General features: G+C 39.5%; 4 protein-coding genes across 8 annotated transcripts in view; 1 reads left to right on the top strand and 3 right to left on the bottom strand.

The window, feature by feature from the left end:
• Nucleotides 1-24,174: 24,174 nt before the first annotated feature.
• epb41l5 (erythrocyte membrane protein band 4.1 like 5) lies at nt 24,175-51,743 on the bottom strand. Of its 4 annotated transcripts, none has more exons than XM_074694590.1 (26): nt 51,544-51,743; nt 50,227-50,438; nt 45,294-45,398; nt 44,122-44,164; nt 43,845-43,923; nt 43,527-43,571; nt 43,352-43,404; nt 41,505-41,625; nt 41,246-41,333; nt 40,809-40,897; nt 40,635-40,710; nt 39,586-39,755; nt 38,662-38,768; nt 38,405-38,425; nt 37,661-37,704; nt 36,633-36,751; nt 30,220-30,404; nt 30,007-30,104; nt 29,734-29,868; nt 29,505-29,572; nt 28,789-28,911; nt 28,000-28,081; nt 27,614-27,694; nt 27,206-27,268; nt 26,112-26,251; nt 24,175-25,999 (listed from the first exon to the last, which is right to left on the bottom strand). In XM_074694590.1, the coding sequence occupies exons 2-26, from the start codon at nt 50,404-50,406 to the stop codon at nt 25,930-25,932; spliced, it is 2,385 nt and encodes a 794-aa protein (XP_074550691.1). In that variant the 5' UTR covers nt 50,407-50,438; nt 51,544-51,743; the 3' UTR covers nt 24,175-25,929. The 4 variants fall into 4 exon arrangements, with proteins under 4 accessions (XP_074550691.1, XP_074550693.1, XP_074550692.1 ...); XM_074694592.1 differs by having other exon boundaries at nt 30,253-30,404; nt 51,544-51,742; XM_074694591.1 differs by having other exon boundaries at nt 40,641-40,710; nt 51,544-51,742.
• A 1,058-nt stretch (nt 51,744-52,801) lies between these two features.
• On the bottom strand, nt 52,802-118,200 carry ptpn4a (protein tyrosine phosphatase non-receptor type 4a). 2 transcript variants are annotated; one of them, XM_074694494.1, is made up of 27 exons: nt 117,668-118,200; nt 92,129-92,283; nt 84,543-84,650; nt 83,996-84,038; nt 83,248-83,326; nt 81,740-81,784; nt 81,587-81,639; nt 78,372-78,492; nt 78,111-78,198; nt 77,328-77,416; nt 71,602-71,665; nt 69,831-70,003; nt 68,982-69,050; nt 68,731-68,880; nt 68,081-68,242; nt 64,869-65,028; nt 64,284-64,367; nt 63,961-64,017; nt 63,213-63,369; nt 61,350-61,516; nt 61,099-61,189; nt 60,841-60,902; nt 59,778-59,924; nt 59,069-59,197; nt 57,616-57,764; nt 57,385-57,520; nt 52,802-56,826 (listed from the first exon to the last, which is right to left on the bottom strand). In XM_074694494.1, the coding sequence occupies exons 2-27, from the start codon at nt 92,264-92,266 to the stop codon at nt 56,419-56,421; spliced, it is 3,129 nt and encodes a 1,042-aa protein (XP_074550595.1). In that variant the 5' UTR covers nt 92,267-92,283; nt 117,668-118,200; the 3' UTR covers nt 52,802-56,418. The 2 variants fall into 2 exon arrangements, with proteins under 2 accessions (XP_074550595.1, XP_074550596.1); XM_074694495.1 differs by having other exon boundaries at nt 52,804-56,826; nt 68,731-68,865.
• Nucleotides 118,201-120,259: 2,059 nt separating this feature from the next.
• Nucleotides 120,260-122,489, bottom strand: tmem177 (transmembrane protein 177). Its single transcript, XM_074695121.1, has 3 exons — nt 122,351-122,489; nt 121,434-121,691; nt 120,260-121,216 (listed from the first exon to the last, which is right to left on the bottom strand). The coding sequence occupies exons 2-3, from the start codon at nt 121,632-121,634 to the stop codon at nt 120,485-120,487; spliced, it is 933 nt and encodes a 310-aa protein (XP_074551222.1). The 5' UTR covers nt 121,635-121,691; nt 122,351-122,489; the 3' UTR covers nt 120,260-120,484.
• A 4,413-nt stretch (nt 122,490-126,902) lies between these two features.
• Nucleotides 126,903-127,315, top strand: part of mrasa (muscle RAS oncogene homolog a) — a 15,760-nt gene continuing 15,347 nt past the window's right edge. Inside the window, exons 1-2 of the mRNA XM_074694716.1 lie at nt 126,903-126,994; nt 127,129-127,258. The gene's annotated coding sequence lies outside the window, so the exon portion shown is untranslated. The remainder of the gene's footprint in view (nt 126,995-127,128; nt 127,259-127,315) is intronic.

The following is a 127,315-nucleotide window of genomic DNA, read 5'->3' as shown; positions in this document are numbered from 1 at the left end:
TATTATCATTGCCATGCAACATCTGACATGGTCCAGGATTAACAAGTGACCGAAAAATAAAAATAAAAAAAGTCAGATTTTTCCTGTTGCTCCCTTTGTCCCATTTACAGCTACTCTGGGGCAAAAACACAGGCTCCTGGCGGTCTTTGAAATTCTGTATCCAGAGAAGTCTCACAATGAAACCACAGAAAAAATAAGTAATGAAGTACGCCAGGCCTGACATCATACGATTTCTAATAATGTGTCAGTTTGTGAGCGCGAGTCTACGTGTGCGTGTGTGTGTGTTTTGTACTCGTCACCTCTCCTTCAGGGGATGAAAGTCTTCTATCATTAGTTTTCTAATAATGCCCTCATGGCTTCACATGTGAACACAGCTCCAGCACATCAATCACAGCTCAGAGTGTGTGTGTGTGTCTGCACGTGTGTTCAGGTGTTACTTGTGTGCTCTCCCCGATGTGTCTAGGAGTGTGTTTCACAGTGTTGTGCGTTTACCAGCAGCTCGGGGCCTGTGTGCTTATTGGATTGGTGACAGAGTGGTGTATTATTCATCACCTGATGGAGAGTGACAGATGACTACCTTTATGAGCCCATGCCTGTGTATCGACGTGTTCATTTTGAACAGTGATGAACAGAAGGTGGTGTGGATGTGCTTGGTGCAGGTGACGCATGTTTCTCTGTAGCTTTGTATAAAGCAGAAGAGAAACAAAGGAAGCATTTGAAGAAAATTGTCAGAGACGGACAAAAAATCCTGGAGGTTGAAGCAATTTTACAGAATATAAAGATGAAAATTCAGAACATATTTAATCTAATTATTTTAAATGTTTTGTCTTTGTAAATAATGATCACACAGTGTACAGTGTAGACACTGATAGTATTAGTTCAGGCTAACTCTGAGACTTGCTGCTGCTCTCCCTTCCTTGGGTTATCGCATGTGAAAGAAAGGGGAGGTGTGCTCTCCCCGCCTTCAAATTTCCTTGAAGGTATATGAATCTCCGCCACACCACCACATGCAACTTTGAGCATGAAAATAATTAATTATTTTGATGAAAGTGGTCCTGACTGAACTGCTGTTTTACTTCATGTGAGCGTAGCTCAAATTAAGTCTAATGAGAATTCTTTTTACTGAAAATATGGCCACTTAGAATTTATCTTTTTTGCAATTTTTTGACAGTATCTTGCTGGCTGCTTTGGCTAATTAACTTTCATCCATGCTCCCCTCGTTGATATCATTAGCTCCACTGCAAGTAGCCGTTGGTGATTAGACATCACTGCTTGGCATCTGGAGATCAGCCACAACAACAGTATCTTGCTGTATCAATTTTTGGGATTTAAAAAATGAGCAGGGAAATGTATCTATTCAAAGCCTGGATCAAGCTGACAAAATGAAACGCTCAAAACTACTGTCACAGTTTTATCATCGATCCTTTTGCAGCTGAAGACTCAGCACAAGATGGGTTTAAACAGCCATCAATCTGTTAGAGTGCATGAGGGGGAGGAGGCAAATCCATCCTGCTGAGTTAAGAGAAGGTTACTGGACACTGAACACCTCCTGCACAGCATGGTGTGATTGTGTATGTGTGTGTGTAAGATGCGTACAGAACTTTTTGTGTGCCCTACAGTGTGCTTTAACATGTGTGTATTTGTGTGTCCTTCCTCTGCTGTGCTCTCAGCATGCAACAGTGAGTGGCAGCTGGTGATTTTGAGCAGCAGCTCCTCTGGCCCGAGGACCCCCAGGGTGCAGCTGTAAATAAAAGCGCATTCTGATGTTAACAGTGGCCCTTGACTAATTTGGCCCCCATACCTTACGCCATGCCTACCTTTTAACAGGCATGTGTTTTCAGCCAGAGTTCTTTGATAAATCAACTGTGTGCTGCCTTCAAACAGTAAGAATAACTTTTTAAAAAAGACTGGCAATAATCATCTTTTACACGTTTTTCTGCCAAAGTGGTTTAACTTGTTTTCCTTCCTTCATTTTTGTTCTTGCAGACGTTTAAGAAGTCAGATTTTTTTTCACTGTTTTAAGGGGTAAATGCAAGTTATACGCCAAGTCTCCTCTCACTAAAATCTCTTGGCTTGGCAAACTGCAAAACTGCAAAAAAGGCTCAAAATTTCCCCACCCCTCTTTTCTGTGATGGAAACAGCCTTCATTACTCTCCTCCATACTGCTGTCATTTCTACAGTGAGGACAGAACTGTTGAGCTGGCCCATTTGTTTACATTCTTGCCTGTCCAAATGTTCCCTGATAACTGTGTAAGTCTGCGCCTGTGTGTAATGCCATTATCCCTATTAGAAAACCACAGGTGGCTCTATTTATCAGTCTAAACACTGCAGCAGATAGTGAGACACTGACTGCCTGCACTATGTGTGCATGTGTATCTGAGTGTGAAGCAGGAACACACAGAGAAGAGCAGTTTGTCAAGGTGTTTCTCTCATCCTTCTACTCTATGAAGCTCTATAATTGAGTGCAGCATCTTCCTGCAAAGATCGAATAAAAGGCTTGTTTTAAGTTTGGTCATTACATGTTTGAAACATTAAACTGACAAGCAAATGTTTGTTTTATTTTCATACCATCTTAGTGTTTTCTCCAAAAATCTCCCTCCGGCAATCCTGACCTCAAATGACAAGAAAAAAAAATATCTCTGCTTCCATTTCTGGTGCGATTAACGGCTACATTTCTGGACATATGTATATTTCCTGCCAAGCATCTTGCTAGCCTGCAGGCATTGGATGGTGGAACAAACAGCCCCTGGTTTCCAACAGTACATGGGTAGCCGTGTTGAGCTTTGTTTCACCTGGTTTTCACTGAATCCTGTAACACTTCCACCACAGTGTCCAGCCTTGATGTCGAGAGCGAGGAATTCTTATTCTGTAGACCAATGTGAGAAAAAGAAAAGGAGAGGATGCTGAATATCCACAGACCTGATGCTGATGGCTTCATTTATCCTGTACAACATTAATCTGTTTACTGCTGCCAAACTAGAGGGCTAAGAATGAGCATGGTGATCAGCCAGGGATGTCTCTTTAACCCTAGGATCTGTTTGTCCTTTTGGTCCCCAGAAAAGAGAAAGAAATGTCCATCCTTAAGAAGTTGGAAAGAAGCTTGAACTTGTGCTTTACAAAGCCTTGAGGCTACCAATTCTTACAGATGTTACAGGTTGTCTTGATTACTTTCAACCTTTCCTGTGTGTATAAAAGTAGTGCTTTAACACACTGCGGAATTATAACCTCACTGGTGAGCATTACTGAACAGTATTGCACTGCAGAGGAGTATATCTTATTTATTTATTTTTTTTAATATTTAACCTTTATTTAACCAGATAAAAAAACATTGAGATCTAATCTCTTTCACAGGGGGGACATGGCCAAGAGGTCAGCAGCACATGTCATAATAAATGAATGAATGAATAAATAGATAGATAAATAAATAAAAATAATAAACAAACAAAATAAAATAAATAACTAAAATGTGGTCATTACAAGAACAATTAAAACCATACTTTAAAATAAATAAAGAAAATTAAATTACAAAGAAGGTGGGAATTGTGTCAAAACCTAAGTTCAAACACACAGGCAGGCACTATGTTCTACTAAATGTAGAGGAAAGGGCAATTAAAGAGACAGACCATCATAACATTACAAGAAATAGGTCCTTCCTTCAGAGAAGTTACTAAAAAAGTCAAGTGGTCAGTGAGTCCAGTTTCCTTCACCATGAAATTCTGTCGGGAAGAGGTCTGACAGACCCAAAGCTGCAACCAAATCAGAAGGCAAGTTTTTGAAAGTCACCAGATTCAAGCACAGCTTCAAAAAGGCTAAGATACAGGTTTGATGTAGAAAAAAACTACTCTGCAAAAATTGGAGATGGACAGAGTCTGAAAATCTTATCAAGTGTTTTGGTCTTATTTTAAGAAAAAAATGACTTATTATACTCGATACGAGCCACATTCAACTGGTCAGTCCAGGAAATGTCTTGTTTCAAATTGTTTAAAGACAAAAATGAGGTCTGAATTGCTTGCAACAAGTAAAAAAAATCTGCCAATGAAACAAGAAAAACTTGCTTGAAAATTTGCTTGAAACTAGAATAATGTTTAAATACAAGAAACATTTCTCTTGTTCCATTGGTAATTTTTTTTTTTTTACTTGTTACAAGCATTTCAGACCTCATTTATGTCTTTAAATAACTTGAAACAAGGCGTTTTCTGGACTGACCTGTTGATTGTGGCTCAAATTAAGTCTAAAAATATGTTTTCTACTGAAAACAAGACAAAACACTTGATAAGATTCCAGCTTTTCCAGTGTAATCGCTGAGACAGAGGCTTGCCTGGACTGTTAAACACCTTCATTGGGCTACAATAATATGGTGCTGTGGACTAATGAATCAAAATTTCAAATCTTTGCGTCATCATTCAGGATTTTTTTAATAACCTCTTGTGCCCAGAGGTTGCCACTGGTCCACCTTACTTTTAAATTAAAAACACAAATATTCATTCTTAAAATCTTAGCAGTGGCCATTTTCTGATCCATGTGGTCTTTTTGTGGCCTGTGTCATCTTATGGGGAGAGGGAATATATTTTTATTTTTCTCATTTTTCAAGACTTTTAAATAATTCATGATCACACTCACCATCGCTCCTTGCTCTTCCAGTCATCTCTTACTTTCCCTCATTTCTGCGTTTCCTTTTCTTCTGCTCTTATACTTCAGTCCTCTCTCCTCACTCTCTCTCCCTACAGGCTACGCAGACCCTTTTCTTATGAGAACCCTAGATCTCAGTCTCAGCTTTACAACAGCTCAATATTGTATCATCTATCACTCTGCATAGAGCTGCGGGCCGCATCAGCCTCAACGGACAGGAAACAAGATTTATTACAGAGAGCGACGCCCTGCATGTGCAGTGAGGAGAGCAGGGGACGGAGATGTAGTTGGACAGAAATGAAGACTAAAACGTAGTAAAAAGAGAGGGAATGAGCAGCATGGACAAAAAGAGGGTGTGAAGACAGAGAGTGAGCTTCAGAACGTGTAAGAAAAAGGTGTTTCTTGTTTTTTGAGAGGAGAGGAGACAATGCAATGGAGAGATGAAAGGAACGATTACAAGAGGGAGAATTATACGCAGAGAGAAAAGATGGATGAAGTGAAAGAGAGGGCTAATGAGCTTGAGTGATTGAGAGTGTAATGCATGTGTGTGAATGTGTGAGTGTGTGTGCATGTAAATGATAGACGCAGTGCTTAAAGGCCACTGCAGGTCTGTGTGTCCATTAGGTGTTTGGTAATGACTGATGTTGTGTGTGTGAGTGTGTGTGTGTGTGTGCCTTCAGTAATCATCCGCGTCAGTGTGATTGATGACTGACCATGGTCGCTGTTTAAACATTTAAAATCTTTCAGGACAGAGGAGGCGAAGGGGAGAGTGATGGAGGGAAGAAAGAAAGAGAAAAGCTAAGGTCCTAATGATCAAGCTGAGTCTTACACAAGCATAAATCCACAGCAGCACCATCACATTTAAATCTTTCTTTTAGGCTTTGGTCTAACTCTATCTGGAAAACACACAAATCCCACAAGAAGGAAAAAAAACCTCCTGACTTGCATTTTAAAGGGCTATATTTTGCTTTTCATCTCCGTGGGGTGATAGAGGGCGGGCTCTGAGTGCGCTGAAGCTAAAGGCGATGTTGCATCCTGCATCCTCTTTCAGAAACAGTTTGTTACTGAACGGTTTTGTCGGTAGCAGCTGTCTGTTCAGAGGAAACAGTGAAGTAACTTTATACTGAAACCTTCTCCTGTAACAGATGGATTCACTGTAAACATCTATCTGCTGCTAACTTTCAGACATTTTTCCTGTTTTGGGCAGTGACGGTGCTTCTTCAAAGAAAACAGTGGGACATTTTAGGAAATCAGCATATATTATTTCACTCCCCAGGGAAAGAGGAAAATATTTTATTTCCATGTTTGTGCTGCAAGAAAAGTCAAACGTCTTCAGCTTTACAGTGATCCTTACCAGCCTAGCACTTCAGCCCTGACCCACTCATTAATCCACAGTGGGATAGTTTTACATCGTTGCATGTTAACCTGTAATGTGTAAACCATTCCAGGCAGTCACGTCACATGAACCTGACCAAGTGGATTTATTATTGGAGCTTGTAAAAGCAGTATAATCCCTCAGCGGTTTTAGAAAACTGGCTCCTTGTGGAGAGAAAGCCATTTATGAATCCCCAAATCACAAAAACATCTCCCAATCTGTCAAAGCTGCTTTGAAAAAAAAAAAAAAAAAAGACGGAAAAGCTTGAAAAAAAACCCCCGATTAATTAAAAAAAAAGTCATTCCCCCAAAAATAAATAAATAAATAAATAAATAAATTTAAAAAATAATAAAATATTAAAATAAAAATAAAAACTCAAAACAAATATAAATTCAAAGTCTGAAAGAAAGACTCAGTGGTAGACTTGGTTGTCTTCCAACTAAAAGATTGGCAGTAAGATCCCCAGCTCTCAACACTCCCAATACTTGTGTTGCAGTGTCCTTGGACAAATACTAAACCCCAGTTGTCCTTGTTGTCACTACTAAGATCAGTTATCATTAGCGGTCACTTCTCAAAGTCTGTCTTCAGTGCATGGATGTAGTTGTGAATCAGTGGACCTGGTGTTTGGTGCAAAATGCTCTAAAGGAAACTGAAAAAGGAGCTGGTTGGTAAACAGATGGTTGATTTCTTATAGTGCAAAAGAAGGAACTATAACTTCCTCCGAGTGCTTGGAAAACCAAACTTCTACCTGTGCTGTCAACATTTAAAGTACACATCGTTCATTTGAAAAGCTGAAGTTTTGGATAGCTTCACAGACAAAGACAAAAAGCTTTTTATGTACTCCAGAGGAGCTGGAACAGTTTCTGTGAGAGAAATTTGATCATTCAGTGTTTAAAGGAATCTGGCGGTGAATATTGGACGTCACACAGAAAGCTAACAGGTGTGGGAAGTGGAGGTGGAAACAGTGGGAGGACTGGAGGGAAAGAAGAGAAGTCACAACTGAAGTAAGGATAAAGGAAGTAAAAGTTGCCATGGATGACAGATGGGTTTAAAAAAAATAAGTGTTTAAAAGAAAAGGCATGAAGGACAGAGGCGTGGAGATGTGGAAATGGCAGGAGGAAAAGAAGACAGACACGCAGAATGTGTGTACGTGTGATTTTAAGTGTGTTTGTGTGTGTGTTCCAGCTCCAGACAGTCACTCCACTCCAACAGTCTGGATGCTCGACTGTTCTCAGGGCCTCCAATATAATTCAGCCGTTCCACCATGTCAACTTCCCTGTCGCAGCCCTGTACAGCCCGGCACGCCTCCCTTTCTCCTCGCTTCCATATATGGGCATCCTGTCCCCCCACGGTGCTCAAAGGGATTATTATGTTTACGTCTGCACTGCTCCAGTGACCCTGTGACAGCCCAGAGAGAGATTGTTCATGCTATTTCCACTCTGATTTCTGTGACGGGAAACCTTCTCCAGGACTTTATAGTCAAAGAGGTGTGTGTGTTTGTGTGTGTGTATTTGTGTGTGCTAGCAGAGGAAAGATTAAAACTGAAGACACAAATATCGGGGTTTAATGACATATATTTTAACATAAGGCATGCTAATTGACCAATCAGGTGAGGCCAAGTTCAATTACCAGAGCTCAGGATTCCTGCAAATTCCAGAGTTGTATGCTACTGACTCAAGTGTAATTGTTGCTTTCAGATAATGTCAGCAGCTTATTCAAGCTCTCTTGTTTTCTATCATAGCCTACCAAGAAGCAATGTGAGAATTAAACTGAAATATATTTTGAAGACAGCTGAATAAATCTGCACCTCGATGATTCACTTTTACAGTGTGTGAGTTCCAGTGTTGGGGTAACAAGTTACAAGTTACAAAGTAATGGATTACAGTATCGGTACAACCATTATGGGTAACAGTGTAAAGTGACACATTACGATAAAAATATTGGTAACTACACTACTTTACTAGACTTCAGGAACGTGCTTTCCTGCATTACGCAAGCCATTTTTACCACTTAGTGGTAAAGTAGTGCTCCCGACTTCCCAGTTCTGATTACAAATGGAACGCACCTATATAAGTTAATTCTAAAAACATATATACAAAGGGTTAACTGCACCACAATCACTCTGTCTAGGCCTGCTTGTGAACATTTTAGTGAGTCATGATACAGTTCCTTGGTGCAAAAAGATTCTCTTTTCTATGCAAACAACACCTCATTTTATAGTAACATCTAGTTCACCTAGTTTCTGTGCTGACAGGAACAAGTGTGAGGTAAATTGGGGTAAAGAAGTTTGTAAACCTGACAATTTTGAGAAATTTTAGGAGTTAACAGAACGTGTTGATACAGCAAATGTCTTTAAATGATTAATAAAACAGATTCATTGATGCAGTCACTTTTGAAACAGTCGTTCAGGTTCTGGGGATTGATGTAGAGTGCCTTTGTGTGACGTGAAGTGATGTCAGTGCAGAGAACTGATCTGCAAAAGAAAAGAGCACGAAATTGAGACAGAGTGTGATGAAAAAGGAAGCTTGACAAAAAAAAAAAGAGAGAAGAGAGAGGAAGAGTAGACTGGGAAAAATGTTGGCTCTTTAGATGAGTGTGTAGAAAAGCGTCCTGGCATTGAAACAGACACGCCCCATCACACAACAGCCGAGACATTAACTTCTGCGCTCCCTCTGTTCCCCCCTGCCATCACTCTTTCTCTCCCTCCCTCTTTCCTTCCCTCCATCTGCTCTGCCACTGCACCTGGCCTCTTCACTTTCTCTCACTCCATTTCCTCTCTTTCACTCCCTTTTACCCCTTCTCTCATCATTCCTCTTTCTTCTCTGTTCGCACCATATTTCCCTCCTCTTCCTCTCTCGCCTTTCTGCAACTGAATAGTTCTTTCTCTTCTGTGAATCTTCCTCAATCTGCATCTTCTCTCCATCTGACAGAGCCTCCATCTTTACTATTGCCGCTTTTAACATCCGTGTCTCCGCCCTCTCTTTTTGTCTAACTTTTCTGTGTATGGCTTCAAAAATAACCCCAAAATCTTTCTTTTCAACCCAAATTCACAGTTTCTCTTTTTCTAAGGGCTCACATTTCTTTTTTTCCTCCACGGAGCAGTTTTTCTATCCCCACCCTCCTTCTCCGAGGTGCTCACCGTGTCTCCGTCTTGGCCCAGCATGAGTAGACCATGTCTGGACACACAGAGTCAGGACTACAGGGTGACTGTTCAAAGAAAAAAATCCTCGTGGCTGCATGGAGTGGCCATATGGTGGTTTATTGAGCGAACAGTTCCACACTCAGTGAGGGAGACACAACACAGCCTCTGACAGACGCCCAGTGTGAAGGAATGGATTGTGTCCCCTGTGACCGCTGGGCATGTCCACCACTCATTAGTTTCCCATGGAGAATTGATATTATTCACAAAGCAGCCCGGCTCGCCTCGGATCACAGCGCTGACCGCATGAATAGGTGGATGACATGTGTGGTGTCTTAGAAGAGTTCAGGAGAGGACTCAGTGAACCATTTTTAATTAGATTACACTCACATAAAGACACATTTGTTCACATTTAGACTCTGACCCATTTGATTCAACTCCTAGCAAAGTGATAAAGAATACATCTCGGTGAGATTTGCCAATTCCAAAAGGTAAACTAGAGTGAAAACCCTTAATCCAGCAGGTCGACTTTGCCATGAGTTGCTGCAGTGTGATTGGATATTTGTGTTAAGGAGCAGTGGAACAGGTGACCAGTGAGTGTTCTTCTTTTACCTAAAATGAATTAAACATCTTTCTCAATAAATCCTGAGCAGCTAAAACAATATTTTGCTAAGAGAAGCTCATTGAACTAGATTATAGCGTTTTGGTCCTCCTGCCTGAAGGAATGGGACAGGGCTATTCCATTGAAATTTTGGTCTGGCTGGATTTTCATACTGAGGACATGAGCTGAGTAGCACATTTTTAGCAGCAAAGTTAAACTGCTGTGGCCCTCTCCTGGGCTATGCAAGTCTACTTTATTATACAGCTCCGGTTGTAAGATGACGTCAAACTCTGAATTTTAGCCGCCCCCTCATGAGATCCCTTGGGAAAGTTTGTCCGAAACGCATAATGTTTTTCAGTGCGGTGTCTTCAGACATAATAATCTCTTAGCACTGCAACACACTCCTAAAGCAAACACAGTGGTTTGGATTATGGACTTGGTGGTAAAATGGATAAATACTGTTCAGTCCACACAGGATGAAACTGACGGTTTTCATTGTGGATTTTTTTGTCATAGGGCAGAAAAACACTGCTAGTTTCACCTGTGTAGGAATGCTAATGTTATCTTTTCAAACCCATCTGCTCGATGACACAATGCGTTGTGGGTCAGTTGCGAGGTTACGAAAGGTGTTGCAGTCAATACATGTAATAATGTAATTTTTTACAGAATTGGTCCACGTAAGTATAAGATGTTTTTCTTACTTGATCACTCAACAACCACTTTCGGGCCACTCGAGGGTTGCTTTTGGGCTGTAAATTGAATAGAGCTGGAATACGATAACCATGTCCCATTATATACTAACTCAGCTAGTAAGTCTGGCTCGACATCATGTCACTCTTCTTAGAAAGACTGCAGGACGTTTGTACTTGAAACAAGGAAGGAAGGAAAACACACTGATATTTTATGATAAACTGTTCAAATTACAGTGTTCACAGTTGGACCAGATGAATTTTTATGAATAATGAACAGATTCCTCATCATACTTAGCAAAACTGTCCCTCAATACAAAACAGCTGTTACAAAACAAAAGCTTCTAGGAGACTTACTCCTTGGACATATTTGGAATTTATTTCAATAGAGGAGAGAAGAAAAAAAGCTTTTATTGCACAAGCACGGTGTGTGCATGAAATAATAAGACATTTCAATATCAGTGAAACAAAATATGTGTTATAGCAGTGCAGGCTGCTGGAAATGTAGTGATTGCTATGCAGTTTTCTAATAAGACAATCATTTTTATTCATGCCACTGACTCTGCCCTTTTTACTGTGTTCCTCACCATTACACACACACTGACTAAATTAAAAAGATTATTCACTTCTGACAATTTGGCTGTTTCTTTTTATGGCTGGCCTATCACAGGCAGATTTTATGTTAAAAGATAAAGAAAAATCTTGTTCATCTTGAAGTTTTTGTCTTTGAAAAAACTATCAGCAGACGCATCCCTTTTGATAAAAGATAAGTCATCGCATTAAAAATGAGCCAGTAAGGCTTTTACAGAAAGGGTGCGTGAACCACCATGAACTCATCCCTGAATGTCCTAATAAGCTTTCAGTGGATCACATATACCTGCCTCTCTTCACTGGTTACCCCAATGTTCTTCACCTAGTCCTTCCCTTCTGTGCCAGTTTATCTTGAACCCTTCATGTTAACCCACATATGCTTTCTGACCTGGGTGGTTCTTGACTGCCCGCCCTTGGATGGTTATTGAACAGACTTTGCACTTTTTGTCTGTTTCATTGGCCCTATTGTTAGTACAGCATCAAATGCATAACATTCAATTATTTTTCTGACAAATCATTCAAATCAGATCACAATCACAATCAGGTCAGACTTGCTCCTGACTGGTCAAAAAAGGGAATCGCTGACATCGGCAAATCCCCAAAATACAAACAGCTCGTTTTAGGTCAGAATTTTACATTCACAAGCACTACTAAGTATAGGTTTTGTCATTAGATATCATATTTTGTGGGCTGGGAGGAAAGCCAAAGACTCACAAATTTCACTAAAAGACTTTATAAAGTGATTTTTGCATTGTATGGGACCTTTAAAGACACTTACACCAGCCCATCTGGCGCCAACAACCATGTCGCCTTTTAAGTCACTTCAATCACCTGTCTTCCTCATTCTGATGCTCATCTTGACCATGTCTGCAATTTTAATTAAGAATCCAATAAGTGGATTTAAAAGTTTGACCTAAAACAAATACTTTTCCTGTAACTAAGCCAAAACAAAAGATAGTTTTTTCTCTTTTAACTTTTGATTTGTTTTTGTGCTTGTGTGTATTAGTTCATGCAGAGAAACTGGGAACAAAGGAAAGATGGAATGTGGGTCCACAGCTGGACCTGAGCTGAGTCTGTTATGAGTCACAGTTTGTACTTTAATCCACTATGGGTAACCTGGGCACCATGGACAAGTGAAAATTACTTTTTATTTTTCCTCATGTATGTGGGATTTGCAGGGGTTTGAAAGTGTTGACAGTGTAATTATAATGAATTTACACCACGCAAAGAAAAGGAAATATGTAAATAAAAATACAAAATCCACAAGCAGTCTGTCAAAGTAGCCAAGCACAAGTATGGTCAAATGGGGCCAAAAGACATCTACTTTTTCAGATTGTTACATTAAAAAAAAAAAAATTCTGACAATTTTAATGTGAGGTCTGTAACTTTTATGAGCTACAAATACCTGGAATGCAAATTTATTGTCCACTAATGTGCAGGAGGCGATACCACTCCATTTTCATGAGCCAATAGAAAATAAACTATCTCTTCCATTTTCTGACAAAGATTTCTACTGAGATGTGTTTTTCTGTGATGCCGCTTGGAGGGTCTGTGAGTGACAGGGTTTAAATGCATTCAGCTCTGCATGCTGTCAGCACAGTCTGCAGTCCACAGGGTGACTTCTCTCTGTGCTATCTAAGGCTCTATTTGTTTGAAACTCGGCTCTAAATTCACACCCCATCTCTCCCAGCTCCTCCACGTGCATTGCCCTTGGTGATTGAAGTTCCTCCAAAAATCCCTGACTAATGCTGTGTTTGCACCATCATTTGCATATGTAAAATTTATGTGTTTCAGCGTCGTTCGGAGACTCATATTAGTTTGAGAAACAAAGCGTTGAGTTTTAACTGGGGCATCAAAACGCAAAAACAAACACATGACAAGGACAACAACAAACAAGCAAACTCCACACATCCAATTCCTCTTTGTGCTGAAGCATCAAAGCACTAAACTTCTGTTTCCACAGTATGAACTCACACACACACACAAACACACAGACACACACACACACACACGGACCAAAACAAGAATAAAACTAAGTTCAGGCTGACTCATCGTGCGTCAGTCTCTCTTTATGTTTGTAATGATTAGTATCCTCTGCTCTATTTTCCTCCTTCAATCAGTTTCTCTGAAGATTGCCTTTGAAAAGAAACACTGATGCTCAGGAACAATACAGACCTGAGTGTTTATAGATATGCATGTGTGTGTTTGTGTGTGTGTGCTTGCAGAGCAATTACCCTTTTGACCAACCTTCAACTTCCTGTTTCAGCTTCGTCAGCCCATGCTGATGTGTGAGCCACTCACCTCTATTCAACTATATTCACTTCTAACCATAGTCTGTATAAAAATGGACATAGTCTCTGTGACGTCACCCATCTGTTCCCGATACTGTGAAATGAAGCCAATCTACGGACGCAGCCACATTGGTTTTGACGCCGGGTGTGAGTTTCCTTTCAAACAGCTACAGGGCGCCTGCCAATAACTTCTAAACCGTTAGAAAAAAATTCACTCACTGTAAAGTGTGTGCCGATAGTGAAATCAGCGTTTTAGACTCAAGTTGTTTTTTTAACCAGGCTGTAAATATGCTTTTTAATGCCATACAAGTCTGTTTTTATGGCTGGGTGTGTACGCAACTTCTGGTCTTTTTGCAACCAGCTTCATGTGGATTGTTGACGACCAGCAACTTTTTAGCACTTCTACATAGGCTTTATTTTTACTAGCCTGGTATTGCCCCTTGGTTTTAACCCCTGAATACAAGTGAGTAGGACTGTAGGAGTGTAACTCCTATGGTCCCATCTACTTTATAATTTGTAAGCCCCCCTCTTGTTGGCCATAATCTGAGGAGATATGGACTCAACTGGACCCTCAAAAGTATGCTGTGGTAACTGTCACTGAGATGTTATCAGCAGATCCTTTAAATTATGGATGTTGTAAGGTGGACTTTGCCTGATGTGTTTGGGATGTAGGAAATTTGGACACCAAGTCAAAACCATTCTTGAACTTGTTTTATGATGATCCAAGCCACCATCGCTCCATGGTTAAGGTCCAGTTTTTGCATTACTTTTAAGAATCAAAGACCCAGAGTCTGGAAGAAGAATTTAGAGGCACAGAGTCCAGTGATGGTTTGGGGTGCCATGCCATCTGTTGGAGCTTTTTACCAAGGAATTTTACAACACTTCATCCCTTCTTTTATCAATGCTGATTTCATTTTCCAGCAGGACTTGGCACCTGCCTGTACTGCCAAAAGAACCAAAAGCTGGTTAAATAACCATGATATGATATGAGATACAGGGGTCTGCATGGGACTACACAGCCCTGTACACAACAAACTGCAATGTTCTCTACACACACTATATGGATCTTATATCCCAGCTCTGCTCTGCCACTAATACTATTGTATTGTAGCCCTGAAAAAACTCACACCACATGAAGTCCGCACACCTGCAGAAGAATCACTCTGCTATCCCTGTGTCATTTTCACACCTTATAATCACACCTCAGACTGAACCACTGATGCTTTCTGTGAACAAACACTGTAATGTCTAATGAGCTGTTGCTGCACAACGAACCCTTCAGTCCTGTTTCAGTATCAGTGTTATTTCCAAAGCTAAAGCCCACAAAGATAATATCATTTGCTGTTGTATTAGTGTTACGACCTAGTTGGGGTACAGGGGAAGCAACATAACAACCAGATGTGAAATACTAATTTAAGTTATTTATAACAGTTAACAGAATAAAATAAAATGAGGCAAAAGACACTGACGAGATGGGTGCTGAGCAAACCATATAGTGCCTTAGAGCCAGCTTTCGATAAGTACAGTAGCACATTTCTTACTGTTCTCAGAGCACTGAGCTGGCCAAGATCTTCACCCGACAGGTGCAGTCGAATAAGCCACAAACTGAGCTATTCTGCTCATCCCAAAAATGCAGAATTTGTGGGATGAGCATTTACAAATGAGTTACCATTTAAAAGGAAAATAAACAGACTTTATCACCAAGAAGAACAAAAATGTCCTAACTTATGTGCTCAGTTAAGAACAAAGTACTTTCTGAGACTAACATTGAAAGAAGTTTGTAGCTGGTGGTTTGAGAAATAAACCACACAGGAGAGGAGGCGTGGCAGTGGCCGTGATAATTAGCAGATGGCGTCTGATTGGCATTTTGACAGAGGGAGACCCTTCTGTATTTAGGCCTGCAGACTGGCAGATTTTCTCTTCACCAATTAACTTTAGGCAGTTTAACACTCATGACTAGAACGTGTCACACTGTCATCAGCTTCAGTGTGTGTGTGTATGTGTGTGTGCGTGTGTGTGTGTGTGTGTGTGTGTGTGTGTGTGTGTGTGTGTGTGTGTAAAGGGAAGATGATGGAGCAATGGAGAAAGAAAGAGTGCTCTCAATGACATGGTAATGAGAAACTAATCATTATTTTCTGCTTGAATTGGTGGAATAATAAAATCCTCAGTTAAGCAAATGTGACCCGTGCTGTCATTGAGCTATGGACAGTGTGTGTGTGTGTGTGTGTGTGTGTGTGTGTGTGTGTGTGTGTGTGTGTGTGTGTGTGTGTGTGTGTGTGTGTGTGTGTGTGTGTGTGTGTGTGTGTGTGTCCATAGTCTCGTGCATCCTTTCTCTTTGAGTTAATTGACACTCTCAACAGACTGCAGCTGCCAGTCTCAATAATGGTTGTTATGGAAACAATGTTTGGTGTGACAGATGTGTTTGTGGCAGATCAGGATACAGCAAACCACAAGGGACACACACAGATTTGGATGAAGCGACTCAGATAGAAAGCTGGACAAAATAGTCAGAATAGAAACACAATGCAAAAACCTCATAATGAACACAGTGAATGAACACATTTATTAAATATAAAAGCTTCTAAATGCCAACAAATCAGTGTAAATATTTCAGTCTGCATCATTATTCCACCCGATTAACAACAGAGACGTAAATAAGAGCGAATTCAATGAATCACATCATCCGAGAGTGCAATGAAAAGACAATCAAGCATAAAAATGCTTTCTGTGGTTTTATGCTAATGACTTTGTGAAGTTCAGCTAAGAGCTACATTAATTAAAGGGAAAGTTTGCTTCTTTGAATGGGGTACTTTTTAAACATGGGATACTCAGATTAGTCCCTTTGTCTTGAAAATGTCAAGAGAACTAGAAAGGAAGCTTGGCCATTAACTTCTGTTAGGAAGCAAAGCTCCAACTCGAAACACTAATAAGAAAAAATGTTCAGAGTTAAACTTTGCTATTAAAAAGCTTATTTGCTATTTTAATCTTCTCAGGTTAAACAAATGTGTATTCATGCTGATTTGGGAAAATTTACTTCATTTTTGTTAAAGAATTAACCCTCATGACTTATAAATCACTTATTCTATAAGGCCAACAAGTATCCACACACTCTTCATTTCCTACACTGCGTATTGACCACCAAGAAACTTAAGTGTGGATAGTAACAGGTTTTTTTTTTTTTGGCAGGGTTAGTTTGAGAAAACTGGCTACAACCTTCTATCCTCTTATTTCTCAGCGCATATTTTAGTGAGCCAACAGGTTTTGGACAAGATTTAATTCTCCTGTTTGCTTTGGGCTTGATGTGGACAGCTTTGGTTAAATCTGCACTTGTTTTCTTTGTTTGACAGTGTGAATGTGACCTTTTGAACACTGCTGACACATTGGCAGCCTCTCCGGGAGCTTATTAGTCTGTTCTGGGTTACACAAAGTGCAAATGTTTTGTCGTATTAATCACTTCAGAGGCTCAGGCTTGGACCAGGTCTAAACAGAATTATGGCCAGTATGAAGCCAGGTTTATTTGGCCCAGGGGAGACTGCTGCTACTTGTGTGATTTCCTTCATTAAAAATGATTCTAATTCAGAAATGTCATCAGGTTCATTACAAGTTAATTACACTCATGTAGACATGTGACTTTGGCTGACAGTGTAATAGGTTTAGCTTTGTGAAAAGGCAAATACAGATATTAAAAAAAAGCTGCAGTGCATGCACTTAAAGATTCTGTCTTCACCTGCAGGTATAATTCCTGTGAAGTAAGCAGCAGCAGGTCTGGCAAACTGGGCATGCTGAATAGTTTTGAAATCAAAGAAATTTAATGGGAAAAAAAGTGAAGAAAATGTTGGCCTGGTCACTTAAAATTTGTAAATAGTTTTAATGCTAGAGACTAGAATTAAAAAGTAACCAATGTCTCTGATATGCAGGGCTAAAGTAAACTGCCACTGAGTCACTTGTTTCTTCAGTGTTCTCTGTCTAGCTCAGTGGTGTTGTCTGATTAGATGTGCCTTGAGATTACAATTACTAGACTTGACAGTGGACAAAGTTTCTCTCCTCAAACAAACACTTTGTTTTGATGGAAGAGGAGCAATGTACAAGGTAAAGCTAACACATGACAGATCATCAGCCTGTTAGTATGTTTATTGCATGTAGGTGTAATGTCCCTGGCTAAATCAGACCTGATGGAGTTGTTGGTGTAATGTGTGAGTTACATAGCATGAAGGGCCATATTGTACCCTCCATTATGTCAGTGGTGATGAGTCATATACACAGAAAATATTTTTCAACATTTAAATAAAAGACAAACAAAAGACAACTATAACAACAACAACAACAACAACAACAACAACAACAAAAAACACAATTGTAAGGTTAATGAAGCATGAAGCAAATTTTGTCAACTAAATTTTGCTACTTCTTCTCTGCTACCCAGATATATATGTTTTTCTCTGCTAAAACGATTTCTGTGACTAATTTTGTAGTGATGGTGGACACTGGAGCCTAACTGTCAGACAGACATAGGACAGAAGAGCAGCAGAAAGCTCCACGGGAGAGTGATACAGCCCAAGCTAAAGGCTAGCTAGCCTCTAGCTTGGGCTGTGTCACTCTAAAACCAGGGGTTAAACTGTTTGTGATAATGTCCATTCCAACCCACATGCAGCAGTTATTCTGGAGTGGTCTGTTCTAACTTGAGAGTCTATCAATAAAATGAAGAGTGAGGTTACGTTAGCTCTGCTTGGTAGATGACTGGCAGGACAAAGCTAACCAGGATTCACTAATGTTACACATTAAGGACATGTCTTAGAGCACTGGACTGCTAGCTGCACTAAATATAACTACAAACTGACAGTGGTTACTTGTTGTCACATTAGCCTACAGATACGTTGGAGCACCAGGCTACAACGTCTGCTTGATGTCACGTTTCAAACCATAGCACTACATAACTGTACTGATAAGTCCCTTACCTCAGTGCGTTGTATCCAGTAAAAAGTTGACTTGAATAAAGGAAATGTGATTTGATCTGATCTCCATTTAATTCCAAAACAAACACACATCTCGCTTAAAGTAATTTACCACAGTGTGCAGAGACTCCAGGCCACAAGGTGGCGAGGGAGTGCAATTAGAACAGATCCTCCTCAGCATCTTTAAAGGCCAAATACAAGAACATGACTGATCAATGGGTAAATGGAGTTATAAAAAAAACACAAATAGTTAACCTGTAGGTTTAATAACTGAAAGTTCCTCAATGACTGATACACACTTATGCCAGTTATCCTGAATTTCAGAGTTTGTTCAATTTCTGTCGCTCTGTTAGAGGATTTTTAATCAGCTCAGAAAGTTTCCATGTTGTGCACAAAGCTTTGAGGAAGAAGTCTAACAAGGCGATAATGGGATGAACTCAGCTCCATAATGTGACAGAAGTCTGACATTAGTCCAATACTTTCCCCAGGACTAATGATCCAACATAGAGGTGACTGCTGTGTGAGACCCTACTTCTCTGAGCGGTAAGTATACGAGGCTCTCTAACCTCTGTGTTTCCTTCTGAGTGATGCCTGTCTTTCTTAATGCTTACAGTAATACCTTTTACTGTTCTGTATGTGTGTGTTTCAGTGGGTCACACAGACACTCCATTAGACCTGGTACCAAGTGTTTGTAAATGTGCATCTGTGCTTGATGTGCTGTCCCTTCTGTGTGCGCAGTGATTGGCAGCCTCAGTTTGGGCGTCAGTGATAACACACAGGGGGCCACTGCCACAGATGAGCTCTGTCAAGCTGTCTGCCAGTCATACATACACACACCTTTTCTTTTTTCTCTCTTCCACACACATTTAGTGCTGAAACACACACTAACCTACAAGTCCACCTGTTTTCCAGTGAATATTGCTCCATCTCTTCTTGTGTTTGATACACTTAGACTCTCTCTCTCTCTCTCTACACACACACACACACACACACACACACACACACACACACACACACACACACACACACACACACACACACACACCTGTCAGCCATGCCTGTGGCCAGCCATTGAACCGGGTATTGTGATAAGAGCAATAGCGTGCCTCTCCTCTGCAGGGAGAGACGTCTCATTCATATGTATCTTGTGATGTGTTGGGGACTCTCTGTCACTCGTTTGTCACTGTGGATGGTTTGAAAAGACAAGGCTGACATTTGGCTGGGCATCATTCAATACAGCCACAAAGGAAACCAGAGGAAGGAGTGCTGATATAGTCTGTGGTAAGCAGCTAAGCTTAAAGGGAAAATATAAGAATTTTTCACTTTTTAAACATGGATATAGTATACAGGATGTTCACAGTGAGCATGTGCAAAAGTCCAAACTGTTAAGTATTTATATGTTTTGAAAATCCCTGAATCCATTTGTCAACTTCTCAATAGGATTCTTTAAAAATAGCCCAAAGTCTTAATGAGATCTTCATGAGACCTGGAGAGGTCATCAACTAAGGACCTCCTAAGTGGCTCATGGCAGCCATGGCAAAGAGCAGATCTTTGGATATCAATTGCCTCTCAGTACTTATTTGTATTTTACAGACAGCAGCAGACACATGTGCACAGCTGTCGACTTATTTTGATCTGCACACACCACCTGAGGAAGTTTGTGTAGCAACTGTCTTCTGTGGTAGCTTACCAAAAAGCATCTCAGTCCCTTTCAGTCTGTCTGTCTGTCTGTAAGAGACTAGGAGACTTTCGGCAACCAGTGTTTACCTGTTGAATTTCAAGGCCTCTCAAAACACTAGAGAAAAACTCTTTTCTGAAACCATCAAACCATGACGGGTGCACACTCATGTACTCACACTCGCGTGCACACACACACACACACACACACACACACACACACACACACACAGACAAAGCACTATCTCCAACTCTCACTGTCTCTTCCTGTCCAGATGCTCCACCATTTGTTCGTCCTTTTGCTGAATTAAACTTCTCATCAAGCTCCGTTTATTCTGCACTAACTGGAAACTTCACACTGATTTGACAGATAGAACAGAAAGAATGAATGTGGACAGATGGGAGGGCAAAAGTAAATGGTCTTATTTTGTCTCAGCATCTGGATTTTAGCAGAGATTTAAATTCAGGCTGTAATTAGGAAAACAAAATCTGTCTAATGCAGATATCTTGATCCCCACGAAAACAAAATTAAAATATATTTATTCAAATATTTGAATAGATTATGTAATATTTGTCCTTCCGAGAATCTTCATCCTCCATACTTTAGCTGTGACTATTTCACAGTGGCCATCACCTCTGATGCGAGGTCAGCTGTAAGTTGGCAGCAGTAATTCAATCAGTCCATTAGTTATTTGTTTAGTGGCATATCACAACACCCGCAGATGTTACATTGTTAACAGAGACCCAACAAGACAACATAAAGAGTCTTATCTCATCTTATCCCATCATGGGTAGAAACCTTTACAGCATTCAGCACTCACGTTAGACAACCATCCACTTTGACTCTGTTGGGGTTGGAGAGAAAATGTCCAGGTCCAGGTTATGCTAGCACACCATAATCACTCCATTGAAGCTCAACTTTGCTGGTTGAGATGGTATTGCCTCGGTCAGCAGTAAGCTGGGCTAGCTCTGCCACTGCTGTAACCTGTGTCTGTGAAACATCTCAGGCATTCATCATGGAGTGCAGTTGACAAGGTATTATGTTCACAAAATGTACAAAAAAATGTACCTCTTCCTGCTTTTGGGCTTTTGATAAGAACCTAAACTTGCCTTTACATTATCTAAAAAGTTCAAGCCCTCTAAACTACAGGCTGTTGTCTTCAAACTTTTAAACTAGTTACCAGCTCCAGCTTAAAGTCCAAATATGAACACTTCTGAGTTTAAAAATAGGTTGAAAATACCAAAATCATTGAGTCAAACCACCCATGAAAGCTGCAGTACTGAAACCATGTGTGAAGCCATGGTGGCTGTGTTAATCACTTTTGACACAGCTGAAACAAAGTATTATTTGTGTTTGCAGGAGTTACACGGGTGACATCAGGGTGTGGGGCATGGGCCAAATCTCCATGAATCCACCTAGGGCTTTGAGCATGCTTAAGCAATCATGACCTGGCATAAGGTCCATGTATGTAATCATTTATTCATTTGGAAGGCGGGGGAAGTCGGTCCATCTGCTGAGGGGAGCAGTCCTGGCTGAGTTATTGAGCTGTGTGCTGTCTGCTCTTTAATAATAGTCCAGCTATGTATTACTCTGTAGCCAGGCCCAGCGTACTCGATCAATTTCAAATCACTGCATACTGAAATGTAAACCAATATTGCATTTGACAAATAACAGCTGTCTTTGCTTTCGTTCTGGTTCTGATGAAAGATTTTTCTAGCATGATGCAACCCAACAAGCCTCATTATTTTGTTTTATGAAATAGCCTTAAACCAAGACACTCCATGTCCCTTTGTCACTCTAAGACACATACAAATAACTGCCATGACCTGCTGCAGACATCGCTCGTATCCAATCTGATTAACACACTAAACAAATAAAACACTAATCTTGAACCTGGAGATATTAGACTGTGATTTATAGACACATCGAAGTGTATCCTGGGGGAAATAATCACTGAAATCCTTCTTAAGTCTGTGCTCAGGTCTGTGCAGAGTTGTTTTTTTTCTTTGGAAAATCAGATATGAATACAATAATTATATAAGTTGATTAAAAAAGATCCACTCCTACAGAGCTACACTACACTCTAGAGGTTACAGAATTAATGCGTTCACTACAGCCTGCTGCCAGTGCTGTATATGACCTCAAGATCATCTTTTATCTTAATATTCTACTGGCTGGAAATATTTTCACTGTTAATTTTTTTTATTTTTATTTTTTTTAACATATAATTATTTCAAAATAAATCAAAGTTTTAACAGCAGCAGCTAGACAAGGTATTTGATGAGCTTTCAAAAAAATTAATTCCATTCCTTGAGGAGTTTTAGTTTCAAATCTTGCTTCATACATGCCTTACGCTTAACATCAGGTTATCACTCTTGATGGAACTCTTTTTTTTTTTTTTCAAGCCATGAGATCATATTTCAGTAAGCATGGAGGTCTCTTTTAACCATGTAATAAAAATGATACTGTGCTGCCACCTAGTGGTTTAAGCGCCATCATACACATGGTTATAAATGCAGTCGTTGCAACAGAACTTTGCTCACAGCTCAGGGAACAAAGCTACAGTGTTATGGTGTCAGGGCGGTTGATCTACAGATCTTTCAGAGGGCGTCCTCCAGATGAACTCTTCAACTCCATTATCTCTCTCCTCTGGGTTCAATTCTTTTCTTTTTGAATATTCAGATAACAAGGAGCTACAATGAAGATCTCTTTTACATCAACACATTCTACACTTAAACATTTCTGTTGTACTTACATATAAAACCATGCACATTTTATCTTCCATTAATTGCATTTTCAACTGACAATCACACCTATAAAATCACCTTGATAGTTAAGTTTCTTAGTTAAATTCTTTCTTTGTGCTCTTCAGATGTTGCCTTCTACTGTACTAGCAGTACACACTGATTAAAAGGTCCCATATTACGCTCCTTTTCTGCGGTTTAATATGAATCATTGAATTCTTCATAAAATTGTAGTAACATGTTTTGGTCCAAAAAGCCAATAAATCAAGCACAGCAGCATTGTTTCCATGCTCTCATAGCCCCTCTGTTCAGAACGGTCTGATTTAGTGGGCGTGTCCTTCATATGTAAATGAGCCACCGCTGATACAGCCCCGCTCTTCCGCGTCACTGAGAGCAGCACCACAAGCTCCACGTGCACAATGTTTAGAAAACAGCGAAGCTAGTTTACTGTAACATTACACAATAAAACAACAGGCTAACCGCAGCTACAGTTAGCATCCTGAAGCTAACACAGAGACAGGGGGGACAATGAGGAAAAGCTCTTACATCTGCTCCACAGCACACAGCATTTAAAATACTCACATTTCCGTGTCAGAGGTTTGTTGGCGGATAGTTGGAAATGCGCCTGGATTCAGGACCAGTCTATTGGCTAGCCCTCTGTTGTACTGTCCAGAGTTGGAAAAGCAGTCAGCTGTGTAGTGACTAGCACACACATGCACAGTTTTACTGAGTGTAGCTGGCACATTTCCTTGCTAAGTTAACTCTAGCCATTTAGTCTTGTCTTCTCCTGAGATGGGAAGCTTGCGCATGGAACTATGTGGGTGTTTACTTCTTCAACTTTGGCATTCTCCTCCCTGCTGCTGAAGAGGGGTGTTGGGGTTCGGGGGTATCCGCTCCAGTGTACCAATCAGGTCAGACTTGCTCCTGATTGGTCAAAAAGGGAATGGTTGACGTGGGCAAGTCCCCAAAATCCAAACAGCTCGTTTTAGGCTGTAGGTCAGGATTTACATTCACAAGCACTACTAAGTACAGATTTTGTCATTAAATTTCATATTTTGTGGGCTGGGAGGAAAGCCAAAGACCCACAAATTTCACTAAAAGACTTAATAAAGTGATTTTTGCATAATATGGGACCTTTGACCACAATGCAGTATGTAATGTGCTAAAAAATACCTGGATGTCCTACTGAATTGGAAAAAAATGTTTAATATTGACTTGGCCAGTCTACCCAGAAACTTTATCCTACAAAGCAGTGTTGATGTTGCATTACTTCCATCTAATGTGAAACATTACCTGTACAACAGGTAAAAGAAGAGTTAATAAAATCTGATCCTTAACATTACCCACTGAACTGCACAAGGTCCAATTTTCAAGATCATCTTTTACAGAATCAATCTCAGATGTCTAATTTTTTTAGTCTGGCAGTAACCATCAGATCCTTTTTCAGAGCAAATACTATCAGCAGTAGCCAAAAAAAAGAATAAATGGAAACAAAGTGATTCCTACTGTAGCAAAGCTTTACTGAATCATGATCAGATATTCCAGAAAAATAAGTTTTTATAAAATTGCATTTGAGACATAATCAGTGTTTTCCAGTCAGTTTGATCAGTAATACATGCTGTAATTAGAAAATATCTTTGTGTGGAAATCTTCTCAGTGTGTAGTAAGAATACTGCCAACATAATCTTCAAAAATATATATAAATCTACTTCATATCTACAGCCAGCTGATGCCATTATACTGACAATACATTAGAACTGTACGCTACAACAATTCAATGATTGAACAATTACACTGAGTAGTAGCATAAATAACTGTCACTGCTACAACATCATGAAAAGTCAGCTTCCCTTGTTGAATACAGATACAGGAATCAACGTCACAGTGAAAAAACTACAAGACTAAATGAGGATCCAGTCATAACGGTTATACTGTATCAGATACTGAAAAATAAAACATATACAAGTCTATCTTTAAGAGTCAGTGTGAAATTTGTCATTAATAACACAACAATGAAGAATTAGGCCTCATTTCACATATACAAAACCGTCTTTCATGACACTTCACAGGTCTTCCTCTGGTCATAAAATATATCAGCAACAAAGCATGGAAGTAAAACTCCTAAAGGGAAAGTTTCCAAGAATGGGATCTCCAGCATCCTCAGATCAGACTATATGATTACATTCGTTTTCATAAGGCAGGGCAGTGGCTACAACATGTTAGTACCAGGGTCGAATCAATGCAGTAGAATCCAGCAAACAGTGTGCACAGGAGAGGATCACAGTTGACGGTATAACAGCAATTGAGACACTTCATGAATAAAAAACACACCACAGGTGGAATCAAAGAAACGTTAAAAGCTGGTGTCAGATCCTGCTCAAATGTAAAAAGAGGAATATATTACTGTGTCATTATTTTTTACTTCAATTTCTGACATCAATTCCTTGTCTGGTTGGTCATCGATTCCTTGTCTCTTTGTGACTTTAAAAGTACAGATCAGTGATTTATAACATTGTCAAAAACAAAAAATTTAAGAGCTTGGTAATTAAGCTTCAAACTAAGTGACCATCTTGGATCTGTTGATTCCATTAATACTCCAGTGTTGCAAAGACAATCCAGTGATGTCTTCATATCCTCTCGTTCAGTTTCATACGATTTAAAGTGTGCTACACAGAGTTCAGTGTGACACCATGTTAAGAGTCCAGGTGTTTCTATCTCTGAATTTACACGTTCAGTCACTTTCGTCCACACATTTTGCTCTGTAGTTCATCATCCAGTGTATTCATCAGCTCTCTGTGCAGTGTGTTCAGAGAAGCTGCGAGCAGCAGGAATCCAGTGGTGTCAATTAAGAGTGATAAAACAGCACGACTTAAAAAAGGAGGAGGGGAGCAGCACAGAGCACAATGCTTTCATAGAGCGTACCTTGTTGTGTTGTAAGAGTGAGGTTTGCTGCATGGATGGATTGAATAATTGGCAGGTAACCGATAGTGAACTCGAGCAGAGGATTCACATCATGTTAAAACTGGAGCTACATGTTTGTTTAAACTGCTACACAAAACTAAGCCATGTGTCATAACACCATCAATTTCTTGTCTGCTAAGATCAATTTGTCCTGTATTCTTGTAACTGTAGGTGCAGTTCGACTCCTCTCAGGTTCCTCCAAACCCTCAGAGTTCGGCACAGTTTGTTTGTGTGTAAGTGATGGTATAAATGCTGTGATGGCTGCTACATGTTCCTTCATCAGAGCTCAGTGGTCAGGAGACCTCTCGGTTTGGCTCCATCCTCTGAAGCTGGCTGCTGAACCACAGTACTAAAGTGAAAAAAAAAAAACACATTACTGACTCATAGTGGGATTTCAGCAGGGGGCAGCATTCTACCAAGCTAGCTCTTAAAATCAAGTGCCATTTGTTCTGGACATTTACCTGGCAGAGATGGTGGTGCGTGTGTGAGCGAGGAGGGGGAGGGCTGGGGTGAGAGCTGCTCCTCCATCTGCAGGCAGTGGAGGGTTGATCTTAGCAGGGGGGTCGAGGTCAAGTAGGCCGTTAGTAAAAACACCAGAGGGCTGCGTTAGAAGGGGATGAGGGAAAAGGTGTGAAGTCACTCTACATAGCCTCTAATCCAGCTAGAGTGAACAGCACTATGCAAGTGTGCTTTGTGTAGTCACAGTTTAAAAAAAAAATCACAAAACACAATTTTTTTTTTCACTTCTTTCTTTTTTTCTTTTTAAACAAGAACCTGTGGTAGGAAGAAAAAAAAACAACTACAGAAAAAAGTCATGTAGGTGCATCTCAAAAAATATTGTAAAATAGTTTAATTTCTTAAAAATATTTATTCAAAAAGGTTTACTTCCATGTAAAATATTTTAGTGGGCTATCAAATAAAATATTTTGATTCCATTTTCAAGTTTTAAGAACATTTCCTAAGATCAATCACCTCCTCTAGATTTAATTCACTTCAGGTAAGAGGAGCAAGCTGGCCAATCAAGCCCAGTAATATCACAATGAACAATCATTAAGTGGTAGTTTTGACGCTGTGGACAGGTGTCTGAAGGAGAAGTCTGAATTGACTTTGGAGATCTCAGAGAATCTGTCTGGGTTAAGCATTTTTTGCCCCTGCTCAACACACAGCACATGCTCAGGTAACATGCTTCTGGCTTTGGAGTGGCTTTATAATAGGTCAGTAACAATTTTTACCCTTTTTGCAGCAGATGTCTGTGGAGGCTCTCGATAAAACAACACCAGTCTCACATCAGCTTGTGTAAAACTGAATCATCTTTTTTTGACAGTGCTCCAAAGGCTGTGGTCATCCCTGTTCCTTATGCATCCTTCACTATCACACTTCCCATTTTTCATATTTAGATCATTTTAGAATTATTGTTCTTAACCTTTGAATCGTAGGCCATTGTTATCAAAATAATGGGTTGCATGGAATGAGTCATGAAATCTTTTTACAGTACTCTAACTTTTTGACATGCACCTGTATGTTTGAGGGCTAAACACCAAGAATGATCACTCACAGCGTTTGTAGGAATGATCCAGCGAGGTGTGATGAGAGGTTTGGGTTGCTGCACTGGTGGTGGCTGAAGGACAAGCAGAAAAATATCATTACACTCTGCAGAGCGTTTTCATTGACAGAAAAACAAAAATTTGCTTAATATTTTACAAGACTTGGAGTCATTAGAGTCAGTGCCTTTAGAGCAGATACGGCACATGGACAGAACCAGGTATTAAAGGTCATGAATGTAGTAAATGCCTGTAATCACTCTCACTTCATTAAATGCTAATCTACACATAAAGTGGTTGACATTCATGGGTGCTGCTTTGGCTGCTGGTTCAAACCCTGAAGTGACCGATATTTCATCCTGGTGTTAATGCATGGGTCTGTTTGTTAAAGTGTTTGCACAGATATATTTCGATGAACCTACCACTGGAGTCGGATCAGTGAAATCAATGAGGTTGTCAGATATGGGGGCAGTGATAGGCAGGTCAACTTCCTCTGCTTTAGCCTGAAAATGCCAAAACACACACACTCGTACAAAATCTTTTCAAGTTTCAAGCTTAAGGAGATTTGTAAGAATCAATTGCAAATTAGATAAATTAAACAGATTTTTTTGTCATTAATGTAAGTCTGGCAAGACTGTTACTCATTTTAGTTGATTGTTGGGAGTATATGCCACAGAAAACTAAAAAAAAGAAAGGACATTTATTTATACTCCTTTAAAAACGCCAAGTAGCTTTTTGTCTCTACAACAACAACAACAACAACAACATCAATAAAAAAATAAAAAAACGGTCACAGGTAATTACTTACCTTTGGAGCCAAGCCTTCGACAGCAGACTCAGAGGACATCTTAGGAACACTGGAGGTCAAATCCTCAGCCAGACCCTCAGCACTGATCAAGAGAAAAAAATTTAGACATCACACAAAAATTCAGATTTCTGTTCGACAAAGTACAAAAACTGTATTATTTAAACAGGAACAGTGATGAATTTATTAGGATCTCATAGGCATATTTATGAATGAATACACTGCTCTGATAGAAAATGACTTTATATTCCTCAGACTACGGTATGAGCATTCACTCCATCAATGAGCCTGAGGCCATGCAGCGTTTGTAAACTGTCCAAACAAGCATCTCAAAGTGTCCTTATTTTGGTGTCATCCTACTGTAAACACTTAATGAGCAGGGACAGCAGCAGTATCCAGGCAAAACTCCAGTCATGTGACTCATCACGCCCAGATGCACACACACACACACAAACACAAAATGACACAATGCTCAAACAAGCCAACAGATGTCAGCAAAGACTATGAAACCAGGCGGCACCTTTGTCTCCACTGGTAGTATGTGAAAACGTAGTGTGTGTTTAAAAATCAGCAATAAACAATGATTATTCTGTAAGGATGTGTAGCATTAAGGTTAATGTCATTGCATTCACCTTTACTTTAAAACTGTTATAACTTCTTAAGATTGAACTGATGGTGATTTTGGATTATATTCATTGAGTTTTACATACTTTCTCCTGCACCAATTTATTCCCTCTATCTTATTTAAAAACTGCACATGCATATATTTGGCATTAAGGCACATGGACTGACCTGGCCCCTGCTGATGAGACCAGAGGTGCTGGCTTGAGAAGGTCCCAGGACTCCTGAATGTCGGGTCGAGTGTTAACGGACAGGGATGAGTTGCTGCCCATTCGTCCAGTGCGCACTTTCAGCCTGGATAAGAAAAAAATAATAATTTCCTCATGAAGCAGGGTTCTTTTTGTGCACATTCAAGTACAGATGCTGCCAGAAAGGGACCCAAAGACAGAGCTTTTCATAAAAATCAAGCAAAATCCACATGATTTAAATCCAAATGTGTTCAATGGAAGAAAGACAAGGGCTGGGTGTAGCATTTAAAATGCATTTTCTTTACAAAACACACATTTTATTCATCATTCCTCATGAATACATTCTGTACTGGGACACAGCTTTACCAAATCTAATTTGGTTCACTCTTCCATTATTATCTCGAGCCACTGTCTCCCTCTACAGTGAGACAATGAAGAGCTTTGCTTGCAAGGACGAGCAGAAGATGATGTAATGTTGTGAACTACTATAATAATCCTCATGAATATTCAAGAAGTTAATCGGCTCTAGCTGGAGGGAGCGCTCTGATTGGATGACACAATGTGTTGACAGTTGGAATGACTCATGAGGACGGTGGAGGAGGGAGAACTTCAAGACAAAGACGTTGTCACCTAAACAGCAGTGACAGGTCTGTACGGATAGAGTTCAATTTTAAAACGTGGTAAAAAGCGAGAGCCTACCTGGCAGAGGCTTCCTGCACGTTACAGTTTTTATCTCCAACTGTTATGACATGTTCCTCCACAGATCCCTACAGAAACAAATATTCACAGAGGTTAGCAGACGGAGTGAAGTGGGGGATTTGTAGAGCTACAATGACATCACAATCATGATATGTCCACTGTATATGTTCTAAGGGGTGTTAAGTCACGTAGGTGTTGTATGTCCAGTTTTGTGGCCTCAGTTCATCACCTTGAGAGCGGCAGCCTCCGCCTGTGCTTTCAGGATGTTGCTCTTCAGATCCTCTGGGGTGCGCAGCGGGGTGACAACTGGACTACTGCCTGCACTGCTCAGACCACACTTCTCTGTCAGCTTCACTACGCTTTCCTGTTTGAGAATCCCAAATGAAAGAAAAGATAGATCAAAATCTAACTTTCACATCCAAACAGGTTGGAATACTTGCTCTGCAGCCACTGCTGCAGAATCTACAGAGAAGTACCAGCAGCACTTAACACTAATACCCACCTGATTATTCATGACCATATTCACATTGATGTTGTTTCTTGGAGTAGCAGGAAGTGGAGTGCTCTCCAGGGCCAGTTGCTTCAGACGAGCTGATGCTTCTGGAAAGGGGAAACATGAACTTTTTTTTATCGTATTGCAGTTATTTATCTAATGGCTGACATGTTGAAACCCTATTTCTGACACAGCCCCCCATTAAAATGTTTCATGTCTCACTCAGTGTGTTTTCCAGGCTCTCTGCAGGCTCACCAGTGAGACTGAGGGGATCTTCCCCTGTGACAACAGGGGGAACGTAGGTGCTACTCGGTCCAGCCTCCTCTGCAGCTGTCACTGGTGAAACGGCAGGAGCCCTGAGGACATCATCGATGCACGTTTCCATCAAGTCAGCAACCACAGGTATACTGGAGACAAAAAAGGAGATAAAAAAGGAGCAGATCAGAACAAGCAAACAAACAATTCTACTTGTGCAAAATTAAATGGAACATGTTTTTTTCAGATCATTTTAGTTTTTTTTTTTTTAAACAAACCAAAAAAATGCTATACAGCTCTACAAATCTACAAACAGAAGTAATGGCAATACTCAATATTTAAAAAAATTTGATATCCTTGGAGGCCAAATCAGCTCATCAAGACATCCTGACTTTATTCAACTTACCTGCAGCAGCCAAACGATCTGACTGGACCCTGCAAAGGTTGAAAAGCTGTCCCATGATGTTAAATTTATTAAAAATAAATGTAAACCAACTTCACATCAACAAATAAAAAAATTAAAACGGGTAAAATTTCCTCTAAGAAAAAAGTTTAAAGAGTGTACATGATAAAGTGGCCAGTCAGACTGAAGGGAAGATAAAATCCAAACACGTCTGTTTCATCTTTATCTGGAAAACAAAAAGTACTAAGGCAAAGAAAGTTATTGTACTTTCATGGAAACAAACTGAGGCTCCTAAAATAACTGAAGGTCTCAAGAGGTTAAGATTATTCAGCCACTGTAAATTTGTCCAAAGCAAGCAATAACTTCACTTCTTTAGACCCTTAGTATTTGAAGCAAACAGACGCAAACATCTGATACATGGATAATGGTGAAAGCTCTTCCAGAAGCAAAGTAATTACTTCATATATCTGTAGCCTGAAGACAGAATGAAACATAAGAAGTGTATATTACTATTCACTGCCCGAGGGAGAACAGTAGCTAAGAACAACACAGAAAATGGAAGAAAACTACAATGCTGTGCACAGGGACTCATAAATCAATTGTGTATAAACACCCCCACATGTTGAGTAATTCTTGAAGGAACAGTAAGTTTATATCCAATTCATGTGGGCAATAAACATAAACACAGGACATGGAGAGACATAAAACAAATAGGCATAACAAGGACAAATCGGTTACTTTCCAGGCACAGGTTGAGGATCTGTTATCTGGAAACATGAACTGTAAGACAGTAATTTCAAATATCATCTATTATGTGTGAAATAGCTAATACAAAGCTCTAATGGCTGCACAAAATGATGAAATCAGTGAATCTGATCATCCTCTCCAACAGTGTAAACTGTTATGTGAAAAAAGCAGCAAAAAAAGTTTAACATTATACTCAGATGTCAGTTGTTATCCTGTTTTATTATTATAAATAAATTTCAACATACAATTCAGAAAGACAGACAACCTTTGGTCAGTGATGTTGTAAACATTTCGCTAAGTATTACTGAAAAATCATCTTCATAAGTGGAGCTGTGCAAGAGACATTTGTTCAGTGGTGTAGTTCAGGTTACCGTAAAGAATCAGTGAAGTTAAACTTCTTAACAGGAGTCTTAAAAATAACATCAGTCATATCCAGCATCAACTTCAAACCAACAAACCTCAAAGCATCCATACTACCAGCAGCTGTGATCACTAAACAAACGGTTACAGTGTTCTAAAAATGTGTATCAATAAATAAAACATTCATTTTGATCTTCATAAAAGTATTACGCTTGCTTGACTTCATGTGATTAGGATGAGATAGGTATGTGTAGTTGAGCCTAGCACAAGAAGCAGGAATGAACATAAAACAGGAAACAAAAGAAACACAATCACTTTATAAAATATAAATAGTTTTTGGATGGTAACTTTGATGTAATGATTATCAGTCTTATTCATAGCAAAAACTGAAATCTTAATGAGTTTTCTGTCTTATTTCTTAGTAAAAATGGTCTCATTGAACTTAATATAAACCACATAAACCAAACAAGTCCAAAAAATGTGCTAATTCAAGATCTACAAAGACAAAGAGATGCTTGATTTGTTCGTAAAGAGTAAAAAAAATCTCCAATTGGCTATGGAAAAAAGTCAAGTTTCTTGAAATACGAATGATGTTTAAATACAAGAAACTACACAACACACTTTCCCCTCTTTATGAACAATTTAGGCACCATTTTATCTTTTAAACTCTCTAAATTAGACATTTTTCTGGACTTGTCAGGTTTATGCAGCTTATATTTAGTGTGGTAAGAGAATTTATACTAATGAAAAAAAAGACAAACACTTGCTTGGATTTCAGGTTTTGCAGAGCTCTATCTATATCTTTGTGATAACCTAGGCTAACAGCTTCTTTGATCTTCATGCAAGACTTCATTTCTACACAGTGCTGCAGTTGCATGAATTATGCAGAACAGATTTTACACAAAAAGTATAAAAATAATCAGACTTTCAGAAGAAGGAATCATTTGATGATATTCAGGAACAATTAAAACTACAGTGTTTCAAATATAAAAAAATCAATAATAATAAAAACCAAAGCTTCACTGGAGATGATTTACCAACAAGGACACGTGTACACCCTCAGGGAACTATGCGACTTATTGTTTCCTCTCAGAAAGTAGAGCTGAATTCCTCAGCCTCACATCGAAACCATCTCACCTAGCCGGTGAGTATCACTATGAGGTTAAGAGCGAAGGACAGGGATAGGGGGAGGGAGAGTGGGGACAATATGAGGGAGTGATAGGTAGGAAGAAAGTTCCAGAAAAGTTTAATACCAGAAGGTGGTAGGAATGTTTAAGTTTCTAAGTTTTGCATTCCCAGTAAATGTATCAATGCATGTGGTAAAGAAACACCACATTTTTTTCATGGTGAAATCACTGCTGAACCTTTTCCAAATACCAATGTGTCGTCCAATTTCTATCAGTACAAATACAGAAGGTGAGACCGTTGTCGTTTGCTTGGATCCACCAAAATCCTTAGTGGAGAGCTTTGATGAGACATGAGCAGGGAGGATGGAGGGGAGAGGAGACCTGGGGAGAACAAGGTGATAGAAAAACAAATAGGGGGGAGGGGATGTGAACAGATGGAGAGTGAGTGAGCGTGAAGGTATGTAAATCGTATGTCGATTAGGTGGAATGAGAAAAGGAGGCATTGAGGGGAAAATCAGGGAAAGGAGATTGTATGCAAATAAGAACAAGAGACACAGCTTTAAAATGAAACTGGAAAGAAAGAGCAGAGGAAGGCTGACAGCTGGAGAACCTCAGGGTTTAAATCTTTATAGTAAAATATAATGCATGCTTTGACATACATGCTTTTTGCAGCCTGTCCGTCATGGTAGTGCAGGATGGGCTTTGAGGAACAAACATGTCTCCTTTTTAAAAGAAGTAATATAGCAAACATTTTTTTTTTACATTTTTTTGCTGCATCCTCAAACAGAATTAATGCTGAGGCATTTTATTTGAGCTGCTATGCAACAACATGGACGGATGGATGGATGGATGAATGGATGGATGGATTGACACTGAGCCTAAAGTACCTTTTTTCTCCAGCCCTGTATACCAGAGTGTATTAGTGTGTTGTGACAAATGTTTTGACATGAACACTTGAGTGAAACTGAAGTGGACCTTATGTCTCTTGAGCGTTACTGAACTGGCTTTGCACTCCTTGTGCCTGAGGTCTGGAGACTTTCCTCCAACCTGTGTTTATAAATTTGGAACATGATCCGTAATCTCTTTTTTTATGATTACATCTCCTTTGGGGGCATCATAGGAAGGGCATCAAAAGAGACATGGGAATGCTACACGGTAAAGGGCCACAGGATGGAATAGAAGTGGGCAGTCTGTTTCGAGGACTACTGACATGGAGCATGCAATTGAACTGTTTGGCCAAACTAGCACACTGCTTTTTGATGTAACTGACAGTGAATGAATTTGGATATAAATTGATATTCGATTCTGGTATCAGCCTAAAAAAGCCTTAAAAAGTTAAATCAGATTGGTGACAAAAGAGATAAAAGGACAGATCTATTCATTCACATCTTGCTTTTCACAACTATGTGTGTATTACGTCATAACCATAGGTAGGCAGTGAAAAAGCAATCAAGTTATCCTGGTATGCTAAAGACATGTTTAACTTTTGTAATGAATTAAAAGAAGTTACTAACTGAAGTCTTCTATACTCATATGTTTTAAAAGCAAAAAGAGCGAGGCATGGGTTAGGAGGGAAAAAGGGACCCATGAATTGGTATGACTACGGCATAAAAGAGATATATCTACGTCCCCTTTACAGTGCCCTCTTGATACCTCCTCAGTCAGCCAAAAAATGTTGCCATGGGATAAAAGCAAAGGAAAAACAAAACTGTGAGCTTGCATCAGTGAAACATCTTGTACTGACTAAAAACAAAAGCACTTGCAGTGCTTGTATCTGTGTTGGGGAAAGTGTTTTTTCCACATCATTTGATAAGTTGGCAAAAGAGTGGATAAGGCTCAACAACACTGGACTGGTCAGTCAGGGAGTAAGCTCAAAGTTTCCTTAGAGCACTAAAACATGAAGCAATTAAGGTATAAGAAAAGTACAGTAGAAGACAAGAATGTTTTTAAAGACACTTCGAACAAGCTGCAGCCAGAAGAGTTTTCTATTCACCTCTATACACCAGTAAACCGAGTATACCTCTAAAACTACAAAGCCAGAGAGAGGAGAGTACAGCATGATCAGTGGAGGTCATCACTCTGGATATATAAGAGTCCTATCCAAAGTAACATCTGTGCATCCTGTTTTTGGTGAGTAAAAAGAATGAAAAAAGCTGCTGCTCTACAGATTGACCAGCAATCCTCTTACAACTGACCAGAAATGTTCTGTACGAGAAACAGGATCAGCCTAAGCTGTAAATCTGACTGTGCTTTTTTCACTAAAGTCAGAGTGGAAGAAATCTGATCAAATCTGTACCTTAAAAAAGTAAAAAAATAAAAATTTGTCATGCATACAAATCTGAAGTCTTTCTAAGTCTGTATGACTCACGAACGTCTGTGAGCTAAGCAGCAAACTTCCACCCAACTTTAAACAATCTATTATTTTATGAAGAATTATACAGCTTAGAGGATAAGTACTGGTTTACAGAGGAAAAGGTGATGCACAGGATGCACAGCATGTCATTAGATGACTGAAACAAAAGACACCTATTCTCTAGAAGGGAGCAAGTCTGTAGAGCCAAAGCTGAAATCAACGCTGTCAAACACAAGACCCCTGCACAGCAGCCCGATAATCTGACCATTTCCAGCACCGATTAGGTTAACTTTTCATGCTGATCACAAGCAGACAGACACAAAGTCATAACACCCACTGCAAGAAAACTTGTTTCAAAAGCCAAAATCAAAAGATGCCACTGCAGAAAAGCTGATTTGTTAAGCTGTAGAGATGGCGAGGTTTAATGTTTGCTTTTACCTACCTGACCTGCCTCCAGACAGGAGCAATTTGACCTCAGTACATGTTTATACTGGAACACACAGGGGGGACATTGGTTTGTGAGAGGTCCGGTTCTTCACATATTTCTGCATAAGTTTTAAACTGTTCATTCAAACTCACTGTTACACACACAGGAGCATCACAAACAACCAAAGTCACAGGACGTATCTCAATTCATAAACACGTCTCAGAGACGGCAACGTTCAGGTATTAAACCACAGCATATTCAAAAAAATGGTTGATAGCCAGAAACAACTGGCAGCTTAGCTAATCACTATTTACAAGCAGCTTAGTCTACTTTTATTAAACTGAAGAGTCTATTCAAATTTGTTTTTTCATCCATCAGCAGGCACATTGTACTCCTGCAATGTAACCCTTTGTTATGTACAGCTTTCCACTAAGACACATGCATGCATGCACACAAGTATCACAGTCTGCTAGGTGTTTTTGAGAGCCTCTCATGCACTTTCTACAGTACGTGCATGACATGTGTTTCATGCATACTTAATAAATATCCCAGAGAAAAAAATAAGCTAAGTATGGAAGGATATCTCAGGCACAAATAGATAAATGAAGACAAACATACTAACTCTGCCTTCCTGCATAATTCTTTGCCCCTTTAACAGCAAGACGTGGTGAGTGGATAAGCCGTGTAAGCCACTCTCATGGCATTAGGCTGTGAAAAACACACCTAGCTATCCACCCATTTCTATCTGCAGGGATCAGCCAGCCTGCCCTCACACGGACACTGACATGCTCTGCTCACTGTAAGTAAACACTAAGATGTTGCAGGCATGGTTAGCATACACAGCACTACAAAGAAGGCATCTGCTGTGTAAGTTGAAGATTGTCATCTTCGGTGCTGCAAGGTGCAAGACATTCAAAAACAGACTCTAAACCAGGAGCAAACTATTAGCTTTTATGTACCAACCTCCTCTTTTCTCCTCCTGGACTCCTAGGTAGAGCCTCAATTTCTATTGGTGCACAAGCAGAAGCAGCTACAGGGCTGACCACTGGCACGGCTGACCAAGCACCTTTACTGGAGGAAACCTGACGGGGAGAAAAAGAGAGAAGATGCATTAAAGAGAGTGAAAATGTGGTTATGAGTTTGGAAACACTACTCAAAACTAGAAAACAATTAACTTAGTAAAAATTTCTAAAACTATCTAATATTCACAATATCAGTCATATAAATGAGGGAAACCGTGTGCCATTGAATTATATCTTTGCTTGTGCTTACATTATTCCTTGTGTTTTTTGGTTTAACTACTGCAGGCATGTCCAAGGCAAGCCCAGGGGCTAATCATAGCCCAAGGTCAGTTTCCATTAGGCCCCCAACTTTCCTCTTACAGTATGAATAAATTATGCCATGGTCATTAATCTTTTTCTAAATTGTGTGAATATTTACATTTCCTGTCATGTATACAAATGAAACCATGGTGCAGGAAGGCAGACATTGGTGCATAAATGTAAAGCAAGATGAAAATAACTTGGGGCTGAAAATACTGTTTGTGGGTCAAAATAGTCTTTAAAACACCTTGAAAAACAATCATGATATAATCCTGATTCACCAATAAAAGTAATGACAGATTTTTCTTGTATTGCCCCCAAACAGAGAACACTGTCCTTAAAAAGAGACAGTTTGCTAACATTTACGCAGCATGTAATACTTCAGAAAACAAACCACTTATCATTTGGTATGAAGAGACAACTGAGGGGGAGGTGAGGGGTTTGATTTCTACAAGTCTGTAATGATGGCACAAGAAAGTTTGACTCCCCTAAATCAATGAGAGCCACTGGCCTTTGGTCATTCTCACTTAATAGAATGAGGCCTCTTTGGAAAAAAGTTTGGACATTGCTGCACCACTGGGGTTAAAACATGTCGTTTGTTGTAGCACTTATTTTTGACCTCCTGTAAAAAAGAAAGAATTCAAACAAGCACTCATCTTTGTTCCTCACCTTGTTGTCTTTGCCAGAACTGACTCCATTGCCGGAGGAAACAGGTCTGAGTGAAGACAGAAATGGAGATTTTTTTTTAATTTGAAGCAACAAAAATCAAGTTCAACTGAGGAATTTTGAATACTAAATGTGTGTTTTAACTGTAAAAAAGAGTATTGTTTTCGTTTAAATAACCAGCTTGTTCAAAACCCAATTTGTAAATCTCAATCACTATATAACAAGAAATGACAACTCCTCCTCATCAAGTAGTTGTACTACTTTACATTATGCAATAGCGCCCACTTTTTTTGACACAGCTTTGAATGATGCTAATACGTCGATGCTACGAAAGGAACTGCTTCGTCACAGTGCAGGTCTGTTCAGTCAAGTGTAATGAAAAGTCTTTGAGTCAACAGGTCCCGTGATGGCTTAAAACTACCACTGACATCAGTCTTGAGCCCACACACACATATCCCTTTAACAAAAGGCTACCTCTGTAACAAGATTACAGTCAGGGCTTATGGTGTAACTGAATGAATCAAGAGACAGAGAGAGTGAGTCACAACACTTTCAGCAGCAGCATTTCATAGCTGTAGACAAACTGATGTTACTGGTGCTAAACCTGCAGACAATCCGAAAGACACAATAACAGTGGGTGATTAAAATGTAATCACTCTAAACTACAGGCGAGACAAATATTGAGGATAGAGAAAGTAATCTGATAAGACAGTGGCATGATCATTTAAGTAAGATATCAGAATACTTACTCATGAGGATGAAACGGTCCTGTACAAACAAAAAAAGCAGAATATTAAATGTTTTGTTCAGAATGACTTCCTAATATCCACAATAAAGCTTTGCTGTCAAATTATGTAAGACTGTGTTCATATCGACATTATGCAGAAGAAGTGGGATGTGTGCTTACAGTTGAATATTAATCATAGTGAAATAATCATGATCAATGTCTTACTTGTGATTGTTTTCTGCACATGGTGTGCAGGTGTGTTAAGTGTTGTTCTCACCTCTGCTGTGCATGGTCCTTCTGGAGTAACGGCGACTGGGCCTCCTCTCAAAAGAAGCAGATCTTCTGGCTTTATTTGCCTTGGTTGTCTGATACTCTGTCTTTCCACTGGTTGAACAAACACAGACAGAAACATTTCACAACAAAGATTTGTTTGTTCCTAGTCCTAAACAATTCAAGCCAAAAAATACTTCTTGATGAATCTTCTATGTCCATGCCTTTTTGTTATTTTTGGTATGGGGATGACCCTTCCTGAACTCAGGGCTCATCCAAGCGATAACCTCCCATTAACAACAAACCCTGCAACCTCTGTGTTAGACCAACAATACGGTCAATGCTTATCTAGCTGGGTAATGTTTAAACACACACAGAAGGGAACGAGCTGGCTACTGCGGTATGTGGACGCTGAGTGCGTGTCTTGGAGCTCTGAGAGTATCTATGTGTGCACACGTGGGTTTTTTGTACGTACAGAGAATGATACTGTGTGTAAAGACAGGATTATCTCTGTTGATATGCTGAATGACATGGGAAGGAAACAAACACCAAGCTCTGTGTGTGTGGAGTGTGATGCACCAGCCCCAAATGTAACAGTAGTTACCATTAAAAGTTAGGTTTACTAATACGTTTTACACAGTTTACAGCCTTTTTCTACCTTTCTATAAAGCTAAGAGGATTTACAAGAGATATTTTTATTGATTGGAAATAAAATCCTGATTTAATTAATTTGTTTTTTAAACTGTTGAGAAACAATAAAAAGCCAAGGCAAAAACAGTGTTGGGTAAAACTAAATTCAACAAAAATCTGTGTTTTCATCAGTGCCCAAGGCATAAGGAGTCTATTTTTAGAACCTAAAACTGCTGGAGGACATTAAACTCAGAGGAACCCCCTCTACTCTTTGATTTAACACACTATCTTTCTGTCTTACCTGTATCTGAAGCGTGACCCCATGCGGATGAATCCAGAGCGTGCAGAGTTCTTGTGCACCGGCCCCCTCAGCCTGAAGAAAGCATGATGTTCCACAGCACACTTCCACAGGTGCTTACAGGCCTTTGGGTGATCCATCCTGAAGACGAAGGTATGCTCTTGTTCTTTGCCCTGTGAGGAGGATCGGTGCTTTTTAGATGTGGATGATACACACAATCCTACCATGCTTCACACACTAGTTTCACTTAGGTCACATTTAGCCCATGAGTTATGCCTTAGGCCTGGCGACTTTTCACCAATGTTTAAGTCCCTCTTGCCTGTATGAGTTTTTTTTTTTTTTTTCTGACAGGGATTCATATAAAAGAAAAAGAAAAATTCTAAACAAGAGTCTTTGTTGTTTTCACAGAGTTCATTGGCTTTCTTCTGTATTGTTACTTTGGTACTGGTCACATACAGTTTGTCTCCAATGCTACAAGACAACTCCAAGCTTTTCTCTTGGTCTTTACAACCTACTCAAAATAACTGAAGAACAGTCAACCCACTTTTTAACTGATTCAACATTGTGGCTCTTGTCATGTGTGTATATGACAAATGAGCATCTTCAAAGTACGTACAGGTGGTTCTGAGGAGCTGATTATTCAGTACTGTTTTTTCAACACAGCACACAAGAGCTGGATGAGTGTGTGCTGTGAGTAAGAGAATAGTGCATACCAGAAATACCGGAGGGGGTAGGTTTCTTTATTAACTTCACTCACAGACCTCCAGGATGGACATAAACAGACTCTCCTTCTCTTTCATAAAAATCTAGCCTCTGGGAAGAACAATACTAAGTCTTGTTTCATTTTGATTTAAAACCAACCTTTTACTCTGGCTCAAGCACTACAAACAAAGTTTTTTTAGAGGAATACAGCGTGACTTGATAGTTCATTTTCTTTAAATCTTGTCTACTTGAGTTTGACTTGATCTCTCTTCAGAACAAACCTGAATGTCTCAATAAAAGTATTAGTTGAATAAAAAGTTTATTAAAATTAAAAATAAGTGTGTGCTCACGTTCACCTGCTCATCATCTTCCACAACTATAAGAGTCAGTTTGCTCTTCTTGAAATCCAGACAAGTGATCTTCGGCCTAAAGAAGAAACAGAAGAATTGTAAATATACCCAACGAAGCTCATATGATCATTGTTCATGTAGATATATCTCTTTGTATGAATTTCCCAAACATACCAGAAGAAGAGTCCAATCTTGGTTTGCCCTTCAAACACCAGAACCCCAGTTGGTGTCAAACCCAGGCTGTATTCATTACCATCTCTAGCCTGGTGGGCAAAGGAAGACAGGAAAACTGATACAGTCGTGACACTTTGACACATTAAAGGCTCTGTGAGGACTATTTGTTTGGCGTTGATCTACAGTGACACCTGTGGCTAAAATCGATAATGTTTTGACACCATTTCTCATTCCATGAGCGCTACCCCCCAATGGTTTTAAGGATGTGATCTTTGCAAAAGTGTGCATTTGTTTTGGAAGCAAGTGAATGAAGAGCAGATCTTATAATGATGCCTTTGAAGTTTGATATAATTCAGTAATTGTTCAGTCTTTTATGATGTATTATCTTAACTCAGAAAAAAAGTTTATGCTGGGTAAACAGAGTGTGTCTGGGTTACCTTGACCATATGCATATCCACACCATACATTTCAAGCCACTTTGCTTTATTCAGGTAGTTGATTTCAGCTTGGGCTGGTGTCTGACCTCTGAAAAACAAAAAGGAAAGAGAATGTTAGCATGATCAAACCAGAAGTGCAGCTCTGATCTGATAGGATAAAAAAGGTGTTGTTAATAAGGAAAGGCACTGCTCCTCACTAATATTTAGTTTAGCTAATCAGCTCTACATTAATATTTTAGGGATACAGCGACATGATTACCTGCACTCTTTCCATGCATTGTATATAGCCAGCTCCACATCCTCTGTCTGGTTGGGAATGAAGCGAAATTCTGACACCAGGTCCAGGTTATGATCCAGTGGGTCACAATCACCCAGCTCAGCTTAAAACACAAAGACAAACATGGTGTGAGACAAAGTTCACAGGAAAGTTTTTGTGAGGTTATTAAGTGTTTCATTAGACCTTGACAGTGTAACCCTGAAAGACAATACAAGGATAAGTGCCTCATAGTGTGACTGTGGGTAATCCCTGTGAAGAAAATAAGCAAATTAACTCAGCTTTCATGTTTAAACATGAGCATTAAGACATGGAATGATGAATTTGCTTTATTTATTTTTTTTTAGAAAAGAAGTAGTGTGAGTGATAGTGACTGGAAAAACGGGACCTAGGATCTGATGTTGTGCTGCAATGTTTGGGTGGAAAGAGGAAAGTAGGACCTCACTGTTTAGAGAGTCCAGCTGTGAGAAAAGCCTCAGGATATAAAGGGGAGAAAAGATAAGCTTATTCCATCCTAAACCCTGAAAATGTCAGAAGAGCAACATAACTCAAAAAGGAAACACAGGACAGAAAGCTCAACTACAGGAAAGCCAGAAGACAGAAAGGGTGCTGGATTAGGGGGCCTCTGAAGAGGATGGAGCACTAATGAGCTGGCATTTACCCCACAGTGACTATGTTTGTGTGAGTCTGTGTGCGTGTTTTTCCTCCTGTTTGTGCATGCAATCCCATTCCATAAACACCTCTAATGACTCAATTTATGCTTGTCTGCTGCAGCAGCTTTCATATTGCTTTTTCAGGTATTTTCTGCACTAGAAACTATGAGAAACATTAGACAGGGTGCAGAGTGGGCTCATTCAAAGTTAGAAACAGAAAGCCCAAACTATTTCTGCTCCATTAACTGTACAGTATGTAGCTATGGGAACACCTCAGCTGGCTTCTCTAAATGCAGAAAAGCAAAAAGTTCCACTTTTACAGCTTGCATACCGACCACTAGTAATCCACAAAATTCATCTTTTCAGTCTTTATGATCATGGAAGGGTTTATGGTGCCCACAACAGTACATTTACTAAGAGCTTCTCCAGGATGGTGAATCACAGAGACAACCATAACTAGTTTCAGAGGGTAATGGAAACGAAGACATCTTCCTGTAGCTTTATGAAAACACGCACCAGTCTGGTCAGAATCGGACTATTTCATTTGCTGAATTTCAAAGATGGGGGAAAAGAAGTTGTTATTTCAAGGAAAATGTTTTGTTTCATGTTTTGTCAGGGGGTTGATGTTTGTTCTCCATGTGTGACAATTTTGATCCGCTCTTCACTGAAAAACGATTTTTAAAACGTATTCTGTATTTTTTTTTTGATCCCATGTGTTTGTAACAATTTTATTTCTACTCTCACAACTTTGTAAGATTTGCTACTTACAAATGTACTTGATACATTGCCATTGGTTTTTTTTTTTTTTTTTTTTACCTGTCTTCTATTGCATATGTTTTAAGGACACTGAGTGATTTTACATGCTGTTCTTTCTTATTATTTATTTATTTATTTTGTAGTGTGCATTTACTGAAAAAGCAGAGTAAATTAACAAATTTATAAGTGAAAGAAAAGTACAAGGAGATAAAATGTTGAAGTTTAAATGAGTTTTAAATAACAGCACACAGCCAGGTCTTATAATATTGATTATTGACTCTTAAACAATAAAAAACAAGGTTAGAAAATGTTTGCTTAAAATAAGACAGGCTCACCTGGTTAGATTTTTTTTTGCAGTGTATAAGAGCTATTTTAGCTTTAATAGATTTGTCAGAGTTTAAAAAAATGAGCTGAACTACTTACCTTGTAGAGAAAAGGCCGCCAACTCCACTGCTGTCTCAAATGAACATTCTAACCTGGATATACAGATGGTGATCAACAAAAAGCTTTAATGCTGTCATTCTTAAAAAAAATTCCCTATGACTTTCAAACAGACCATCTTTTCCAGGAGCAAATAAAAATATAGGAAATAACTTACTTTCCACTGAGAATGTCCTGTTTCAACTGTAACACAAACAGGTATCTGAAAGAAAAACAAAATCATATAAATAAGACGGAAACGTGGCTGAATTTAATATTTAATGCAACATAGTAAAGAGCAAAAAAATGCAGGACAAACAAGAAGTAAAGAATATTTTTCTCTATCATAAACTGGTGAGGTTGGGTCAAAAACAGGTAGACATCAATCTTTATGTTTGGAAACCCAGCAAGCAGAAACCATTGCGCAGAATTCATTATGAGATGCACAAAAGTTGGAAAGCAAAGGGCAGAGCAGAAATGCTTGTGGCTTCCTCACCTGGTGAGCTCCTCATGGAGGTTGTTTGGTTCTGAGGAGTAAAACTTAACTCTCATGTGAAGGCAGTAAGGTGGGCCGACTGTAACAGGAAATCAATTGCAGCACAGTAAACTTCAAGCATACAAGCCATGTAGTGGATTAACTAAAACATACAAATGTCTCAAAAGACACTATGCACCAATGTTGTTAATCCATATGTGTATTATTAATCTGGGTGGTCAGCAGAAGCTGTTTTTAAAGGATAAAGTGCAGACTTAAATCAATGCTTTAAACTTACTTTTCACTTGCTTTTTGATGCTTTTTGTCACATCCAGCCAGTGCTGAAACAACAAAAGATCACAGAGATAAGAGTAAGTTTCAGAAAAAACATCAAAACAAATATAGAGATGGCCTTGACACATGGTAATAAAGTTTATACAAACTATTACTAAATTAAATTACCAACCATGACATGTTAGTGTTTTCAATGAAAGAATTGTGACCCTTTAGGTTATGAAAACTTTAATAGTGGGAGGTCCAAAAGCATAGACACACAAACAGAGAAGTGTTCAGCTCTGTGCTGTAATTCTTCTTGGAAGTTCAGGCTCTGTGAGGCATGAAAAATGTCAAGGAGAGGCGGTGGTGGCAGTGCATGTGTAAGTAAGAGAGCGTAAAAGAGAAACAGGGAGAGATAACAGAGGAACTCGCAGCACTCTCCAGTCTCCTCTCCCCCACATTCCTTTACCACAGCCCTCTCTCCCCCTCCCACTCTTTTGATTCTCTACCTCCCCCTCTTCTCTGTGTCCTCCCATCAGCTACATCTTTCCTCCCACCAGGCCTGCCTCCTTCCACGGCCTTCAGAAAGTGTCAGGTTGAAGGGGCAGGGTCAAAGACAGACCACTGACTTCAAACAGTTGGAATTATGAACTGATATTTGTGAGTCAGATCACTTGAAGTATCAGTGCTCACACTTTGCAGCATCTGTGGGTTTCCAGTGAAAACTTGTGACTGGATCTCACTTTCCCAAGCTTAAATAAACTCAAACAGCTGTTTGTTGTTAAGCTCTCTGCATAGTATGCATTAAGTAGAAGCACTGATCATGCATTACATCAGGCTGTGCACCAAAAGACAGGGCAGATTAGGCTGTAAGAGGGAGTGCATGGAAACAGACTGAAACTGTTATCTGCTTATCTCCTCTCAATAACAAAACTGGGAAAGAAAACTCATCACATATGCTTTGTCCTACTTTTCCTTTAGAGGTGATTTTTCTACATTTAAATGAAAAGAATAAGCCTTCTCCCCCGAATTAGTATGGGCATTACACTGTACATCCTTTTTTTACAACCAGTCTGAATGTAGCTCTTGATTTCCAATGTTTCAGCTCTTGCAGATATTTTGTGATAACATTAGCCTACTTATGAGAACACTTTGTACCTTTAATTATTTAATGTTATATCAAGTGTTTCTTACTGGTACTTGTGCAGAGTCCATGAAGCGGAGTCCAAAGTAGTCTTTCTCCACAATGTCCAGATGGTACATGATCTGGTCAAACAGCTCTTCACCTTTGGCTTTTTTCTGACCAGGTAAACACACAGACAAACAAAGGGCTTAGTGACCTACAGGACAAACAGCTCTGACAGCTATCACGAAGCCAACACAATGTTCATATGTATTCGTATACGAGATGATTCACAGAGAACATTTTGACAGTCGTGATGATGGGTGTAAAATGTTGGCATAATGACAATATAAACAACATATAAAAAGGCAAAGCAGGTCTAAGAGATAATACAAAATAGCTGCTCATAGAAAAGTTGTTGCAGGTTACTTTTAACTGATGATTCATAAATTTGAGAATGTATAAAAGTATGCATCAGACTTTTCCGTAGAAATCTCAAAAGTTTAAAAGTTCATCTCAGAAATAAAACACATGCACTCAGTGTTTAATTCGGTGTTGCCCTCTCAAGCACGGTAGTACCAGTTACTGCCTGTGCTCCGCTTGGGACTGGGAGATCTATCCCTCACATGAGCACTTACTCACTCACACAAACACAGGCACCCGACTTCTAAACCCTACCATGAGGCACAGCGACAGGGTTTCTATAGTAACCGGGGCTAAAGAGCCCCAGACGCTGGGAAGTTGAGAGGAATTGGTGTGGATGGACATGTCATGTGATCATCTCAGGGCCACATTAAGTAAAGAAAAAAGCAATCCAAGATTTCATTCTTTCCTCCTGCATGTTGTCTCCCCTTGCTTTTTTAATCAATCATGTCTTTATCCCATCTTGCCTGACCTTGAATGCTCTCTGGAGGTTGCGCTCTTCATGTAACACTTTTTGCATAATTTCTACCTTTACAGAGAAAGATTCATCAGCTCATGTTTTATTTTCTGCTTGAAAAGTACATCTTAAAAACTGGTCACAAACATTTTTCCACACACTCTTCATGAAGAAATGTGAAATCAGAGTAGCTGAATAAGAAACTATCCAGAAGTTTCCTTGTGTCTTACTCACTCCCTCACACAAATCAGAAGAGAGTTCCTGGGCAGCTCAGGGGGGGCTGGCCCCATGCTAACTGGCATAGTTGACAAGGCATACCGCACCCCTACAGTGCCCAGAGAGGGAGAGAGAGAGTACAAAGGACTCATTGTGTGTGTGTGTGTGTGTGTGTGTGTGTGTGTGTGTGTGTGTGTGTGTGTGTGTGTGTGTGTGTGTGTGTGTGTGTGTGTGTGTGTGTGCAGCACCCAGGGCCTTGTTTTACTGCCTACTGTATTGTTTGACTGTTTGCAGTCTTACTGCCTGTCTGTGAGCATACAACTGTCTCTTAAGTCACATCGGAGGTGTTTCATTGATGCTTCACTTGAAAAACAAAAAAAAAGAAAATAATAAACTAGATTGGTAATAGATTATTGTAAAAATAACAACAGCAAAAACAACAACAAAAAAAAACTAAAACAAAACAACAGTGGTTGTCATTTTTTTCCACTATTTAAATGTTATAAAACTGCTTAATGCATTGCTTTTCTAAACTGTCTACCTTTTGTAAGCTCTTGTCAAAAATAAAAAGAAAAGAAAAGGAGGGGAGTAAAGACATTTCAGGTTGGGACTACAAATCCTCTGACTGTGAGTCGTTTTGTGAGGAAATGGATGCACGGGTAATCCAAACATAGGTACCAGTAACCCTAGGAGACAACACTGGACAGCTTTGCACGCTTGGGACACAAACACACTCAGCTAGAAAACCATAAAAGCATGTGAATGAGCCTTATTCAGTCTGAGACTCTGACACTGATATATGCCACCGTCTAAACATCGCAAGAGAAAAGATAAACGTCCCTGTTAGACGCAGGGTCCAGTGCTCTAGATTTATGTCAGCTGGAGCTGAAGTTCTATCTGACACCTGGCTAGATGAAAGGATGGGAATCAAAGAGCAGCAAAAGCTTTTGTAAACCTCAAACATCTACAAACCGGTAGAATTCTGGTGTTTTAGCTAACAACCAAATTGTAGTGAACATAACCTTGAAGAATCTCATTTTTCTACTCCACAACCCCAGAATTCTTCAACAGCTCAGGAAACAGTGCCAGCAAAAATAGTAGCTCACTTAGTGTAACTTTTTCCACAGACTGTTTAAATAAGAGATAAGTCTGGCTGAGGTGCAGATAGTGAGCAGCTGCAATAATTTCATGCAAACATACTCAGCTTCCTCCTTTGCCTTGAGCACAATGTTTCAACAGTTAGGTACAGTTCCTCATGTCCCCCTGTCAGAGGATCATTAAGGAGCTGTTCTTACTGTATAGCACAAGAACAGCTAACAATTAAAACAAAAAGACTGAGTAAAATATGGGAAAGTTAAGCCACAACTTTTATTAACCAAACATATTTAATCTATTCTAAAATACATTTTAAATTAAATAATACAAACTTGACATCGTTTAAAATGGCAATTCAAAAAGTAAAAAAAAAAACTTATTAAGAGTGCATACACTTACTAGTCAATTGATCATTAACATAAATATCTAATCAGCATTTCAGTGTATTTAGGCACATAGACGTGGTGAAGACAACCTGCTGAAGTTAAAAGCAAGCATCAGAATGGAGAGGAAAGGGGATTTAAGTGAAAATGAAGAAAAGTTTTCCATTAATTCCCCAGGCTCAGTTTCTGTTGGGGACATTTAGGTGGTAGGGTGAGAATTTGGTGTAACCAACATGAAAGCACGGATCCATCCTGCTAAGTGTCAACAGTTAAGGCTCCTGCTGGTGATGCAATGGTGTGGAGGATGTTTTCTGGCCTCTTAGTATAAAGCCTACCTGAGTATTGTTGCTGACCATGTCCATCCCTTTATGAGCACAGTGTACCCATCATCTGATGGCTACTTCCAGCACAATAACGCTTAAATCATCTCAAACTAGTTTAGTGAACATGACGATGAGTTCACTGGACTCCAATGGCTTCCACAGTCACCAGATGGGATGTGGTGGAACGGTAGAATCACATCATGGATGTGCAGCCGACAAATCTGCAGCAACTGTATGATGCTGGAGTGGCTAATAAAGTGACTGATTCATGTAGGATTCTGCATTTTGAGCCCTAGCTTCTATTCTTTTCTACATTAAGTCAAATATCACATAAGACCCCTTCCAGACTCCAAAAAGTTGAACAATGACAAAACAGCTCTGGTAAAACAGGGTCTCTGGTTTCAATGAGCACTAGGGAAACTAAAGACCGATAATAAACTTTAGTCTGGAAATTGTTTCAATAATTAAGTGTGACTGAGGACAGAAGATAACTCAACAACATGCAAATGTTACTAAAGTAAAGATGAATCTCACGTGCATTGACCAGGTGAATAACATGGAAATGTTTTTTAATTTTGCATTATTCCCCTCCTCCACAATTAAACTGAAGCAAATCCTTCAAACAACACACCACTTTAAAGCAGCTTTTTTGATTCTGTTGCCCTATCTCTTTGAGATAACTGATAAGACTGAAGAGTTTGAAGGAGCGACATATACCAGGGGGAAGGGAAGTGCCACAAAAAAATCTAACTAAAAGGCTTTAAAGAATCCAACTAGGTTTTCTGAATTCAGCATTTCTGTGCAAAATATAGTGAATAAAGCAGCAGATACACTCAGGGACGATATTTCACAAGTCCAGCCTCTGTGCTGATTGGAAGTATTACATGTTAATGATTGGCCAGGCCTGGGACTCAAAAATGTGTGACACATCATTCAGGAGACATGCCGACTTAAATACATCATGGCAGGTTGCTCAATAAGTTGGAGAGGAATGTTAAAAAAGCTCTGAAAAAGTCTGAGTATTGCGGTTTAGTCACACTTATGCAACCAGCCACAGGTAGATAATGGAGAAAGGAAAGATAAAAAAGAGTATTGTTTTTATCTTTTTGGGAACGATAACAAAAAGGAGAGGGTAGATATAGTTTTAATGAAAAAATACATTTTTCACTTCAACACATCTTCCCTGGGAAACTGTGCAGGACGGCAAAATTTCAAGAAAGCCAGGCTTGGGTCAATAAGGACAGTAAGATACCAGACTGGCCTCATTGGAATGCTGCAGTCTTGACGCATGGAATGCAAGTGAAAAGACGAAGATGAAAAATGTTGAGCCATGCAAGAAAAGCCACATGTGGGAAAAATGTACAGAAATCCATGCCTTCAGCTTGAATGTAATAGTTAAGAATTGCTTTAAGCCTTTTCCAAGAGAGAAGGTCTATGCTGAATGTACATAGGTAACCAAACTGAAGACAAACAGAAAAACAGAGAGGATATGAAGGAAAATACTGAAGAAAGAAGGAGGCGTACAGAGTGACACCCTGCTGAGTGTCTACTTGGTGACCAGCCAAACCTGTCATGTGATGCTGTCACATGATTTAGTGTGTTCTCCAGAGAGGATCATGGAATTACAGGTGATCAGCAAAACTACAACACATACACACACACACACACACAAACCCACACTCATCATAGGCTTAGAGGAAGTGCTCCACTGACACAGCCACGTTTATGGTCACTCATCCTGACAGGGACAGAACTTTCCTTGTCTGTAGTGTGAGAAGTTACTTTTTTTGTGAGTGTGGCCTGCTGATGTTAAGTTTGTACAAAAGTTAAGTCCTGTTCTTCCTCCGCAAACTTCAGCTCATCAAGGTGTCCACCTTTGTCAACAGTTAATGGTGTCGTAATGGCTTACAGTCACTTATTTCTTTAGTTTAGTTACATCTGTGTCTCTCCCTAAGCCTGCAGACCCAAACAGGTGGGAGAACATATGCATGTCCAAAAAAGATAGTCCAAAAACAAAAGGTAGCTCTCTTAATGTAATGGCTCAGTCACCCACTACGACATGCAACACACTACACCTGAAAATTTCCAACTCTAGAGAGATTCTTACCGGCAGGTCAACACTGACATCTGTCCCATCCAGCAAGGAAACTCGGCATGTGATAATAGACTTTGCTTCCCCAGCAGCAGGGATATGTGTTGTAGCACGCTGGGCCTCTCGTAACCGGGCCTTTTCTGCATGTTTCCGGATGGAGCGTCGCCCCAGCGTCCTGCGCAGGAAGCTCAGCATGATGAGGGAGGGGGAAGGTTACAGCACGCAACCTGGAGCAGGAGAAAGTAGATTTGAACACATGACCCTGGTATAAGATTCATTCTTGTCTCATCCTTTTCCACTATGAGCAGTACACGTTCAAGTATTTAGGTTAGCAGGTGTGCTGCACAATACCTGCACCACAAAAACATGGCATGGTGCACCATTAATACCATGCACTGACTTAAAAACATTGCACCTGCACACTCAAAGTGGTTGTTTTAACTTAGAATGATGTTTGAGCAAACAACTTTGAATAATTTGAGGACAGCTAAAATTTGAAACTCACTTAATAACAGGTTATTTTCAGTAATTGCCTGTTGCGCTACGACCGACGTTAACAGCTGATGTTAAATGAGGTGACACTTGAATTGTACTTCCCCAACTTGCTCACTAGTTAAAGTAAGATACTAGACGTAAATGCCTTGATTAATCGACGGGTTTGTAAGGTATCAAAGCTGGGAAAGAAAAAATAACAGTTAAACATTTTTTTCCTGTTGTTACAGTTACCTTAGTTCTGTAATATTTTCTATAGTCAAGTGCACCTGTAAAAGCTAACAAGGTAAAGTATATTTTTAAAGTAAAATGTCTCAATTTCTGAAGAAAAAATCCTAACAAGATAAAAAAAAAGGTAGTACATAGAGGGGAGAAGACCCTCTTGTTGAAGCGTGGTATTTGATAGCAGTTAAATGAATGTTAGTCGACTTTGAGATGCTTGTTTTTTTTCTATTCAACGTGAGCGCAATGTTGTAAATTAACTAAACGCTACACAAAGTCTGTTCGCTACAACAAGAGCGAAGAATTCCAGACACTAGCTCAAACAGAATTACTAAAGGAAGCAAAGAAACGTTTAAACCCTTAGCTTAAAATTTTCCCCTAGCTAAGGCCTGGGATACCTGGCGCAAGCATAAGCAAAAGCAACAGGTGTGCGCTTGTTTTATTGCCCGAGCTAACCGTATGAGCAACAGACGCAGTCGATAGACACGACTCCGACCACTCAAGTTTGTCCCGTACAGCAAAACAAACACCGCCTTCAGCTCTGAAAGCCGAGTCCGACATACACTTGCTCCGCGGTCACTTGTGGATCCGCAAAGGTCTGGAAGAAAGGATACTCACAAAAACCTCCACGGATGAATTCACGGTGAAAGCGCATCCGCTTTCATGTTTGACGACTAAACAGCAGCCTCGTACATTTCCACGGTCGAGGCTAGTTTCTCTTTTCTTCTGTTTATCCACCTCAGTACCTCTGCGGGGTGATTCTTCTCCCAGGTCCCAACAAAAACTAGGAGGCAAAGCTTCACTCAGGATGTGACGTCATGCTAAATCCTAACAAAAACCTGATTAGCATTTTTAAAGCTACAGGCTTTTTATTGACTGTGAACATTACAGAAATCTAACGGTTATTTTACCTTAGTACAAAACAAAACACTATTAAATGCAGTTGCAGTTCATATTTTGTTGTATGACCACGCAAATAAAAACATAAATAAATTAATAAAAATAAAAAAGTTTGGTATAGGTGTGGTTACAGTGAGTTAAATATCACACGTTAGCGGTCATAAATATGATATTATAATGTAGTATAAAAGACTGGAGAGGAGGATTTGATTCCTCATTCTCTTCTGTACAAAAAAGAGGACATAATTAAAGGTTATTTATCACCAATTTGACAGCAGCGCCCCCCTCTGGTAATTTTGAGAATAGTAGTAAATAATGTGACAAAGCAGAAACAATTAATTGTGCATGTAAGCTATAAAGTGCGTAGTCTTTGGGTTTAATGAGATCCCGGCTACTTTAAATAGTACTATCAATGTTAATAAGTGTTTTATGACAATAACTTGAATAATAGCCAGGATATTTGTCTTCATTTTTCTCAGTAGTATAGCATTTTATTCCTATCATTAAAAACCTAGACCAGATTCTGTATAACTGTTTCTTTTTCTTTAGGTATTCCAAAATTTTTTTTTTTTTTTTGTAGCTTGAAAATCCAAATGAAAATCCAAAATGAAACTGAGTTTGAAGCTTTTTAAAAGTACTCGAGTATCTCCACTTGTGGCTCTAGAATGACAGTATCATTAAAATGTTCAAACTGAGATCAAAGTAGCCTTTACTATTTGATAGTCTGACATTGCAGTAAATCTGAATGGTTGACATTTAAGTGGCTGCCTCATGTAAATATTTTCTCCATAGATGATATAAAGTGCTTGTAATATTTTATATCTGCACACTTTTACAGTGTGGAAAAGCAAGGTGATCTGAAGCCACATCTCCATGCTTTGACAGACAAGCTTTAATTGTTCACAATCAAGCTTAAAGACATGTCCAAAGCACTGAAAACCAAGATACCAGAAAGAAACAAGCAACTGAGGACAAAGGTTTTTATGACACAGGTAGAAGTTAACCAAGGGTATAATACGGTAAAACATTTCTCATTATTTTGTGATTCATTATATATACACTCGCTGTTATAGACCAGTTCAAATAAACAAAACGTTTGAGATAGCAGTTTTAAAATACACATGTTTGTGTCACATTTGAATCATCCAAAGGAGAACAAAAAAATCAAAAATAAAATAAAAACAAAATCTTTCTGCTCACAAATGATTTTCCCTTTTATTTTAAAGATTTTTTTCATATACAACATTGTATTTACATGGTCTAGTATTATTTACACAAAATTAACAAGTGGCACTGTGTAGTTAGGAGTTCGTCTTTTTTTCTTGTTCCCTACAGGTCGTACTTTTAAACAAAATAAAAATGACAAAATAAAAAAAGAAAGAATTTTAACAATGCTTAATGTCTCAAAGTCTTTTTTTTTCAGTAGCACTACCTGCCACTAAGCCTTCTACAAAGTGCTGTCCTTTCCATACCCGCCTAGAGCTGTTTTCATCTTTACAAAAATACCACTGACCCCGAGCCCTCGACACAAAACTACCTCTGATCAGTACCCTAAACACACAGACAGTACCAATTATGCATCAACAACAAAACACTTTGAACACAGACATCTCACTGCTGGACATGTTGTGCAAATGGAAACCCTGGCAGCCCTGAAATATCAATTATTAACTTTTCCACTTGAGGGCCAAAGCTTTATTTTTTGTTAAAAATTGTCAAGGTTTTGTGACTTTGTTATTGATGCTACTTTATCAGGAGGCCGTCAGCAGTAATTATTTTTTTACTCAGAGGTAATTCGATTGGTTAAGCCCTGCTGCTGAATACCAAAAGTAACAAAGAAAAAACACTTTGGCTGAATGTTAACTTTTGTTCTTTTGTTGCTCATATTTCCAGGGTTTGCAATGTTTTTGTTATGTGTAAATTAAGAAATGTTTCAACCACTTTTCAGTCATTCTCAGGCTAGTCTCAATGTGTCCTTCGGTGTCAAACAAGCTTGATACTGTGCTACTGTACTCCAAAGTGTCCTGCTTGGATATGTCATTTGCCTTGAGGCCATGCAGAGAGAGTGGGATCCATGTATAATGATCCAAAATAGGAGAGGCAATGAGAAGGGGAGGGGGCAATGAGAAGAATGGACTGTGGATGCTGCGTGGGTTTGCTGAAATGACTGATGTTGCCTGAGAGAAGGATTTAGGTGGATTGTGGAAGAGGGCTGCAATATAAGAGAGCTAAAAAAAAATGGGGAGAAAGGAAGAGGGAAGCTGTTTCAGGGCTCTTTTAGATCCCACCTCTTCGTGTGGCCAAAGTATGAGTCAGCTGTTTGATATGGAGGTATGAACACTGTTTGAAATGTTTTACAGGCAAAGATTTAGCCTGGTACTCAGGACAGACTTGTAAACTCACCAAGCGGGTTCTATCAGAAAGCTTGAGATTAGATAGATTGTGGTTTTATGACACAACCCTTCATTCCAGTTAACAGACAAGCAGGCTTCGACCAGACAGCTAACAAACTACGTGTTAGAAATGGAGGAGGAAAAGGAAATTAAAAACTGAAATCTGAACACACACACTCTCACACACTCACAGCAGTAGGTTTTTCCAGCAGAGTCTATGGAAGAAGCTGATGACAGCAGGTACCGAAGAAAAATCTCAATTCATGAAGAGGCTACACTTCATTCCATACCGATATGTAAGAACAGTGGCAGCTTAACCTGTTTGTACACAGGGGGTGATTAAAAAAAAAAAAAAAAAAACTAGACAAGCAACTCAATGCTGTTTTGTGAATTACAATACAAGTCATCACTTAATCTCTTATCACTCGTTCACATATCTTGCTTTTAAAACGTGCTGTATACTGAAGTACCATTTGGAAAATTCAATAAAAAAGGAAGAATGTTCTGTTTGAGCTGCCTCTTTGAACTGTCTCCTGTTCTCTGGCAGATAATCAGACAGATTTAGAAAGAAAATAAACAGCAAAGGTTGTTTGAAAGCTACCACCCCAGTGACCTCTGAGTCCCATTGAAACTTTGTTTTAGACAGCATTCAATGGAGAATTTTATAGGAACAAAAAAAGTCTTCTGTGATCATCGCAACTACACAGGGGCAAGCTGACATCTTTTTTTGTTCCTAATAAGTTGATCTTGGAGTAAATACAAATAATAAGGTCAGTGGAGGGAGCTTTTTAATCACACATAGATTGAGATCAGTTCACGGTCAAGTCCACAAGCAGATATTTAAACCCTAAGGAAAACAAATCACCTGTAGCATCAAAATACTGGTAGCTGGAGTACAGGTGCTTCATTTTGAAATGCTATGACGAATATTTGTTTGGTCAGGGTCTGACACGCTGACTTCCCTGTTTATTTAAGTCAGGAAACAATTGAAGCAGAGTCAAATCAAATCAACAAATCTGATCCAGTGAGGTTTCTGTGCCTGGCTCATTGACACTTCATCAGGGACCACTAACTGCTGTCATTTGTTGTTGGCTTTTAAAATCAAATTGTCTGCGTGTGAATTTAATGACAAACATAAACTGACCTCAGCTTTGTTTATTTAGCTTAACGGCTTGAAAATAGCTTCAGTGAGGCTGTTGTGTTTACCTGGGTCTCTCAGCATGACACCATTCTTATTTTCTTTACTGACCTAATGCGCTGTTTAACTTGACGCAAAGTTCAGGAAACATTATTTCAACTCTGAAGGTGTAAACTTTTTGTCCTTTATGTCATGACAAAGTTAAAGAGAGACGGCTAGTAAACACAGTCCCCGAGTTTTGTAAACCAGTAACGTTCTTCACCACGCCAAATGACGGCCGCCTCAGAGCGCGTGTCTGCAAGCTCAAAAACACAGCACAACGCAGGAGAAAGAATAACTTGCCACAGCATTGAACAAGAGGTGAGACACAAAGTGCTTTCAGCTGTCCGTCTGTCAGTCTGTACTGTCAGAAACATAGACAAGAAAGCTGAGAAAGATCAAACCAAGTACAATAAATTAAATCACTGTTTTTTTCCACGAAAAGCAAAAGAAATAAAGAAGTAATTAGAAGAAGAGGATTCGCACTACTTTACTAGCTAAGATTTAATCAGGAAAAGCATGAAGCTCTAGATTCATACAAACAAACATACAAGTTTTTGTTCAGTGGACAGGGTTTGACACAAACTAAAACACAATAAATACTCTTTCTGAGGAACAAAAGATAAGGTATATCTCTTTATCAGCTAAAAGGACTAAAAAAAGGCAGGTCCGTCTGGCAGACTCGCTCAGAAGGGGGAAAGGGCGACCCTCTGGGGGAAATAAAAACGGGAAAAATCTTTCCATCAAGGGGGGCAGCCCTTCCCCTTCGTACTTATGGCACTACAGCAATTCCCCATCCACGTTAAGTTCTCTCGTACTTTTATCTTTTCATTCTTTGAATACTTTTTTCTTGAACCTGAACATACGATAACCCCTAATGGTACCTATTCCACACAGCTGGATTTCTTTTTTCAATTCGAGTTTGTCCATGGTTTTCACTTTTGTTTGTTTTTGTCTTTTTTCCATTTTTATCAGCATAAAGTGCAACAGTGCTTTTGTTCTCTCCTCCAGTGAGCGTCCCTGTCACGGGTTAGCAGGGTCAGGGTCCGGTTCAGGGTTCACGCTGGTCTCACTGGTCATGCTGGTGGCGCTTGCAACACTTGGCTCCTCCACTTCCTCCTCCTCCTCCTCCTCCTCTTCTTCCTCATCTTCCTCCCCCTCTTCTGTCACTTCTCCCACATCCAGCACCTCCACCTCCTCATCGTCGTCATCGTCCTCATCTAGACCTCCTTCCAGCAACTCCACCACCGAAGCCTCGCCCTCTTCCGCTGCCGCTGTATCCACTCCCTCCCCTGTTTTCTGTTCTTTCTTCTCCTCCCCTCTCTCTTCGTCCACCTTCTCTCTTGGCTGGTAGATGGAGGTCTTGAGTGGTTTGACCAGACCTTCCTCGTACACTTTCAGGATGGCCTCACATACAAAACGATACTGGCTCTGGTTAAGACAGACAGAGAGGGAAATTCAATATGTTAAGATAAAATTAAAGAGGTTTATATTACCTGAAACATAAAGTAAACTCTACATTTGTGTTGTTAAAAAATAAAATTCAAACTTTGATTTCACATACTCATAATGTCTTAATTGGTGGACAGGTGTGTTACTCTTTCTTTATGCAAAAAGGGCTTCTCTTCAGTTACTAGACATTGTTCTATTTCAATATCCCAAAAGTGCAGTGTGGCCATACTGACAAGGCTGCCTGCAGTGTCTGCAGACATTATTTGTCTATCTTTGTGAGTCCAGAAACTGATACCAGTCATCTGCTTGACCTGTCGGTTTATTTGTTTTTCTGTGAAGAAGAAAAAAACTGCTCTGCCTCGAGACAGTTGTTAAACAAATACAAATGCTGTAGCCTCAGACATCAACCAGTTAGAAAAAAAACTTCAATCAAGCTGCTTTCCTTAGTGCTTTAAAACTCTTTGAGGACACTAATGGACTCAGTTTGTAGAGAACAGTCGCAGCAACTGAAAAGAAAAAACTGATACATATCCATACCGGTGTTTGTATCATCATGGCTCTCTGGTCTCTCATGGTCCTGACGATATCCAGAGGATACACGGGCTGACCACACTCCATTAGACACAGAGCTGTCTCCATGGTGATCAGAACCCCTGTTCGACCAATCCCCGCACTGAAAAAGAGACAGGTGATGGAAAAAAAGTGTCAGGCAAATGAAGTCCAAACAACACCACTCACACCAGGTGTTTCAAAGAGAAAAACCTGTACCTGCAGTGAACCACCATTGGCTGGTCCTGCCCAGCTCGTTTGGTCCGCACTAGCGCCACAAAGTCCAGAAAATCAGTGGAGTCATCAGGAACACCATGGTCCGGCCAAGCTAGGTACTGAATCTGTGTTAGCTCTCTCTGTTGCTCACTCTGAATACACACACAAAGACACAAAAGAAGATCAATATATGAATTACTGTCTAGAATAATTCCATCAATTGCTTTTTAGAGAGTCAAGTTTAATTCTTTAACCTCCTAAAACACACAATCAAGAATCAAGACCAAGTAATTGATAGTCTCTGATATCACCCATTGTCAAGAAAAGGCTATTGTATTTTATGTGGGCGTCCTCGTTGCATGTTTCATTGAGCAGAGGAGAGCTATGTGTGTTATACTGACCTTAAAGCATGTTATGAAACAGGTAGTGTGAGTAACAGAGGGTTTCTTCACCCTGCTGGAACACTTCTTATTGATCTTTTGAATTTTATGAAACAGATACTAAAGACTATATTTGCTCTCACCTTCCAACCAGTTTATGTTCTTGCACAGTGCTGCACTCACACTAAACATCCACATTCAAGACTGTTTTTTCATTCAAACAGCAAGGTTGGGGGGGATAAGATGCAAAATGAGAGTCAGCAAGATTTAAACCCCCCCACCCCCCCACAACTGCAAAGAACCTACATCAGATTAACTACAGACCACTGTTTCAAGTGCAACTCAGAGCCCCTGTGTTCCTCTCTGCATCGCCATGGTAACACATCTATCTCCATAGCAACAATCACAGGCGGAGGAGAATGCTAATTGCCTCCTCCTACAGCTGCACATTTCAAAGGTCACAGTGCACGAGCAACATACGGAGAGGTAATCAGGAAAACACATAAAAGCAGGAAGAAGAAATCCAGCATGAAAGTTAAATTTTATGAGACTTTGTCCTTATTATCAGCATGCTACAAGGAACACATGCTACATGGAGTGTTACATGTGTTGCAGTGAAAAATGAAAACAGAGTCATAAAGAAGTGAGAGTGTAAGAATCATAAACTGAGTCTCCATTTTTGTTTTGCTAACTCTCATCATCCCACTCTCTGCTCTTCTCTCCGTCTATTTGTTTGTTTTTTTATTCACTCTCTATTTCAGCAGTGTGACTGACTGGGGTGGTTGGGTTGTCATGGTAACCACATCCCTATACGTGTCCTGCATGCAGCAGCGGGAGCCAGAAAAAGAACAGCCCACACCGCTCACTATGGCAACACACCTCCTCGGGGTCCTTAGCGGCTCATCCTTCCTGAGACACTGGTCCCTTTCTGTGATTGGTCCTAGCTTCTCTCTTGCGCTCTTTTCCTCTCTATCTAACCGGTTTCTGTTAGCAGCTCTCACACACTCTCACATCCTGTCTTCTTTACCCCCTTCCCACTTTTCCTTTCTTTTAGGTCAGCGTTTGTGTGTCGTTACCTGCGTGTGCACCAGAGTCATCTCCCGGACCAGGAAGGCTGAGTTGCCCTCTTCATTGTGGCACGTTACTGTAAACTCTCCATAGGTGGCGCTACTGTCTGGATTGGGCCAGTACTGGTGACACTTCACCTACGAACACACACAACATTTATTTATTTATCAGCTCTGACTGTTTGTATTCTCTGCTCAGGGGTCAGAGGTCAGGCTAGGGTACAGAGTGGCTTCTCCTCCTCCAGTTGGCCATCTGCTCTTTATGTTTTATGCATAAAGATACAACATATGCAGTGCATGCAGTCCATCTGGAATTATTTGAAACCTCCAGTGATGGCTCTGAAAATACCTTTAAAAAAAAAAAAAAATTCACACCTAGTTTGATGATTCAGGGTTCCTTGTTGTATTTTTTCACAGTAACACAATGTTTTCTGTATTTAACAAATAAAAATCTTGACAGAAGGAGTGAGAAGTAATAAGGAAAGTATCTCTTATGTATTTCTGAAACATGTCTCATGAAACTCAGACTCACTTCGTGTCAGGACTTGGCATTTCTACAAAAGTTAAACCTTGGTTTTATCAGCTTTCACCAGACGAGCTGAGTTCAAAGCCTTCAGCAGTTTTTAATGGATTATTTTGAAAGAAACCTCTATTTTCTGACAGGCTGCACTCCATATACGGTGATCAGTCTTGGTGTGTGCTGGATTCTCCTACATACCCGCCCTCTCTCGACCTGCGTAGTCAGCATGACCACCATGGATGAGCCCTGCTCCCATGTCATTTGCCAGAAGTCAGGGCAGGTGTTGGGCAGCGGGCCTTGGCACGCTATGTAGCGGTTTATAAGACTGGAGGCTGGAATCTCCATCTGAAGAAAAAGAAAAACAGATTGAGATGCTTTGTGGATTTACAACCGATAGCTGAACACATTTGGATGATACAAAAAGGTCCAAATACTTAAACAAATATAAAAGAAGTCATTTTGGCACACTTTTTAGCAATTAAACACGCTGGCAAGGTAACAGGGGTTGGTTTCAGTTTGAGTAAGGCTCTGAGTCACTTACAAGTCAGACACAGCAACATCATTCAAACAGTCAAGGCACCACAGAGTGCTAGTGTAACAGAAATACACCAGAGACACAGGAGTTAACCAAAGGCAAATCTTGTTCCAGGATCTCAAAGGTTAAATAGATGCAATATCTGCTAATGACAAACTCAAATCAGCGAACTTTAAGTTGCTACAAAAAACTACAGGACGCTCTGAATATATAACATTCACTGATGTAAACTTCACTTTGCCAAATATCTAACACACTTGGAGTGCCTTTTTAGTGGTCTCTGGTCCAATCAGAAGAGAAATACACAACAGGATGTTTTGATTTCTCTACATAAACAGTAAAAGCACTGACAGAATTTATCAGCAGCAATAAATGAAGCAAAGGATAAATGACAGCTTCATTTTCACATACAAAACACTTTCTAAGACCAATGTGTAACATAAAACTAAGTTTGGACTAGGAAGGAATCAGAACACGTTTGAGTGAAAGGTCTCCTCCAAGATGCTAACCCTCTAAGTGTTGTTAACTTAACTAGCTAATGTAAAAACATGCAGAGCAGAAGCTCACAGTGTTTCTCAGCTGTAAAGTGGCTGTGGTGAACTCATTCACCAGCATGCCCGTTCTAACATGTGTTTTCATAGTTAATGTGACAGACCACCCACGTATAGCAGACATATACGCACAGGGAGATAAAAGAGAGAAGTAAGGAGGAGAAGAGAAACTCACATTGATGTAATTTGCATTGATGTAGTCATCTGTGCTTTTCAGGATGACCCGCGTGGCATCATCTGTTAAGGGAGAGAGACAACAGATGGGGTTAGAGCTTATATGAAGAGCAGAAGAAAAGAGAGATGAACTGACAATGAAAGAGAGAAAAATAAAACTGTGGAGCAGAGCATGTGATTGAAGGTACGAAAGGTTAATGTCTGTGCACACTGAAAAACAGAAGCAAACAGAAACAGGCTACTATGTGCAGTCACGTACAAGGAGAGATGTCTCTGTAGCGATTTTTGGAAACGTTCTGAGGTAATTTGGCACACAGCATGGTCATCCCTGGCTTCTTTCTGTACAGTTGCTGCAAGAAAAAAAACCACAAATTTACATTGAATACAGAGAGCAAACAGGAAACTGTACAGTAAATATTAAAACAGACAAAAATTATCCAAATGTATGACAAACTCTAGATTCCAACCTTCGTTTCTCAAAGTTTGTAAGCTCTAAGTTTCCTCACTTACATCAAACTGTGCCAGTATGGCCCCACTGCTCAGGCCTTCCTTCAGGGTGACCATGGAGTCCCTCAAAGCATGCTGGTCTAGTAGTGTGGGGTCCTGAGGGGACTTCTCAGGGATGTACTGAAAATCTGGCTCCGAGTCCACCTTCTCCTCCACCACGTCATAAATAGCTGAGTGGGACAGGAAGGAAATATGTCACAGTTTGTATATAAACAGCTGTTTATGTAGGCTGAGGCCTGGAGGGGGTTCATTTATCTTTCAGAAGGTAATGAGAGGCATCAAAAAGAAAGAAACTCTGACAAGAAATGCACAGCACCACAGGAACATACAGTTACTGTGCAGCAAAATCTATATGCATACATTTTATATAAGCTGGAAAACAGACTGAATTGACAGGCGTTGCATACATTGATGAAATCTTATATGTGCTCTGATGTAAGAGAGGATAGAATGCATAAATCCCTCACTGACCCATTTCAAATACCAAGAATTCCATGTTTCATCATCTTTTAAAGCTGCTCCCAAACTCACTGATGCTGATTAAATGGAAATCCACTGAACTCTTTCCACATGATAGAAACATACAGCGAAGATGCATGGAGGCCAAATGAACACTCTGTACAGTAGAACTCCCTTAAAAGCACATGTGTGACCCAAAGGAGTCCAGAAAAAGACGAGAGGAAGAATTCAAAGTGGTGAGCAGATGTGCAGCTGTTAATATTCAGAAGTTGACGACACAGGATGTACTTTGCCTTGTTATCACTTAAGTGCTTACAAATTAAATATATATACATCACCAAATTAAAAACATGTTCAGTGTTTCTCATGTTAAGATCATTTTTTTTATTTTATACCTCAGTTGATTCATATTTTACTGTAATGAAGCAGGAAATCCAGCTACTTTTAGCCTAAAATGCTTTATTCTAACCATAAAGACAATGCACTGGAAACATATTGTGTTGTCTTATCATTTTAATGGTGTTGTGGTTCAACCTCTCACAGTTACACCTCAAAAGAGAATCTAGATCAAAGCCTGATGTGTACTGATTCACAACTCCATCAGAAGGCATTTTTTCACCAACAGATTTTGAATTGAATGCGTCTCTTATAGACTAGTAGACTGGATACCGAAAGACTTATTACAACTATAGAGCAAAAACTAATTTGTCACATAAGGGCTTAAAAAACAATTTGCTTATTCAAAAGTGTATAAATACAAAGTCCCTATCACTAGCTACAACATGCAGTAGCAGGTTATGATACCAGGACTGCCATGTAATTGATTTGTTTGTGTATAAGAAAGTGGCCCCATTAAATCTGAAAAGTATGTCCTTTAAATTCAAAAACCAATCTGTCTTCACATGCAAAACTGACTAAAACTGGAGAGATTTGTGTGTCAGAAGAGTAGGTGGGGGTATAACACTCTAAGGCCATGTCCACACGTAGCCAGGCATTTGGGAAACCGCATTTATTTTTATATGTTTACACCTGTCGTCTACACGAAACTGCAGTTTTACGTCACTGAAAACAATGTTTTCTGAAAACTCCGACCAAAGTAAAGATTTTGGAAAACGGTTTCATGGTTTTGTGTGGATGATGGTAAACAGAGTTTTCTGTTCTCAAACGTCACAGCTGAATGACAGGGGCTCATTCTGATTGGCTGGTACGGGTTTTACGCCCTGGCATGCCCTCTGCATGTGGACGAAAGTATATTTAAAAACAAAGGAGGGGAAGGGTTATTTGTTTTTGAAAATACCTGGCTATGTGGGGAAATGGTCTAAGTCTAACTTTACAGTAAAAAAACACATATTACACACAGAGTTTACAGCTTTCTATTGAAAACAATACAAAGCAGCTGCAGCTCACCGTTCGGCCTGACCAATAGGATGAGCTCTCCAGAATGGCTCTCACAGCTGGCCTTGATGAACATGACCACCTGGTCATGGGTGTGGTCAGAGATGTCCCGTCCATTAATGAGAACCACCTGGTCGCCCTCATTAAGGCGTGGCACACACAGGTCGGCCTGAGGAAAAGATGAAGGTTCAATGTGAGAATGACCTGAAACTATAAATGATATAAATACATATTTTAGTTTGCTGCTTCCTATCAATTTCCTAATTACCTTGCAAAGATGTCTGGTTTTGTGTTCTTTAGGAGGGCAAAAGGTTTTAACTGTGTAGCTCTTTCTAGTTTCATCTGTTATTACCAGCTCTGAGGTATGATTGGCCACTGCCCACAACCAATTCACTGAGATATGTGTAACATTCTGTATTAGCAACCTGTTATTTTTCCATTTTAGAGGGGTTTTTTTTTTCAATCAAACAAGAGCTCCACAAAGTTTGTTTACTAAATTTACTTAGTTTTACACTGCCATCTTCTTAATGTACATAGAAAAGGTAATGAGGGAGTCAAGCCTCCAGAATTATTTGTTCATTGTTTGTTCACTGAAGCAGTCATTTGCTTCTTGACAGCCACCTACTGGGTACAATACTGCGACACAACAGGCTACCTCTTACTGTTGTTTACACTGACGTATTGCTCTGAGTTCAATTTTCTCAAAAAGGACATTTCAAGTGTGTGATGTACAGATTTGTCTCAGTAAGTCTGAACTTACAGATGTTCCTGGAGCAACTCGAGACACAATGATGGGCATCTTCTGGTCAGCTCCTCCCTGTTAGGACACATACATTTTGAAAATCAGCTAACAGAAACAAGCAGAGCTCATCCTTGGAAGGAAGAGTGAACTTTTCAGGCATGGATTATGAAATTGGTCATTATTCAACCACACAGTTTATGCCAAGATTTTTGATGAATCGGCATAAGGAAAGTGAGAAACGGAAGAACAGATGGATGGAGAGGGAGCTGCTGAGAACAACAGTTGGATCGTGAATCCTGTTTTTTTTTTCCTATTGTATCTCAACTGGTTTCAGGCTTTACCTTGACATTGAAGCCAAACCGTCCATGTTCATCAGGTCTCATCTTGATCAGGACAAGGTTATCGTGAGGAACAACTCCATTTAGCTGCAAGGGGGGGAAACATCAAGCGCATCATGGTTACATTTCAGTTTCTTTCACATCATCCTCTATCGCAACAGCAGATCAAGATTTATCCAAAGCTGGTTGATTGAAAAAGTTTTACCTACATTTTTTTATTTTCACTTTTTGGGATTTCCTGTTATTATTCTGCACTTAACCTAAATCCTTACTTCCCATCTGTAATGTTAGATCAAAATTTAAAGCGTTGATGTTTAGGTTTCTGGCCACCAGGGGGCCAAAAAACAATAAAGAAATCAACAAGCAGGATTGAAATGGGCACCACAAAATCAATATTGACTGCTCTTAATATTTTTTACTCCAGATATCAGCAAAAGTGTAATGCAGCCTAATGAATAAATAACTCCTCTGGATTTTCAGCCAACTATGGATCACTTTACTCATCTGTGGTAAATCTTACTTAACAGCTCACGCAGCTACACATGATACTAAATTTCAAAAATGGCCCAGTTGGGTTGGGATACTGACCGTCGTCTTATCAGCATTGACGGGAACATCATACATCTCATTGAGGTGGTTGTCCAGCAGGCTCTGTTGGGAGTGAGCCTGGATGATCTGGCTCAAGGTCTTCCTGCTCAGCTGCTTTGGGGGCAGGGCTGGGGGCTGGCCGTCTAGTCCCTCTGGAGACCTAACAGAGGCAAAGAGAAAAAAGGGGATTGATTTAAAAAAAAAGGTTGATTTTTGAATGTAGGTGTTGATCATTTTTGTGTTTCTCTTCATTTTTTCATATTTTTCCACTGAAAAATACAAAATCATAAATCTGTCTTTTAAAAGTGATCAGTTACACAAAGGCACAGCCAAACAAAAGTAATGGTCACACAGCTTCTTGTCTCTGTTTGACAAAGAGGGGGCCTTTGGTTATAAAGAAAGGAGACAAATGGAGAAAAACAGATAAAGGGGAGTGAGAGAGACAGAGATTGCAAGAGACAGAGAGGCTTAATAGCACTGTGTTAGTCACAATGCATTAACCTCAATAAAAAGGCTGCACAAGGAAGGAAAACACCCCCCTCCTCCATCATCCGGACAATAAAAGGCAGCCAGTGTGTATGATGAAACAACCCGGTCAGTCAGGTAAGTCTTTCAGCAGCATCATGTCCCACTCTCTGGGGGGTAAAAGCCAGTCATTTCGCACTGTGTCTGGATCTGTAAATGCATGTGTGTGTGTGAGGCTCTCCTCTGGGATAAAAGCACCAGTCAAAGAGCATTGACAATGTTTTGGCTGCTGCTGCTGGTGCCACTTTGCGTCTTTAATACACGCACAGAAACACATCATTTATTATGGGTCAAAACCAGGTCATGCTCACAGAACGAGGGCAATGCACAGCAGGCCCGAACCAAGACCACGTATCCTCCTACATGAATGTGCTTCCTCGACACGACGCAGACAAGTGAGATGGATATGTGAGAGTATCTTCACACCGGATCCTGGCGCAAGGAGATTTGATCTCCGGCGGATACTACAAAGCTTGTTCCTTCTCAACAATAATTCCATTGATACCAAATCTAAAGTGCCTTATTTCACTGCCAAGTAATATGCTAAAAGCCTGACAGAGGCTGACAGTTAAATTATGACATGAGAGTCAAAAGTTTTTCAAATCATTTTATTATACAAAGCCTCGAGTCTTAAATCTAACTTTAAAAAAAACTAGTCTCTGTTTTGCATCTATGGTTAAACAAAGCTGACTGCCGCAATGTTTTTTTACTGTAAATTTTATAAATATACCTTTTCTTTCATCAGAGACAACACATTTTCAACTGATCACTGAAATTCAAGCTAGGAAAATAATAAACTATTCAACTAAATACATGTCATACAGAGACTGTCAACATATGAAACTGAGCCCTTCAAACTAAGATGGCATCATAATGTGATTGGTATGTGCACTCATCTGGAGCCTTTGAAAGAGAGCTTCTTCTGTGCAAAAGTAAGAAGAATCACTCCTTCAAAGAGTAAGAAAAAAGGATGTTCAGGCCCCTCTAACAACGAAAAAAGGCTTCAAAAGGCAAAGTTTAATATTTAACAGGAATTTTAAGATCAATAATGCATGAAAAGCAAACCAGAGATACTAAAAAATGCCGAAAATAAAACCGAGCGGAGCCATAACAATAATTATCATGAACAATGTGTGTGTTGTCTCAGCAAAAACAGAGCAGGTGATTATGTCATCTTTTGGCTCCTTATATGTGATGAACCAATTACTTGGCATGTGCTATTGTGTGTGTGTGTGCGTGTAAGTGTGTGTGTGTGTGTACGCACAGCCTTGTAGGCAGCAGAACTTACACTGTAATGTTACTTAACCACTCTGACTTCCAACCGAGCAATGTTCCATCCTTCCACCTCCATTCTCTCTGCCTCTTACACACACACCTCCAGTGTCATGTCACCGAAAAAAACCACACCACATCCACAAAAAAATTCATTCAGCACACAGAAACTAAAGCTCACACAGCAAAAACAGAAATTTAAGCAAGAATTTGTCTTATTTCAAGTTTCAAAAATAGGCAGGTTTTTTTTTTACTTTCCAGGCATAATTTTGTCTTTTTATATCTTGAAATAAGACATTTTTCTGGATTTTTCAGGTGAATGTGGCACATATTAGGTCCGTGAAGACAACTCTTATAGGAATTAGATATAATCAATTGCTCGGATTTCATCTCTTTGCAATAAGGAGGGTCCATGCCATTTGTACAAATGTATCTTACACTTCTGGGCTACTTCCAGCTTGGTATAGCTAATCATCTGATTAAATAGTAAGGCTAGCCAACCAAACAAAATAAGATAATAATTAAGCCTTTTTAAAGAAGTTTGTAGGACTTTTTTTAGATGCATCATTATCATTCCTTAACCTATGATAAATGGTGAAAGATTTGCAGAGAACAAATAACTTGATAAGTATGCATCTGTACTTCTATCTCAAAGCCCAGCAGGTTTGTCATCAATTTAACAAACATCAAACTCCTCAAAAGTCACACAACAGCATCCTAACACAGACATGATGGCAGTTAATAGAATAGAATAGAACTTTATTTGTCATTTCAACCAGCGCAACGAAATTGCAAACAATTTGAGTGTCTTCTGTTTCTTATGTTTGAAAACTCACTAGAAGTCGTTTTGGACTGTGGACACATACGAGTGGAACTTTAAAGTAATCCACCAGATATTTTATAGTGTGTGTGAGCACAATAAAGCAAGCAGTAATCACACACACACTGGCACACATGTTAATTCTCCTTTCAACCCCATTGTACAACCTCCCCACCCTGTTATCCACCATAAACACATTTTACAAGCTGCTTTTCAAAGGCTTCATCTTTCCAGTGAGGCCAGCTAAGTGACACTGTGAGAGGGTGTGAACTGTGGAGAGAAGCCACATACACAGACAGACACTGACAAACAAGTCAACTCAGCAGTGCACTCAGACAGAGTGGCACTAACACTGATGAGTAAAATTAAACTTCAAAATTAGAGGGTGGCTGCTTTTGTGGTGGTGCTTCTTTATATGAGGTAGTTGATTTACAGTGAAGCCTGTTTCCCTGTCACCAAGTCGAGGCTGGGTTTTTACTCCTCAAAGAAAAACAGCTTTAAAGAAAGAGGGTGGTGTGTGAGAGACTCAAGTGGCTACAGGAGAAGAAAGAGACAAAAAGTGAGCATCGTATCGTCAGTGGCAGAGTTAACTTACGGTGTAGAGTCCAAGCTGATGCTGTTTGCCTGTGTGGACGATGCTGATTTGTGATTGGAGGAGAAGACAGGCAGGCTGGGTGAGGCGTGGATCACATGGTCGACCAGGTGCCCAACTGATGATGGGCGTATTCGTGTGCCCTCTTGTACAAACAGTGAGTTCCTGATGAGCACAAACAATAGCACATGTCATAAAAAGCCAGAAAGTAATCTTAATTTCAAATGTTACCTGAGTTTATATTTCATACAGCTGTTCAGCTGTGTATAATCTGACACCTTTGTCAAGGGAGGATTATCAAATTAATGTTAGAGGTAATGTGTTGATTTATTAAAACTTTCTAAAAGTTTGTTTTTTGACGTTTCAGATGTGGTTTTTTAGAAAACAACAGCCTAAAAATTTAAATAATAAGATGTTTAAACAAACAGCAGTGGGTTGACAATATCTGTAACTTTTTCTGGAACATCAACAAAAAATTTCAATAAAAACTGTGAATACCTGACACCAAAACCTGAAAAATTGGTTTCCTTCAATGAATAAGATAATAGTCTAATCATCTTTGGTCCTGAGCCATTAGAAATATTTATGAACAATGATAATCCTAAAATAAAGTCTCAGAAAGCCGCAGCCAGAGCTCTGAAATTCAGACTCACTGATTGGGTGTCCCAGGCGGTGAGCGTGTTGGTAGGCTCTGCGTCTCCAGTCTCTCATCTGATAGGCTGTTTCTGCTGACTGACTCCCAATCCGTTCCACCGAGCAACTTTCTGGCCAATGGTTTGCTGGGAGATCTGTGTAGACAGAAACTACAATTGAGCTGCGGCTGAATAATGATAGCATAATACAGTAAATATTGTCCTTATTTATACTGTTTGGAGCAACTTCCCATAAAAGACATGCTTATTACCTGGCAAACACTCTGTCCTTGATGCCTTTCTCCTTTCCATACTGCACGGACTGCACCTCCGTCCGCCCACTTCAGACAGACGGAAAAAAACAATTTTACTCCAAGACAATGACAAATACGTAACAACATGTGCTTCATACTGAATAAGAGACCAACTGTTTCACTTTTAAATATATCCTTCCTTGAAAATCAGTCAACATCTTCAGGGCAGAAACAGACCCACACAAGCTCTGTCAAGCCTGAGAGCAAGGCTAGCTAACGTTGCATCACTGCTGCTCAATAATGCATCACAGGACCTTCAACTTTCATTTCATCTCTCACTCATATTTCAGAGGAAGAGGAAACAAACAAAAAATAAAAAAATAAAGGTAGAGTGAAAATAATTTGGAGGCCATGGCATAAAGCAGTACCAAGAGGAGTGATGTACCAAAATGATGAAGAGTTTCACACAGGATGTTCCACATGGACACAAACACACTTCTTTCAAAACTTAAAAGAAAGGCTGCAAAGCCAGACACAAACAACATAGTTTTCCCTCTTTTTGAGGCAAACCATGAATAATTTAGTTGTGGTTTTCTGGGTGAAGGTAGCATGCAAGACACCCGCTAGGCTTCTAGTGATTCAGCCTCTTAACCCAAAGTGAAACAACTGCACCAACTTCCAAACAAACATGCCATCCACAAGTCTGGCTCATGTGTGTTTGTATGTGTCTGAATAAGTTTGTGTACACGTCAATCTGTCCGTGTCTGGCTGTCAGGATGAGACTTGTTAGAGACTCGCTGTTTGCTCTGTGGATTCTGTATCCTCCCCTGGGAGTGTGTATGTATGTGTGTGTCTTCCTGTTCTTACCAGTATCTGAACTTTGAGCCCAGGGTGAAGTAGTGAGCAAAGAAGTTCTTCTGTGGTGGGATGGGCCTCTCCAGCCTGAAGAAGGTGTGGTGCTCCACACAGGCCTTCCACAGGTTCTTACAGGCCCGGTAGTTCACCATGTTGAAACCCAGCAACGTCTCCCGAGTCTCAGTCTGTGTGCAAAGAGTCAGAGAAATAAGAAGGCTGTTGAACAACATGTTGGACTTAAGCAGGTTAATCTAAATTCAATGGTACTAGAATTAAGTATAGGACAGTCAAAATTTAAAGAGGAGTTATTTATTATCAAACTATCTTTCCACAAAATGCTCTGCCAAGACTTAGTCAGATGAACTTAAGAAACTGCCATCTAATCCAGCTGATTTTTCTTTGTTGAAAATGATCCAGATATTCAATTATTTTTAATGCTAATAAACCCTAAAATAACTAACCCTATAATAAAACCAGTTGATGTTGAAGTTATTACAGAGTTCAACTACCACCACTTGAGTAGCAGAAGCTATCTTTCTATAATGTATCTATCACATTCAATTCAAGGCTCTTACTTATTATTTTTAATACTTGTATTGGTTAGTTTCACTACATTAATGTCTTTATCCATCTGTTTTCCGAACTTTTCCCGATCATTTATTTTAGGGTAACTAGGTGTTAACTATTGTATTTGATTGTCAACATTACTATTTCCATAGTTAACCCTATAGTGATGCTAAGTATCTCAGTATTGATGCTAAATTCCTCCATTACTTCAAGCTCACTGTTCCAACAGTTTCCTGATTTCTTAAGCTACATGTTCAACAACTTAACTGAAAACAGTAAGTTTATAGTATTAACAATTTTATCATCAGTTAAATCTTTTAACCTTTATATTCCATTCATGTACTCGACAATCCACTTATCTCATTACAACCACTGAAGCATGTTCTGATGAGAACCAGTCTGGCTGTGGGATCAAAGAGTTTGAAACCAGTAGGGATAAATGTCAAACTTTTACAGGTTATGTTAATACAAAGTTTAAAAGTAGTTTGAAAAAAGTCAGTGGTCCCACAATTAGCAAAGCAACTTCAATTTTAAAAAGTAATTAGATTTAATGTTTTTAAACACAGAGCCTGAGGCCATCTGATTAAAATGCATCCCCAAATTCTTAAAATTCATAAAATTCTCACTGAAATCTGAGAACACCAAGTGGGCAATTTCAAGACAAACACACTTCAATGGAAGTTGAACCAGATTGTTTCACCTTGCTTGTTCACATTTTCATGGTTTAAAGATCAAGACAAACTGAGTAAAGAAGACTGACAGAAATAATAATAATTAAAAAGACTTGACTTCAGCAGGGGAAGAGAATAAAAGATGAGAACAGAGAAGGAAGACATTAAAAGTACAAGCAGTGAACACCATCTCACCTTAGAGAAACAAAAGGAAAAAAAAACAAAAGAAGATAACTTTATTTTGAAAACAAACAGGACTGTGAAGGTGACAGATAAGCTGTCTGCTGAGAAAAGAGATCCACGTGTCAAACAACGGATGCAGGACACAGTCAGGGATTAACGCACAGTCAACCAGGACACAGCCAGCAGGGGGTTAATCTGACACTGATTAAATACACACAGATGCATATAGCTCTAGAGCATATACACACACTCAGTTAGTATATAACACATTTTGGATGAAGTCCATATGTTCACAAAACGGGACAACTGTGGCAGGGAGATTGTGTGTATGTGTGTGTGCGCATGTGTGTGCGTGCACTTACTGCCTCTCTTCTTAGCTGGACAAAGAACTGTTTGCACTTGAAGGAGATTTTCACTATTTTCAACCTGAAAGCAGAAAAGACAAAACAATCCACAGTTAGTTCAATGACTCCAGAGTTATAGAGCTGATCATGCTATGACACAGTGATGTGACTTCTACACTTGTTATCAAAAGGCCATTCAGTGTTCTTTGGCAATTAAATGGCAATGGCAAATGATGTTTTCCGAACTGTATGTGTTTCAGTATCAGTTTTTTAAACTTCTTCAGGAAAGCTTTAGGATGACTTAAACCCCAAACCCTGCGATATAGCTGCACTAGGTAAAACGTTATCAATGGAAATTAATTAATAAAAAGAAGACTCCTCAAGCCTATTGTTGATGAGGACTATGTCCTGAAAGCTGACTCAAGCTAGCTTTGCTCAAGTTTTAATGCAGCAAAGAGGTGGGCTTTTAGCCTCTTTGCTAACGGCTACTCTGTGCCTGCCTGCCAGTAAAGTCAGCAATAACCTTTACACAGACAAAACTATAATCACTTAAACAATAAGGAATCAAGAAAAAAAAACTTGACTAAAAATGTTTATTGAACCAGGCTGTAAACAAGTTTATTTGTGCTGATTCCATTTTTTTCTGCAGCCGGGCTCAGTTTTTAGAACTTCCATACAAGCTTCATATTTTAGACTGCAGGTTGCCACTTGCTTGAAATGCACTGTGCTGAACCGTCATTGATGCGTGTTTCTTTTGCAGTGTCATATGGATGTAACCTAGTAGATAGTAATTTTTATAGGCAGATATGATACATTTTACAAAGACAAGGCTCTGCATCAACATATGTTTTACGGTCATACAGATGCAGTACACCACATGCATGCAAGTCACTGAAAATTATAAAACCAAGTTCTGAAGGTTCAAGGGAATTTTGGAGCCATCTAGACCAGGGGTGAGTATCATGATACTTGGGTCACAATACAATAATACCAAGATATCACAATACTGTGATATATTACAATATTCTACACAGTTAACTATTTGATTAAAAACAATTTTTCAATTTCATTGTGTTTGAAATAATGAAAGTCAGATGCAGTGTTTCAACATTAAGTGCATCAAGTTTGTCACTTCAACTACTGTGACATTAAACTAATGATTAAAAAAAACTATTGGATGAAAGACATGGTCAGTTGGTGAAACTGATAAACGTCACTTGGTGTAATTAATGTTAGTTATAAAATAATGTAATATTGCGCAAAACATAACAATGATTTTTTTTTCATTAGTCTACTACACTGTAAAAATTAAACTTGAAAAAAGTCAAACTAACTGACCCAAGAATACAGAAAAAACACTGATGTTTACAGAATCAACACCCACATCATCAAGTTTAGGAATAAAATATTTTGAATATACTTTGGGATTATATTCATTATACAGTTTTTGGGCAACATACAGCGGCCTAGCTTTTCAGCACCATCTACTGCAGTAGAGGTGTGGAAGACGTACTGTACTTCCAACTCTCCTAAAATATGAATTTTTTTTTTGGACAAATATATTGATATTAAGAGTTGAAATATCAATACTTTACCACAGGTCAAAGTGTTACATTACATTGCTGTATCTATATTTTTTCACACCTCTAATCCTGACACACATCAGCGTGAGTGCAACGTATTCCAAGCATTCATAACAGGCAAGGCAGACCCTCACTTCTCCTTTCAGGAATCAATAAATAGAATTTCCATGCACATGTCTCAATGCAGCGCCTGTTCTTCAGTAAGCTGACCCATGCGTCACACCCCAACTGTTCATTTAACCTCCAACCCCTTCCTCTTTCCATAGACGGAGGGTGAGGGTTTAAAGACTAACACCACACTGGAGTGACCCCTGTGGCTCAATGTGGTCACTACTTTCTATTAACTTCTGTGTAATCTAGTTCTACATGTTCATCGTAAATGCGGAGAAGATCTAAAATACTGTTGGGCCAGCACACGCACAGCCACAGTAAGAGGACTACTGATGAGCAGCAGAGTAACATAATCCCTTCCTAGAGCTCTGTTGCTGCTGTGACTCATCGCTCCCTGCTAAATATATTTTACATACTTACTCACACACACTTGCATGGACAAAACGCACACAAACACAGACACATACACACATGCTTAGGCAGAGCGTGAGTCATGCCCCATCTAAGTGTGGCTCATTTGTCAAGCTGCTGTGAACAGAAATAGGAAAGAGGCACAAAATCTAAATGCCTCTCCCGTTCTCGAGCCTTCCTTTACAGTATCTTACAGTTCCTCACATGAAAAGAGTATGGAAAGACAAGAAGAGAAGGAGGATACCAGGAGAAGTGACAGCACTGGAACAGGAACAATGAGCTTGCTTGTTAAAAAAAGAGGGTGAAGACAAATAAAACGTGCAGAGCGAGAGGGAGAGAATATCTACGAGGAGAGGCAGATGAGCACTGTTGACTATTATGTGTCTCACTCCTTTCTCCTTTTCACACATGGCAGAGGACAGCTGTTGGGGACACCGCAGTTGATCTCTAAATTTAGCTCAGCTGAAGGAATATGCACACATGCAAACACACTGGCTTGAGCTGTTTACTCCACAGTTATTTATCCCAAATCCAGACCCTAAATGTTGTCATTTGAGCTGGATTTGCTCGTTACAGTTTCACTATTCATGTTGTGTTTTTAGCCTAGCAACATAAAAAAAACAATCTTGGCTGACAGCTTAAAAAGGTGTCCTGTGTGCCTGTAACATACATGTTTATGGTGCTTAATGGAACGAGCTGTAAGCATGACATTAAGCCACATCATCATCTCCAACTACTTTAGATTAGATGAAGGTGAGCTTAAGTCAGCTTAAGTATGTGGCAGCTCTGCTTACAGCTGGACTAACTCAGGTGAACACAGTTTTTAGGAATAAACCACTTTCTGTAGTGGTACAAACCAAGGTTATAATAGTTTTGGATTTGTAATTATAGTTTAGTTTTAGTTAGTTTTGACTTTTTATTTTCCATTACAGTTTAGTTTTAATTAGTTTTAGAGCAGGCTTCGTAGTTTTTATTTAGTTTTGATTTTTGCAACAAGGCTTAGTTTTAGTTTAGTTTTTTCATACCTTATTAACCAGGTGCAGGATTCAAAAAGGTCAGAGTAAATATTTTGTCATACTGTTTATTTTCAAGTCCAACATAATGCTCACTGTTCAGTCAATGGTGATACCGAAATCTTGGCTGCTGCCTTAAACACATGAAAATAATATAAACTTAGTATAAAAAATATAAGCATACATTTTATAAAATAATATTGACATAAATTACATAAAAATAATATTAACATATATTATTAAAAAAACAATATAATATGAGGTTCAATAAATAAAAACTTGGACGCTGTAACAATTAAACTATTACAGATGCTCTGATTCATTGCTCCACTATGTTTCATTGCAGCACAGCGCACAGCCAGTCAGTGCAGTAAACAAGCTCGACCCTATGCGCCGCTATGATGGTGCTGTGCAGCACTGACAACTGCCTAAAACTGTCTAAAATTGGTTGGGAAAATGTGTCCGATTAATTTAAATCCTAAAGGCTATTCATATTGTCAAAAACTATAACTAAGGGAATTTTTGTCTGTCATTTTAGTTAGTTTCAGTTAGTTTTGTGAACACAAGATACAGTTTTAGTTAACTTATCGTTTTTGTTTTCTTTTCTAGTTTTTATTAGTTTGAGTTAACTGCAATGTATTTTAAATTTTATTTTTCATTTTTAGTTTCGTTTTAGCTAACTATTATAACCTTGTTCCAAACTGCTTAGATTGAAAGATCAGTTGGTGTTGTAAAGGAAGAGATCCCTAACAATAATTCAGCTCTGGGTAACCTCTAGGAAAAAGACAACAAAAACTGCCATAAACCTGCTCTGATACATCTGCATGGTTGTGCAATGATTTTTTTCCCTCCTGACAGATAACACCAATAGTACTTCTCTCTTGATTCTAACCCCAGGAACAACGCTCATTCATCAGTTTTCAGTGTTTTACTCTGACCAGTAAGGTACACAGAGGCTTTACTTCTGCCTGCTTTTTTACAGCCATTTTTAGCATATGATGAAGCTGATACATGTTGCCGTTTATCCAACAGCAACTATTACAAGGAAAGAGATTCAATATCCAGCAAAATTGGGAGGATTTTAAAAGTGCTGTAAATACAGGAAACAGAATCCTGCACTGCAGATCAATCACAGGGCTTGGGGTCTGAGGTGCAAGTCAGACTTTGCGCACAAGCTTCTGCACCCAATAAAGAGTTTTGCAGACCTATGGTGTAGGCTACACCGTTGATTGATGCAGGAGTATAAAACCATGATTTACTCTGTCTTACTTTGGTGGTTTGAGCTAAAACAAATGCAACAGAAGAAAACCATCTGGTGATTTCAGACCCCTGTAAAAAACCCTCTACTTAGTTGCTCCTAAACATGTCAAACTGACCAAACATGTCATCTACATGTGATCCTAACAGAAGAATCAATGCTTTGGAGGGAGAACCCAGAATATAGATATGAAGAGTAAGGAGAGCAAATAAATTACACAGAAAGAGACTAGAGAAAGGAGGAAAAAAAAGAGGCGAGACAGACAGCAAACAGATTTGGTGCTGGTAATGTTTCTAGGAAATCTAGTTTAACATTAAGCTCTCTTCCCAGAAAAAAAAACTGGCAGAATCATCTACATAATTCTAGAAAAGACCAACTATGGCTTAAACATTAATAAGACAGGTAACTGAAATGTAATGCAGCACATTTCTCAGCAAAACGAGGTCCCTAGTAACGGTTTTAGTGGAATTGACTGCAGATTTATGAATAGACCAGTCTGTACCAAGAACATTTACAGTTTGATTCTGCAGTGAGGTACATATCTTGGGGTCTAAAGGGAAATTTCCTGTCAGCATCTACTTGTGAACTACAGGGAGCAGGGCAGCAGAGAAGATGGTGATCATGAATGTGTGTCTAGTATGAAACTATCAATGGAAAAGGCTTTTGTTGGTGCTCTATTCTTTGTCCAGTCAACCACACCTGAGACCAACTTTTCTGTAACTGGCTGAAACTGAAACAGTAAGTTTTGAGACATATCAACAAAAGCACTGCAGTCCTAACTGATTCTAAGGCATTCCACAGGGCTCCTTACTGAGTCCTACTCTTTTTATCGACTCCCTATATCACAGACTGTATTCTCAGTGAAGTAACCCACTGTTTTTTGAGAGAGGTTATTGGCCCAAACAAGGTGGTCACTATATATGAAATGCTAACTCTGGATAACCATTAGCTGGTCTACAAACCAGCAAAATGTGAAGTTGAGGCTATAGTCTTACTGCCAAGCAAACGGCTAGTGTATGTCAATCATATCACTTCTGCAACTTTATCTTAATATAATCTAAACAGATTTCAATTTACACCATTTCCACTTACAAGCCATTCCTGTTGTCTCAACAGTACATCACTCAGTCTCCATATATGAAAATTTACAACAAGTTACTCTTGAAAGTTGCCTTTCAAAGCTTCTTTTTCAAGTTGTTCTTTTGTTGTTGTTTTTTTGTCGTTGTCACAGTTTCATCTAACTTCTCCATGACTGTTTACTAGATTAAAAATAGCCACAGATAAATATTGTAGCAACACTTGGCTAGAGAACCAGCACATTTAATGACTCATGTAATTTGATGTTTTGTGTGTGGCTGTGTCACTTACCATGGGAAATAGTTGATCCGTACCCTGTTCTTGTAAACCACAATCCCGGCAGACATAACCCCAATAAGAATCTCTGTGTTGCTCTGGTCCTAAGGAAAAATGAACAGAGAAGAGCTGAACAGAACAGAAACAGTGAGAGTAAAATCTGCTGGTACTGCAGGAAGGCAAAGCTCAGAATGGAGGGACGAACGCATTGAAGTAAGAGTAGATAATTAGGCAACACTAAAAGAAACCAAAACGTCACAAAACTATTCGAATCTGTGAGGCAATTTGTGTTCTAATTTTCAAGTTCATATTTAAAATTTGACTTTTTTTAAAAAGAACAAAGCAGATTTAAAGTTTTGATTCTTCTTCTTTTATATATTTCTTGATTGTTACTTTGCTTTAACAATATTTGAAATTCAAATTTTAATCATTAGTAAGTGATAGCAAAAATGTAATTCTACTGTTTCAAAGAGCAAAATAAAGGACTACAGACCCTGCTCCTGGGGCCCTAATTCTATCACCTTGGCCTGTCTGATCCTGAACCATGTCCTCTCTTTGCGAGCTATACATTGACTCTACACAACGTGCTAATATTGGTCCACTTCTCTCTCCTCTCTCTGGTCCTCAGCTGCTTGTGGACCAGAGAGAGGAGAGAGAGACTTTGGAAACCCTGCCACAAGGTTACAAGGCTTTGGCTAAGAAAATGGATGAGGCCACAGACAAGCCCACACACACATGGGGGCACACACACAGAGAAGCAGATAGGTGTTAAAAGTCATCAGGTAAAACCTTACTTACCCTTGCATAGTGCAGCTCTACCCCGTAGAGCTCCAGCGTACGTGCTGTGTTCAGATAATTAAACTCTGACTCGGCAGGAGATAGACCACTGAGAGAAGAGAGAGACAGTTGTTAAACGCTGTATGTGTATCATGTAACCAGTATCTGTGACATAAACAGTGAGGGTCGATTATATTTGGTCTGTGAACAGTGAGTTCACCAATGCAAGTTGAATTCATGGGTCTCTGTAATGTCTGTTCGAGCATGTATACAACAGTGTACCTGTGCTGCTGGTGATGTTTGGAGACCTCTTTGTGAAAGTCTTGTGGGGGGTTGGGGATGAAGCAGTATTCTGACAGATAGCCTGATGAATGCTCTGTTTCACTGTAGTCCCCGAGCTCAGCTACAGAGAGACAGAGACAAAGAGAAAGACAGAAACAGTCATTGCATCACTGCTCTCTTTATTTCACAGTCAAAGTGGAGGAAAAACGCAGATGAAACAAAAACAAGAATGACATTAAGGTCGGAACTGTTTGTGAACAGGTGTGATTCATAATAATCCATTTACAAAGACATTTGTTGTAGTAACTTGTATCATTCTGGGGTGAATTTATTCAAAGATTTGTTTGTTTAAAGAGAGACACTTGTTCTGCCTGGTGTCAAGAAATAATATGAGTGGAACAAATGGTATTAAAACTTGAACAGTTTATTCAAAACAGCATAATGTACATGATGTTTGTGTGGATGGTTTGTTGTCTCTACATGTTGGCCCCATGATAGACTGGTCACCTGTCTAAAAAGAGTGTTTAACTGCAGGAACTTTTTTCCAGGAATTGGTGACTTTTTGCAGAACTTTGTGCTTTTTAACTGCAGGAACTATAATCTAAATTTAGTTCTGGGGTAATTATCTTACCCCTTGAAATTACCCTAACAGAGAGGTCATTTTCCCAGAAGTCCAGGGGCTATAAAAGGTGAGCATTTCTGATTGGTGGAGCACTCAAATTGTATTTACTTTTCCACTGTAACTTTATACAGAGCTGTGATCCACATGGGTTTAATAACTCCAAAACAAACATCCTACTTGAGCCTGAGAGTTAACGTGTTTTTGTCAGCTCCAGGTGTTATGGTGTGAAAAGTGACTCCAAGCTACTGAAACATGGATGAAGTCCTCAGAATGCATCATAGTTTAGTTTTATATTCTTCATAATATCCCCATGTGATATGTATTAAAAACTACTCAAAGCAATTTTAGATTCATTCGTTGTTTTTAAAATTAAAACACCACTTAATGTTCTAAAAGGGACAGGCTCCACCCTCTGTGACCTCAAATGGGAGAATTGGTATAAATGACTATCTTAAAAAACAGAAACATCTTTATTTATTCATTGATAAAACGCATCACATGCTGCACTGGCTTGTAAAGATGACTTTTAAGATTGTGAATACAACAAATATTTAAAAACTATTATGAAACTTCTAGCCCCTCAAGAGATCGATTTCACACAGCAGGACTGTAACAGAGAGTTTCATATAATAAGACACTCGAAAATATTCCAAGATCTCTTTTAACCCTCAGAGTCCTTGGGGAGAATGAGCTCAAAGCAAATCCCCAAAGCCATTAGCTCACTAGCTGGCAGCTGAAGCTCAAAATCATCAATTGGCTCAAGTAGTCCCTGGACTAACCTTACCAGCCAGTAGCCTAAGCATATTGACCGCCGGATCAATCCAAGCTGAACCACTTATTGATGTGTAGACTCCAGGGAGAAATTTATGTCTGCTCAATAGCTTACATCTTCACACAGTGGGCTAATGTTGTTTTATTTATGCTGCAGTTATTACTTAAACACGGTTTAACGTCAGGGCTATTACAGCTCAAAGACTAGCTGACAGTCTGATCTCTCTTTTATGCCAGAAGATTGACTTTCAGTGGAAAGAAAAGCCTGAACCAAGTCGTTATAACGATTCTATCAACCAATTAACCTTTAGTACAAGATCTCAAAGTCTCCATTTGAGGAGATGGATTTATAAATTTAAGGGAAATCCTATTCTTGGTGTGTTAGTGCATAATTTCCTTAAAATGTCAACAAAATACTGACAGAAAATCTAAGTGTGTGTTTGGTCCTCAGCACAAGCCACTGTCAGTGTGCATGAATTAACAGGCAGATGTATGCAAATCAATGACAACCAGCTTTAAAGGTGTTTCAATGTTTGATGATGCAACATTTCTGTTCGTATGCAACGCTGCCTTACACAAGCCCACATCTCATGTTTGAAAATGGAAGAACAAAAATGGGTTATTTTGAGATCTCTTTCAAAATGCCTCAGTACTGCGATGGGGGATGCTACGCATTTCAGGCAGCATTTGGTCAATTTTAAACAAGACTTCAAGCCTGCTGGGTGGGATTTGTGGTGTTTTGAGAATGCATGCTTTAGTGTAGGATTTAGAGCGATCACGGCTGGCACTTGGGCCCAGCTGACTGAATTAGCAGCATAGCAGCTGCTTCAAGCCCTTTTTCCCAAAGCAAACATTTATCTTCATAATCTGGGCTGGCACTAAGAGAAGTGACAACATGCACCTAGCAACAGAGCGTGTGCGTGCATGGGGGTAAAAGCAGTAGTGTCATGATGTTGGTAGTCTAGACCAAATCTCTTCACTGACCTATATACAGTAGCTGAGCAAATTCCCTACAAAATATGCCAGGGAGGTGGAGGAGAAAGGCGGGAGGCAGCAGCAGAGGAGAAAGAGAGAGGGGTTTGTGAGTGTGAAAAAAGGGATAAGCAGGGAGTGATGAGAAAGACTAAACAGAGATAAAAGAAAGAGACAGACAGAAGGCAAAACAGGCTGTGTGAAAACAAAGAGCTGCAGTAAAAAGAGAAAGAGCGAGTGAGACGGACAGACAGAGCAGTGTGTCAGGAGTCATTATTGTGATGACAGAGGGGCCCAGTCAGCATTTAACCCACACGCTACATCACAACAGTAGATGAGATTAGCGCTAAGGGCTGAAAGTCCGCTGGCATGGACCGACTGTGGGTCTGAAGAGAGGTTTTTAAAGTAGCAGTTTGGCTAAATGTTGGCAAGGAGGAGCGGAGGAGGAAGAGGAAGAGCTTCTATGATGTATCATGTATTTATGTGTATCTGCAAGTGTATTAAAAATATTTTTAAACAAAGTACTGACTGTTTTCTTTAAAATATCTGCTTCCAACAATGCATACAGTTGCTCATTTTTTGTTTTCATTTGCTACTGAACCACATTTGGCCAAAAGAAGCCCTGACATTAAAAAAAAACTAGCATTAATTGAATATTTATGTCATTGCAGACACCATCAAATATCACCACACTGCTTAATTGAATCATAATGGCTTCAGAGCAGCAGCTATAAATGCACTAGAGCAACCACAGTCATTACATTTAACAGTGTGTGCAGCTTAAGAGAGGCCTAATGAATTGCCTTTCCATTGCTGTGCAGAGTGGATGCATCCAGGGAGCACTACTTACATTGAACAGAATATGAGGCCAGCAGTGCGGCTGTGTTGTGTGGACAGGGTAATCTGGAAGTCACAGACACAGAAACACACAGTGAGATATTTAGATGTTAAGTTTGGAATACAAGTTGTAAAACATCTGATACACAAATAACAGCACACTCACCTTCCAGTTAATATGTCTTGCTTGATCTGAAGAAAATATTGGTACCTGAGGGTGAACAAAACACTTTATTAGGCTTGAGACCAGCAGGGGCTTTTTTTGTACAGATTAGTTATAATTTCATGTAAAGGTAGACATCCATGATGGAGGTTTTTGTTAGTAGATGACATTTCTATGATGTCCTTTTAAAATAAATGTTCCTGAAAAACTCCATTAAAAAGTAACAGCATACCCCCTGAGTATTAACGCGTGGATAGAATAGTTTTCAAAAAGGGAGACTTTTAGTTTCAGACCTGACAGAGTTGTGGATAACAGCAGATCAGCATGTCAGATCCCTGCTCCCTGCTGTAATGAGCTGTATACAAAGTATTAATGAGGCTCAGGGAGCGAGGCGGGAAAGGCGCTATGGCGCTGTGATGCCTCCTCTGCATGTTGCTCATATAGAGCGCACTGATGTCGACCTTATGTTTATAGAGCTGTGGGCTGGAGTTGTCATAACGGCCGTGATATGAATCATACAGGTTTCATGTTTTTCTTTAATGAGTGTGTATTCATGGGAGGATGAAGCTTTGGTTCTGGGTATTAATTTACTCCAAAAATCTGTTTTCAGATCACCCACATTTTTATTGTTGTTTATTTTACACACACTTATACATCTACAGAAGATAAACACATTGTTTTAAACTCACATGCAGTATATAACATGTACCATGAACTGTGGGACATGATGTTCCCTGTTTGCACATGTGACGTCCAGCTTGTTAATTGCACCATTTGTTTACTTCAGTGGCAGCTAGCCAGCTCAGTAATCTGAGGATAAATCTGCCTTTGAATAATCAGACACTTAGCTTGGTGCTAGTAATGTCTGTATCACTGCTGGCTTAATGTGTGAATGCAAAACTGGGTATACAGCGACTACAAAATTAATATACAGGGATTTTTTTATTATTATTATCATTCATGTGACCCAATACAGGTAAAAATAGTTAAGAGTGAGCCCACTTTTTGTGTCCTCTTTTTTCAGCCTCACAACAAACTCTCCTCATAATGCACCAGTCAAGAGTAGAAACAGGATTATCAATAATTAAGATTAACAATGTAGTATAAAGTTGCTGACCACTTAATTAGGTACATCTGTTGAACTGCTCATTAATAGCAATATCTAATCAGCCAATCACATGGCAGCAATTAAATGCATGATGAACGTAGCATGGTTGTTGGTTACGGAAAAACTAGTCAAAGCATTTCAGATACTGCTGATCAGCCAACTTTACAGAGATTGGTCCCAAAAGGAGAAAAAAATCCAGGGATTTGGGACAAAATGCCTTGTTGATGCTTAGTTCATAGGAGAATGACAGGGGAAGACTATCTCTGAACAAGCAACTCATCCAACCTTAAAACACATGCGTTACAGCAGCAGAAGACCCCTTAAACACTAGAGCATATGAAAGATTGGAGCCCTTACATGCTAAAAATTGCGGTCATTCTTTCTGTAAACGTTGTATTCTTACCGTGTGTATTCTTCTTGAAGTTTGCTGGGGTCAGTCACAAAGAATTTGACTCTGAAGCTCAAGTTATGGGGGGACCCTCCTGGAAAATTAAAAGGTGAGGAGTCAGATGGGTGAAACACAGGACAGATTTTTAAGGAGTGTGTGAACTTTCTCTTCCAGACGTCTCTGATAGTGTTGGTACTGAATTATGTGAAAGTTCTTCATGTTTTTAAGGCACGAAGAGATACTGACTCCTTTACTGACACTGGTTTGAAACTTACATCTTTTTTGAGCCAAAGGGTAAAATAAGAAAGCGTACATTACACAAGTCTAATTCAAAGAACTGTGTTCAAGGCAAAATTCTCTTGTTGTTCTTCAATGAATCAGTCACCCAGCATATAACCGAGTTGAAACACAGTTCAATCATTGCTCAAGGGGGACTGTGTTTCTCACTTGGGCTACGTCTTAATTGTTCTTCATGTTACAAATTCTCATACTCATTATCAAAAAAGAGTCAAGTTGAAATGAAGTTTACCCGTTCCCTAAGGCAGATTGAGAATTTTTAACTGGACACTTTGGCTCTAGGTAGAGTGTGGATTATTAACTGTAAGGATGGATGAAGTGCACACGACTGCTTCAAACAATGTTCTGAAAACCAAGCAACTAAGTTGGACTTGAAAGAACTGTCTCAGCTGTACGACTTTGTGCTGATTCCTGAAAATGTCGTGAACTGGTTAAGTCGAGGTGGTGTGTAGTGGATTTCACCTACTTTTTAACTGTTTCCTGATGGGCTTGTTGGGATCGAGCCAGCGCTGTAAAATATTGATTTAGAGACTCTTAGAGACACCAGAACGCTTTCACAGCATGAAAACACACTGTTAATTATTCACCACTGGCCACACACACACACACACACACACTTCACAGACATACCCAAACACAATCTATACAAACCCACATCAATACAGTGCATACACTGAGATGATTCCTGAGTGTAATACACAGAGTCATAGTAAGAGTCATTTTATGAGACTGAATCAAGTAGGGAATCTCTGGAGACACACTCATGCACAGGTTGGAGGATAACCTTTTAAAATGTTATTTTCTGTATTAGCCATTACTAACAATGCAAAGCTGTGAAATAATAACTATAGAGCCTACATTGGTTGGCTAGAAAGCTGAAGTACAGTATTTTGCACAGAAATACATTCACACAATAGCTTATGATAACTTAATTTTAAAAAGTTATATCATTTGTCATGTTTGCTTTACTCAAACCAAAACAGAAGTATGAATAAAATAAAACTTATACTGACTGGTGAATCTAAGGAGTCATCAGCTAAGTGCAGGCCAAAGTAGTCTCTCTCAGTCAGCTCCAGGTGCTTAAAGACGGCATCAAGCAACAATTGGCCATGATCCGACTTCTGCAAAGGAGAAAAGAAAACAAGTTCAAGTTTTTGCTCCCAAAAATAGAAGGACACAATTTCACACACTTCACACAAAGATGTCTAAATCACGTCTTCACAGTTTTGGTGAAAGGTCACAGGAGAAAAAACGTGGTCATGTGAGTGTGAAAGGAAGTAGTTAGACCACATCCTGTCACATACTAATGAGAAGAGAGAAGCACAGTGCCAGAACTCCTTACACAAAGAAATTCCTTTTTCTGCGGAGGAATCTAAATAATTAAATTGCTCCCACTGCTTGCAAAACGGTTCTCAGAGCTTTGCGAAGAGTGTTTTATCCATGTCGAGTTTCAGTTAATATCTATACATCCACATGGGAAGAACATGTATGAGGGATTAAGCAGATGCGTGCCTGAGGGCCATTGTCACATATTTTCCTGTGTGGCTGATTCAGTGACCATGTAACACTATGTGACATATTTATACCAACAGAGCAAAGTTAAGGAGTCATAGGAAATACAAAAAGCCAGCATGAAAATGACATAAAATCCATCAAACAGTACAATCTCTTAAAAAATGTGGCAGGAAGGAATGGAAAAATGGTTTCCTATGGGATGTATAGATGTACTTTGGCTTTTACAAGTGTTATATTAAAGTTTAAAATTCTTCTAAAGTTAAAAAATAAACTGAAGGCAACTTTTCAATGTGTCAGATCATTTGCAGGAATAGTGAACTAAGACAAAAATCTACAGTTAAGTATTGAAGATTTTTTAAATGTTCACTACAGTTAACTTTTCAGCTTCCTTAACTAAGTGATGATGAAATAGGAGGAGGCAGAATGTTTTGCCAACTGTTCTCTGAAAGCTGTCTGAAGAGAAGACAGCAGCAGGTACAGAGGAGTCAGAAGCTTACAACAGAACATTTGGCCATAAAAAAAAGAGCCAAATACAAAAGCTAAGAAAGACACAAAAGTTAGTCTGTGGTCAGGCTTCACAGAAGAACGACACTTAACGAGTAACATCCAGAAGCACAGACTTAGAGTTCAGGAGAGTAATTAGATTAAAGTGAATCAATGAGTGGGAGCTTTAACTAAGTTACTTCAAACTTTCACTTTTTATACGCACACTGAGGACAGGATGTGTTTTGCTATAACCAAACAGGAAGTGGAAAAAATGTGAGCATGCTTCAGAGAGAGCTGTAATTTCTTCAATTTAAAGCTACTGTAAGGAACTTTATGTTGCGTTAATTCTGTGATTGCAGTGGACAAAATCTTTTGTGTTTCTTTGGGATAAAGCAACATCCTTTAACATTATGTTGCAGTAGCTAATTTGCCCTCTAACAAAATAAAGCCCCAATTGAAGAGTTTCTCTGTTTTAAGAGATATTTCAACAAAGAACATAAGTCTTTCTGCAAAATTTTTCTTCAATTAGTTGGGTACAATTTTAGCTTTAAACTTCTGTCTGCGACCCCTGCCTAAGCTGTATTGTCGGTCATAATCATTGTTTTCCCTACAAACTTAGAAAAGCTGCTTAAGCACACAAGATCGCCTTACAATCAAAAGCACGGGCAAAACAACTAACTCAGGAAAAAGTCCCATTTAATCCAGATACCAGACCTGTTTTTTTTTAATGCAGAAATAATAGAAATGTGAACTGAATTTCAAAAATGACAGTTAAAAAACTAGAAAAGCAATCAGAGAGTGCAGACCTCCACCAAGCATATTGTGATTGTAACGCAACACTACAGTCTTACTTTAATGTTATACTCCCTCTCAGCAGACTGCATGCTACAATTTGGTGTTAGTTGCAGGTTTGTACAATAATTTATTAGGGATGCACGATATTATCGGCACAATATCGGTATTGGCTGATAAAAGCTTAAAAACATGTTTATTGGTATCTGCAGATATGGAAATTTCTGACGATAGGCACAGCCGATAAGGTGCTGTTCAGTTAGGATTATTATTATTTTCCATCTGAAAAATAAGCTTCTTAAATAAAATGTAGCACTTCATTTATTTGTACAGCAGAGCTCTGTGTCTGTCACCAGATTGTTACAGTAGCTCTAAAATAATCAAATGTAACTTGGTTATGTTTAAAAATGCATTGTACATTTAAAGTTCATGTGATCTAAAGAAAGTATTTTTCTGTATTTCAATACTGAATGTCTTGAGTTTGAAAAAATAATACATTTCTTATTTATGGTAAAATCAAATGTTTTTTGTCTTGTTTTATGCGTGTTTCTTAAACAAATAAGACCGTCACAATAAGAGTAACATATAAATTCCAGTACAGGATATACTTAGCTTTCTTTACAGTGAAAAAAACAAACAAACTTGTGATTATCGGTATCGGTATCGGCCAAAAGGGGTTTCGATATATCGGCATATCGGATATCGACAAAAATCCAATATCGTGCATCTCTATAATTTATACACACATATGGTGAAAACAGCCCTATCTCACGATGATAAACAATCCTTAAAAAAAATCCTGGATCCAGACGGTGATCTGGATCACCTCCAAATTTAACCACTCCTTCCTTATCCCATTTTGAACATTTCCTGAAAATTTCATCAAGATCCGTTTGTTACTTTTTGAGTTATATTGTTCACAGACAAACAGGCAAACTCTCCCAAAAACATAACCCCTTGGTGGAGGTAATTATAAGCATAACACTGCAGACCAGAGGGTGAGAAGTTGTATTTAAGGTGAGAAAAGTGGTTGATACTGATAAAAAAAAGCTATTTGAAAACTACCAGAGTGGCTGAGAACACCATGACAGAGGGACAAGAGTGAGACGGAGGTGTAGGGAAACAGGAAGCAGCCTGACAAATTATTTATTAAACACATCATTAATATCCCATCGTTTCATGAGAGAGTAGGAAGGGCGAGAGGACAAACTGTGGGACTGCAAGTGGAGCAGAAATTCACACCTGATCCTGCTGCGACTTTGAGAGAGAGAGTGTGAGTGTGTAACTCCATCAGGGCTCCCATGGGAGAACACACACACAAACATAGTTGGTGCTCTCGTCTAACGCTCTCCTTTACCCTGGTGACACACTTTTACAGCACAGCATGTGTGAGCAGAGTGTGTGTGTGGGAATAGATGGTATGATAGTTGACAATGGACATGTTGACATGGCAGCCCTCTAGGATCACCGGCAGTCTTCTAGTGCTGGGTGTGTAAGTGTGTCTGCTTGCAATCTAGTGCTGTCAGAGCCTTGGTGATTCAGCGAGTCAACACTTGTTCATGCTCACTTCCTACAGCTACACTATCACGTCTGAATCTCTGAAAAATGAAGTTTAAGACATGTTAATATCTGTCAGATATTACAGAGCTCTGCATTTTTAACATGGACTCTGGTGACAACAGGCTAAAAAAACCCATCAGAAACATATGGGTGATGTCACAAACACTATATTTAATACAGTCTGTGCTTTGAGTCTGCTTCAAGAACTGCATATTTGTGCTCCTCCACTTTTCAACAAGAGGAGTTTTCTTGTTACAATATCACAAATTTCCCCACTGTGGGATGAATAAAGGATGATCTTATTTTAGGTTGTCTTATCTTTCACGTGCCTCAGCAAAGTACAGCCATAGCAACTAATGTCTGCTCACTTGTTTTGCTTGCAAAATCCACAAACCTAAAAACTAACACCAAGTTTTTTCTGAGGTTAACCTGCTTTTTAAAAAGTAACGCAAAAATCAGGAATCCATTTTATATTCATGACAAAATAACTATGAAAAAAACAACTTGTGAACACACTGATTGCTTCAATAACTAACTCTTTAGTTTAGCTCATCAATAAAAAAAAACTTGAAGTCTGATGATTTAATTTACTGCTGACCGATTTCAAAAAATTAGGTCATACAGACAAAATGGGGATGTGAAGAAACACGCAAACCTCTAATGTGATGTTTCCCCATGCAGGGCTATTCATAGATATGTCTGAGAGTCTATGTGTGTGCGTGCGTGTGTGTGAGTGTGTGTGTCTGTACTGTTTCCTCTTTGTATAAAGTCACTTTTCAAGCCGATGTGTGAGCCTTCTTTATACTTTGCTCCCAGGAACCCATCACCCCTCTGTATGTGTGAGTGCATGCACATGTGTGTGTCTGTGTGTTTCCTGACTCGCCTCTACTTGTATTCCAAAAGCATGCCACCCCAAATATGCAGTTGCTGGCACTGCAGGAGGAAAACACAGCCATACATTGTGAAAGGGAGTCAACTTTACTTTTTCACACATTTTTTAAAATGCTTTTACACAGCACAAGTAAACAGTGCAAAGATAAAAAGAACACAACAACATAAACTAAAGCTCAAGTGGAGGGACGGGAGACAGAGGGTCACAAAGACACAGAGAAAGAAGAGGGTAAAAAAAAGGAGTGATTAACGATGTGATTGTGAGAGACAAACGCTCTTTGTGTCATTTTTCATCAGTCCGGCAGCGTCACTGACTAAAAAAGCGTCTTGTGTGCGTGAGAGCAAAACAGAAGGAAACACAGTGATAGAGTGCAATCAGAAGAAAGAGAAAGCAATGCTTGAAGTCTCGAAAAAAAAAAGACCCCAAACATCAATCACACTGAGAAAGCAGAGGGAAAATCCCAAATTTTCTTAAAAGATGACACATCTTGTTTTGTTTTAATCTCCAAGATGTGGAGGAAAAACTGAATGTGTTGCATGAATGTGTTTGTGTAGAAGAATGATGGAAATTCAGGAATGAGTGCGGCTGCTTGTCGAGGCAGGAAGAAGACTACATGAGCGAGAAGTCGCCGACGTATACCTCTGTCTATCTGTTTAGGAATGTTACTCCTGAAAACAGTGAGTTTTTGGGTGTCGTGTTATAAATACAGACGCATTAACGTGACATTAGAGATAAAGCTGAGCTTTTTTTATTTGTATTCACCTTCTTTAAGTAGGCTTTAAGTAGGCTCAAATCCTCAGAGCTTGAACTTGTACCAAAGGATGTAATAAGAATGCAATTTAATAACAACAGAGCAAACTTGCTGAGAAAAATCATGTGATTTAATCCAAAAAGCCCTGAAAGGCTGCTCTATAGTCCTTGTGGTGAGATTGTTTACCCAAAAGCTAGCCTTGAGGATTAAATCCCTTTACCAGACGTAATCTACAAAAACAACAGCCATTGTAAATACATTTATAGCTAAAGGAGAAATATAAAGGAGGAATAACTGTTCAAGCGTACATGACAGACCTCCGCGTTTCTGGATGAAGAAGTAGCTCGGCAGGCTCTCACAGCCACACCCAGCCCGCAGCACAAACAAAAATATGCTGCGCCCGTATCCACAGTTTTCACACTAATTCAAAGTCTGTCTCTAACTCGTAATTAAAAAGGAATCATTTTCAAAAACAGAGCACAGCCATCATCGTCTGAAGTTCAGCTTACACAGTCACAGAAATGGCACGCACACTGTTTTGAGCTCTGACTGTTAAACTAGAACAAAAGCAGTCCAGGGTGCAGGTCATCAACTGTTTACCAACATAGAGTGGAATATGTCATAGGTACTTCTTTTTTGCCTTTACTAAAAGGAAAAAGAAAAAAAAACTTTTTAACCTTAAATTTCTAAGACATTTCAATAAGGGTGCTCTGATCTGATGGTAATCTCTGACTCAAGTGTCAGCACTGAAAGTTTCGTTTCTCATGAAAATGTGCTCTTTCTTTTGAGAGACATTTCACTGAAAAGTAGTGAGTCTAAAAAACGATGAAGTCTATGCAGCAGTGCTAAAAACTGTACTTTTCAAGATTCTGCTTAAGGCTAGCTGCAAAAACACCAGAAACCACCAACACACCAAATTTAAAAATGGCAATTTCTCTGTCTGCACACACTGTACAGGGGTGACTTTTATTTTTACAACTCATTATTTTTAAAGTTACCAAACTATCAACTTGACTGAAAGGCAGGCACCCTGTAGCTTTCAATAAAGAGGCAAAAAGCCTGTCTCTTTACCTCATCCTAACCTCAACAACGCTAGGTTCAGTTCAGCGTTTCCAGTACACCCCCCTCTCAACAATAGGCTTCAAAACTCTGAGTAAACACAAAGCATACTGGAAATGACTTAGGAAGTTCAATTGTATAGCATTTCCTTTTCCAAGGAAATGACTATTATGATTTGTACTGGTTAAAAATGAATCACAAAATCTGTAATGGCAAAAATTACAGTCCAATCACAAGTCCATATATGTAGGTGTGAGAGTGTCAAGGTCTGTCCCACTGTCACATCATGAGGTGCATGAGCACTTGAGGCAGACTTTGCAACAATAAATTACGCTCCTCACATGAGTCCTGAGAGGTCAGGGCTTTAGCTTTAAGGTCAACATGTTTAGAAAACATCTCCAGCTTTATTTTACCGAGCAATTTTATATTAGATCAAACAGCTGAAAAGCGAGGGAGTGGGGGGTGATGTGCAGCACAGGGTCGTGGTTGGGGGTCAAATAGACAACCACTGTAGCTTTTTATGCGTCAAACACAAAACTAAACCAGCAACTGAACCTCTTACTTTGATTTTTTTTCTTTTTGTTACTTGAAGTCATGTTTTATTCACAGGTTGTGTTCCACGCTAAAGTAATGTTTAATGCTTGCCATTTCCAGCTCTGATTTCCTGATAATTTGGACCTCCTTTATCACTAACCACTCTTGCAGACAGTGCAAGATTTGTTTGATGTGTCATACTACAATGTAATTTGCTCTGATATGACCCTGTTTTTGTATCAGTCCAGAGGTGGGTCAGTTGTGGGCTAGGCTGCCTCAGTTCCTTCCATCTATCCAGCTTTTCTACTCGCAACATTTCAGCCAAAGGTTTCTCCCTCTATCTTAGATCATCAATAAAAGCCCTCATGTGCACCATGAGCTCTCTGGTTCCCATGACGATAAGTGACCGCTTCTGGACTTTCACTCTCGCCTAGAATCAAGTTGGCCTTGGAGGGGATCAATAGACGTATTGTTGCTCTGAGGATGGCTTGGCTTGTCTTTCCAGGAAGTTACTGCCGCTGCAAGGGTCTGATCAATGACACGGACAGAGAGACTGACAGAGAGTGAGTCATTCATTCAGCGAGAGGCAGGGGTGGGGAGGAGGGAGGGGGGAGGGGTTTGGAGCAGGAAGAAGAGAGACTGGGAGATAGTGATCCACAAATATGGATGAAAGTAATTTTAGTGTTGGGAAGTATCAACTGAGTTGTGCAGAGACATTCACAAAATATGGCATACAAGCTGTACTCATTTGCTCTTTATTAAGATTAATTAGCATCCCTCTATTGATGGGTCACAACAAGAACATTTTTCATGCCCTTTCATGTTGTAGTCTTGGAGCAATCCTGAAACAACCAGTTACTTTGTTCTTATTACAGAAAGAATGAATTGGAGTTCAGTAGAAGTAAAAGATCCAAGTAGATGAATAATCCACAGGCAGTGTTATTCCAAAACCCTCACAGGTTTTGAACCCGTAAATATAGAGGAAGTGGATCAGGAAGAAAAGTACTTACGCTGACTTTGAATGCCTGGACTGTGTTGTCCAGCAGCAGTACGTTGCACACAACCTGTGTGTGCTGCCTGTCTCGCTCCAGCTCCGTCGCCCGGACATTGTAGGATCTGCCAGCAGGCAAGCGGAAGCGCGCGCTCATCACGCTCCTACCAGGGTCTGTAACAAAACAAGCAGAGAGAAGAAGATAAAACATAAAACAGCATAAAACAGAGAAGGATAAATTGAAATGAAGCACCATCATCCTACATGCAGTTTGATTTGCTTTGGCACAATTTAGCTAATGTACAGTCACATAATGATGTAGGCCCTGTCCCCTCCACAGCTGTACCAAAGGCAGCCGCACAGCAAGACAAGCCTGTACAAGCAATGAGAAGAAGCAAAGAGTGAGTGCTTCATGAGAAAAGAATGTCAATGAGTAGGCAAGCTGTTGGTTTCCTACTGGGGAACGTGGAAAATTAATAGCAGAATGACTCCACGACACTCATAGTTCACAATTCAAAGAGGAGCTATTAATGTTTGCCACACTTAATCCTTCATTCTTTAATGCAAAGCTATATATAAATAAAAGGGATACCCTAGGTGTTGAATATTAAAAACAACAATAAGAGGAGATCCTTGTTTGATTCAATGAAGCATTTATGTAATGCCTGCAGCTTACTGAGATGAAAGGGCTTCAGTGATTGGTCGTCAGATGACAGCAGGACAAACAGAGGCAGAGGATGCCCCGTCTGCTCAGCAGTGGGAATAAATAACATTAATTTTATCTGAAGCTGCTCCATTTAGAAAAAAAACACAGACTCTTTTCACAGAAACCTGCTCTGACTCGTTTCCCTTTCTCTGTAAATACTGAGCCTGTTGCATGCAGATTCAATCCACATGTACATGGATTAAAAACCGCCTCATACAAGATAAATTTATACTCTGCTCTGAATTTGAACCCAGCAGCATTACTATTAACAACATTTTGAGAAATTTACTCAAAAGCTTTTTAAAGCAAGATCGTTCTAATGGGTGGCCCAACCAGGACATAATTTATATAAGCCCTTCTTACATATGCAAGGTTTTGGGAAAAGCCCTCTCCTGAAATTATCAGTAGTTGCTCAATCATGTCCCCACAGCATGAAGTTTCCCCTGTCAGATGGAAAGGAGAATTTAAGAAGGCAGGAAACACTGTAAAGTTATAATGCAGAAATCACAGTTTAAAGTAGGGATACACCGATCCAACTTTTCTGGTAAAATTTTACACCTTGTAGACTAAATCATAGTTTAGCCTTGGTGTCAAGTTTGGACCGATCCTTTCCCACCGATACCCGATCCAGCTTTGAGGGGCTGGATTGGCGCCGATACCAGGATCAGATTGGTGCATCCCTAGTTTAAAGAGGGGTGTTGTAGTTATCCTTTATGGATAAAGAGATAACAATGCTGGTTGTCCATACTTAATCGCATTCATATGCTGGAGAACTTTTTATGATGCACAAGATCTTTGCAACACCTTTAAGATACCTGCTGAAATGATGAGATCATTGCATTGCAATCTTCTCATTGGTCCATGACACCTTAGAGGGGCGGGCATTAGCTAAAGCATGCCACCTGGCTTCCAGAGGGCCAATCAGATGGAAGGGGATATGTGAAGCGGGAGTCTTAAAGGGATAGCAGCTACAACAAAGCATTTTGCACAGAGGCTGATACAAGAATTTTCTAAGACACCAGGAAAACACCAGCATTTCTGTTAAGCCGCACATCATGCAATGCTACTGGGGGGGGGGGGGGTCCAGAAGGACAGTATAAAGAAAAAAAAACACAATACCCCCACTTTATTTTGCTTGATTTTTGCTCTTCACATTGAAAACAATTTTACAGTTACTCAGCGTATATTTGGCAGCAAGTAAATAGCTTGAAGGGCATATTGACTCCCTAATAATAGTAGCAAAACCACAGTATTTTGTACATGACATGTTTTTTTTCCTCAGTTGAAACCTTACTCAGCTGATGACTCAGGCTAGGAGGAGGAGGATTTTCCAGTTCTCTGTTGTTTCTTTTTTATGTTCTGCTCTGACAGGGAACTGGGTACAGCTGTAGGTGCATGCTATTTGAAGTGTTCTTCTTTCCATTAGATGAATATACAATTTCACAGAAGTGTAAGGCTTTAGTGTGTAAGTGGCAGTTCTCTTGATATCATGCAAGGATTACTTCACTTTTGACAAAAAAAGAAGATTTACACTCCTTTAAATCTCCAAGCCTGAACTAATATAACAAATCTTATGTCACAAATGGATTATTATAATAATTATTTTAATATTACTGCATATCAATTAGCCCCTATCAGTATCCTATGGGTCATTCATACATTTTTAACAATAATTGAAATTAAAAAATCACATATTCTGAATCATCTTAAGGTGGAAAAGTGCTTTTTGCTGCTATTAACGGTGGCTTCATGTGCTCATACATATGTGTGTATTGGTGCAAGTACACAGTTTGCACACCATCTGCCATTGGTCATAGGGGTTTGTGCTGATGTGTAGTGACAAGCAACTCAGAGAAACAGCGAGCCCTCCATATATACTATACACACACACCAATACACTCACACAGAGCCATCGTTACAAATACAGCAGCTCCTGATGACGGGGTTATGACCCCTGTGGGGTTATTATGTCTCCTGTCAAGACAGATCACTAAAGAATAAAAATGGGGGAAGGAGGACAGGGAGGACACAAATCCCACAGCAGAGGCATATGTTACCCAACAAAACATGAAAACACTAAAAAGTGATATGAAGCTCTCTGCACCGTACATGCCCACACAAATAGAGCTTTTGTTACTCTTAGCTCATCTCATTGAGGTAAAACAGTGTCTTGCTATGAATTGTCCCTTTTTTTTACATTACTAGTATTTCTAACTTATTGGAAGGGTGTAAACATAAATTTTGAATACTGAGATCTCCATTTTTAACAGGGGGACAAGTCTGTTTGTGACGACCATAGTAAGCTGTCCAACTGATCACAAAGAAGAGATCTAAGTCAATCCAGCTCAGCGGGTGACTGCGCTTAACATTCCTATGGACAGTGTCCTGAGAGTGGGGAAGTGGGTGTACCACAGTTGGAGTTGGAGTTTGGGCTCCAGGGGCCTCAGTTTTAAAGATGTGGGCATTAACCAGGCAGAGAGGAGCAACTGAGCTGCCGTACAGGAAGTGTAGGTGGCTGAATGCTAGCAGGTAGTATCAAACCAAGCGTGGCGCTTTCCATCCCGCAGAGATCAATACATCCTGACTGCCAACAGAACCACCGCACACACACACACACACACGTAAAAGTCCAGGCCCCCACACAGCCTCAGATGCATGCAAGCGCAGAGGCTCAAATGCAAACTGAGGCAGCAGCAGAAGCAGCACTGTTGGGGTGGGGAACAGAGCAACAGGAGAGATGAGCGGAGAGAAGCACAGAAGTGAAGCCATGCAGAAGGAAGGAAGATCTGAGGGAGGGGGATCTGAGGGATCACTGGCTCACACTGAGGGGTGATGGGATACATAGAAGATGAGGTCTGACACACAGACTCTTCTCCACAGGCTGACTCGCCTTCCCTGCTCTCTTCCTGTCCTAACATTTTTCTGCCATGCAGCTGAAGACAGTTTAGAGAGCGCAGAGCTGGGCCTTCTCTGTGGTGTGCAACCAATTAATCTTTTTCCCCTTGAAACATGTCTGACAGTATGTGACCTCAAATCATCTATGGACTGAAATAAGGGAACCTGATTTATGCTTCTGTGTCAAATCAAGCTTTTTTCCAATAGCTTTTGTTGTTTAACATTACACGGTGTTATCTTCTTTCCGATAGGTTTTATTCCTCTATATAAGGGTTAATGTATAAAGAGCTGGGTGTTATAGTAGATTGGAACACCCACAGAATGAACAGGAATCCTGCATATCCTGTCCAATACGTTGTAACTACTCAAGAAAAAACAGAAGTAATTTCTGGTACCAGGTTGTACAGGTATTTGGTTTTGTTGTGAAAATGCACATGCACTTAGTCTGACATGCACATCCCCCAAAAGTAACCATGGGTCGAAACCAGACCGCAAGCCATTTGATTTGTCCACTAAGCAGGATTGTATTTCCTTTATTAACAACATTTCCAGAATCACTGTGTATCCTCATTTCCTCCAACATCTCCTTTTATAATAGTTGCTGTATAAGAATTGCCTACATGTGTCAGCTTCAATATGGAAATACGCTCAAAAAGCAAAAAAAAAAAAAACAAGTGGCAGGACTGGGATCAGATGATCTGACAATCCTACAGAACACACTGCCCTCATCTTTTTGGGAGGAGTATTGCAGCAATGCAAACCTCCACGTAGAAATTAGCAGTGCCTTTGACTGCAAAGGGTTAACACAGGAGTATTACCCAGGTTTAAGTTCTGAAGAGTGTGTATTTGGAGTAGGGCTGCACGATTATCGCAATCGCAATCGCAATGTCAGCACATGCAATTCAGATTTTTCTCCATGATAACCAAGCAAGTCTGTAGACTCATCATGACACAACTTTTTTTATTAAATCGCAAGCACAATCGCAATCGCAATCGCAATCGCAATCGCAATCGATATGTGTACTTCTATCTGTGTCTATCTGAAAATGATTCCTTCTGGACAGGCTCGGCGACAGGGAGCGACGACAGGGATTTACACTTCACTGTGTGAGCTGCAGATAAAGGTCAGCTAAGCCAACAGCAAAAACTCAAAACCATTGATGTAGCTCCTGTGACAGCAGTGTGGCATGTGATTCAACAGTCAGGTAGCCAGTATGCCGTTTCAAGGATTGAACTCTGAATTGTTTTGAATCTCACTACACTACACCCAACTTCCAATAACTGTTGTACAAGTTTTCCATGTAAAAAATCTTGACCAATGTAGTTGCTGTATTATTTTGTTAATAAATAAGTCAAGCATTAAACTCTACAGTGTAATAAATTCAACTAATATTTGTTTCTTTCATGTATTTTTTCACGTTTGTCCTTTATTTACATTCTGTTTGTGTAAATCATAATCCTATCATCAACAGACCTGGTCCACTGTACTCTTGACAATCCTTTTCCATTGTGCAGTTTTCTATTCTACTCCATCCTATTCTCCATGTTCTATAATTTTCTGCTCCACTGTGTCCTTTTCAGTTTTTCTCTGCTGAGCTGGACAGAGCAGCCATACTCCCCTGAGAGAAGCCTCCGGAACTCCGGAAGCACGCTACCATTATTGCTTCCTGCAGTCAGCAAAGCTTACAAACAGGCAGGAGTGTGTATATATGAGTGTGTGTATGTGTGTGTGTGTGTGTGTGTGTGTGTGTGTGTGTGTGTGTGTGTGTTGACCCTAAAGCTTCCCCCTCAGTGGTGGGCTCCTCTTATTGCAAACACAGACAGGCCAGGAGCTTTCCTGTCTGTATACTGAAGTGTACACATATATGAACACACCCACTGGGACCCACTGATACACATGCACGTCAAGTTTCACTGAATCAAAATACACACATACATAAAAAATACACACATACATAAAACAACAAAACAAGCAGAAATACAAAAGTTGTCTGAATATATTACTCGCTAAAATAAGATTCTCCCCATATTTCTTATTTATCCAACAGAAATAAAGTCTTCAAAGCGAAAGTTTAACAATACCCAGCGTCCTCTCCAAGTTCAACTAAGGGCTGACTGCTGAACTCCATTTGCCCCCTGTATTTCTATTTATTCACCATTTTTTCCTCCCAAGACATGCAACGTATGTTTTTATTTCTGTCCCGTTGTGTTGCTTTGAAACAATTGAAATAAGATGCTAGCTTTTAATAATCCCTGAGGAATTGTGCATCGATGTTAACTAGGCCACAGGAAAACAGGTGGTCAATTACAGATGTGTGTATGTGTGTGTTTGGAGACAGCTTGTGACTGTTCAGAATAGATGCTAGGAAAAATACAACTTAAAAGCTGCCATGGATCTTTTGTTTTTACATGGATGTGACATTATAAACATAATGCAGGAATAAAACATGCTAACAGTGGCCTGACCTTTGTGTTTTATTCAGTTACCACATCCTGCCTTCAAAAACAAAGATGCTTCATGTGTGTATGTGTGTGTATGTTTGTGCATAATTGACAGATTCAAACAAAGCATTTAAATGCCTGAGTTGGGGGGGGGGGGTTAAGTTGCAGCTTAAGGAATGTGGGCAGCTAATGACCTTTGACCTCCTTTAGGGATAGCCATATGTGGCCCCTGCTGATGGTAAAGCCATACAGTGCAGCTTGTAATCTGATTGCTTAAATCTCAGAGGGGAGGAGAACAAAACAGGAGAGGAGGCAAACTAAACTGTTGTGATCCAGGAAGAATAACAGTTTGATTTTTTTTCTTAATGTTTACCATTATGATTTTTCCCAAACATCATAAAGAAACTGATTTTATTCCACTCTTCGTCCACTTCAGGATGCATTCAGCAGCAGTTATGCAATACAAAAAATGAAGGTTGTAAGGTGACGATACAGGACAACCCTCAGTTTTCACACTTTAACCAAAGTAAAACCAAGAGGGCACAGTTGAGGTTAACTGACTCTACAACTACTGTCAATGTGAAAAAGACTTTGGGACAACCACAAGTCTGAATATTAGGGATGGGTACCTTTCACATTTGAAACGATACGGTTCTGATGCCCAATACCTGGCAATCGGTCCCGGTACTCAACGGTACCACTTTTCTGTACTTGTTTGTGTTTATGTGTATGTAACCTTGCAATGCTGTGTTCATGTCCAGCATGAAAAAGCACCTAATCTTCCAGTCCCTCACAGTCACAAAGATGCATTTAGGTACCTAAACATGGTACCTTTTGGTTATACGTGAATTGATACCTGGTACTTTTGACAGAATTTGGTCGGTACCTATAAAAATACGTAATTCGGTATGCATCCCTACTGAATATGGTATTGGACTTTAACATGCTTGTGAATTGCTGGATTACAGGTTTGCTTTAACTTGCTTCCATTTATTTTATAAATATACACCGGGTATGCTGTTTCTTGTTTTGTTTTTGTTTTTGATGTTGTTGATGGTAAGTTTTTTTAAGCTTAGAAGTAAATTAAGTTATAATTTCACCTTAAACGATCAATAATAGTATAGCAAAAACAAAAACACAATCCAAACGCCTGGTCCATAAGAACCAAACAAGGCCAAAAATACAAAGTGTACCAACAATAACAGAGCAACCAAAATATTTTCATTTGATTGGCCTTAGCAAATGCACCAATATTCCTGAGATACTCTCCATGCAGCCCTCTTAGGTCCCACCTTCACCAGAATTTAGTTTTGTAGAGCAGAAAATGTCCAATTGAACTTCACTAGCCACCAATGGAATAATCCTCTACAAGTGAGTGAATGTAAAGCCTGATTAAGCCAGCCTGACTGCATCGATTAGACAAAAAGAAAGCTCAATCCATCTCAGCTGCTCACAGCTCTGAAGAGTCACTTTCCCTTACAACACTGTAAACAAACTTTTGTCTTGGGACACATCTGCAAAAAAGCATAAAGGAAATTGTATTTTCTATTTCACTGCATCTTCTTATGTTCATGTATAAGCCTATATACATATGGTGTGGTTATCACTCTTTTAAGTCTCTATTTGTCAGCAGGAAAAGACCACCAGCACAAAATTGAGACAAGCTTTAAAGATCATTAATATATTCTCTCACCCGCAGTGAAAACTACAGTGATTAATTATATCATTAACTGCACCTGTGTTTGATTAGAAAATTGGCGACACCTGTGAAGAAGTGAAAACTCAGTACAAATAGCAAAGTACTATCTTTGTATTCTTGACCCAATCATAGAAGTGGGCCCTCATTTCCTGGAACAAGTGATCAAAAATACCTTTCTGAGATAATTCTCCTGGAACACAACATGAAAGAAGCCCCACTACACTTAACATGCAACACATTTGTTTCCCTGCTCTTTCCTCCTGTCTTTTACTCTTAGTATGGCCTCTGAGTCCATTATGCAAATTACAGTCATCAGTGCCAGAGAGCATCCATTTACTTCCACACACACAAACACACAGAGCCATTCATAAAACCCAACACCTGTCACAGAGCATCCTACTGAATCAAAGATGCAGATAATGGTGTCTGAGGGGTTTCTTTAGCTCTGCTTCTTTGCTGTCTTTTTCAATAATGTCAGGAGAAGAGTCGTCGTCGTTGCCAGTCTCTCTCACCTGGTGGACTGACACGTGGAAAGCCCCACCCCCCAGACTCTATAACTTGCTCTGTTGGAACACCCTCTGGCTAGAATCACATTCCTTTCCCCGCTGTAACATCCAGAGAAATGCTGGGTACAGAAAAAGGAAGCCTCAAGCAACTAGAAATGCACAGACAGCTGTAGAAAATTTCATTTACTAGTCTTAAACAGTTCATATTGATGTGACGTGAGCAAACACGGTCCTTTAATGTTCCTGTAAATGTGACATTTCCACTCACAGGTTCACTGACTGCCTCTAAACATTAACCAATTATCTGAAAAATAAGTAAAAGCCAACAATGAATGGAAACTTTCCAGGTAACACCTTAGCCTAGTTGTGTCACTAGCATTATGACTGTGTCTGCTGTATGTAAACCACATTACCACACACCCTCAGAGCATGCAAAAGTTGAAGACTTAGGGTTTTGCTTTATATATTGCACCAATGTAAGTGTGGTGGGTAGTTAGCATAGGTAGGAAAGCCACATTTTGGGGGTTTCCTGCTTTCAGCAATGCAAGTAACAACCTGCCCTCATTGTTGGCATTCACACCAGTCCAGAGAACCTTTTCAAAATCAGCTTGTTTTTTAGGAAAAACACATGTTTTCTGAAGCACATAAAACTATTAAAACAAACCTTTGAGTTTAAAGAATTTGATTTTACCATGCACAAACAAAGAGGGTGACAGAAAAAAGGCCAAAGGGCAACTCAGATCCATTCATTTTTAAACCACTAAGTCCCCCTTCCAGTGTATATTTCCAGCCAATCTAAGTCATTTAAACTCTTATGAGACCAAAAATCACCACACACAGTGTGACTGGGATTAAATTGAGTTTTCTTTCCGCTATTAATTTTTTTTTCCTCAAGTTACATTTAAAATATTAGCTGTGTCCTCGTTCAGGCGCTGCAGCCTTTGGAGATTGAATGTGTCATTGCCAGTCATCAAAAGGTGTCGAATTTTGAAGGCTCCCTGAATGCACCAAATAAATGTGTCCTACTTCTCTTAGGCTGCCTAATATATCCCATAATTCTTTGCCCCCCAGTTGAAACAAAATGCTATTACACTGTTAAATTTTTAGTTTCAACACAATAACAAGCTGTACTGGCATTACAAAAAATAAACCCCATGATGTCATTTAGGAAATGTTGGTGGTGGTTGTACTATTAACTTCATGCTAGCAGTGCCAGGAAGTTAGCCATTGCTAGGAAACAGGTTACTGCATATTTTATTCAAAGGATGGAGTCATTAATTTAAACACAATGAATTATATATCTGTGGTGTCAATGTTTAACAAACATCCCAGCTGTTAAAACAAACCAAAAAATAGATTAAGAATACTGCGCGAGCACAAAGCTGTTGGTTCACTTCCATCAGTGCAACAAGGATCCCAAATTATAATGCTAAACAAAGCACACAGGTTAGAAATATGAGAGGGGTGGGACAGTGTGAGCTCATTTATATAACCAGAGGCCCTCAGTCACACACATGTAGCAGCGCACACACCTCAATACACCCACAGAAAAACAGAAAGCAGGGAAACAGAGATGCAGGTTTGATTAAAGCAGCACATTCCCCTGATTTTTCCTTTCCTGCTGACGCTTGCACCTTTAAATGTTAGCAGGGGTCGTGTTCTGAGCACACTGCAAATTTCCACCCGCATCCACCTCAACCCTGCACATTCCTGCCCCACCGGCAGGGAGGCCAGGTGTTCGGCACCGAGCACAAACCCCCCACTGCGAGGCTAGGTTAGCTGAATAACAACACGCCTACATGAGGACTGGAGCCACATTCACACCTGTTTTCTGTCTGAACTCATCTTTTTAGTCAGATTTTAAAAGCTTATTTTTCTGCTTTCAGATTCTGGTTAAACCATTTCAGGGTTTGCAATAAAACTCTGGGATATGTTTTCTAGTAAAATGCATTTAGAGCTTCTCCTTTTCTTGGCACATACTGTGACTTGCTAACATGTCAGAAGGTTTGTCTCTTGTTCATGTGCAACTCTTGCCTTTTCTAAGAGCATTACATCCCCTTTGAATAAAAGATCTCTCCAGGTGGTATAAATACTCTAACCACTGCATTCAACACCTGGATGAGGGAGTTTACTAGGGAAAACTATCAATAAAGTGGATACCTCTGCATCACTGTGTAAAAGCTTCCATGGAAAATGGTGTTCACTTGTCTCAACACTTGACAAAACACACAAGAGCAAACAACACACAGAATGATGATATTTCTTCTCTTCATTTTACAATATGTCAAAGAAATTTAGCACATTGTGGATAAAATTTTCATGTCATACTTTCTCATTCGTACTATAAACTTTGCTTACTGCTGGGAGATATCTCAGCTAACATACTACAACTAGCTCATGTGTGGGATGTAAACAACAGACATGGCGACACTAGAGGAGATTACTACTATAATACTCTGAGTTCAAGGCAAAGGCATTGCTGCAGCCCAGCTCCTTACAGATGTAGGTAGTTGTGGACTTTTCAGAGGGTTAAGGGAGAAATGTTCAGTCTACTCAAGTCCCAGGAAAGGCAAACAAGAGCTGTAACGATGACAGACAAGGAAATGGGGATGGAAAAGCTAGGTTTAAAATACTTTTATTAGGCAAGAGCACTGGCAGAGACAGAGGGAGGGAGAGGAAAGAGAGATGTTGGCCTGTGACATAGTCATGATGACTGCATGATTTACTTAATCTTCCATGCCCTCTGGATGACCCCCTATTCCTATTCTTGGAAGCTATAGCTGTTCAGGGCACGACACCAGAACACTAAACCAATCACAACTCATCTCATCAAGTTTCAACCCATTTGTCACATTATCTTTATCACTTAAAATTACCCCTTGTTACTTTCTCTAAGTGAACTTATGCCATTCCCGCTCTTTGCTGGCAAACAGATTCAGAGGTTGACATGTAAAACGAGAAAAAAAACAGCTGGTGATGGAAGAACAAGAGTACTTGGAACAAGCTTTATCATCAGTGTAATCTTCAACCTACATAAATCTGTCAGTATCTTAGATTGCTCTCTGCTTGAGGTTAGAAACATATATTCTTTAACATTTGAATGTAGTCTTGGAGACATCACATCTTTTTCTGAAGCCTATTGTCATCAGGTGCCATACTGAAAATCCCCACCTGGAAGCAGCTACAGGTGTCCTACCTTGTAAAAACCTGGGCTGTGAGTAATGGTATTGCAACATATGCACACACACATTGCATCACCACAAGGTGGGTGGGAAACCCAAGATTTCTCCCAGTCTTGTGAGTTCAGCTATCTATCAAAAGCAGTATGTAATATGTTAGTGTAGAAATTTACATTTTGATGTCAAAAACTAGTGATGCAGTTGTACATAGTAAAAAAAAACTCTTGCTTCTGACTTGGTTAACTCACTTTTCACTGCCTTACTTTTCCGGCAGTCTAGACATTTCTGAGCGTTAGGAGTGATACTTCAAACAGTATTTGGGTTTTATGAAACAATGAGAGATGCAAAATGAATTCATCTAATTGTACTTTAAAAAACGTAGGAAAGGACACCTTTGCAAAATTCCAAGCATCAAGTCAGAGAGCGCATAATTACTCAAGTGTATCATGTGGTTTGTTTGAATAAAATACTTCTCGATGAACATGAAGTACTGGAGAAGGAGAGGTGTGAGGAGATGTCTCAGCATCACAGCTTTATGAAGAGGTGAAGATGAAGAGATGGAGCAGGGTGGAACACATTGTGGTTGGTAAACAGGGCCAAAACAGGAAAGCGTGGGCCAACCCGACAATCACCTCAAAGCCTGTACAACTTCTACGCTGTTGAAAAATAAGGTTAGCTGCTGCTGAAAAAGGCTGAGGTAGCAATTAGTCGCTTCTGTATGTCCTGAGGTGTGAAGGCAGAAGCGTTTTTTCAAACTGGATTAAAGTTCTTTTTAGGACACAGGTCGCTTTGATGCACGACATGAATAATGTGAAACATTTTGGACATCAAGGCTCGTATCAGAAGTGATTTGTTATCACATCTTTTGACGTGGTGCTTTATTACACTAACAACAGTGCAGTTGTTGCAATATAAAGAACTGCAACAGAGGGGATATTGTGCTTTTTTCGCGCTTTATTTTTAGCGCCATATTGTCCCTCTGAAACCTGTTCGAGTTTTAAATGTTTAACCATCCAAAAAAGTTACCAATTTCCCCATGTTGGTGTTTAAAAAACCCGTATTTCAGCCTCTGAGATGCTTTGTTCAAGTTGCTGTCTCTTTAAGGCTCCTAGATCCATGAACCCCCTTCTTACTGATTGGCCAGCTCTCGAGGCCTGCTGGGGGCAGAGTTAATGGTGCGTTCCATTTGTACTCAGAGCAGGGAAGTCGGGAGTGGGAATGACGTCATCTCCAAGTTAGGCGTCCCAGTTGCCAAGTTGAAAAACTTGCAATAACAGCAAAATTTTCTGTATAAACATCAAATAATACTACTTATACAGCTAATTTATTGCAACAAACACTAGTCAGAAATTCTAAAATTAACAGAATAGAGTTCCCAGTCAGAAATTCCGACATGGGGGGCGTTCCCAATCTGAACTGAGAAATTCCAACTTCCGAGATCAAATGGAACGCACCATAATGGCAGACCAGTGTTTGAAGCCCACCCCTTTAAAGTGTCTTTTTCTGAAAAATCTAGGGATTTCTACAAAACGTGAATATGTACTTGTTTCAAAATTTGCATATTTTTTAGCATGGATGTTCAGCATTGTTGCTTTGTGTCCTTATTTATAAAATGGGAAACCATAATAACCCATCTTTAATTTGTTTCCTAAACAATTGACATTTTGAATAATGTGTAGTACCTTGCCTAAAAAATACTTGACCTGCTTGTTTGGTTTACAATGAATATTCTTAATCAATGTTGAAAACAAATTGGTCAGGAGCTCTGGTTTTCCTTGTTGTTTCAGAGAGTGCCTCGTACAAAGGATGCAGCCTTTGTTGATATAGTTGCTCGTTTGACTTAGAGTGACAATCCTTTGCTGCATGTCCCCCCAGCTTCCTGTCTACCAAAAACAGGCAGAGACAAAAAAAAAAAAAAACACATCAAAAAAAGAAATCAAATCATCTAAACCCTTTGACTATGACCAATATAAGCAAGCGTATGGAGTATTTACAGTGTATGGCGTAGAGATACTCTAGCAACTATGGAAAAGTGATGAAATATGAGAAACCCCTTAATGAGTTGCTTTATTCTGTCGCAATCAGTGTGTTTACTGTAAAATTACAGTGATTATGAATATGAACTACATACGTAAGCTCCTCATAGTTTTATAAGGCTACATATGTAGGCCAGTTGGTACAGTTTGTGTATTTGTGGTAGCGTTACTAAGCAGCAGATGGGATTTCTCTGGAGCACTGTCCTGACATACAATAACCTCTAATCAGGCTTCATAATAGGTTAAACAGTACTTCATTTAGGATATTTAGCATAAATCTGATTTTAAGAAGGAAGATTAGTGCGCAGCCCATGACCTACATTACGCTGAGATGAAGCAGGGAAACTGACTCAACTTCAGGGTAAGAGTGTTATATCGTAGTGTGTCACATATATAGGCTGCATATAGCATAAAAATGGACTAGGGCGTTTAAAGCATCGAAGCACAAAAAGACACAAATCTAAAATGACTGCATGGTTGCATACAATTTCCTATTTTTGTCTGTAGGTTGAAGCTGGCTGTGGATTTTCACTGTGTAGTTACGCCAATTTGCCTTTTATTGTGTTATTGACCAGTTATGTTCATAGTGTACAAATGGTGCTATGGTTTTCTTTTTCTACAGATAAAAGGTTTGTTGTGATTGTGAGTCCTTGAAACATAACAGCCTGTACAAAGACATGCAATACTGCAGTAAGAGGCAGTTCTCATGTGTAGCATCTAAAATTGGACACAGGAACAAGTATGACACACTTTAAGTCAAATTATTGCAAATCTCAGAGTGTTGGCTTAGCTTAATCTGTTGCTTGGGTAAGAAAGAGGTGCTTAAACATGCACTGATTAATAGCCCTGTAATACTGTGTCTTAGATCAAAGTGTCTAGGAAATGTCATGTATTGTCCTGTTGCTAGCAGCTTTCATGCTGGCAAGGAGCAGCCATGAGTCAGCCCGAGCTAGCCCCCTGCCTCACGCTGAAATCAGAGAAACCACAAGAATGTAACAGCTTCTGTTATTATCCCTCCCTGCTGCCTCTCTGCCTGATGCCCCAGAAAATAGGAACGAGGCTGCCTGTCTCCCTCTCCTTCACACACACATACATACACCCACAGACAGGCTTGTTCTCATGTTCTCTCTGTCCTCTCATTCTCATCTCACACACACACGCGCACACGCACACATTCACATATATACAAATTCTCTTGGGGTACAGTTGTCTGTTTTGCTCAGCTTGTGTTCTGCACACAGATATAATATAAGAGCATGTCCAAAGATCCTGACAGAGCAAAAATCACAACCATGTTGTTGTTTTGTCAGTGGAGAATTGCTGCAAACCTAGAGACAGCAGACTCATGGAAACATAGAACAATGCACACAGAAAGATAAAGCTGATACACAGTTAGCAAACAAGGAATTATTTAGAAATAGGGCTGCAGCCATTGAATATTTTAGTATTCGAGTATTTTACTGAAAATCCCATCGATTAATCGAGTAATCGGATAAAATACATTTTTGTTTAGTAAAAGAGCAGTTATTTTCCAAATGAAAATTTTTCTCTTAAAGAAATAGAATTTTCTGATACAGCATGTCAATAAGAGAACTTGCTTTGGTAGCTCCAAAATTTGTAAACACACTTTGACACATTTTTTGTGCCTTGTATATCTCATCAAATGTTGCGGACCCAAACGGCACCCGTTTTGTAGAATGACCCATTAGTCTCCAAACTCCAGAAAAGAAGCTACATTTGTTGCTAGTTGCTATTTTGTATAAGAGGCAGCTTGAGGGGTCTGAAAACTCTATTAATATGGCCTCAGCTCTATTTGAAATACCACTCTTTAATCTTTTTGAAAATTAAACGATTCCTCGAGGCAGATAAAATTATTAGAGTATTTTTTGTAATCGAGTACCTTGAATCATTCGAGGAATCGTTTCAGCTCTATTTAGAAACAAAATAGAAAATAAAAAATTACTTAACAAAATACATAAAGCTCTGTTAAATTGTGAGCCAATAAAAAAATACAGCGTTTAAAAAACACAAAACACCAAGATATTGCATGAAGCTTCATGAAATTTACAGGACACGCATTCAACATTCACACTCTAAAGAAAAAGAAGTTTCTTGCTCTTTAAAACTCCTTGTGTTATATTCATGGCTGTACACGCATACATTTATGTGCTTAAAAAAAGCTGACTCAGCAGCTCCTCCTAAAACTTCTTGGTGATACCTGTCCTCAGGCCTTAAATTGTGCCTTTCCTGGCAATTTTCTGTGAGACAGCTGCAGGTTTAACTCTCATACAAAGGACAGAGAGAGACAGGGTGTTGTAGAAAAAGCTTTCCCAACTTATTTTTTAACAAATAGCCGAGAATGTTTCCACCTGTCCAACTTTACAGGTTTAGTTAACAACAGTAGAGTGAGTTATAACAGCTTTCCTGCAGTGTGCTGAGTTAATGCTTGTACTTGCATCGTCTCTAAATCTTGTGGCAGAACATGTCTCCAGGGACTGAGAATGAGGCCCTGAGGAGAAGGGGGGCTTGGAAACAAGAAGCTTCTCATGTTTTGCACTGCTAACTAAATGCCTTTAAGTTAGCGAAGCAAAAAAAAAAAAATGATGTATCATCTGTGACTCACGTTGGGACAAAATATCAATACCACTAAACTTAGCACAAAAACTAAAGTAATGGTTAGTTGGTTATTTCTTGCTTTAAAAATGCTTCTTGGCAATGTATATTGTGCAGTTGGAGAGCCTGTTTATTTCCTCTTTAAATGGATCCACATTAAAGCCGAGCTAAGTTTAAGCTTCTTGCTTCCAATGCCAAACAGCTTATTCCGCTATTAACTCTTGTTTGGTGGATTGGACAAGACACATCAGTTACTTAATTATTGGATAAATGAAATTGTTTAGGGACACAGTAGCATGTGGAAGAATTGGTGCCAAACATCAATTTCAAATTTCAAAAATGAAACAAATGTAACTCTTTGTGTCACGACTTCATGATCCCTTGAAGTAGTGCTAATGATATAAATTCTTCTTTTTGTGCTTTATAGGCATTTTTATACTTCAATTCATCTGATTTAGTTTTGTATCATTTCTTGGTCTTCACATTTATTACAAAATCACTGTGATGTCGTTTTTGTTGGCCACTCACAGGGTATTGGGTTTCACAAGTTGCCATGCCCTTTCCATTCCTGCTTGTTACTGCATTTTAGCTCATAGATGTTCCCCTGCCTTTGAATTACTCGCACAGTTTCAAAATGTGTTCTGAATGAGAGGGATTTCTTAGAAGTGTCCAGATCAAAAACTCTAAAAAGAACCCTCTTAGAGCAATAGACGTTTCAGTAATCTACCGAGGTGAAAGAGAGCTACCTGTGTGACATTTAAACCCTGGCTCGAGGCACAACATACCTCCATAACCCTTTAATCTGACTTAAAAGCACACCCCTCTAATCTATTGTGAAAAAGTTGGTTTGAGGAAAGGATCACCCCTATCATCAGGGTGTGACTCTGAGTCCTGGTGTCAATAAGTTTCGTAACAACATATCTTTACCTATGCTGCTGATCCATTGCATCACCTCACATGTACAGTAACAACACCGTCACAGCCCCTATCCCAATTATGCATGTACTTTTCACCTCTCTTGACAGGATTTGACGGAGACAAAACACCTTCTTCCTAAACATACTGGTGGTTAGGTACACATGAATTCAGGAAAGGAAGGAAAGTCTGAGGTTGTTGGTCGAAAACATCAGTAGTTCTTGTTTGAGTTGGATTAGGAGTCTCCGTGTGCTTCCTCAGCAGATCTCCAAGCTAAACAAGCAACGGATAAAACAAAGTTGTGCCATATAAACTGTTGATGTTTCAGAAATAACCCTGTCAAGAATCAGACTACATGTCAGAGAGAGCAGGAAACTACAGGTTTAGTATAATGGTACCCTAGTGCTCCATTAAATCAGGAACCAAAATGTAAGTCATTTACTGCTTCTAATTCTGCTCATTGGAATAAGCATGACCTATTTCTGACCGAGAGACATGAATTATTTGAGGTTGGAAACTTGAGGCTCTGTAACCTCCAATGTCACCATGTTCTTGCTAGACTTTTGCAATTCCATCTAGTTAAACTCTGGAAAAACATTTGCAAACCTGTGTTTTTCTTGAACCTCAGCTGGTCACATTTCACCTCAACACGGCATCGACACAATTACCATGAGGGGAACTCAGCAGAATGAGGAAGGCGAGCCATTTTTGGCTCTGACACACTCTTCTTAAGCAAGTGCGTCCTCTGACCTCCTGAGGTATTCAAGTCTCTTTAAGCAGCTGTTTCAAAGGCAGACCTAAGGATCTGAAGCCGGCACACACACACATAGACACACACACAGGCACACACCCATATTAAGCTCAGGTTGCACAAGCAGCAGGTTATAATGTGCACCTGGTTATAAGTCTACAACTCTTTGATGAGCAAGTCGCAGTGCGTGAAATAGTGTGTGGGTTTGTGTGCAGAGAGGAGGTGTTGCTCTGTGTGTGTGTATCCAGTTTGGATTGGATACAAGGAAGGATGGCAATGAAGGAAGGACAGGCCAAAGCATGCACTGGAGCATAACTCTTGAGTAAAGAGTAAGAAGCCAGCTGTACCTGCATACCTGAGAAGTGTAAAGGTGGGGGTGGGGCAGCAACAGAGAGAGGAATCCTCTTTCTTAAAACCTCCAGGTAGAAGCCCATGTACTTCTTGTAATACAGCAATAATTCAATGATTACAGGCTTTTAATGCAACTGTATGCATCTCCTACCCAGTGATCATCAGCGATGGTATAAATCCTTTGTCTTTACGTATTGCCGTCTCAATCCCACCCCTGCAAGGAAAGCTTAGTCCATCTCACAGTCATCAAGCCAACTTTATCTCCTGCTTCTGTTGGCATTATCTAGCCCTGCATTTTTTAGAAACTGGGTTAGAACACACAAGTGACTCATAATAGGGCAGATACCAATGATGAATTACAGCAGAAAACTAGAGCCTCTATAAGTCTACAGGCTAGTGGGCTAGTAGAGTAAAGAGTCAATCCAAAAGAAGGGAGAAAAAAAGCCAAATACTGTGATCATCCATAACAAGAGTACAAATTGGTGTAAATTCTGTGTTCAGTAATATTCTAGCACTAAAAATATTCACAAAATGCATACTAGACTTTGAGCGTAGTAACAATTCCATTTGGGTTATACGACTCGTTAAAAGTCATCTGTGACATGAGGCACAATAAATGTTGAGACCAGGGATGCTTCAATCCAATTTTTATATCCTGACTAGGGATGGGTACCTTTTAGGGCTGCAAGATTATCGCAATGTCAGCACATGCAATTCAGATTTTTCTCCATGATAACCAAGCAAGTCTGTAGACTCATCATGACACAACTTTTTTTTATTAAATCGCAAGCAGAATCGCAATCGCAATCGCAATATTGTCCACCTAATCGCAAATCGCACCTTTTCCCCAAATCGTGCAGCACTAGTACCTTTCACACTTGAAACGATACGGTACCGATGCCCAGTACCGATGCCCAGTACCTGGCAATCAGTACCGGTACTCGACGGTACCGATTTTTGGTACTTTTTGTGTTTATGTGGTAAAAAATAACAATTTGTTTAGTAATAAAATGTATATTTTTTTCAACTTAACATATTTATTCGTCAATATGTAATCTTGCAGTAACAAGGATGTGTTTAGGTACCTAAACATGGTACCTTTTGATTTTACGTGAATCAGTACCTGGTACTTTTGACAGAATTCGGTCAGTACCTATAAAAGTACCTAGTTCGGTACCCATCCCTAATCCTGACACCTTTTCTGATCCTGTTCTTTGTTACCAGGCAATGACCATACTGATCCAATCAGATACCAGAATTAATTTAACATCCTCTATTTCTTAATAGTAATAAAAACTTCAGGCTTTTTTTAACTTTGTAAACCATGATGAAATAAAAATATATTAAGCTCCTTCCTCAGTCCAGGTAATATTCAGTTTTGTGGAATCAATCCATTCTTATCAATGAGGTGAAGAAGGGAGGAGACGTGACCCCCTTGAAATGTATTTGAAGCAAGGACTCACCTGCTAAACTTGTTCTCCTAGACAGGCAATACAGCTAAATTTAATCATTTTTTACGCACTTTACACACACGCAAGACCAGGGTGCAGAATTAGCAGGACATTTCTCCTGCTTAATGGTTACTGAGTGTTAAAATTTGGAGTAACTACCAACAATCACTTTGAGATAATCAGATTATTTGTCATCAATCTGAATCCATGTGTAACTATGCCCTACCTCCTTTCTATTTCAGACGTCTTGATCTGTCCCAGCACCTTGGTCCTGGCACCCTGTCGCTGTGGTATCTTGCACAGAATAAACACAGCTGTGTTTGGGACTCGGGAGACGATTTTCGCTGAAGACTTGTGCCATATCCGCCCCAGCAACAGACCACTAACTAGCTGCCTTTCTGGAGCTATCTGGCGTGATATTTATGTGAATGGATGGCTGTTTGGCTGGTTCAGTTAGGGGCTGCCAGTCAGACATACTGAGAGAACGGTAGCTCAGGACAATAATGGTGATCTGAGAGAGCTGCTAGCCATGTGCCATGTGGGGCATAATTGTTCTTCTGCCAGGCTGAGGCAGATCAGGCAAATTTGTAAATACACAGCGACTGCCTTCCATCTCGATTCAGAACGACTCCTTGGCAGTCATTTCCCTTCATGTAGTTCCTGATTCAACGTGTGGAACGGTGAAGGACAAAGCTGGCAAAAATCAGCAGTAACTTGGCAACAAATTGGTCAGTGTGCAGCTACTGTTAAGTGAAATGTTCAAACTCTATCTGATGCTGACTCTGCTTGGTGCACTTTCCAACTGCAAATAGGACTGTGAGCTTTCCAAAGAGTTGGAATAGAAAGGGCAGGCAGCTGGTCCTCTTGGTTATACATGAACAGGCAGCCCTTTGACAAGGCTGTGACTGACAGTCAGCATGGGTCACAGGGAGCCTGGTCACACTTTGGAAGAAGACTCTAATGAAGGATCTCACAGGTAGCACCCCTCAGTATGAATACACATAAGTTACATTTTTATAACCAATTCATTAAGTTATGTATGAGGTGAAAAAGGGAAACTTTGAAGCGCTGCTTTAAAGATATAAACAACACGGTGACAGAAGTGTAAGTTAACTAACACTAACAGTTTTTGTCACAGCTCTTGGCAACGAATCAAAGTATGATACGCAAACGCAGCCTCTTTGAAGCCTGATAATGTATCTTGCCTGCAGCACCCAGCCAGCAGTCTTCTCACCAGCACTGTCAGTTAACACCAATACTAGGCTGTCAGCACTGTGAGTACCATGCTGAGTGGCAGGGTGTGCCTTCACTGACATTGAGACTAACCAGACAGAAGGTGTCAGGCACAGATATGGAGAAAAAGGAAGAGGAGAAATTTTGGAGTAAAGGGAAGATGATAAGGAGACATCAAATAAAAGCTCAGGATGTGAAAAGATTAAATGACCCTGGTGTGACTTGAAACAGCATTAAATTCAAAAATGTGTTATTTGATGTACATCTGTATCAACCTTGACACTTGTATTGTACAGAGAAGCTCTCAGCACGTAAGGTTTTGCACCCTGTGAGTCTTAAGTCCCTCCCACAGTATACACATTTCAGGCCTAGGGGAACAATGGTTGACCTTTAACTTCTTTGCTATGTGGGCTGGTTTATGATGTTTGCCTTGGAAGCTGACGTCTTTTTTGCATCTTCTCTGCAGGCATCGGCCAAAGCCTACACAAAATGGTAATAAAGCTGCAGACAGGGTGTCATGATTTTGCTGCACCACTTCTAGCACTAATGATACTTCAACCAAAAGAACTAGAGATGTGGTGCGACCAGCAAAAGAGAATTATTAAACACCGGAGTTCCTTATGTTGCATTCAAAGGGATAGAAAAAGGTCCAGTGATGCATCCGGTGATTATCGCCTTGGTTGTGTTCCTTGCACCACCATTGTTACATTAATTCCATAGCCGTGTGTACAATACCAAAATGGACAGCTCAATGGATTTAAAGACAAATTGGGTCCCGATGTTCCTTCCCTTTGCTACTATTAATAATATGCCATATCATTAATGCCCCTTTGACATAAACAGGATCATTCATACAAGGCAGCTGTCACTCCATCTGACTGTCAGCACAGATCAAATCCTGCTAACATGGAAAACCCATGCAGGATTTGTATTTAAAATCAGTTATGATTGATCTGATATCCCCTTTACATTCTTGGAGCTTCACCAGAATCTGTTATCAAATGGTCAAGAGCACGAAGCCTCCCTTTATAACTGTGCCACAATAGCCACGTTTACATAAGGAGTTTTTCGTCTTTCCGAATGGAATCTTTCTGAATGACTTTTCCGAAAACAATAGTATACATGGAAAGGAATATTCCAATCTCTGGTCTACATGCGCTGCTATAATCAAACAGAATACTCAATGCGGCATGCGCAGAAAAACGTAAACATCACGTGATTTATCAAAGACGAAGGACAACAGTTTTTTTTTTATCACAGTATTGCAATACTCCATATTGCGAGTGTCCATCCAGTCTTGAAATTATGTTCAGTTCTTCAAAGTTTGGGCCAAAAACAAACTTTCCTCCAGTGCTGACTGCTCGCCGCCATTTTTAGAATTGAGGAACGTCTCTAGGTGCGTCTTACGTCATATCAGAGCATGCACTGAAAGAACGCACCCTGACAACTTTCCGTCTGAGTGGATACATGAAACCTCAATCGGTTTGAGGAAAGGAATATTCCACCCCTGTGAAACCTATTAAATTTCCATTCCGATTGGCACTTTTCTTTCGGAATGAGGTGTATACAAAGGTTAAATTCTTTCTGTTTGAGCAAATAAACCGAATGCAAGCAGAATATTTGGGTCCATGTATACGTGGCTATTGTCTAGATAAACTATTTACTGTCAAATACTTTGAGTCATGGTGGCCCTAAATAAAATTTTACAAGCCCACTTTTTTTCTGCAAGAGAAGAATAAGAGGCCTAGTTCTTTTCAGGGATGAGTCGTGGATTCTAAATATTTTTAATCATTAAAAAAATAATCTCTCTGCCATTAAATCACAAAAGTAACCCCCATAATAACATGTTAACAGGTGTGGCGCTCTGAGCTTCACAACTGGAGAATAACAGAGATGTATGAAGCACAAAAGAAATCTAGAAGTAACTTTGCCAGAAATCAGGTTTCGACCAAACTTAGCAAAGTAAAACTAGAAAACTTTGATCTTTTCATCCATATATCACATTTAATCATGCTACGACAACTTTGCACAGCCAATAAATTAATCTCTCCTGATAGCTGCAGGGTCAGGAGACTTTAAAATAGTGGTCTAATTGTTAGCATTACCTTATATCAAATAGTGTTTGGGCTTGAAATGCCCATACCTAAATTCTTCACGGCAATATTTCACAAAATGTTGGAACAGCTACTCACTAACACATGTAACTATACTGAAAAGGAGTGTGCCACCAGATCTGGGCTTTCATGGGCAATTCCTGATTGTTTTTCCACAATCTATCCACACTATACATTTGAAAAGCTTAGGTGATTGATTTACAAAACCTTTTTTTTTTTTGCCAAACTGTAGATGCACTGCTTTTTCTGTTCTGGTTTTCAGGCCACAGGCAATCCTGTCCAACAGCTTCTCTAAATGTTGTGCATACATTTCAGGCCTCCAGGCTACGCCTCAAGACTAAAAATAATTTTAAGTGAAGACAACTGGCAGACTGGTTGTTAGCCAACAAAATAAAATTCAGGGGTTGTGTTATAATTTGCACCTAAATTTGCGCTTGGTACCAGATAAAGTCCTTAATTTTCTCTCCTTGGATCCCAGCGCTCCTCTTCTTTCAGGTGAAATTCATCCCTGTTGTCCATGCCACACCTATGCCCCTTGTTTCCCTTCCTCACTTCTTCACCCCACTCCTGCCTTTTTCATCCTCTTCTTTGTCACACTTATGCTCTGCTACAGTGGGCTAGCAGGTTCAGGTGTGCTGCTTGAGTAAAACAAGGACAATGCCACAGGCAGACTAATCTTCACCAGCTGAGTCCAGCCACTCTTAAAACTCAGGGCTTCTTCAGATTTGGGCTGAAACTGCAGACATATGAAGTGCAGAAACCCATTTGTTCATCATTTATGAACTTGAGTTCATAAATGACTTGAGTTCACTTTGCAATATTCTTATGAGGTGGAGGAAATAAAACCATGAGCACAAATGTTTCTCTGCTCTGTTTCACAATGTTTATGTGTCAAAAACACCACAGCTGCAGCCTCAGATCTTATGTTGTGTGAATTATTTACGTTCTATTTTATTAAAACTGAATGCCTGGCTCTTTCATCTTTTCTGCTGCTGAACTCAAAACCTACTGATGCAAAATAATCAAAACATCCATAACTGCAACATATAATATTAGACAGCCTGGGATGCTGTCCCACATAAAAATGTGCATCATGGCAGGCCTAGTTCCAGAGATAAGTAGTTCAGCTTCAGCAACCATCATCCTATGACAGGGATTTCAAAACATATTCAGGTCAAGTCCCACAACCAACATGAGGTCAACTGTATCAGATTTTGTTCCCCATCTGTTTAGTATTGTTGATATGGATTCCATGTGATAGGGACACCAACAAGGAAACTACAGGCGGAACAACCAGTCTGCACTCAAAGCTTAAAGATATTACCTTTTTTATTGTATATCATGTGAGTTCACAGCTAGGAGCTTTTAATTTTATGTGCATCAAATTGCTTGCTTTGAAATCGACCCTGCAACTGAAGGGTTCATTCATAAGTCCCTTCTTTGATCCAAATGTGCATCTTGAAGTCATGACTCCAAAGCCATTTTTCATTTCAGAATGAGAAAAGCCAAGAAATAGCCATGGATGAAGGGATGCAGGCGAGACAAATAGGACAGAGCAGGGTCCATATGATCCCAGCAGCGGCAGCAGACTGGCAAGCAGCAGGCAGCGGAGGAACCGACTGCGACCCAAAAGATGTGGCACGGATGGTGGAGGATTACGTCATCGTAAAAAGGAGGACGCCTCATCACAGCAAACCATCACATCCATTACTTAACACCACATAGTTAACAGCTTTTGAGGAGACGTGAGAACCATTTCTGGCATTTGCTTTGCAAAACATTGACATTTATCCATACTGGGTTGCAATTTGCAGCTTATCCATATCGGCCCTTTCGTGATACATTTCTAGACAGTGCCGCTTGTATTATAGCTGGTTCTTCACCAATCAATTAGCAATGAATGACAAAAAACGACATCAATTATAGATGAAGGATCTGCATTGGCTATATCCATATAGATCTCATTTTAAACGGTAAAAGACGCACATTCGCTTTGGCACAAAACCTCCCCAAACACACACACACACACACACACACACACACACACACACACACACACACACACACACACATACACACACCAAACACGCATGCACAACATTCGTAAATTATTCAATAATCACCAATTAAAGCCTTTTAAATATGCTGAGGAAACGTCATTTTTAAAACCACATCCATAGCATGACTGACGCCGCACTGAAAGCCAACTGTGTCATTAAAGGGCTTACTGCACACTTTATAACGAATAAGTTACAAGCACCCAAATATAAAAAAGTGTTATTGATTCAGTACATCTTTGAACGATATTCATGCTGCACGCAGTGGGTTACCCCCTATTCACATCTACTTAAAGTCAGCGAAGATATTGAATGGGATGAGAAACAGCTAGCTAGCTAACAAGCAAGCTACAAAACCATCGGCCACTGATATCCCACTAAATTATGTCTTGATACCTTTTTATTTCTTTTCGCAATAGTAAAACCTAAAACGCTTAAGTGTAGCAGTAAAACTGGCCCTCTGGAGAAGCGTTATTCCAGGGTAATTTCGCACCATTCGCCTTTTTTGCTGTGGGGGTAGCAACTTGGATAAAAGTGACAGCGCTAAGCTAAGCTAGCTAATGTCAGCTGGCTGTGAAAACTAGTGGCCTGTGAATGAATGCTTTCTTACCGTCATAAACTGCTTCAGGGGCGTCCAGTTTTTAAGGAATATATTTTTTGCTGTAAGAGGAAATGGTTTGTGTGGGGGCGATAAAGCCCAAACATCCAAGCTCAGTTCACCCAATGCCGATGAAACCCAAGCATCATCATTATCACCGTCTTCATCAGAACTCCGAGTCCACCGCTGCCTTAGAAACATCCATCCAGCAGAGCGGGGCCTCCTCCGGGCTCGACCATGCAACTGGCTCGGCGACGACGGATAATCCACAAGACGGGAGCCCCCGCAGTAACCATTGGCTAGACACGGTGACTAGCAGTCATTTCAGGTCGTCCGAATGAAAAATATACCCCTACGCAGGTTTAAAACAGAGATGATGTGACCAGTGAAAGGTTACAGGTATAAATACTGGAGCTCTTATCACAGGATAGGCAAATTTTGCGTTTCTGAGTTTCCCAACATGAGCCTCTCCGTTGTAGTCAGCGTTCCCTGGTCTCTCTGCAGCTGCTTTGACTGCCTGTCTGCCTTGCAGCACAGCAGCGATCAGCATAGCGACGTAATGGCGCACAGCGAGCGCACAGGGGCGGGGCCATGAAGCGAGAGGCGCGCAGTTTGTTTTGATGTTTTTCGATGATAAAAGAGAGGTCTGTAACTAACTTACACATGTTTACGCGTAAGTGCAGCCATGATCCATAACCATCATGATCGTTCTTTATAGATTTGCTATAATTAAATGTTGCTATCAAAGCATGTTCGCCATATGGTAACAGATGCTTACTGTATTAGCTGACAGATAACAGATCCAGTCTCTTATCTAGAAGCTTGTCCTTATAACTCAATAGACATTGCTGACTGAATGTATAAGAAAAAAAATAACGTTACGGTATGACAGAATTATAATGACATATTGCTCAATAAACTATGTACAGATATGTGCCATTGCTTTATAAGATGCAAGTGCACATAAACCATAGATTACTAAAAGAAAAAAAAAAATTAAATAGCCCAATAATAGATTTATCGTTTTGCAAATCCTTCTTGATTCTTGTCCAAAAATGTATTTTTGTTACAATTTTGTGATATTTAATACATTTTCTGATGACAAAGTCAAGAATTTCATTGTTAATGCGCAAACACGCACGCGCACATTCACGCATACACACACACACACACACACACACACACACACACACACACACACACACACACACACACACACACACACACACACACACACACACACACACACACACACACACAGGGATTTAAAACTTTCTGTATGGCTTGCCAGGCCCTTAACAGAATATCAAATCATAGAATTACCGTCATTTTGTGGTTTTTGTAAATGAATGTCATTATAAAAATTACTTCCACCGTACTTTTCTCTTCAATTCCAAGCTTGCCCATTCACACAAAATTAATCCATGGCCCTGTCATTCATGCGCAGTGTCAGAGAGCTCGGAGCTGCACGTTGTGAGAGAGGTATAATGTGGGCTGTACTGACCTCAAGTGGCTTGGAACAGAAATGGTGTACAACGCAACTAACAAAGGACCATTGTACAGTATCTCTGTTTGGCATACAATGAAGTACGCAGATGAAGCAGAGTGGTGAGAACAAGACAATAAGCCTTGTGTTGCAGATATGCATATCTCAGACTCCTTTTGTAGTGAGTAGATGATGAAGTAGACCTATAAAAAAAACTCAAAGCTTTTCTTCTTCTCTATGACTTAAGAGAGCTGCCTGGTCATGTCAGCACTTGCAGTTTATTTTAGATGTGTTCTATGAAGAATGAACCAATAATGAGAGGGTAAGGTTTGGTTCACAATGTAAGATGTATCAAAAAGGGCCAGATTCCTCAATCTGCTGCAACAGTGACAGCAATTTAATCCAAGGCAGTGATGTTGAAGGGACTCTTGCTGTCAAAGAACACAGAGTTCAAGCTGTACATTAGAACCACAGCCTCTTATCTGCAGGCTTTTAATTGCAGGTTTTACCACATTTACCCTTTAGATATAATTCCTTGGAGCTATCAGAAGCAGATTTTCCAATAGCTAGTTAAGAAGCAAAGCATACTTTAAAAGTAAGAGTGTGATTTTTAAGCACTTTGTAAACTTTGTTTTAAAAAGTGCTATACAAATAATAAAATTATTATTAATTATCATTTGGAAAATGTACCTGAAACATGATAATACACAGACGGACAACCCATGGGCTTTGGTGCTAAATAGTGAGATCTAAGTTACTTTGCTACATGATGTCATTATTGGTAAACAAATCACCCATCAAATTTGTACATTGTAGGACAATGTTTCTATTTGGGCACTGGAACATAAGTGGAGGAGGATGGCAGAACAATGACATGTAATTAAACTTCCCTACTTTAACTGGCATAGAAAACAATATCATACTATGCAAGACAAAAAGTGTCCACCTGAGTCTTTAACAATATGTTCCACCCCAGACATTAAAAGTGTTTATCTGCACACCACATTCAAACTTACCCAGCTGAACCTTTCATTTGAAGAATAAATTTAACATTTGTAACCCATCCTGTCTTTAGTTTGGTTATTCACTCCAGGATTTAAAAAATGATGAACAAAAACACATTGAGCATGTGTGGTATGACAAATTTTATGACAATGGATTTTAACAATCATTCAGGCCTGAAGTCTTTGCAAGTGTCCAAAAATTTTTGGTACCCCCGACACTCTTTTGTAGCCATCTATCTAGAGGGCAGTCTGGTTTGACAGAAAATTTTATAGCTGTAGGTACACTAAAGTGAGATTGACCATAGCCAAGAAAGAAAACTGCCCCTCTCCCATTTCTTTTTACACTTTCTCCTCTTTCAGCAGAGTGAGGATCTTGTCCCTTCTGGATGTGTATGGTGTGTGTTTCAGCTGTAGAAGGTGAGCAGGAAACAAGTTTCCACTAGGAGCGTACAAATCCTCTCCCTTTTGCCCCATCAATGAGCGGAGTGTTTTGTTTCTGGATAGAATCTTATCATAAAACTCAACCCCTCCTTTGGCATAATCACGAGACACAGCTGCCGCAAGCCGGTCTGAGCTCAAGTCAATCCACTGTTTCACAGCATCTGAAGTAAGGAAGTAAGACACGGCACCCAAACCAAGGGCAACGACGTTCACGACCCCACGAAGCAGGAGAGGCCCTGTGTGGAGCCCAAACATCTGCTTCAGCACAATACTATAAACCCAAACACCACCCAGGCAGAAGGGGGCAACAACAGCACTCAAAACAGGTCCCCCAGACTGCAAGCGGGCCACTTCTCGTGCTATGGCAAACTTCTGTGCTGCAAGAGAAAACACAAGTGCTTCCTTCAGAGCTGAGCCGGTGTCACTGCTCCAGTCCACTGCTTCTCCGTTGATGAAAATGGTGCGGTTGGTGATTCCACTAGGGTCGTCCTCAGTGCTGTTAAAGTTTGCTGGGATGCCAATTTGGGCACCTGCAGGAAGCCAAGGGACACCAGCACCGACTGGATGGAACCCAAAAGCGGCGAAAGCAGAGAAGTTCTTGGATGAATTCAATCCATAGTCCTTTATCACCTACAAAGACATTGAAACACAGATTTGTTTTTGTTTGTTATATTCTAAAATATACTTTTTAATATTTTTAAGGTAAATGTAATTGTTTTCTAAATTGCTTTCACTTTGAAAGTGTAAACTATATGTTAAGCTTTTAAGAAATTCCATCAAATGTGTTAATAAAGGGCAAAGAAAGTAACACAAAGCAATTTTTTTTTTCCACACGCACACACAATACCTGCTGAAAAACATCCTCTAGCTTGTCAGATAGCTCCACTGGCTCTCCTTTGTGCCAGGCCTGATAGAGCTTACGATATGATATGTCAGGAAAAACATGGTAGAAAATGTTGGCTGTAAAGACCCCACCACAGGCAGCAGCAATCAGTGGGGTCCGGTACTTCTGGAGAAGCACGGAATACTTGAGGAAACGAGAGGCCATGTTAGCTCTTTTCTTTTTGAATTCCTGTCAGGTTCTGGACTCTTCAGCTGGTGGCATCTAAGAAAGAGGAAGATAATATTTAATCCAAATCAAAACAGAAGTGAAAGATTGTTTGAACAGAGAGTGAATTTAAAAAGAGTATGCTACTCTGCTGATTCTCAAGATGTCTCGTTTCCACAAGAAAGGCATATAATTGCTAACACAACTACCTGCAGAATGCAAGTACTGTCGGTTCCATAACAGCTATAACCTAAGATTAATACAACTTCATCTTAGAAATTGGATGCGTGAGGATAGAGGGTTGTTTCTTTTATTTGTCCCCCCTTAAAGTGGGGAAAATCATAACTGGGAAGAGTCTAATGCATGGCTACTTCCATAAATCCTGCCTTGCTAGTGTATACTTCTGTTAACGTAACACTTTGCAGCTCATGACACTGTCTGAGTTAAATGTCATGTCATCCCCCTTCTGATATTTTATTTAACTTATGCCCACAGTAAAATGAGTCACTTCACTAGCTTTCAGAAAATATAGCTATCTCAGACTTTAGTGGCATGACTGAAATCAAATAAGCATATCATAACATTAATGTTTAAGTGACCTTAGCTAGCCGAGCTAGAAAAAGCTAATTTCAACGATGGCTCCGGTTATTTGTTCCATTACCGTTCACAAAGCAATTTTTAACTCCCATTTTCGTCATTACAGAAAGCAAACATACCGGTAAAGGCACCCTCACACGTTGTTCCCATCTGTACAAGGACACTCTAACAGTATGTAACAGATTCGTTCATAACATATGACGGACTACATCCTGTCCGCAAACAGACTGTGACGCAAAGTTGTTGCACGACACTTTTACGACAGTTGAACGTCATTTTCCAGTCTCTGGTCCCTTGATAAAATTCAAAGTAGTGTGTTTAATGTAAGATATGACTAACAAATACATGACATAAATGCATTTTGAAAAAAAAAAAAAGAAATCCGCTGTATTCAGGATGCAAAGGGTTCAAAGATGTAGAAAATCGCTCACTATAAACAGTCTGTATTTATCTCTTTTTTTTTTTTTTTACGTTTTTCTTTATGTATCAAATGCTTTCAGTAGTGAGGCAAGAAAAGTAGAAGCAACTTATGCCGTACAAAAGGATTAACTGCGTTTCTAATTACCAATTTTTTTATCAGCAGTATGTGCTGTAATTTTAATGATATAATTATTGTAGTTATCCATGAATTTTCAAGAATAAATTTTGAAAAACAGTACAGCACTTAATTATAATTTTGATCACCCAATTAAAATTAATTATCCTGGATGGGTTCCTTGTTCTCATGATAGGTGTTCTAATAAATTGCAGTCTTTATTTGTCTCAAAGTATCACAGAATAACAGTTCTCAATTGTCAAAGACCAGGTCCACTCCATCTCTTTAAGGCCCATCATTTATCAGGAGGGCAGAACCAAGACATGATAGGGAAAAAACAGCGCACACTGAGCCATTAGTGTGGTTTGAAGTTTGTCTGACCGGTTCCCCTATTGGCCCCGGGACCCCAACAACAACAGCACAGATAACAATAATTGAAATAATACAAAAATAAAATAAATCCAATCATTCAAAAATCGACGGGCTCTTTGACCCTCGCCTTGCGGGTATGTGGGGCATTTGGCCACTTTAGGGCCCCGCTGAAAACTCAGAGGGAGGGGCACCTATCAAATCGGCCAGCAGGGGGCACCGATCGTCTTTTGTGAAATTGTATTTTTCTAGGTTTCAATATGTGTTTCCAATGATACTTGTCACAACTTTTGTCTCCTCAGTCAAAACTCTTGTGTTTTAGCTTTAGTTCCTTCAGTGTGGAAATTCTTCTGTTTTCATTCATATTCTTTTTATCTTTTGTCTTCACTGTTATGGTAATGAAGCCACCCTTTAAACTTTGAGTTATGAATCTGAATCTTAGATAAATTTTGTTAAACAAGCAGTGGAGTATTCAGATGTTCAAACTAGAATTGGTAATCCTTGATTTGTATAATTTGAGGTGCCCCTTGTGACTTTAGGTCTTCACAAAATGATTATACATTTTAAGATCAATTAGTTTCACTGAGATGATTGACAGATATAATAAATTGATAAAATAAATCTGATTCATTAGAGCAGAACAGTGAGAAACAAAGCAGGTGTGCACACCAGAATAAAAATAAAGAAGCCTCCCCCACATGGAGTCACTGCTGTCAGCTGTGGGTGTGATGTAGGAATGAAAAAAAAAAGTTCATTTTAGCCCTGCTGGTGTTTTCTGGTCTCAGAACATGTTCACTACATTCTCTGGGCTGTTGCACATTCAAACTATGTTGCACTTCCACATTTCTATAAAAAGTATCAATAATACACGTGATCTCTCATAGATCATAGAAAACAGAAGTGGTGAATGTATGTTTGCTGGTGATCTGTGATGGTGTTTGTGTTTTTTTCTTCTCTTTTTTTTTTCAATGAGCTTTGAGATGTGGACACATGCTTGTATGCTGTGGAAAAATCTAAGACAAGCTTTTTTCATGGAAGTCACATGAAACCTAAAGCAAAGTAAACACAGCTCATTCCTATTCCAGCACGATCAACCCATGTCAGGGGAACACAGAGGAAGTGAAAGTTGAGCAGTTGCTTTAGAAAACCTCAGTTTATTGGCTGCCATATTGCATCATCCTGTGATGACTTTGTCCCAGCATTTGAGATAACAATGGGAAATTGCTCAGACAATAAAACATTAAATTTGAACGTTAAATTTTCATCAACACAAAGCATTATTTAGATATGGTTTTTATGGTTATTTAAGATGCTCTGGGACAGTTTGCATCTGTCTTGCTTGCAATTGTTTTTCCATAGTCTTATTTATAAAGGCAGAGTTAAAACCTCCACATTATAAATTCAGAAAGTATTGAAGACATCTGTAAAAGAGACATTTACAGTAAGATGAAAAGCTACAGTTTTGGATCAAACACCCAAGAGTCATCCTTGGTGATCAGTCTGATCTTGTGCATGTAGGGAAAAGCCCTTAGTCCATCAGTTTCATGGTCATTGTACTGACTCGTCTGGTAAAACTGAAAAATTCATCAGTTGTGTGTGCATGCATGTGTGTGTGCATATGTATTGTGATCAAGACAGATGGTCTGATCCTGGTGGAAAGAAACAGCTCACTACTGTCTCCATGGAAACAGGCAAGAAGTGATGAAAGGAAGATTCTCCCTCTGTGTGTGTGTGTGTGTGTGTGTGTGTGTGTGTGTGTGTGTGTGTGTGTGTGTGTGTGTGTCTCCTGTTGAAAAGGACAGCCTCAGAGAAAAGCCCCTTCTTCAGTCTATTTGGTGTACTATCACATTATTCGGATCGTTCCTTCTGCTTTCTATTCTATTCTATTCTATTCTATTCTATTCTATTCTATTCTATTCTATTCTATTCTATTCTAATAATGCAATACCATTCTATTTTCTTCTCATCTCCTGACATGTCTTCCAATCCTCCCTCTTCAAATTTCTTCTGTCTTATTGTATTTGTAAACTCATTTTATGTGTGGGATGAAGTGAACAGGTGCTTTTGCAAATAAGGACCTTGATAGGATTGGACCCTTCAACTTTGTGTGAGGATCCTACTCACTTTGTCCTTGTTCTCATTTGATTAACCCATGATTTACTATACATGAGCCCACCTAGATAAAAAATGTTGACAAATTTCATGTCCCAGGGATTACCCTCCAGAAGATTAAAAAGAGGAAGAGAAAGAGGAGAGAAAGAGGAGAGATAAATCACTTCACCTCTCATTGCATCTTTTGTAATATGGGTTAGTTTTATCTGGATTATTTATGGAGGTTAAAATTAATATTTAACTCGTTCTTTCTCATTTTTAATGAATATTATACATTCTTCCGTTCCTCTCTCTTTTATACACACTCATCAGTGATGGTAAATATTACTGCATTTTTCTTCTACTCTGATCAGTCTCACCAGTTATTTAGTAAAAATGAATGAATTTAATATTTTCAGTGTGTGTGTGTGTGTGTGTGTGTGTGTGTGTGTGTGTGTGTATATATATATATATATATATATATATATATATATATATATATATATATATATATATATATATATATATATATATATATATATATATTCGTGCACATTAATATAGTGTTAGGTACTAATATGAACAAACATTATGAATATTCAGCCATTGCTTTATCTGCACATACCTCATAGCATAACATCAATTAGCTCCATTCAGATTTACTGCAGCATATTGCTGTATTACATACAATCATTTGTGGTGTTGAAACACGTTGCTACAGTGACTTATTGCAACACATGCCAAGTGTTTGCTGTGGCAAAATGTTGCAGAGTACATGTAGTCCATTTCCTTTTTGTGTGTGTGTGTGTGTATAGGGAAGTCAAGGTATGGTGTCAATTAATCAATCTTCATATGCATAAAATCAACTTAAAACAAAAGCCACCTCAAGATTCTTCACAAAACATCACAAAACGGGTATGATTTGCAGTTCACACATATTCATAGCCAGTATATTAAAATAAATCATTTGAAGCACATTCATATACTGTGTCTAAAATAGACAACATGTCAACTTCCAAAAGTGAAACCAAAAGTATCTGGAGATCCAATAACTAGCTGGCCGGGTTGCAATATAGGTCATTAAGTCAACTGTCTCTGTGTCAACAAAAAGCCAGTTAGCCAGGTCACAGTTATCCTGTCTGGGTTCTGTAACACTGCTGTTAGTCTCAGTTGCTGGTACAGGTTAGATTAGTGAATTTTCACACTAATTGGCAAAATTAAAGGTGTAATGTCTCATTAAATGCCAGACACCTCTGCACTCGTTAAGTCAGTATGTGGTATGTTTGTATGTTTTCACACACATTCAATGAACTTCACCTCTTGCTAATTTTGTCAGTGCATAAAACTGTATACATGCAGGCGTACTTTTTGATTCTACCTCATGGTACAGGATGATATTTCAATAGAGGTTGTCTGAGTATAGTAAACTACAGGAAAATCTAGACACATCAGAGCCTCTTTTAGTGCGCTGTAGTCAAAGCAACACATTCCAGTGAGTCTGACTTTTGAAGACACCAAGGCTGGCGGAGTAATACCTTTTTCTACAAAGTGAAGCGTTTAGTTCAAAAGCGTGATCCCCCTTAAATTTGGTAGGGCTACTTTGACAGGACTATCCCTTTAAAAGAGTCCGCTACATAAAGGGACAGCCCATTTCACTAAAAGGGGAATTCTTTTACGTTTTCCTGACATTTTCAGTCACAAACAAAACCGAATTCAGAGCAGCGGACTACAGACTAACTTAATTTTTGGATCTCTAATAAGGCACATGGTATTTTTACAAAAACAAATGCTTTTTAACATCTGATTTTTCTCAAAGATGGAGTTCACCCCTTTTGGGCGTTTCTATTTTTAGCATCAGCTGTTGCAATACAAAGATTAGCTACTCAATGCATTGTTTCGCAGATGTGGAGAGCACACTCTCGGCTGTGGTGAAAGGGCGGCGGTGGTGTGAAGCCGAGGAACGACAGAAATGAAGAGGGATATATCGACGTGAGGACGTTTCTTTGTGCTCGAGACAGCGAGGCTGGTATCGGTAAGTAGCTTTCATGTTGACACAGAGGAGGTGAATGCGGGCATCTAGACGCGGACA

This window comes from Halichoeres trimaculatus, unplaced genomic scaffold (assembly GCF_033239565.1).
Source record: "Halichoeres trimaculatus isolate MK-OKI-2021-1 unplaced genomic scaffold, fHalTri1.1 fHalTri1_scaffold_19, whole genome shotgun sequence".
NCBI classification, from domain to species: Eukaryota; Metazoa; Chordata; class Actinopteri; order Labriformes; family Labridae; genus Halichoeres; species Halichoeres trimaculatus.
Note: the sequence above shows the minus strand (reverse complement) of the source record. Positions and strands in the feature narration are given on the sequence as shown.

What these genes read in the sequence shown, in the direction of transcription:
- epb41l5 (XM_074694590.1), bottom strand. Translation starts at nt 50,406, where the DNA reads ATGCTGAGCTTCCTGCGCAGGACGCTGGGGCGACGCTCCATCCGGAAA. An exon ending in CATCAAAAAGCAAGTGAAAA is followed by an intron (nt 43,924 to 44,121) that starts GTAAGTTTAAAG and finishes TTCCTGTTACAG; the next exon opens with TCGGCCCACCTTACTGCCTT. An exon ending in CCAGGAGGAGAAAAGAGGAG is followed by an intron (nt 30,405 to 36,632) that starts GTTGGTACATAA and finishes TTTTGTCTCCAG; the next exon opens with TATACCTGTGGTTGCTGACT.
- ptpn4a (XM_074694494.1), bottom strand. Translation starts at nt 92,266, where the DNA reads ATGAGCGCGCGCTTCCGCTTGCCTGCTGGCAGATCCTACAATGTCCGG. An exon ending in AAACATCACCAGCAGCACAG is followed by an intron (nt 78,199 to 78,371) that starts GTACACTGTTGT and finishes CTCTTCTCTCAG; the next exon opens with TGGTCTATCTCCTGCCGAGT. An exon ending in TCCAGCTAAGAAGAGAGGCA is followed by an intron (nt 70,004 to 71,601) that starts GTAAGTGCACGC and finishes CTTTGCACACAG; the next exon opens with ACTGAGACTCGGGAGACGTT.
- tmem177 (XM_074695121.1), bottom strand. Translation starts at nt 121,634, where the DNA reads ATGGCCTCTCGTTTCCTCAAGTATTCCGTGCTTCTCCAGAAGTACCGG. An exon ending in TAGAGGATGTTTTTCAGCAG is followed by an intron (nt 121,217 to 121,433) that starts GTATTGTGTGTG and finishes ATGTCTTTGTAG; the next exon opens with GTGATAAAGGACTATGGATT.